Below are 144,179 nucleotides of genomic sequence, written 5' to 3' on the forward strand. Positions count from 1 at the left end.
TGTCCTTCATCAATATCATCATAATCACTATTGACTTCATCTTCATAACTGCATAATTCTGCACATCCTTCAAAATACATACACTTATTCAATATGTGTAGTCACTAAAAATAAAAAAAAATATTAAAATTATAGTTTAATTTATACCTTCTGTAATACTTATATTCGTCATTTCCATAAGGTTAGGCGGTGACATTGATAAGCTTAAGTTCAACATATTTGACCCATCTCTTGAACTCTCACCAAATGCAATCTCCATATATAATTCAATAACAGTTGTAATACTTTGTTGTTGATACGCACTAATCATACAATCAATGTCTTCATCATCACATATATCCAATTCAGTATATTGTTTAGCGCTTAAATCAATCATAAAACAAGGAATTATTCTAGATATGGAATTATTATTACTAAGATTCAACTTGTCATGAATCTTTTTTTTCAAATTCATAAAACTTATCCCTCTTCTTATCTTTATCATTTTTTTGTTACCTTCAAATGTCACACCTTCGTTTCCAACAACAATTTTTTCATTCCAATATACAATAATAATAATTTCACTCATCCTGCATTTATAAAAAAATAAAAATAAATATCAATAAACAATTTTAACTATACTTATTAATATAAATAATAAATTATTAAATCTTTATTAACATACACAAACATATTACAACATTTATATCATTTTATTTATAAATAATTTAATAGTTTATATACATATTTCACATATATAAAATAAATTCTTACAACAAATATAACACCATTTTTATTTATTACACAAGTTAATATTAACTATCTCCTAACTTTTATATTTTTTTAATAACATTTAAATAATTACATTTTCATTTTAACATTCATACTAATATATTTACTAAATATTCATAAATTTTAACTATCTCTATTTATTTTATTAATTAAAAAATTATAATTTTAATAAAATATTAATAACAAAAAAACCCATAAAATATTTAAAATTTACTAACCTGGAGAAGAACAAGTCTTGGAAAGTTTGGATACACTTCAGCACTTCAATTTCGTTGTCCATGTGCATACATAATATACTAAATGGCATGCTGGATTTTTGGGGGCAACAACAGGCGAGGGATCGGGGGTAATTAACAAGATTGTGGCACGTTGCATAATCTTATGGTTTCGTCGAAGATTGAGACGATTTGCACGTGATTTCGTCCAATTTCAAGACGAAATTAACAAGATTGGACCACGTGTCAACATCCAGTGGTTTCGTCCAAAATTCAGACGAATTTACCGACATAGGACACGTGTCAACATCCTACAATTACGTCCCAGTGGCAGACGAAATTGACAGGTACTGTTGTCTCACTCTTAGACGAAATGTTTAAATAAAAAAAATAAAAATTAATTTCATGTGACTTTTATATGAAACTAGTGCTGAGTTGGCAAAAATTTGCCCTAGACAGGAAAATTGTTTGAATTTTAATTTATTTTAGTAATTTATTTTTAAAAATATATTATTTTAATCTTTTAGCCATAATACTCACACCTTTTTTTTAAAAAAAAGGAGAAACTCATTATAAGCTTATTGCACTATTTATTTAATAAATTTCACACATATCATAGATTAAAATTGTGGTTTAATGTTCGGTAAATATCCAATTTAATATGAACTTGTCCTATAATTCATGAGAAAAATGACATACGAATTTTATGAAATAATTACCCTTTAAGCTTTTGTTTTTCAAATTGTGATACGAAATCAACTACTTTATCACAAAAAGTCCAAAGTTATAGGTGATAAACTAAATATCACCCTAAAACCTTTCTTTCGATTTATAAAAGAAATAAATTGGGAATGCTGACATTAACACCTTCAATCCAATATAATCACAACAACCCAATATTATAGAATTATCACTTATCACTTAACCTTCTATCGATATATCTATATCTATCTTTTACCTATTTATATCCATGTCTATCTTTTATATCTATATGTAAAATTGACTATATCTATATCTATCTTTTATATCTATATGTAAAATTAACTGCACCTACTTATTATATATGTATTAAATTTTAAAATGTATAATATCATTTTTATATATGTAACTCTATTTTTTTATTACTCTATACATTCAAATTTGAAACGTATAACTTATGAATTAAAATTATATTTTATTTATACTTATTTATCTTTAAATTATATTTAATTTTTTTTATTAGAATTGATGAATCGTATTTAAAAAATTAAGTCATAATTTATAAAGTCACTCATATTAACTACATCTAATTATTATTTTATGCATTAAAATTCAAAACGTAAAACTTACCGATCAAAATTATATTTTATTCATACTTATTATCTTTGAATTGTATTTAAAGAATCTTTATTAAATTTGATAAATTGTATTTAAAATTTTTTTATTAAAATTGATGATTATATTACGTTATAAATAGCAACGTAAATATTTATATTATAAATTATCTTAAATTATCATTTATTAAAATTAACTACAATATTTTTTAAAATTTATGAATTAAAATTATATATGATTTATACTTATTATGAAATACATTTAACAAGAATTTATTAAAATTTATGGTTCTATTATATATGTTGAATTAAAAAATTGCAATTATAATATTATTACTTTATATTATATATTATTAAATTAATTTTTTCATAAATTTTTTTACATATTTAAATTATTTTATTAATTAATTTAATTTAATTTATATTTTAATATTTATATTATATTAATTTTTTATTTTCTGAATTTATATATATATATTCATGAAGGACTTCTTCTTTACTTGTATAAGTTATATTTACACAATTTTTAAAAATTTGCTCATGATTCTTTCTATTGTTATCTTTTTTCTTTATATTTTGCAACCATGTCAGTAGTCAAGAATTATCTGTTCATGTAAGTACATGTGTTTTCAAATTTGACATTTTTTATTTTGTTTCACTAAATTATATTATATATTTCAATTTAGTTTTTTGAGTAAGCATAAAGTCGTATTATTTTTAAATGATATAATGTATTGAATCTTATTTTTAATTGATTAGTTTGTATCAAATCTCTTATTATTTTCTTATATTCATCATAAGTAATTATTTACTTTTATGTTTTTCATGATGTTGTAAGAGAACAACTAGTTTCAATGAAGATAAATAGACTTTTCTTAATGATCTAAATTCAACAACAGATGAATGAAAAATAAATGTGCCACGACTGTGATATTTAATTATAAAAAAATATGAGTATATATATATTATAGGTAATATTTATATTTCCACATCAAGATCAACAAAGAATTATGTTAATATTGTCATACCAAAAATTACTCATTTTATAGATTCATTTATGTATTAAAATTATTTAAAATCTTTCTATACCGTTAATTATTGGTATTTTTTTATTTTAACCATAGTTTCAATTATTCATTATCACTTTGTTTAAGGGATTTTAATGATATTCATATTGCTCACAATATTGATAATACAAGATCTACTATTCTTCCTAAGTTAGAAAATTTTAAAAACATATCTGAAATCTTGACAATAGCAAAATCAAATAGTGATATGGTAAATTTAATCTCTCTTATACTTTATTCTTCTTATTTAAATTTTAAATTAATTTTTTAATTAATTTTCAAAATGTCGTAATTGATTGTATTACAACTATGAACAATGTAATGTTTAAAAATAGTTGGTATTATATTTCTTACCCCTATTGCAAGAAGAAAGTTTCTTTCATAACTACAAATTTTAAATGTGAATCATGTTACAAAGTCGTTGAGTATCTAATGATAAGGTAATTAATTTATTATTATGTATTCTAATTTTTAAATTTTCATATTAAAATAAATTAAATTATATATTATTACCTTAATTTACATACATTATGTTAATTTATATACATTACAAAGTCTTCAGCTTGATGTTAAAAATTTCACAGATTTAACTATATTTGTCTTATTTGATTAAGTTGTTGAACAATTAGTACAAGTAAAGTTAAAAAATCTTATTGCAATATATGAATTTGTAAGCAAATATATTAATTTTTAACTTCCTAAAAAATCTAATCAAATAATTAATTATATAAATAAAATATATTAAAATATATAACTATTTTTATGTGATAATTTTTTTAAGGGTATTGGTTAAGTGTTAAAGTTGTCTCCACAAATTTTAAAGATTATTGACACTTCACATATTATTCAAATAAAAATAAGTACTTACTTTAAAAGTAGTGGAAGACAAAATTTCACTGCAAATAAATTTATGAAGCCGACTGTGAAGGTAATATAGAAGATTAAATTGGAGTTTTATTATTTTCATTTATAATGTTTATAATACAATGATAAAGAACTTTATTTTCATTGTTTGATATATACAGATTGAAAAGGAAGCAGGTTTAGATAATACAAATGTAAAAACAAAAGAAAATAACTTGACAATAAGTTGTTCACCTATATCTCCAACCATAAAAACACCAAATTTACCAAAATGAAGAAGGAAATTAATGTATAAATTATAAATTTATAATGTATTGTTCAAATTTCTTAGATCAGTAATTTATATTTGATATTTTATTTTAGGTTGTAACTTGAGAAAAATAAAGTAAAAAACGCTGAATAAAAGGCAACAATGGATGATTTAGAATATTAAACCATTTTTATTGCAATATTATATAAATACTTTTAATATTGTGTAGAATCTGAAAAGTAAAATGTCACCAAACATTTAAGTCTTTTATAAAATAATTTTGTTATTTTATTATATATATTTCTCTAACTTTATTATTATATATATTATGTATTGACTTTGTTCTAGACAAATCTTATATGTGATTCATAAATTTTATATTATATCAACATCTGTAAATTTAATTGATATAAAAATTAATTTTAAATTAAATACAATAATTCTTCTCTTTTAATTTCTATCTAAATTTTAATTGAAAATTTGTAACTACTCTTTTTTTCTCTTCTTCTATTATTTTTATTTTTAAAAAAAATAATTTAATAGGAATTGATATATCATAATTATGTATAACCTATTTACACAGACAATATTTTATTTATATTTTATATTATAATAATTATCATGACAAATTTAATTTTTTAAATTAAAAAATTAACAATATTTATACTTAATGATTTTGTTGTAATTTTTTTATAAAATGCTATAATGATGATGATAAATTAAAAATTCTCCAATTAAAATTAGTGAATTATAATAATTGAAATAAATTAAAAATTATTAAATATCATAATAATAAAAATGAATATAATTTAACTGTTCTATTTTCATATTTAATAATTTTATATCGTAATAAATAAATAAGTAAAAAAAATATAACGTTTTGACTCTGAATTAAGTTTAAATGTTATATTTAATTTCTATATATATTATTTGTTTTAAAATTTTATTTGTATGAAATCTAAATCTTTACAACTATTGAAAGACTTTAAATCTGAAAAAGATAGAAGTTAGTGTTTAAAATATTATAAAAATATTTTTTATATTAACATATCAAATTATATTTATTTATTAGAATTTCATATTCTAACTATATGATTATTCAAAATTTTTATATTAGAATATAAATTCTAATAATTTTAAAATTTTTTATAATAGCATTTAATTACAAACGCAAAGAAGAGTGCTTCCTAATAGAAAAATTTAGTCATTTTATGAACTTATAATTAGTTCCCAAGATATAAATTAAAATACAGATATTATATATAAAAATATAAAATTAATATATTTTTTTAATACAGTTATTTATTATGTTTTATTCTTAAAGTTATAAATTTTTTAATTTTTAAAAAATTAAATCAAGTTCATTGAATATTTACATCTGTTTGTAAAACTAAGTCATGTATGAGAGAGTCAAACAAAAATATATATCTAAAAACAAAAATCAAATCTCTAATTCACTATATTTATGTCAAAATAGTTAAAATATGTTTTTTTTTTAATAACGATATAATATTTTAATGTATTTATATTAAAGTTATATTCATATGTTTTTTTTTTTATAGGCAAAACAAATCTTATTAAAAAGAGTTCAAGGGGAACTCAAAACCCATATACACAAAAATTTACTTACTCAGAGAAATAAAAAGCAAAAATATACTTATGCAAAATTAAGACAGATGCAATTTCGTGGGTTCAAATACCAATCAGCTAACATAATAGCTTCTCCCTTACTAACAAGTGATAATCATTTCCAGGATCTAAGAATAATAGAATCTAGGACTTCCCTCTCATCCAAAACACCATTGAAAAATATAATTCTATTTCTATGCGGTACCACAAAGACCACACTGTACTTACCCAAATAATTAATAAGCATATTTCTTCTCTTTTACTATAGCCAACACCAACCTAAGAAAGCGAGTGAGTCGATAAATCTGAAGGCAAAACCAGTGAGAATCCAAGCCAACGCGCAGTAAAGTACCAGATTTGAGATGAAACTGAGCACGTTAAAAATAAATGAGTTGGAAGTTCCTCCAAACCATGATAGAAACAACAAGTTATATCATCAATTTGAACACCATGATCAATCAATAAACCTTTACAAGGAAGTGCATTCAACAATAATTGCCAAGAAAAAACCAGACACTTAAGAGGGACATTCCCTCTCCATAGCCTTTGCAAGGCATCTGCCGTACACTGATCTACACTATTAGGACCACCAAAAAGTTCAAATAGCCATGAATAATTAGAGACCTAATAATAATATATTTTTTTTTAACTCATTTTTGGTTCAATTTATATATTTTCTTTTATATAACATTTTAAATTATTTTTTTAAATTTTATTTAAATTAATATTTATTCTTTTAATAACATTTTTAAAATATTATTTCATCGTTAAATTATTTTATAGATACATTTATTTTATTAATTATCAATTAAAAAAATAAATAATCAATAAATCGTATTAATTATTTTCAAAAATTAAAAAATAGTTATATAAAAAAATTAATAAATTTATTATTTTAATTTTATGACCTAAATAACATAATTTTTATTATACTTAATTAGTTATTAAATAAAATTTATTTATTTATAATGTCAATTAATATTAATTCTATTAAGTTATCAAAAAATATAAAATAATTTAATCATTTAAAAAACTTAATTCTATATTTTTTTTTATCAAAAAGTAAACTTTTAAATTCAGTATATATATTATATTATAAAAAAAATTTATTCACAATAATTTTGTATGGTAATTTTATTTATATATAAAAATTTAATATTTTTTTATTTTTAAATATTAATATATAGTTTTATATGTATTGATATTCAAAGTAGATTTTTGAAATTTCATATATTAGTTGAATAAATACTTTATTTTTGTATATATTAGTTTGATAAGTTATTTTTAAAAAATATGATATCATGTTTTAATAATTATATAGTAAAATTTTATTAATAATTTTAAATTATAATTATAAATAGATAGTTTATCATATAAATTTAATTCAATAAATATAAATAAATATATAAATAAATAATTATAAAACTTTTTATTTAAATTTTATAATTTATATTAAAAAATTCATTATATTAAATAATTTATTGTTATAATTATTTATTTAAAATTTTATAATAATGAATGATTTATGATATTATAAAATAATATAAATTTTATTTCTACATTTTAAAATAAGATATTTGTATGCTATTTAGTTTATACTAAAAAATGTTAAATTATACATATTTTAAATAATTTTAAATAATAATTTATTTTAATAAATAATTTTTTTATTATATTTATATACTTTTTATATTTAAATTATAATTTTATATTTTAAAATAATTAATTTAATAAAAAGAAAATAAACCGTGCAACGGACATATTTTCTAATATTTTGTGTAATTCTTAGATCAACACAATCTTTCATTATTTGATATAGTATAATTAAAAATATTATAATAATTTTAAATTTTAAATTAAATTTAAATAAAAAGTATTAAAAGATTAAAATTTCACTTAGAGCACTTCTAAAAGCTACAAGTAAACCTTAAACTCTGTTAAGATAAGCTCAAAACGCTCACTGAATTCTAGACCCGTTTTAACTCCTTCAGTTTAATTTTTATACTTTAAAAAAAATAACAATTTAATAATTAGAATTAGTTTTATCTAATTTTAAATTAAACGAGATTAGACCTAAAAAAAATTAAAAATAAAAAAAGAAGTGGCGAAAACTGTAGCAATCGAAACAAACTTTGAGAGAGGGTCTCTATTCCTTTTCTCTCTCTTTGGCCAATTTCTATTGAGGCAGCCAGGTCTCAGTGTCTCACTAACTCTAGAGATCAAACAAAAAACCTCGATGCCGATCCCGACGCCCTTAAGCAGCGCCTCCGCCATGCTCCGCCACCGGCTCCTCCAGTCCCTCCGAACACGCGGCGGTTCGAGCTCTGCTTCGGGCCGATGGACGAGTCCTGGCCACGAGGAGCGGCCCAAGGGATACCTCTTCAACCGGACCCCACCTCCCCCGGGCCAGTCTCGTAAGTGGGAAGACTGGGAACTCCCCTGCTACATCACCAGCTTCCTCACTATCGTCATCCTCGGAGTTGGGCTCAACGCCAAGCCCGATTTGACCATCGAAACTTGGGCCCACGAAAAAGCCCTGGAGCGCCTCAAGATGGAAAACAACCTCTCCTCTAATAATGATTCTTCCGATTCGCCCTGAATTCGGATCCCACCCTCTTCCCTTGCTCGCTCCGTTAGGTTTTGAAGAGCAAAATAGGTTTCCGTTGCAATAAGGGTATAACTCTCGGAATTTGAACTACTTTTAGTTTTTCCTTCTTTTTTTTTTTTCAAGATATATGCGTATTGTGATGAGATTGTTGACTCGCTTGTTACTGTTATTATTATCATCATCTTTTTGTTGAATGTGGATAAGGCATTCCTGCTAATTTTTGTGAATAATGTCTGTTGTCTGAATTTTGCTGTGATCGGGGAGGAGGATATAATTGAATTCATCGCTGGATTTGTCTCTCATTTTTTTTTTTAATGTGGATTTGCGAAATTGAAACGGATTCCTTTGGCTATAGATTTGAGTATTGGAGATTTTACGGTATTTGATTTATTGGATTTGTGTGCATAGCCTGTGCATTAATTGAATTTCGTTGATTGTGTTGGGATTTATATTTCGAAGTTTATCGACCATAGGAGGGGTTTAAGCTGGTATGTGTGGGTTGAAAGTTTAGATTCATTCTACTCTTGCATAATACTGGCAGAATCTGCCAGTTTTCTTTAGTTCAAATGATTGAAATTTGTAAGTGCCTAATTTTTGACATAGGATTTAGACATCTTGCTGAATTTATTCAACATGAACTTTAATGGTTGCCAGTGGCAACCATAAATCGGTAGCTATGTATGTTGATTCGATATAGGTACAGTACTTGTACCCAAGATGGGTACAGTTACTAGATAGAACAATCTCCAAAAATTGAACGTACGGGTACATTAATACAAATTTTGAAACATGTAGATTTTAAAACATAATATAAATAGAATAAAATATCTGTTAATTGTTGCAGAAACATTTATAATAAAATAAATTAAACTCAAATCTGACATCTTGCAAGTACGGATGCATGGGTTTGATTGAGCAAGGAAACAATAATGCAAAAACTGAAATAAAGGGGTAAAATCCCTAAATTAACTGAATTTGTCGTTATTGTTGGAATAAAATGATTTAGTTAGTGCATTAGGCAAAATAACCATACCCCAAGCCATACTCTAATTAGAGTCATATCCAAGTTGTAACAACAACCAAACCTTATCTCATTAGGTGAAGTTAGCTATATGAATTGCCCAACGTTATTGAATTCGGTTAAAAATTAAATTTTTAGAAATTTAATTAATTAAAAGGTCTCATGTAATAACTTTGTTTAAGGTTTTTTTAGGTCTCTTTCAACCTCTCTTCACTGGACTGAGTCATGTAATTTATTCTTTTTTTATTAGCGCCTCCAAAGGTCTTCTTTGCACATGATCAAATCACCTTAACTGATTTTCAGTCATTTTTTTCACAATAGATACTACTACAATATTTTATTATATACTATCATTTTGTAGTCATATCCAAGTTGCACAAGTACTTTTTAAAAACCTAAAAACTAATTTTAATAAGTACCAAAGGATACCAAATGTGTACTTATACATCCTGGACTACTGGGTACAGATATGACTCAATGAATTACCCATTTAGTAGTGGTTTAAGGTTTTGGGGACAAGGCTTTCATATTCTTTATCAGGTTTGGGACTGACTCCACTGCCTAGCCTTATTTTACAGTAATTTCAAATTCTAACACTGGATGTTCATGATTGCATCTATTCGAATTTTATACATACCATCAAGCAGTTTGTAGATCACAGAAGTACACTGTCGTGTGAGAGTTTCTTGAATCAGATGGGCTATATGGATCACCTTCGGTTTATTTATATTGTTGTACTTTATAACGATGAGTCCCTGATTGCGTAATAAACTATAGTAAGAATGCTGCTTGCTTTATTTCACACCTGTGATGATTAATTCTTTAGATGGAGGGAGCAAATTAGTCTAGAAAGGCTGTATGGAACCACTCTATCTTTAAAACTTCCATAGGAGGTATGTTTGATTCTGGTGATTGTTGCATTTCTTTTGAAAGTGATCAATAAGTGGCGTATTGCGATAGAATAGTTCTGTACCAAAATTTTTGTTATGGTTCAGCTTTTATCTGAATTCATCACCTTGTTCTAGACTGATCTAAAATAGTTCCAGCCTTCATCAATATTGCCTTGTTAGTTTGGCTTGATCTTATCACTGATTGTATCTTTACAAAAAGAGAGGATACAGGCAGGTACAAGTTGCCAAAAAAACTTCTCAAATTTAGGATGTTATAGTTATTTCTCACATTTGGAGAAAGCTTGTCCATTCTGTAGATGAATCTATTGCAAATTTCACTATTTGAGATTAAATTTTCTGATTTGTTGTTCATTTGGAAAGCTTTTGGGTAGTTTTTTATGCAGGCCTGGTTGAGGTTTACTAGAAGTTCATATGTAAATGTAATGGCTAAAAGTGATTAAATTGCCAAGCTATTATATTCGATAAATTTAATTAATGGTTGTCTTTGTGGGTCTGCAAGGAATGAGAAAAGGGAATTCCAGTGAGTTTTATCTGCCGGTAATTCCAACCAATGAATCAATGATGCCCATGCATCTGCGCCCTTTATCTTCGTGCTGTTAAAGATGACCTTTGGAAGTATTTCTGATATTATACAAATTAAATACTTAATACTACATATATAAATGCTAAAAATTAAAAAAAAAAAAAAACTAAATTATAACATGTTCTTCATAATTAAAAATAAAAGGTCAAAAGTCTTGAGGAAAACATACAAGTAAATAAAAAGAAAAGTAAAAATCCCACCAAACAGTGCATTTTTAAGGGCCAAAAATAAGTTTTTTTTTTAAAGCTTCACTTTATAGCTATGGCGGCGCTGCGACCGCTGTGGCCGTTATTTGAAGATGCTCCACTTATAGCTTGTTATCGATAACTAATGTATAACTAGATAAATAATAATACTAATAATAACAAGACACTATTTTTGTTTAATATTTGTACACTTATCGACAGATGTATGAACCTATTTTACTCAACAGGTGATGTTGTGCATTTGCTGTTACGTTATATCCTTATAAAAAGTAAGGGTATGAAAACTTGGATTTAATATTTCGTACGCCTTTACTTTTAATTTTTTTAGTTATATCTGGAGTTTACATTTAATTTTTTTTAGGTATTTATTATTATTATTAACTTATTTTTATTAAATAGAGTTAGTAATGAAAGTTTAAATTAAAACCTATAAAAATAATAATATTATTATTAAATAAAAAAAATTATATTATATTTTTATATTTTTAATATAATAGTTATATTTTAAAATTATTATTTTAAATATTTAATCTTAATTATAAGAATTAAGCTTGATAAAAACAATATTAGTCATAGATGCAGTCATGAAGAAATTGTCAAACTGATATGATACAGAAGTCTAATAAGATAGAATAGTCAGAATATGATTTCTTTATGCACAATATGGATTTGGATGAATAAAAAAATATCAATTTTGGGAGGTGGATTTAAAACACTAATTCAGTTAAAAAAAATTGAACCAAAAAACTTGTTTAACATACATCTAATTTTTTTAAAACTAATTTAAAATTAGTTATGAATTGGAATTAAGTAATTGGATTTTTTACTCAATTCTAGTAAAAAAAAAATTTAAATAGGTGAAAGATATTTTTGTCTATGAAACACAAATATATTGATTGTTTGGAGTATCATGGATCAAACACATTTTCAAGATTAACACTTTTTAGACACGTTTTATATGTGCCTAAGTATTTTTTTTATTACATGATCAATTAAAAAATTATAATTTTAACTTAGAATGACTTGAACATTTGAGTCAACACTTCAACATAAATAGACATACAAATATTATTTAAAAATTTATTTTATAACTTTTAAAAACATAGCTTAAATTTTAATATAAAATAATAAAACAAATATTAGATCACAGTCATTACAAGAAGCGGGAAGAAGGTGCAAGAATTGCAAAATAGAGACACAAGCGCACTTGTGCTTGATGATATGCACGTTTATGCTCTTTTTACAAACATGCCCTTGTTTATTTATCAGCACGCCTTTGTTTCTCAAGAAGAATGACCTTGCTTAGGTAACTCTATCATACACAATGGTGTAACCTACTATGCAATGTTGTACTTCAAGTGCAAAGCTTGAAAAAGAAAAGAAAAAAGAGCTTCTAGTGCAGTCAAAGCCCTGTAAGCTTAGAACATTGTTTCCACAAAGGCTAACATGAGAACAAAGAGACCCAAAGTTCAAAAAATTCTTAGATTTATTGGACAAAATGCACATCAATCAATTTTTCTTAATCAATGCTATCTCTCAGATGCTAAAGTATGCTAAGTTTCTCAAAGAAATCTAGAGCAATAAGAGAAAATTAAAAGTGCATGAAATTGTATAGCTCAATGAAGAATGATAAGCTATAGTCCTTAAAAAACTTTCACCTAAGCTTAAAGACCCACAAAGTTTCACTATCTCTTGCATCATTGAAAAAACTTATATTACTATGTGATTTATGAGATTTATGAGTCAGTATTAACTTTATGCCTTTTTTTCTACTTTTAGAAAACTCAGGATGTATAAACTTAAAATGACCATTGTGTCATTTTAACTGTCAAATAGGTCAAGTACATATCCTAAGGATATAGTAGAAATTATACTTGTGAAGGTAAAGGGATTCATATTTCCTGTAGAGTTTGTAATATTTTTTAATTCTTTTAAGTACCCTTCTAGCCTTGATTCCTATAATTTTGCAAATACTGTGGAAGCTACTCCTCCTTGTTTGAATTTTGTACAACTGGAGAATTCTTCATGGCAGAAAGAAACTCTAGTACTAAAACATAGAGCTCCAAAGAGAGGATTAGAGAACGAGTGATAAGTGTGTAATTAGACCCTCTTTTATAGTTTATATATTTATGTTTAACCTTTTTTTTATTTGAATTTTACTTTGATTTATGTATTAATTGTGTAGTTTAGTATAAAGAGGTCATAAATAGATTTTGAGTGCGTTTTGGGCCCAAACTGATGAAAAATTAGGACTTCGCAGCAGTCAATACGTCCAAACTCTTTCAGCAAGCACGAGAGTGCTTTGAGCCCAATTAATGAAGAACTTTCAGGGTTTTCAAACCTTATTAAAGATATACCTCAGGCACCAAGTTTGACATCTTATCTTTTACTTTTCGATACACTTTTCATCTCGTCTTACTTACATGAGATTATTGACATATTCTTGGTGGGACTTAAAGTTTCGAGTGACTGTATTTGAAGATCGAGAAATCATCTATTTCTAGTTTATTTTTCTCTATGGCTTTATTTATGATTGTTTTAGTTCTTCTCTTTAGCATGAATAACTAAGTCCATAGCTATGGTTAGCATAAGTAATTAAGTCCATAGCTAGGGTTATAGGAACTATTGTTCATGAATTTATAAGATTTTGAAGTTTGAATCTATATTTAATTTCTGTTTGTAATTAACTTTTATCTTATTGTGCATAATTATACTTCTAATTAATTATATCGTTAGACAACCATACCTCGATTAGTTAATGGATCCATAGGAAAACTAGACAAAGAATTAGTTAGACCAAACCAATCTTTTTCTTACCATCGTTTTTAAATTAACAAGTTCATAGGTGTTTTATGCTCTTTTTAATTGATGTCTTACATGATCATTGAGGATATTAATTTAGAGAAAAAAAAATATTAGTATTGCATGATTATTGGATATTAATAATATTTGTATGAATGATTGGTGATCACAAGGAAATTAAATTTAGAGTTAAACAGAAAAATAATATAAAAGATTGAATGAGAAAACATATATGCTCTAGGTTCCTTTCTTATAAGTTTAACCAAGATGTGTGTTGTGTTATTTGCTTTTATTTATAATTATTTTTCTTACTTAATTTTACATTTTTTAGACTCAAATAATTGAATTAAGAAATTTTTAGTAATTAGAAATTAATATTTGTGAGAAGATATTTTGGGAACTTATTTTAGAACTCTTTATTACTTTTCAATAGATACACTTGCCCTCTGAACAACAAGCAACATAAAGATTTAGAGAAACAAAAGCTTAAACCATCAATTGATAGTCCCTCATATTTAAATCTTAAACCTTCTTTTCTTAATTTTAATTATGCATTTTTTCTCCTTTGTTTATTCTTGTGATTAGTTCTTGAGATTTAATAGGTACAAAGAGGGAGAAGTTACTAAAGGAGAACAAAAGAGCCCTTGGGTGAAACCCTGATGATATCAAGGGCCTTAGTCTCCTTATTGATGCAAATTGGATCCACTTGAAGAAAGAACCATTCTAAATTGATGGACAAGGAGAAAAATTATACATTAAGGGAGTAACTTCTAAGTTTCATGCCTTGATTCTACCGTAGTCTAATAGGATTGTAATGATAAACAAGCACTCGTAGGAGGCAACTTGCATCATTTACTTTGTTTATTGTTTTCTTAGAATAAGGAATAAGTATACTAAGAGCTACAAAGAGTCAAATTGATTAGCACTGCATGTACAATCTAGGCTCAAATTAGTAAGTACAACTGTGCTTGGTGGTATGCACGATTGTGTAGCAAGCCATAACTGAGAAATAAAGATTTTTAAGGTTTAAGTTAGAATTTGTCTTGATATGCATGAGCGTGCATAATGTAGTACAATCGTGCTATATTGCCAAAAGCTAAGGCATACAAGGAACCCCATCTTTTTTAGGATTCTTTCTTAAGAGCTATCACTTGTCTCTCAAACAGGTAGTTTCAATCATACTTATTAGGGAATTCTTTTCCTTTATACTTTATTCCATTAACCTTTTTGCTTGTATTTAAATTTATATTGAAGACAATGTTGTGCATTAAGTATGAAGGTCCCTAATAAATTTTTTTCTTATTACATGCTTTTACGTGAATTATTGTGCTTCCCTTCATCTTGATAATTTGAAACTTTTATTCCTAAGAAACTCAATTGTTTTAGATAAAAGAGCATATTGAGTAATTATTATTGAATTAATGATTCATTAGGAAACTAATAATTAGCTAAGTTGTCTACTTTTTTACTCTACGTTAAACTTTTGCCCAAATATGTGAGTTTTGAGCCTTTATGAAGATTTGTATCCTAATTTAATTAATAAAACCCATTTCCTTATTACTTTGTGTGATTATTCCCTTAGAATTTATGCTTTAAAACTTGACTTGTAATCGATTTTAAGCTATTTTTTTATTCATGTTTTAATATGATTGAGATATATTAGAATTATTTTTCTTAACTTTCAATATGTTAGAGATAAAATTATTTGTCTACTTTGAGCTTTATTGATTTTCTTTTAATCTCTTGCATTCAATTATATAAAATATTTTGATGACCTAGAATTTATGAATAAAGCAATTGGGTTGAATTGTTTAAGAAGTCGCTTTTATTGTATGAATTTTTCTTTACTTCTTATCTTATGTGCAAAAGAAAGAAAATATGTGTAAATACAAAAAAGAATATAAAAATAGCAAAAAGAAAAAAAATGTCACAAATGAATGAAAGGAATGAGGAGTAAGAAATTGATCATATGAGAAATATAAAAAATTACTCTAAGAGCTTTATTTAGATGATGTTTGTTAACTTTTATGATTTATTACCTCTTTATATATATATTTTTTTTCATTTATCTCACATTTGATTATCAAAATTGTTGGCCACATTATAACTTGAAAAAGACCTCATGAATCATGATTTTCACTTGCATTGAAACTACTTAATATAAAGTTTATTTATGGTCAAACCTATGATAGTATACTTTTCTTTGGAGGAATTGAATAATATCTCCTTTTTGTCCTTAGACACTTAGAGAAAGGAAAAGTGAGTATTCTAGTTTAATGTTTGAGTATAAAGTTAGAAATATAAGATTCTAATTGATAAACTTTTTTATTATATATGCTAAGTGATATTACTCTTTTTAGTTTTTTGATCTTGTATGTCTCAAGTTCCTTTATGTGATGATATGTTTTCAAGATATTTGCTTACTCTTAGCTAAGAGTTCCCTTGAGGGCAAGTAAATCTAAAGTATGAGAGCTTGATAAGTATGTTAGCTTATTTTTATGTCTTTGATCCTTAGTTGAATAAATTTTTATACTAATTATTATATTAATTATGCAGTTTAACATTAAAATGTCATAATTGAGTTTTAAGTATATTTGGGACCTAAATTGGATGAAAAATAGGCCAAGCACATCCATGCTTCAACAGCTAGCACACACATGCTTTGAAGCATATGCACAACCATGCATAGTGGTGTGTATTGACAATGTTCTTTATCGGGAGAAACAAACTTAGAAGAATTCTAAGGGTTTTAGAACCCCTATTTTTTAAGAACTTTGAGGGTTGCAACTTGATTATTTTTGTTTTGGTCAATCGTTGATAACTTTGGGAGCTCGTTTTGAAATCAATAACTCTTTTTATCTCTTCTCTATTAAAGAATTCCTTTAGTTTGTATTTTCTTCTCGATTGATTATGAATTGATTTATCATTGTGTTTGCTTTCTATTACATTATGTCTCGCTAAATCTATAATTTGGGTTATAGTAGATCCATTGCATGACATTGTGATTAATAATAATTTTAGTTTCCTTTTTAATTGATGTTTATCCTATTATACTGTAGTTTGTATTTTAAGAATTTACAACTCTTAAACATATCATAATTAATTATATTATAGACGATTGTACTACATATAATTAATGGATCTATAGAATAAAACAAAATAAAAAATTAAGTGGACGAAACTTAATTTTTCTCTTTCAATCATTGTTAAATTAATAAATTTATTAGATTTTTATACTTTTTTCCCTTTTGCCTTGCATGACTATTGAGAACAATTATTTAAGAAAAAAAATATTAATATTGTATGACTATTTTATATTAATAGATCTATTATGAGTGATTAATAATCATAAATAAATTAAAATTATGATTAAACTAAATTTAAACATAAAGAAGTATAAAGGTGAATCCATATGTTTTAAAGTTTAACTCAAATAGTTTATTATCATAAATTGTACTATTTTATTTCTTTTGAATTACTTTTAAATTTACATCTTTCTTTATTTTATTTCATTACACATTTTTTTAGTTCAAATAATTAAATTAAAATATTCTTAATATTTAGAAACAATTTTTGTGAAACGATATTATAAGAACTTTTTAAAACTTTTTATTACTTTTCGACATACACTCTCTCACAAATAAGTTTTTATCACTGTTGTTGGGATTATTTTATAATATTAAAAAATTCTTGTATTTAATTAGTTTAAATAGTTCTTATTTTTTTTTATTTTTTAAGCTTTAATTTTAATTTATTTTTGTTAAGTTTGAATAAATATCTTAAAAAATTTATATAGAACATTTTTCATAAATTAAAAAAATTTATTTTCTCAAATTAAATAAAATAAAATGAAAAACTTATCAAAATATAAAAAAGAATTATTTTTAACTTATAAAAAAATTAAATTTTTGTATTAATTTTTTCTCTTGTAAAAATTTTTCTAATAATTTGCTCATATTCAACATTAATATTTTGTCAGATTTGATGTCATTACTTTATTATTAATAATAATTTTGTCTTTGTATTGCCGAGTTGGGCTGCCGTTGTTTTGGGTCTTTCCTACTTATATGTAACCTTGAGCCTAAAAAATAAAACCTATTTTCATCGGAAAAAACTGATACAGGGATCGAAAAGAAGAGAAGAATTCAATTTATTATATAACAGATATAGATTGCGATTTATTTGTAGGCTAAGGGGGATTCGAACTCTCACCACCCACCTTCTCTCGTCTTCTTCTCTCTTAAAACACAGCACAAAATGGCGCGTTCTTGTCCCTGTCCGTTACAACCTGCTATGCTTTTGGGTTCACCTTCTTTCCCAAACGCTATTGCTTGGTCTGATGACAACCTCATTGCTGTTGCTTCCGCTCACCTCGTCACCATTCTCGTACCCTACCAAATCTGTACCACGCAATATTCACTTTTTTTTTTCTCTCTCTGGCGAATTAAGTTTTCTTTTTCTTCTCTTTTTCAGAGACCAGACTTGCCTATTGGACCACGTGGCGTAATTAAAGTCTCCCCAAGTGAACCCCTTCCCGTAGGGTTTGTAGAAAGAAAAGGTAATACTACTCAAAATCACTCGTTAATAACAGTTGTTAATTAATCGTTAGTGTTTTGCTTCAGTTGCATTAACACTAGAAAGCTTTAGATTGTTGAACTCTATGAACTGTTTTATGTATAGTAGGAGTTTGTTATTCGACATTATTATTATGAGCTTTGTGGTTTTAGTTAAAAAGTCATGTGATAAATTTGGATGAGACCGTGGAATTTTCACTTGCCAAGGTGTCAGCCGCAAAGTGTTAATATGAGCTTACATGTTCGAATTGAACTTATGCACAGATTTGCCCTCTGGATGCCTCTTGCCTATGGCATTGTATCGCGATGATAAACCTGTTGTGAGATCAATATCATGGTCTCCGCTTGGCATGGCTGCAAATTCAGGGTATGAATTTTGGTTTTCCTGAATAATTTCATTTGATGTTTTTTGGTTCGTCCCTATTTTTGTTTTAAGACTAAATGTAGAACTAGGAAGCAACTATAGAGGCATAGATTTTTTTGTTATGTGTTAAACAGCTCACGTAATACCGGATTGGGGTTGTGGCTGGGGAAAACTTTCTCTGAAATGGTGATTCTACGTTTTCTGCTTTTGATTTTGCAGAAAAGGACTGCCAGGGGTTGTCCTTTACTTCTATTGTGACCAACTACTGTTGGCTAGTAGCGTCATCGTATGTTCATTCCTGAAAAGCTTATGTTTTTATGGGTTTAAATGACATTTTATGATTTAATCTGCTACAGGTGCTTGATTGCTGTTTGCACCTATGAAGGTCATGTGAAGATTTATCGTCCACCTTTTTGTGATTACTGTGCTGAATGGATTGAGGTACGTGTGGTGGAAGTGCTTAATACCACAGAATTGGAATTGGTGCCATCAGCAAACATGATTTTGAATCTGTAAACTATTGGGCTCCAGAGGGGGCCATATTGTTTCAGTTTCAAAATGAATTTGTAATTCCTACCCTGTGTTGTTGTTTGTAGCATCTATGAAGTATAATTAAAAGGACTGTGGAAAAGCATGTTACGAAGAATGTTATTTCAAATTCTTTAGCATTGAAACCTAGATACTCCAAAATTGGTAAATTATAGGTGTCACACCCATATCTGATACCGATGAGTACAATACTTCCTAGATATGTATCCAATGAGTATCCTCCAATTTTTTTAATATTTATTGACAGATGTTTGGGATATGGTCCAATACTTTGAATAGGACTAAAACTATATATGGCGCTATCTTTTCCCCTGTTAAAGCTATAATAAAAAGTAGTAAACAACTATATAGAGCCAAGATTTCAATTGAATAGGACTAATGATCCTTATTGTGACCCTTTGACATGGGTGAGGGAATGTATTCTGGTTTGGGAAGAGAGAGTATTCTGATTTGGGAAGAGAGAGCATATGTATGTAACTATGATTTTCTTATGTGAATTGTTATTATCACCCATTAATATAATCATGTATTAATGAGAAATATTCAATATTTCTTTACAAATATTGTCCATTTATTTAAAGGATTTTTTTTTCTTTTTCAAATTCATGTTACCATATCTACGATACATCATATTGAATTTTTAATTTTTCATATCCTCATATTTGCGTTGTATTTGGTATTTGGGGTACAGAGCTTCATAGTATTTCCCATCTGTGGATTTGTGCAATATAAAGAAATGAATATCTTTAATATTATATTTGTTTCTTTGAGCATTCTTGTAAGTATAATATGCTAATCTTCTTTTCTATTCAGGTTGTGGATATAACTAAACAACTGTATGAATATCTTAAATGTACTGACTTTCAAGGTACAGGGATTGCTTCAGATGTTTCTGATGTAAGTTATCTAATTCATCCATGTTCTTGGCTGGTGTTCTTTTTCTAAATTTCTTTGGGGTTAATTATTCAGTGTGAGACGTGTCATACTTATGATCTAATTTTTCTTTATGCTGTACTTATCAATTTCTGACATCATTCAGCTGCCAGTAGAAAAGCTAAGATAAGCTGATAACATGTGAAAGACTTTTATGGGACAAATGTGAAGTGTGTATGACTATGAACTAGTGTTTTGTTACTTATGCTATTTATGTGCAAGTCAGGGTTATGTTCTACTGGAAACAATGTGTTTAAGTTCAAATCTAAAACATCTCTATTTTTTGTGTTGATTTGATTGTTAGGTGCTTAATAATAGATCGTGCCTGCTGAAAAATGCATCAGATCAAATGGATTCTCTGTCTAACACTAATGGGAAAGTTTTGAAAAAGATGCCTGAGAACCACTTGTTGCCACTGATAAGTGCTGATCAATATGCTTCTCGTAGTGCAATGCTATGTTCACTTGTTGTTTCGTGGTCTCCCTTGCTGCATGTAGAATCTGAGTCTTATCCAATTCCTAATATTTGTGCTTCTGTCAGTCTGCTTGCTGTTGGTGGGAAGTCTGGTAAAATTTCTTTATGGAGATTTCACCCTCCAGAATGCTATACTATTCAGGATGGAAAAGTCCCAACTACTGTGAAGTTTGTTGGCCTTCTTCAGGCACATAATTCATGGGTTACAACTATAAGTTGGTTGTTGTTTGCTTTTGATTCTTCAAATCCTCAAATTTTATTAGCTACTGGAAGCTCTGATGGGAGGTGAGTTAAGCATGCTTATGCAAATGTGTTATTTTTGTGCTGATTTCATGAATTTATCCTGTTAAACTACCTATACACATTACTGGCGTTATGTGCCAGATTTTTTATTTGTGCTTTATCTGCATCATCCTAGTGACAATGAAAATGCTCCCAATGATATCTCATTAAGTTTATCTAAAAGGTGGTTTCAAAATAGACCGGACGATAAGTCAACTGCAACTATTTGTGGCTTTTTTATACTAGTGTTTTTAGTAACCTTTTCTTAGGACACTTGAACGTTAACCTTTATATCCTACATCCTACATATATTGCATGGTCATGCTTTTTGTGTCATTAGCCTGAAACTGAAAACAAGTCTTTCATTCTGGCCATTCATCCATTATAACTGTTCAAGCTTTTGTGAAAATAAATATTCATTCTTTTGATTTTCATGCTTCTTAAATGAAGAAGCTGAACATGTCCCTTCCTAGGAAAAGGTAGGGAAAGACTCCATAATGTTTGATTAATCAAGTAAATCATGTCAGATGCTGTAGACTAATCCCTATAATAGTGCACTCAAGCTTTTGACCTTGATATCATTCAAGAAGCTCATATTGGTCTATTGTATTCTAGTGACATAAAAAGCAAAGAAAGCTGTGAATTCTCTTTTTTCATTTCTCAAATCTGCTCAACAGACAGAGTAAGGGTTTGAAAAGATATGGTTATCTCATGATTGTCAAAATATTTTTATGGGTTTCTTTAGCAATCTTATAAAATTTAATAAAGTTTTTGATATTATATTTAGCAGGACTTAGACAATTTTGATTCCCTAAGATGAAAAAGGATTATTATGTTTGGTTGGGAGTGGGGTTGTTTGGAAAGAGAGTTTTGGAGGGAAAGGAACAACAAATTTTCTATTTTAAATGAATATATTTAAATTAATATTTTTTAAAATAAAAGATATGAAATGATATATTAACATAAATTTAATGTATTAATTATGCATTTATCATCATAAATAATATATAATTATCTTAATTTAAAATTAAAAAATATGTCCTCCCCTCCCTTTCCTTTCAACATCCCTCTTCCAAACAACCCCAGTTTTATAAAATACCACTCAAGTTCAAACGAAAAAAAATGTACCACACAACTATAAGACCTACAATGTTGTATAGAATTTTGAATATTGGACAAAAAGCCAACAATGAGAATAAACTCTGGCAGAGATGAGTGTGTGTTGTATGAGTGGACATGCTAGACAAGATAGGATTAGGAATGAATGCATAAGATAAAATGTTAACATAGTAACTTATTTTGTAAAAGATGGTAGAAACTTGTGTTAGGTAGTTTGGGCATGCATGGAGAAGAGTTGTAGCAGTCTCAATAAGGAGAGTAGATTAGATGGAAGGTAGTTCAATTGCTACAGACTGAGCAAAGTCTAGAAAAACTATAGGTAACACAGTTTAAAAGGATTTTAGAGGTCAATTATGATTTATGATAATGCATCATGGCGATGTTTGATTCATGTGGTCCTACCTAGGGTGAAAGATTTAGTTTTTGGTGTCGGATTTGATGACATAGTCAAGGCAGAATAATTAGAATTTTTAAATAAATAAATTTTGAAGCTGTTTTGTGGAGGAAGCAGTCAATCCGATGTGGACATTTATAAATTGTATGAAAAGTGGATGAGGATTAGAACTAAAAAGTCCTTGAAAGAGAAGGGTATCAATCACCATAGAATTGCCATATCCTATAAAGAACAGGAAAGTTAATTATATAAGGATTTAGTTTTTATTTACTCATAATACTGAAATAAATGAAGACCACATTGACATTAATGTGTGTAAGATGAAAATTCCTTTTGGTTGTACACCTAATAACCAATTCTTGTTTATCTGTGCTTTTTATTAAAAGATAAATTGCTTTTTAATTAAAAGATGTGTTTGAAAATTTTATAGTAACTAATATATCTTTTTTAAAGCAAAAACTTTAAAAGAGCTGTATTAGTGTTTTTCTCAGAAGATAAACTGCTAAAAATGTAAAATAACATCTGAGGAACAGCTCTGAAAAAGGTTGTGCATAGAATCACATTTTTCCAAGTTGAAACAAATAGGCCTTAGAGCTTTCCAGAATAATTGATTCTTCACATGGCATCTAAGTGATCCTTATTTTCACACACTCCCTTCCTATTAGATTGAATTTTTGTATAATATTATGTTTTGCACCTAATATCTGAGCTTAGCTGAATGTATCATGTATGTGTTTTGTAGTGTTAAGATTTGGTTGGGTGACAATGAGAAATTGCTGAAATCATCAGCAGTGGATCAAACTTCATTCTCGTTATTGAAGGAGGTACCTCCTATGTATTTTTTGGATATCTTTTCATTTCAATCTTTTCTTTTTGAATAATTCCTTCATGCAACATTCAATTTTCTAAATAGGTTATAACTGTCAATGCTGTCCCAGTTTCTGTACTTTCAGTAACCTTACATTCTCAATACCCTTCCAAGATGCTTTTAGCCACGGGTAAAGTTTCTGGTTCAGTTGAAGTATGGCTATGTGACATGTCCTCTAGGGAATTTGATAAGCTTGGCTCATATGATGCACATGATTTTGTTGTAAGTTTTTTCCCTCTTTTTTGGAGTCAGTTGAAAGAAAATGGGCACATTCCTCTGATGATAAGCAATTTTTAATTCTTCAGGTTACTGGTTTGGCCTGGGCATTTGGTGGAAGATTTTTGTACAGCTGTAGCCAGGTTATATTCTTTACATTAGGAGATTTGGCCATTTTTCTGTCATAGTATCATTAAATTTATAACATTGTGGAAATAAAATAAAATTCATAGCTACGTGGACATAAATTGTATCTTATTTTCCATGTTCTATTAGTTACATTCTTGATTTTCGTTTATGTTGTTATAAGCTTGGCAAAAGTAGAGTAAGAAAATCTAGAGATTTGAATCAAGTTTGATGTATTAAAGACAAAGAAGGAAAAATTTTGGTTTCAAATTAAAACATCAAAGATTTTAATGATGGACAAGGAGCAAATGAAAGTACAATAAGATTAGAAGTGCAAGCGAAATATTTAAATTTGGCATATTATCATAGGATGAGTTGGAGAAGTAAAAAAAATTCTTAAGAGAATGGACAATAGTAAAACGATTTTTTGATTAATTAAATTTCTGAAAATTTAGTTTTTGACCGAACTCAATAGCGTTATGTGATCCATGTATGTGACTTCACCTAGTAGGATAAGGATTGGTTGTTGTTGTTGTTAAACTTGATTTGTTAACTGTCTTGATTATGGATTACAGCTGGGTAATTAGAAAGGGAAAAGAAAAAAAATGATAGAAAGAGAGAAAATTCAGCGAAAAAAGTTGGAAAGTTCCTCAATTTGTGATTTTAAATATCTGAACTGAATCAATCAGATGTGACTATGTGAATAATATTTATAGTTACAGAGACAGTTGTTAAATCTGTTAGACCTGTAAAAGTAACAGTGACAGTTTCTTCATTTGTGGTTTTGTATTTCTGAATTGAATCATTCATATCTGACTTCATGAGTGTCTATATAGTTGCAGCGACAGTTATCAGATTGGTTAGAGTGTTACTAGAATGCTTATAGTTCAGAGTTTTGTTTGCTTTGTCATCTTTAAAGTTATATTCAACTGGTCCTTATAAAGTGAATAAAAAAAACTGTGAAAACTGGAGAAGGAAAGGAAATCAAATATGTAACCAAGCTTCCAGAAAAGGCTGAATCTACTTGCCCTTCTAGAACTTGAAACTCTGAGCTCCATTCAGGGTGTCAACTGGTTGGTTTTCAAATGAAGCAAAAATTTGGTATCTAGAATGATTAGTTTTCTGTATTCTGAAATGGAGAGTTTTAAGATAGATCAACTAATTAGATTAAGCATCAAACACTTTACAGTTTAAAATACATTCAGCATAATGTTGCATATCTTTCTTCCATCTTTTATACAGTTGCTAAGATGTTCTTTAAAAAAATTGGTGCTTCTGCTGTGCATTTATGATTGATGAATGGTTGTTTAATGTTTATAGGATAATTTAGTGCGTAGCTGGATTTTGCATGAGAATCGTCTCGATGAAGTAACCATCTTTTCTGACATGCCCTGCAGTGACAGTTCAATCTGTGTATGTTATTACTTTCCTTTTTAGTTTCTATCTCCTTATTATGATCTTTAATTTTTCCTACTAAATCAATTATGCTTTTCTTCCTTGCAGACTTCAAGAGATGCATTTGATTCATGTTTTGGTGTAGCTGTGTCCCCTGGAAATCTTGTCATAGCTACTGTATGATATTGTGTTTCCATTTCAGTTTTCGCATTTTTTATCAGTCAGTCCTTGACATATTCATTTTACTTTGCTATGTTGGGATATCATGTACTTATTGAATACAAAGAACCATTTCATTTTGAAACTGCCATTGTTCGCATTCATTTGCATTACCCCCATCATAAACTAATTGAATAGTCTTGGCTCATGGCTCTTGAGAAACCCTGGAAAACATCATGTCACTGACTTTCATCTGGGAAATCTTAGTCATTCTATGTGCTCAAACCATGTCGAGTTTATTTTGGGATTTTGAATAAATGATTCATTACATCCTGGGGTTTGAGTCTCTGTTCTCTGAGACACATTAAATTCCTTACAGCAACTCTCTATGTCTCCTCAATTTTTGTGAATAATGTTCTCAGTGATAATGATGTTTATATTTTCGTAGATGTTTGATTGTATCTGACTGTTTGTTCCTTTATTCTAGTTAGAGAATATATAGAAGTAGGAGGTGACCTTGTAGTTCAGCATTGATTCCTTAACCTTAATTAATAGAGGTCTGACAATTTATGTTAATCTTATGTTCCAACCTGCTAAATTCCAATATGCTTAATTTCTTTCCTAATCTTTTTTTCAAAGAGCAGTATGTTGAGTGGATTGATTTGATAATTGATTATATGACAAGAAGTGTTGCTGGACAGACAAATATGGTGCCAGAAAACATGGCAATTTCATTTAAAGCTTTGATATATTCTGTTTATTATATTTGCACTAAAACATGTGCAGACTGTTAGCTATGTATCCTCACATGAAATTCTATTTTATGTTGTTATTTCTGAGTATTTTTGCTGCTTGTTTGTTGCAGGTCCATTGCTTTGATGTTGAGAAACTGAATCGAATGTATGAAGGAAGGTATTTTCTTACCTTTTTTTGCCTTCCTTTCTGGCTGTGTGTGGGGGGAGGGGGGGGCTTGGGGATAAGCGGATATTTTTCCTGGTCGAGTATAATTTTGTACCAATTGGAGGAAAATATACTCAAAATTGCAACTCAAGTCACTCCAGTCCAAAGTAGCAATGTGGAAATTTAACAATTTTCTTGAACTTTGGTTAGGTTTCTGAGGGCAGCTATTGAATACTTTTGGATTGGTGGGCTACAAGTGAATGTTAAGTTGAAATCTCCCTTTTCATGTTACATTGAAGAAAATTCCAGTGTTCCAGAGAAAGATTTAACTTATTGGGGAAACAATATCATATGGTCTTTAAACCAATATCAATGTCTTGATAAGCCTCTAGTTCTGCGGGACATAATTGCAGCATTGTTGGCATTCAAAGATAACAATTCAAAATATTTAGAACGTTTACTGATAAAGTGGATCTCATCAACATTTCTACCATCACATATAGACCTTCCTCCTGAAAAAGTTTTACCACTTGTCTCTTCTAGCTTGGCAGACATTTCTTCTCGACTGCTACACTTGCTCAATATAATATGTAGACGTGTAATGTTAGCAGAGCTGGATGCTGATCAAATTACTAGAACAAACAGAAAAGTTCAAAACCTGGAAGGGTCATGTCCTGCCATGGAAAAGGAAATTGCTAAGTGGAAAGAAATTCTTCTAAGCAGTGAAAGAGAACTTCGTGAAAGGCTTGTTGGTTTTAGTTTTTCTGCTTTCCAAACTAACATGTCCCATCCAGAAACAGATCCTTCCCAATGTGGTTGGTATCCTGTTGGACTGGCACAGATGGAACAGTGGATTGCTTTAGATCAGGAACATTTACGTGAGCCATTGAAATCCATTGCATCAAAAGTTACTCATGAGAAAAGGTACTGCTTGCAGTTATTATATATTTCAGATATCATTTCTTTTTTGTATTGTCTTACTGTAAAGTTTATTTTTTAATTCTTTATCATAGTTTTGTCTGTGCACATATGATAAACCTTTTGTCCCAGAATTGAGGATAACTAGACATCAATCTGAGTAACATATTCCCAAAAAAGGTGGAGAACTTTATCTGATTGTAGTGGAAACTGTACATAATTGCAATGCAATAGCCACCCCTCCGCCCTAAATAAAACTTGATGGAAAGTAATTCTCAAAATGGAATAATAGCTTGGTGGAATATTAACACAAATGGTATCATGAAACAAAATAGTGTCCTTTCTAATCATTTTACTCATCAATCGACTAGTCCATTGCAACTCATTCCCATTCATGATGGAATACTGTATTTTCTTTCTGTTTTGGTGACATTTTTTGCCTGAATAAAGAATTTTTTTCCTTTTAGTGCTCATAATAAACAAAATATGGATTTTGCTGTGATTAGTGATGTAAGAAACTGTTTGGAGAAGGGATTTTCCGATAATAAATTATGAAAAAATGCAAAAACAAAAAAATGGTAAAATAATTAAAATCATGAATAGTAACCAGCTAACTATTTATCAACATAATTATTACTTTGAGAGGTTAATTATTCATAAATTAAAATCATTTTGTAACTTTCCCTTAATTTTTACTGGTAAGTTCTTGTTGATAAATAATTTCCTTGGCACATAGAAAACGTCTTACATAAATTTGCTTGTTAACAACCATAAACTTGTTACTAAGCTTGTAAAAGTCACAATTTTGTGGATTTAGTTCAGAACTTCAAATATGCTTATTACAGTATTGTGTATTTGTCTTAAAATGCAGGTTTCTGACCAGTAAATGTTCAGCAGTAGAGTCATGCAGTTTTTGTGCAGCATCTGTTCCATTTGAATCCCCCGAGTTTGGTTTTTGTCAAGGTGAAGATTGCAGTAGTGGCAACGATAACCGTCACAGGTTATTGAGATGTTCTGTTTCTATGCAGGTTTGCCCCATTACTCCCATATGGTATTGTGTATGTTGCCAAAGATCGGGCTTTAGATTGGCACCAGAGCAGCTTTTTAGAATGTCTTCATTTCATCTAGATTCAGACTTTTCTACTAAATCTTCTTCTCAAGCAGTATCCTCAAAACCGTTGTGTCCCTTTTGTGGGATAGTGCTACAGAGACAACAACCAGACTTTCTACTTTCTCCTATACCTGTATAAGAATATTTAATATTTTTTATATAAATGTGTTGTTTTGATTTTAAGAGCTTGTCATGCTTTAATCTCACGTAGAATTCATTTTAGTTGGCTATTTGGTATCTGATTAATTATGGGAAATAATCTTCCTTTTTTTTTCAAACCGCTTAGGAAGCTGCAAAGTATTAAAAAAATGCAATTATTTTCTGAAAATAAAATAATCCAGACACGCACAGGTTAATTTATCAATGCCTTCATCCTCTGTGCATTATATAAGAGAGAGAGAGAGAGAGAGGGGGGGGGGGTTTGCTGAGGATTACTTGTATGAAACCATTGCTTCTCTTTGTAAATGTTTATGTGCAATCATTATTAGGGTATAGAGATAGATAGTAGAAAGCAAATGTAGCATATACTTAATGTTACAATATGAGAAGGAAAGTAGCTGTATGTCTGACGACTTGTTTGCAAGTCCACAAGCAATTGGCTCACCATGCAGTGAAAGGGGGTAAAAGAGTATCTATTCAATAGAACTCATGTAACAGCTTTTAATATTCTTTTGTTAATATCTGTTTTCCGTTTTTACTATTGTATAATATTCATTCCATTGAACCTGTATTGTTGGTAATATGCCTAATTTTAAGCATTTTGACGAACTAGCATGTTATGGAATGAGTACAAGCTGTTTAATAAAATGATGATTATTGTTTATTTGTTCTGGCTATGGTGGCTAGTTTGTGAAAGTTTCAATATTGTTAACCTATTATTTTATTTTTAATCTTGCTTATCAAGTGCCACGATCTATCTTCCATTCAGTCAGGGACTTCCCTTCTGTGAGGAACTTGAAGTTCTGATTCTTTTGTAATTGTTGCCATGAACTTGATTGTAACTTGTCTGATGGAAATGTAGTTTATTTTCTTGGGGTCTTTTTTGACGGGATAGTTATGCTTCAAATATGCCAACGATAAATATTTTTGTGGACGGCTTCTTCTGCATCAAATTCCCTTATCGTTGCAGTTGTATGGAGGCCTATTCTTGTCACTCACCCCTTCCATTTCTTTGGATTATGCGACCATAGTTTGAATAATATTTTTTTATTTGAGCATGTGGTGACAGCTGCCTTTTTAACCGAGCTCAATCCATCGAGCTAATTTCACCTAATGGGATAAAATTTGTAATTATTTGTTGGGTGTTAATAACCTCTAGCAAATGCGATGAGATGAATAAGTTAAAAGTATTGTTTCGCATGGATTTAAATATGTATTATTGATTCAATAAATCAAACTAATTAAATTCAATTAGAATTGAAGGAAGTTTTATTGAAAAGTTTTAAAGTAAACTAAGAGAAAATAAGTAATAACCACACATGCTTTAAGAAGATAATAGAAGTTAGAACTTGATAAGTTCATTTAATCTTTCTTTATATTTGTAATATGAAACGGTTTAAATTTACTGTCATAATATTTATGTTTGGTGTAAGAACGTGTTTTTGGATGCTTATTTTGTTTGAAAAAATAAAAAATAAAAATATTTCATTAGTTGTTAGTGAATAAGTTAATTTCAATTTCTTTTTTTCATTGTTAGTAGAAGTTCTAAAAATCATAGGATTTTCCCTTCAGTTATTTTTTCAAATGGATTTAAATTTAAGTACATATTCAACAAGGTCACACATGCACTGTGACTAATATTTTCTACTCTCTTTCCTTTGTTGTTCTTGTTTAATAATAACTAACAATTGATATTAAAGCTCTCTTCTTGAAAAATTTGTGAAATAGACGTTAAAATAAGTTTTTACATGTTCCTCAAATCTTTTATAAAAAGAATTATGACTTATGTTAGTGAGAATGAAGTCCTACTTAGAGACTTATGATCTATAGGAAGTTATGAAAGATAACTATGTAGTGCTTCCATTGCTAAAAAATCATAAAGAGAGAGAAACTAAGAAATTAAAGACAAAAGTATGTTTGTGCAGTGGTGTCTCATCAACCATTTTAACTAGAACTATGGCTCTCAAATTATTAAAAGCAATTTGGAACTATTTAAAGGAAGAATATGCAAGGAATGAGAGGGTTTAAGGTAAGCAGTGTTGAACATAATAAGAGAATTTGAGGTGAAAAAAATGAAAGAATTTGAGGCAATCTAAGTATACTTTGACAAATTGCTTACATAGCCAACATTGTAAATTGTTGGACATTGACTTCTTTGATTCTAGAATTGTAGAGAAAACTTTTGTAACTACGCTTGAAAGATATCAAGCTTCTATAAACACTTTGGAGAACACAAAAGATCTTAATAAGACCACTTTCACTAAAGTTTTACATGCATTGCAAACTCAAGAGTAAACTAGGAAAATCAAGCAAGATCCAATGGTTGAAGGTGCTTTTCTAGCCAAACACTAAGAAGTTGGAATGAGCGAAAGGGAAAACTACAAAAACCAACTAGGTAACACCACAAACACAACAAATAATCAAAGCAAAGGCAAAGGTAAAAAGAAAAATCACTCACTTGTCACATTGTGGCAAGATGGGTCACACACCATTCAAAATGTTGAAAAATTTTCATATACAAAATGTAGCAAGTGCAATCAAATGAGTCATGAAACTATAATATGCAAAGTTGGAACTCAACAAATTGTACTTTAGGCAAAAAAATGCACAAGAGGAGGAATACTTGCTCTTTGTTGCAACTTATTTTTCTAGTAGTTCAAGTGAATCTTGACTAATTGGTAGTGGTTACACAAACCATATGACCTTTGATAAAGAAATGTTCAAGCAATTGGACAACACTAAAGTCAAATGGGTCAAGATTGAGAATGGTGAATACATTCTAGTAAAGACAAAAACTCAATATAATATTTTAAGGTCAAATAATGGAAAAGAGTATGTTAGCTAATTAGTTTAACCAATTATATGGTGAAGGGATAACACATTAATTGATTGCTCCTTGCACTCCTTAATAAAATGGAGAAAGTGAAAAGAAAAATAGATCAATCATGGAGATGACTAGGTGTATGTTTCATAAAAAAGAATTACAAAAGAATGTGCAAAAATTTTATAGAATCAAACTTCTTTTCAGGCCTTGTTTGGTTTTAAACCTTCTCTTAATTTTTTTTTAAAATTTTGTTGCTTGTGTTACTAACATATACCTTAAGTTGAGTGTGACAAGCTTGATAAAAATGATAAACTTGGAATATTTATTAGCTACAACACAATCTCTAATATCTAAAGCTTAATTATAGAATTTTTTTAGCCTTAAAATGCAAAAAAAATGATAAGTAAAGATGTTCACTTCATACAAGATGAAAATTAATGCTTGAATAACTCAAAGAAGAACCAAAATATTATATTGGACCTTAAAGAAACAGTAGATGATCCACCTATTCAAGGCATAAGGTTACTTTATAATATATATCAAAGAAGTTGTGTAGTAGTATGCAATATAGTTGTATGTGAACTAACCAATTTTGAAGAAGATGCTATGAAGAAGAAATTATCCATGATTGAGAGATATCAAATTTAGAAGTTGTTTTCAATACCTCATGAGAAAAATTGTCATAAGGTGAAATGGATGTTTAGAACAAAACCTAAATTTAGTGGCTCTTTAAAAAAATACAAAGCATGACTTATGATGATCAAGGGCTATTCTCAAATATTTGGAGTTAATTGTTCACATATACTTTTGCTTCAATCGTAAGACTCAACACAATCAAGATGCTACTTTCCATTGTAGCACAAGAGAGATGGCAAGTCAGCTTTCCTTAATGATTTTTCATAGGAAGAGATTTATGTCAAGAAACTAGAAGGTTTCATGATCAAAGGCAAAGAAGACAAAGTTTACTTGCTAAAAGGACATTCTATGTGACTTAAAGCAAGAGTATAGTATAATTAATGACCATTAGTTGCACTTGGGCTTTCAAAAGAGTATTTGAAGTTATACTTTATGTTAAGCATGTTGGTCTAACATTTTAATCATTTCTATATATGTTGATGATTTTTTTTTTAATAGAAAGCAATTGACATTGACTGAAGAATTCAAGTAAGAAATGAAGGTTGTTTTTGAGATGACTGATCTTAATTTTATGACTTATTTTTTTGACAGAAAGATCACTAAAAAATTAATCATATTTTTATTTGTTGGGAAAATATACAAAAGAGATCTTCAAAAAATGTTAACTGATAAATGTAAAACTATGAATATTTCTATGAATTAAAAGGAGAGGTTCATTAAAAAGGATAGAGCTTATAAGTTAATGAAACATATTTTAGAAGCTTAATTGGATGTCTAATGTATCTTGCATCTACAAGGGTTGACATCTTATTCCTTGTTAGCTTGTTGTCAAGATTTATACACTGTACTGGTGAGGTGCACTAGAAGGAAGCAAGAGTTGTAAGATACATAAAATGAACCATCAATATGGAGCCAAGAATTGCAAGGTACAATACTTTAAATTATTTAATTTTATTTTTTTTTATAGATATTGAGCAAGTAGCTTGAATGATATAAAGCGTACTTTAGATTATTGGTTTAGTATGGGTCCAAGTGTTTTCTCTTGATACTCTAAGAAGCAAGAGGTTGTAGCTTAGTAAACAACAAAAATGAGTTTGACTATAATAATAACTCTAAGGCAAGTTATATGGTTAAGGAAAGTTCTAGCATATTTGAGCTTAAAGCAATATGGAAGCAAAAATTTTTGTTGTTGATAATCAAGCACTAATTTCAATTTCATATAATCTTGTATTTTATGGTAAAACCAATCACTTCAATGTCAAGTTATTTTATTGAAGAAAATTGCAAGAAAATGGTTATGCAAGTTCTGTTTCATTATAAAACTGAAAATCAAGTTGCTAATGTGTTTATCAAGTCTTTTCCACTTAGCAAGTTCAAATTTTAGAGAAAGAAAGAGTTTATAGCTCCAAGGCAACAGGAGTGTTAAGAACAACCTTTTGATGTTGTTTTAGTTTGAATAAGTCAAAGATTAGAATATTTCATCAATTGTTAGTGGATAAAAATCAATTAATTAGAATATTTCATCAATTGTTAGTGGATAAAAATCAATTAAAGAGTGATCAACTCAATAAGAGATTAAAATAAATGATAAGTTCTTTTTTATGAATTTTGGGAAAAAGAGAGTATAATATATGAAATAAATACTCATTACTCACTATTAGAATAGCAAAAAAGAAAAATAGGACCGTACAAGAAATTATGAATGTTATGCTAATTAGTACTTTTATTTTTGACAATCTTTAGGGTGAAACTTTATTATTTACCTCTCATAATAGAATAGGATTTTTTACAAAAATTCAGGTAAACCAACCATATAAATTATGGAAAAGTTATAAGCCTAACTTAAGTTATCTAAAAAGTGTGCATGTATTTAGTTAAAGTTGTGTCACCTAACCCTAGAAAGAGAAACTGGTTCTAAAATTTATAATTGCATGTTTAGTAGATATGTTGAAAATAGTGTTGCATATAGATTTCTTATCGTAGAAAGTGATATACTTAATTGTAATTTTATTATTTAGACAAAATCTACTAGTGTTTATTTACACTTAGAAGTGCTGTTGTTAGATAAAGATCAATCAATCAAATCATTATATACTGCAAAATGTATTATAGAGACAAAGTTTATTGCTCTAAAGTTGACTAGTAATGAGACTGAGTGGTTAAAAAAATTCTTAGCAAAAATTTCACTGAGTACAAAATCAATACCTTCAGTGTCTATGCATTATGAAAGCTAATAATAATAGCTATTGTGAAAAATCACTCTTATCATAGTAAGAATAGACATACGTTCAAGACACAGTATTATAAAGCAACTGCTAGAAGATAGAACTATATCCATTAATTATGTGAGGTTAGAAGTAAATTTTGCCAATCCTCTAACAAAATCACAAGAAAAAAAAATTGTTTATGAAACAATGAGATGTCTTCGATCAACAACAGATTAATAATGATAGTAAACTCAGCCTTTATGATTGGAGATCTCATAAAAAAGATTCATACAAGTAATAATAAGTCATTGTTAATTCTACTAACAATAATAATTTTTTCATTCTTGGTGTGAGAAGTGTTAGGTTGCATAGAAAGAGAAGTTAAGTTTTAAACATTTTAATAAATTTTATATCTATTATGGGTGATCTATAAATCACATGTAAGTGTCATGTCAAGTGGAAGTGCTTATATGAGATTAAGTCAAAATTTTTAAAACACTTATGGGTACTTGTATAACTTATTTGTGAAAAATAGCAAAAATGGCAAGAAATGATGTCTTACTTTACCAATACATTATGTATTATGTTTTATTTGTCTAGGCTTAATTCATAGTCCAAATGTAACTTAATAAATTTTTGCTTTTCTTTTCTTTATCTTCTTATTATTAATAGTTTTGATTTTAAATTATTATTTAAAAACCTTTTGAGTATATAAAAATTATTGTAAAAATTGTGTATATTTCAAAAGTATTTTTAAAAAGAGTTTACATTTAAATTATTTAAATTTTAAAACTTTACCTTTATTATTACTTTAATCATCAAAGTTATTTACTTTAATGATCAAATTTATTTTTATTTTTATTTTGATAATTATATGTAATTATTTTGAACTATTATTTGTTTTGATTTTATTATTGTTTTAATTGTCATATTTATTTTGATTAAATCATTACTTTAATTATTAGATTATTTGCTTTAATTTTGATAATTATAGTAATTATTTTTAATTATTATTTTCTATATTTTTTATCCTATATATATATATATATATATTTTCAAAAATCTTATTTTCAATAAATGAATTTTAGTCACTGATATATCTTGGTCTTCTTCTAATTTTGGGTTATAATTTCTGTGCTAATTCCAGATTTCATCCGGAAGGGATAGGGACAGTTGTATCATAGAAGATTATGCTCAGGCAAATAAATACTTAAAGGTGATAAACCCTCAGCCTACGACTTTACGACATATTCTTCAAGAATGTCTCTAATGATATCATCGGTAGCTCTGCCGTTTGAGAATATTTTGTCTTTAAAACTTTGATTATTGTTTGGACCACTCGTGTAGTTTTTATGATAAAAGTAAACTGAAGGTACCCCCACTATTTTTTGTTTCTTTTGTTGGGATCATAGTTATTAAACTCCAAGTTTATGATCTCACGGAAGAAAATCCTGCATATAAATTCATTTTTAAGTAAACTCAAATGAACTCGCAAGTTTACACCTCATTCCACAAAATTATAAAAACAAAAGGTAAATCACTTTTCATTTTTTCACAAAATGACACTACTTGGTATCGGGAAACCACTTTTTTTGTCTCTCTTAGCAAGTTGCAAAACACTACTGCAGGAAGAAAGGCTACAATTGAACCTGCTGCAATGGTGATTGTATACTCTCTAATATTCTTACTCATGCAGTTGATTTTTCTTGTTTAAAATTTTCAGTTTTTCACCTTGTAAACTTAATATTTTGCTATATCAACTTAAGAGTTGATGAACACTTAGTCATTTATAAATGATTTATATTCACTATTTAAATAATATTTAGCTTTATTATTGAGGTTTGCTTTCTTATTGTGATTTTTTAAACATTAATTTTATATAAACTCTTAAGTGTTTATAATTTGAGTTTACATTCCACAAATTTACGTAGACTCTCGTGTTTGACGATTGTGGCTGGGGTAGCTGATATGTGTTGGAGGCTATCAACTTCCCCATGTTTATGGTCTTCTTTCTTCATTATGCAGTAAATTAAGGATATTAGAAGATTGTAGCTAACAATAGAGAGAAGGCTAATAGGCTAATAAAGGAGAATTGCTCCAAGGCTTGTTGACCTTACATTTATTGGATACTGGCAACAACTTATCTTGCATAAATGTGCCCAAAACTTTTGGGATGGGTCAATGGGCAACTCTAATTAAAATAAATGTGGCTTTGTATGTCTTTTTTCCTTCTCCCATTAGCACCTACGCAACCTAATTCCCTCAAATTCAATACTACCTACATATCTGAATTTGAGTCCATCATCGCATTATACTGATCATCATCATGTTCCATGTTATCTTACTCGTATGCGTGGTTGATCATAGGAGGAGAATTAGAAACCCCTCAAAAAAGGATTTAAACTGAATATGTCCAGGTTGAAGGTTCGGAATATACGCATTAGCATACAACTCTACCCATTAATACCTTGCATGAGTTTTTAGGATACTCCTTTCTTCTTAACAGAAATCCCCATTCTTGAACAAATTATGTTGCCATTTTATAAGTTTTAAACCTATTCTCATGAACAGTAGAAAGAAAAAAATGTGAATCAAAGTCTCATAATAGATGCACTTGAGCACTTGGTCCTCTCCTACAGGTTGGATTTGTTCTATTCTTTCCCTAAAGATGTAGGTCATGACTTATATTTTTCACTTGGAGGCATTTTGCCAAAGAAAATAATTTAGAATATATCTCAATTCAGATTGAACAGTATTCATGATATCCATGACAAATATGATTATCAATTTCGAGGTAACATTGTAATGATACTAAAAGTACAATACCAGCACAGTTCACACTACATCGAGTAATGGCAGAAAAAAGTTGTTAATATGGTTCATCCATAATAGCACTTAATCATCACAATTCTCAATTGTGAACGAAATCAATATATTCATGACAATAACTCACTCCTCAATGAAACAATCATTCAAAGAACAATTGTGAAGAACACATTACATTAATTTCTTTCTTTCTTTTTTTTAACAATTCCGCAAAATGAATTTAAAGCAAATCATTAATGCCCTTTTCCTTTTGTTAACAAATCCGTTCATTAACAAGTGGTAGCAACTATTCAGAAATCATGTTGGATAAGCATAATAAATTACATTCCATATATTGGTCATTTTAAATTAAGCAACCTATGGTGATATTAATGCCAGAATAATTCAATTTCACTCATTATTAAGCAAAATTGGTTCAGATTTGCATTTAAAAGCAATAGATACATTTAATATACAAAATGATAACTTTAACCCTTCAAAAAAAAATACCACAAAGCATTCACAGAACTTAGTTGGCATAAAAAGGATATCCTTTTTCTTATTCATCTTTTCGCACTTCATCCATCAATATATATATATATATATTACTAGTTTTTTTATACAGAAAGGGATCGATAGCGTCGGGTTAAGGCACTTCTACGCCCAATTTTGAGGCTTATGTGTGTGGCGTTTTGAACACTAAATCCTCCGTTTCTGTGCGTATATAGTAGCAATGCAATAATTGCTTAGGGTGCATGTATTGTAGTGTCCTCGTTTGGCATTTATATGCTAGATTTTTTTAAAATATTGGTTTCTCAAAAATTTATATTTTTTTCATTTAGTTATTTTTTATTTTTTTTCGAATAAGTCTTTCAATTTTTTTCATTCAGTTTCTTTGTTAATGATTCGTATACGTACTTAGATAACATTTAATTTGATTTATGTAATATGATATAAAATTGATGTAAATAATGATTTCTCTTCATATTTTTAAATCGCAGTTTCAAATATTTTAATTTTATAAGTTAATTTTTTATTCAAAAATATAAAAAATATATATATAATGTTATTAATGACATATTTGATTTATGATGACTTAATCAAATTACACAAGTTAAAATGTTATAAAAATAAATAACAAAGAAGTTTAACAAATTACGAATAAGAAAACTAAATGAAAATATTTTTTTTTTTAAAAAGACTAGATTAAAATTAAAACAAAATAAAAATAAAAAGCATAAATAGACACACACTGACGCTAATTGAACATGAACTTATGCATACTAGTCAATCAAATTCTACTTTTTTTTTTTTTTTTTCAAATTCTACCCAAGTAATTCATCTTAACTTAATTATGAATCAATCATATCATGTTTTTGTGACGAAGGAATTCACAAATACAGATGAGCAATTAGAGCACCCTGTTTATGATTCAAACAAGTAGCACATATTTATTTTTAAGCATCTCAAACAGTAAAATTAACACCTAATATAAAAATCAACTACAGTAGTTAGTCCTAAACAACCAAAATGTGATGCATAATCTATAGATTATGCAAAAATCTCTACAATGCACAATGCTGTAAAAACAAATCATGTAAGTAGGAAGTTTTTAAACTACAATAAGTAAAACAAGAGTGAAGAAAACTTAGAGTGCCTCTATTGAGTGTTTGTTTAGTGTCCTTGAGTAAGAGATAAAGAGAGCTTGTTTCTCTTCACTCTCCTTCTTTGGTAGTGCTTTATTCACAACAAAAGTGGTCCACCATCGTGATTTCCATTTTCCAAGACACAAGGACATTATTGAGTTGAACAAAAAAACTAGTTGGCCTGGCTTAATTATAATTATTTTATTTTGTAATATGCATTTATTTGAGTATATTTCCATTTTTTCTCATTGAGTATATCACTTAAGTAAGTACTAAAAATCAAAATAGCATTTGATATTGATCTCTTACTTGATTTTGAACTAGTTAACTTCATCAAAATATTATTTGTTCGATCTTTGTTGATATAATTAACTATAATAGAATCTTAAAATCTAAGAGGTTTGTTCCTCGATTATCTTAGGCCCTTTCAAATATTTTAAATAGAAAACGTTTTATTGCTTATTGAATTACTTTACCTCCAAATCGGTCCATCTTCACAATGTTTCCATGTATTCTAACTCTAAAAAATATATTCCTAATCCATGTAATTTTTGAACCTGAGACACCCTTGTTAAAAGAAAACCTTACCTGTAAAAACCTAATGTAGACACTATATTTTGTTCACACTCACACACACAACTGTCTCTCTCTCTATATATAGACACAAATACATATACTTTGGTCAAGTGAATTATATGAATTGGGTTAATTAGTTTTTTGAAAAATTGTTGAACATGTTTTGTAAGACAAATGAGGATAAATAATATTTACATTACCAATTTCAAAATCACAAACAAAATAATTTACAAATAAATGGTATAGCACGGGTGTGCGATCTGTCACATTTTTCGTATTAGAGCTCAATTATTTTCCTTAAGATTAGTGTTATGGCCTACTCTTACTGTAATTGTAAGTATCTTTAAGTTGTTGTATAAAAGTTTAGATTTGTCTTATCCATAATTGATGACTGCTATACAATTTATATAATATCGAGCTTGATTAATAAAGGTTACAACTAAATCTGAGATGATTCTAAACAATAATCTACCAGAGGTTGATAGGTGGCTTGTGCAAAGTAGGGTTTGTGACCGTGATTATTGGTGAACTCAATCGATGAACTACTTCACGGCAGATCTAGATGGAGTGACGATAAGAAGATAGTTTAATTAGGGTAGAGTATTTGACTTCGATTCAATTTTTATTACTCTTTTCCTCTTTCTTACCATAAAAGAATGGAGTCATGCGACATACACTTCCTAAACTACATTAATTTTGTTGTTGGTATTTTCAACTTTTCTTTTAAAATAATTTAATGTAATAAATTCTATCAATACATTGAATCTTTATGTAAAGAGTAATTTGGTAAAGGATGTTAACATTTATTTTATGTATTTCAAATCAGCTTTCAGTCTCACATTAATTACTTGTCTTTGAGAGACAATAAGTAAAAAAGAGAAATTTTCTTATGTCAACTAACCATTTAAAAGCTTTAGGAATCTAAAACAAATAAGTTATTAAAAATGGAAAGTCTTTTAGGAATTAAAATTATAAAATATCTCCATATGTACGCAGTACTAGTGTACTGGACTCTCCAAATCTAATTTATATGAAATTTAAACGCGGAACAAAATTTTCTAAATAAAGTTAAAATTTAAGGAAAATGCTAATTAGTTTTTTAAGAGCCTTAGGAAAGAAATTAAAAAAATAAAAAGTATATATAACAATATATTCATGTTTTTTATTATATATTACTTTTAATACAAATCAACGTTATTCTTAATATAAATTTATTATTTATTGATTTTTAACTAATATTAAAAGCCTAATGAAATTACTTAATAAGCACAAGCCTAAAAATACACAGTTACACGGGTAAATAAAAAAGAAAAAACAATTTGTTGAGAATTGTTTGCTTTTATGACAATTTCCTAATTACATTTTTAGTGCACTAGATAAGCATGTGTTCTAGCATAGCCTTATCTATATGAGGTGGATGTAGATCTTCTTCTCTTCTGGTAGAAATTGAACCATTCAATTTCAATTGGCTTAAGCAAATCTTAAAAAGAAAAAGCACAATCACAAAGTTCAGTTTCAATTAGCTTGAGCAAATGCTAAAAACTTTAACTAGAACCACAAAGCGAATGATCCAAATTATGGCAAGCTTGTCATATTTGCTGGTGATGCAAATTTTGCTGATGGAGCTCATAATCATTTAAATAAAAAAATGTAAAACTAATCATGCTGGATTTAGGTACACTTTTTTTTTTTTCTCGCATGGATGCATTTAGTTTTTTTATTTTTCTTTTTTGCTTGCCTGATAATTGATACACCTTCGAATGTTATAAAATAGTATTTAGCTTTGGATTTAATTACTTGATTGATTATTTTTATATGATATAATTGTAAAATGTTGTCATGCCCCGTAACGTATCTATACTATTAAGGCAACACGTCACCATATCCAAGCAACTTTAATTTCGACTAATTCAATTTTAGTTCGGGGATCGTTTCATAAGAAAATAAATAATTTTTTTTAAGAATGTTGTATTAAAAATATTTAATTTTTATATTAGTGTGAATATTTTAAATATTATTTTTAGAAAAATAACATTTATAGGAATATTTTGTTAATTAATTTTTTAAGAAAATATTTTTATGAGAAAATAGCAATTTATGAATCTCAAAAAGATTAATGTTTTTTATAATATAAAATTAAAAATATATCTCTTAATATTCTCAAAACTAAAATAAATTTATATTATCCCTTGTCTTTTCATCGTTTATTCAAAAAATTTTATTAATAACATGAAATTGTTTTTTTAATTATATATAAATTTAGTTATATATATATATATATATATATATATATATAATGTACTAATTATCATAAAAGTAAAGAAATAGTTTTTAAACTATACATAATATCAAACGAATTTTAGAAATATTGTATAACATTTAGAAAAAATTTAAAACAAACCAAACATATTTATAATATTTTCAAAATATATGATTATCAAAAACACATAATTTCTATAAACTAAAAAAATTATGTATATAAAACGTTCCCTAAAAAAACGTTTTTTCTCAGTACGATATATATATAATATAATATAATATAATATACTATTATATATGATATCTATGTTTGAATGAACTAAAAGTAATATTCATAAATAAAGTATTTTTACTCATCCAAGAGAAAATAAATATTAGCAATCACTTCACATGTTTAACCCAACTAAGTGAGGTTATGTAAGTTCACCCCATCACATCAATTTTTAAATTAAACAAGTCAAAACTCAATATTAAAGTTTAAAGTCATAAAGAACCATTCAGAATACGATAAATTCACTCCTAGAAAGAAAAATAAATTAAAAACTTAAACTTGAGATGTTTCACAAGTCTCACGATATGAAAATATAAAATTTCATTAAGACCACATTCTTTACCTTGCATTCTGCTTGCCCCAACCTTTAAAGTTAATCTCCATCTTCTCTCAACAAGTCGCTAGAGATCAACATGTCAACTTCCATCTTTTTCCAAAGCTCATCGACATGATCAGTCCAATCATGAGTTGTTTCCTCTTCCTCCTTTGTAGGGCTGTTCAAATTGAGATATTGGCTTATGTCCATATCATCTTCACTTTCAACTTCATTCTCACCTTGAAAACTCAAGTTTGTTTCAAAACCATAATGGAAAGGTTCATAATTTTGGTCCATCTCAGCCTGCAATTTTGGTGTTTCAAATTCCATGTTATTCAGCATTGTTGAATGGAACCTTGTAGAGTCCAAGCCAAATGAACTAATACCACCACTTTCTGCTCCTATTGGATTATTGTTCCCCATTTGACATATTAAAGACTCCCAATTGAGAGCATTTTCTATAGTTTTTGTATTATCCCCAACTGGAGTTTCTCCAAAATCAAATGGAGGTAAATTGAGAGCATTTTGAAAACTTGGGTCATTTTGATATGCAAGACCTTGGTATTGATCATATAAAATCTGGTTAGCAAAAAGGTTCTCATTAACACTCTCTTGTTGATTCTGCAAGGCTTGAGGGAGTTGAGATTCTCCACCAATCTCTAGTAACATTGATTGGTTTGGGGTAAAGTCTTGGTTTAGAAAAGTGTCACCAATTGTAATGCCTTTTTCCATTCCAACTATAGCTTCAATAGGAGCATTGAATCCATCACAATTTTGTTGTTCAACAAAAGGGGGGGTCGAGATGGTAAAGCGTTCAAAGAGTTGACCATGATGGTTGTCCAGTTGTAATTTGTTTACATTGGTATCATATGCTTCATTGTTTCTTATATTAGAATGACCATCATCGACTTTTTGTTTCCTTGGTGAACTTGAAGAAGCTCCCTCTTTGTTTCTGTTTCCAAGAATTAGCACATCATGACAGGGAGGGAAGCATAAAATAAATTGGAGAAAATCTCAATTTGGATCAATGAATAATATACATTTATGACCATGTTAGTAATTTAAAATTTTAAATCAACATATTATTCCTTAAAAAATTCAAAATTTTCTCATTAAATAACTAATGAGTATTGAAGAGGGAGTTGCAATTTGCAAACCTGGAGCCATTGTCATCAGACCCAGTAGTTAAACTCTTTTGGCCAGCCCTGAAATAATTAAAACTTAATCTAATCATGAATTTGTTCACATAGAAGATAATTAATAATGACATTTGTGGCTTAAAAACTAATATTGAGATTTGTGACTTAAAAAATAATAATGACATTTGAAGAAGTTTTATTTAAATTTTTTCTTTGCTAAACAAATACAAAAATCAAGCGTGAAGTATAATGGCATTTAGTTGGGTAAAGCTTACATTTTAATACACAACTTATTTGAGTGAATATTCAACAATTTTTTAAAAACTAATGATTTATATCGTTACCAAACATGTATTAAGCACTAGCATTCAGTCATACCAAAGAATCACTATCTAAATATTGACAACATACCTTCTGAGAATAAGAATACATTGTCTTATGGTCAAGCCATGCATTCTTGAGATTTCTTTCAAATAGCAATTCACCTGCGATTCATAACATATTATGAGATGAAAAATTGAATCAATATTGTTATATATAACAAATTAAGAATTTCATAAATTTATCCCACAATGACATACAGGAAAATTTGTTCGTGCAAACCTCCCCCAGATCTTAATGGCAACTAAATCATGAGCTTTTGCTGCTTCAATTTCAGTGTCAAATCCACCTGCCAAATCCCCCATTTCCAAAATTAAAAAATAATAATCAGGAGAAATGCATACAAAGAAAGTACATGTTAGAGAACTTCTTAAGTTTTACACATTCAAAAATTACTCTAGTTATGGTAAGAAAAACTAAGATGTCTTTTCAAACAATAAAATTATTCTATTAAAAAAAAGATTTAATTCACTTCTAATTGATTTGTGACAATTTAATAGGTGCAACGAGTATTTCAATCATATTATGAATTAATGTAAAACATCTCAACACATTCTTCTCACACTAAAAATTTTATACATATATGATGCAACATATAATCCAGATGTGCTATACTAAAACATTAGAACTAATTTACTTTTAAAATATAGGTTATTGGAAATCCACAATTGCAAGTCATATCAAGTATATATCATATTTTTGTAAAATTTTAATCGAAGTTTGACATCTTAACAGCATGAATATATCATATCAAGTATTTACAAGTTATCTATATCACTCTCCTATATTTGCATTTTTGTTTGAAATAGAGTTGAAGACTAGTTGGCTTAACGGGAGATAAAGGAACCAAGTCTTCAATTTGTGTGACTACGTGTGTGCTCGAGTTTTTACGATGTCCCTTTAACTAAACAGTGCTAAGTGAGAAAACAAAAACAATTAATAATTAGTGGAAGGGTAACTTTTTTAATATGAAATTTGGAAGATAATAAAAATAGGAGATTTCAAAATCTTTAACTCGTCATTAAAACTTAAATTTTAATACCTAAGCCAGTATTAGTTGATATAACATCATTTTGGGAAATAACTCATTCATGTATATCCATTAAATTAAAATAAAAAATGTTAGTAACAAGCTCGTTATTATATTTTCTTACACATTTTTTTGTGAACGGTTATTTTTCCAAAAACAGTCAAAGTAATTATCTCATGCATTAATTACTTTTTATTATTTATGTTTTTTATTAATAAATAATAAATATATTAACATAGGTGTTTAATTAAAAGCGTGTGTTATTAATCTTTTACATTTAAAGTATATTTATTGAGGTTGAGTTTTTTTCGATGCATTCTTCTATAATAAACGACATTCTTGGTTTTAGTGTCAAAAGAAAGAGCATTTACTTAGTTTTGAATTTCCTTTACCTCTCAAAATTTAAATTTCAAACTCTCTTTCAAACTTTTTTTTTTCTCAAAATTTTATATGATTATAAAAAAAAATACATGAATGCATTAAACACTCGATGGTTAAGATTACTTAGTAACTCTGTTTTGAAAAATAGTCATTTGAAATTGCAGCACAAGAATTAAAAAATGTATTTTATTTTTTTAAGGGTATTATGAATAGATATATATATATATATATATATGTATGTATAATTTTTAAATTTTTAAATGCAATAAATGAATAGAATGAAAGATAGAAAATGAGTTTTGAGATAATAATTGTCTTATAAAACTGAAAGAAAATAATTAATTCTACCTTAAAGTTGAAAAATAACTATTATTTTAAAAAATAAAATTAACTAAAAAAAATTATTTTTTTATAAAAAAAGGAATGATTACTTGCAATGCATACCTTGACTTTTCAAGATCATGTGTATCCTGTTTCTTATCATTTTCTTATTCATTTCCCTTTTAACATTCTCTCTTCTATTTTCATGACTCTCCTTTCAAACAGCACATCAAATTTATACTATATTAGCACATTCAAAACTAAATAAATGAAAAGAGATTATATACTTACCGATATAAACTGGTGTAGTTGAAAAAGATCCAGACATACAAGAGGACGCAACACTATTAGCAAACTGTTAGCAGCAAAAAATATATAAGAAAAAATAGAGTGAAAAGTTAGTAATTTCAAACCCGTCTTTCCAGTTCTTCCAGCTATTCTCGGGTAATTATTCCACACAAAGGATTCATAACGTCTGTCTCTACACCTATTTCAAAATGAATTACACTTCTCATCAATCTGAGAAATTTTACTTTGAAACCTGAAAATTTAAATCAAAGAATCTGACTTGGAAACTCCTCGATACACAGAGCTCTTAACTTTCTCGCTTGATTTTCGGTCACTTTTATTCTTTGATTCCTTTACGCTACTCAAAATTAAAATGACAATTTTATGTTAGTGAGTTATGTAATAAAAGTTGATAAAGATGACTGAAATAAAATTAAAATAGTATCCATCTATAATGTTATTAAATTTTGTATTGAATAAAAAGAAAAATCAAATAAACTGTATTAAGACAACAACATACTTTGTTGGATTAAGATTGTTCGTGTGTCCTTCTGCATGTTGTGAGATTGACAGAGATTCATTTTGTGTTGAATTTTGGATTTCATTGTCCATCAAATCTTGAGAAGTTGTTCCATGTTGTGGAGTCACTAGGTCATGATGTGTCACTAAAGTTTTGCTCCTGTAATTCGTCATGCCATGGGTGCTCAAGTTGAACGGTTTCATTTTCTTTGAAGTTGACAAATAATTTCTACAATGGAATTAAGCAAAATGAATAGAGCTAAAAGACCGTGCATTTTTTATTATTTCAATGACACTGTTTGCTTCATGCTTATCTGGATTATTGTCCTTATTATGAACTTCAATAACTTTTACCTTAAATTTTGCTTGTGCCACCACTAGCTCTCCCCCATTCTAAATACACACACAAAATTATTTTTTTATTTTTAATCATTTAAAAAATAAAATTTTCTCTTTCTTCTTTAAATATATACAATAATTTTTCTTAATAAAAAATAAATTAATTAAATATACAAAAATTTTATGTAAAATAATTAAAACTAAATTTACAGCTAATAAAATTCATACCTGATTCAAACAAGATTGCTTCTTGCACGACGTCTCTAATTGAAAAAAATTATTAGTTTTTATGTGAATGTGTAAAATTTCTCATGGTTATTTGTAAGCAAATATTTATTTGTAAAAAAGTTATATTGGTGTATATAGATTTTTTATTTTTTTTTGTAAAACTCAGTATTTTTCAGATCTAACAAGTTTAATGGCCCATAGAAACATTTAGTCTTCAGAAATGAATGCACCAAGAAAAAGCATGCAATAGATTCTTTTCCTTTTCTCCAATTTCCTGTAAAGTGATGGGTTTATTGAGGATTTTAACATGAATGGGGAGTAGAAAATTTAATGAATAAGATGAACCAATGTTGCTTCAAAAGAATCCTCAAAATAAAAAAAAATGTTGCATAAAATGACAAAATTTATACCTTCATACCACAAATAGATGAAAAAAAAATTACCAATTCGAAAACAAGAGAGTTGCCTAACCTGAATATCTTGAAAGATATATCTTGGTGGTATAAAGATCTACAATTTTGAAGTTGCAGAATAAACACTTTGCTTTGCTTTACTAGACCAAACTAGTCGCTAGACAATAGAGATTGGGCAAGAAGAGTGAATGAAGAAGAATAAATCTGGCAATGTTAGAAGAAAAAAACTTAAATAGCAAAAAATTAGATGAATTAATAAAATTAACAAAATAATTTCACTTTTTCCTAGACAATGCTCTAGTGAGAAGTTTGTATATAAATATTCTTTTCTCTTAATAAATGCATTTTTGGCTCATTTAGTTTGGACCACTACCATTACTATAGAAAAATTAATTTTAAAGAGAAAAAAAAATTGTCCGATTGAAATTCCCTCTCTAGAATTATTAGAGATAAAAATTATGACAAATAAAATTTTATCTCAAATATGGTTCATTAATTTTTTTAAAGAGGGGAAAGTTTTATTTTGAATTGCAATAAAAATTTTTGTCTAGATATTGAAAATTCTTTTCTAAATGATAATAAAACATTAAAAAAATTAAAGTTAAAATATTTATCACTAGTAGAGATAGAAAATAAATGGAAAGACATGAAATCACATCAATTGAAAATACATTCAGTCTTACATTGTTTAATAACTTTATGTTGAATAATTTAATAATAAAATTAACTAGTATTAGATTAAAAATTTTAATCACATAAATTATATATGAAAAATTTAGTATTTAGTCAAAAGTATTTGATGTTTTATTCATATATATCAAAATTTACATAATATATACTATTTAAATTTATAAAAATAAAAACTCTTTATTAATAATCTTACAAATGTTTAATTTTGACCAAATTTGAAAAAATAACAGATAATATATAATTATAATTTAATGATTAGATCAATAAAAATTATATTTTATAATAAATTATCAATGATATAAGAGTGAATGTTACTTAATTTGATCCCTCTCTAAAATAAATTTTCTCTCTAACTGATCTGAGACAAAGTTTATCCTCCTTAATTAGAGAGGAAATTTTTCTCTCTCTGACTAGATAAAAAATATTTAGTTTTTCATTAATATGAGAGATAAAAAATTTTCTCAAAAAAAAATTATCTTTAATTTGAAGAAACATACATCTTTCTAATTTATATCATCAACATCATACAAGAGTATAATTTCCTTGTTAAGTTTTATTTGTATTATTTTTAACTTTTCTTTATCAAATTTTTAGGTTAATTAAGTCTTTTCTTTTCAAAACTGTTGAAATTTAAATATCTTCTCTTCATAGAATTTTAAATTCTATTTTTTATTTAAAATATTTATAAATTTAATTAAATAAATTGTTTTCTATTGAAAATTAACAAACCAAAATATCAAATCTTATCTAAAATAGAAATAAATATTAAAATTTTCTCTCTTGGAACCCTCGCTTGTACAACTCTTTCAAAATTTATCAAGTTTTTAGTATTTTTTTTATTTTTAAGTTTTTAAAAATATTTTATGTTCTCTTTTGTTTAACATTAGATTTATAAAATATTTTATTATTTTTTATAAATAAAAGATAGAAGAAAATAATTTGGAAACTAAATTTTGATAGTTTAAAAAATTAATTATGTAAAAAATTAAGAAAATCCAAAATTAAAAAGGATCAAAAGTAAAATAAATCTTAACTTTTTATACGACTAGCACTCCCTTTTTTTTACCTGATTTAGAATACAAAATAGGTTGTTTTAAAGATGATAAAATAAAAGTTATTATTTATTTATTTATTTTAAAGAATATTATCACTTTAACATACTAAAATTTAGAGATAAATATAACCTTATTTAATTTGAATTTTTAAAGAAAAATTATCTAAAAATTATTTTTTATACCAAAAATTACTCCCTTACAAATAATTTGTCTTTTTATTACATTCGTTCTTACTTTTTGCATATTTAAAAAAACAACTATTTCCTGTTTATTTATTTTTAGAAGTCTAAGTTAACATTAAATACTAATTTTATCAATTATAGTTATATTTTTCAATTTGTAAATATTCTACACGCTTACTATAAACAAAAAATTGATTAAAAAAAGTTATATTACCGATTAAAATATAAAGTTATTTTTAAAAATAAAGTGTTCAATTAGTTTTTAATATAAAATATTTTACACGCATGACACGTGGCGCAATTTTATGAGTTTCGTCCATATAACAGACGAAATTTATCAGATGATAACACATCGTGTAATTTTATCTATGTTAAATATAAAATTTAATTAAAAAATAAAATAAATAATTTTATCTGTATGATAGACGAAACATGTATTAAAGTAACAAACAAAATTCAAATAAAAATATATTTTAAAAGAATATGATTTTAAGAAAATATTTTTTGAAAAACATAAAAAGATAAAAATGCCCTCCGTCACGTATTGTTAGGTTTTTATTTAATATTAACATATGCGGAAAAAAAAAAGTCAATTATTAACATACAAAAATTAGTAAACGTTAGACTATTCTTTATTTTTATAATCTTTATCTAAAATAGATTGTTATTATAAGCTTTAAACATTCATACTTACCATTTTCTAATTTATACTATAATATATTATATTTTCAGTATAGATCTTTCCTAGCTAACAATTTTGTTTTGTTTGACATGTTATATGAATAAAGATTATTCTAACATTTCATAAAGTTTATTTGTTATCCAATGACATTTTTTTTTGTGGGGTATATATTAGTATGAACTTCACTTCGTCACGTTAATTAGCAAATGCATATATACGAAGCTTAGGAAAGGATATCAATAACTTGTATAAATGAAACTCAAAGCCGTGTAGGGACAAATCAAATATATAAATAAAATTTGCCTAAATTTGTATTTTAATCAAATTTTATCAAAAAATAAATAAATTATAGACTCGTGTTACGACTTAATATTGTTTTTCTCAATATATATTTGTATTTTTTTTTATAATCAAATACATTGAAAAGATTTTATCATTATTGTTTGAAATATTTCTCAGTAAACTGAAAACTAAGTGTGTTTTATTTTAAACTAATGTAACTAGGGACTATCAATTGAGGGGTGGCAAAAGAGACATAAATTGAATCACAAGGGTCAAATATACTTATACGGCAAAAATGTAGTAAAAATAGACTTAAATATTAATGTCACGTTTTACATTTTAAATTTAGATACTGTAAATAGATGCAAGAGTGACTATTGGATAACTTAAATTAATGAGAATCATGAATCCATTATTGTTGTAACTTGTGTGTTTAGAGTATTTCTTGTAATAAAGACACTTCAATGCACCTGAACCAATTTTAAGAAGCAAAAATTTTTATGTTGTAATATTCAAACTTCAGTATTGTTGATAATATTATAAGAAAAATGATAATAAGAAAGGTATAACTGTTAGCATTTTACCTATGAACTAATTTTGGCTTTGCAATGAAGTATATTTAGCTTGATCATGTTGCTCATAAATATCAATCATTAATGATTAGAAAATAAACAATTAATTATAATATATAGATGCAAAATAAATCATAAAATTGGCAGGATTTACTCTATGAATTTTTCATTAATAATAAAAATATGATCCATGAGGCATGGGTGAATTTTTAGAATAGATTATCAATTTTTAAAGTGACTTTTCTTAAAAAAAAAATAAGAGCATATTTGATTTACTTTTCTAAAAAGGTTTTAGTTTTTAAAAATATTGTGGTACAAATCTGTATTACAGTTTATTTTTAAAATTAAAAATTATTTTTAAGAAGTAAATTAAAAAAACTCTAAAAATTTTTTTGTTTAATATTTAAAGCAAGCTATTATCACTTTCACCCGTATCTCATAGATTTTTCAATGATATTAAGACAAAAGCTAATATCATTTCATTATAAAATAAAATAAATAATGTTTCGTAAAGTTAAAAAAAAAACTAAAATAATAATTTTATAAAGTAATAAATTAAAGTAAAAAATATTTCTAATTTTAGAAATCAAATTAAAATTTACTCTTTCTATAAATTCAAAATCTTATCATTGTCAAACAAGATCATTCTACTCCTTAAAATTACAAGTATAAATCACTTTAAACCAATATTGACTATTTTTTTTTTTGTTAACACTGTAAAAATTAATCAATATAGTCATTTTTTATTTTAATAAATTAAGGATCAATGTAAAATTTTATAATAATAATAATAATTAAAATAATTGATGGTTAGAATTTGTAGGACTAAAATAAAAGCATCGTTCTATAAAAACTTTTTACCTATCTTATATAGGGGAGGTTTTCTGTACAATATTTTTAAAAGTTTTTAATTTTAATTCATAAATTTGTATATTTGTCAAAAGAAGAGAAACAACGATGTTATTCAATAAACCTAACGAGGGAACTGTTAGAAAATTTGAAATTTCAAGATCGGTTATATAATTAGGTCCATTTATTTAATTAATATGATAGGATATAAAATATAAGAGGTAAGAGTTGAATAATAATATGATCAGATAGTAGTAGAACATGCTATTATTTTATTTTATGCTTAATGAATAGAAATATAATAAATTATATATAATACTTTATTTTATTTATTTTTAATCTAGACTCTTTCACAGGATAAAAAATTATATTAAAAATAATATATTAAACTCAAAGGAGTCGATAATCATATCATATTAGTCAAATAAATATTAAAAATAAAATAGAATAACAAAAGTTGCATGTCATATTATATTACTTTATTACATCCATTAAACAGACAACCCTTAAAGTTTATAAACCAACCTTAACATTTTTTACGAATATTGTATTAGCATTTTCTAATATGAATTTTTAGATAAAAATTAACTAAAATAAATAATATATTATTTATTTATTATTAATGAATATTTTATAATATTAAAAAAAAGGAAAATTAGTTTTAAAATTAAGCAATAAAATATAAAAGTAAATTATTTAAAACAATACATATTAATTTTATTGACACAATGTTGATATTTAAAAATTAAATTTAAATTTGAAAAAATTAAAATAACAATAGCATTAAAATTTAATATAAAAATATACATTTAATTTTAGAATAAATCTTTATTTTAGTTCTTGAAATATATATAATTGGTCAAATAAATTTTTTAAAATTAAATTTTGAAATATTAGTCCTTAAAATTAATAATTGTTAATCAATTTAATTTTTAATGTTAAAAATAACAGATTACTAATTTGTCACGTTAAGTAATACATAAACATATAAATGGACTTTAAACATGTAAACATCTTTTTTCTTTTTTTTTCATCTGATTTTTCATTTGAATTCAACTACAACATCAAAATTCAAGAGAGCAACTGCACAATTGATCCAACATTATCAACCCAAACAACATCCCTCCCTCAAATTTTCTTTGTCTTTTTTTGAGTCAAATTCCACTCTATTGATAGCATCTTATTTTTCTCCTTCCACTCACAATCATATTTATCTTTTTTCTTTCACAAAATAGTTATGAATCTCAAAACCTCACTATCTCATACCTCCCAACACTTTCTCCCTTTTGCTGACAACATTGTTTGGCCCCCGTAATTTCAAAAACTCTGTCATTCAATACATAATACACTCATAGTAATGTCGTTTCTCTTGTAGTTTATGTTGAAATAATAAAATCTTATAGTTTAATACCTCACTCATAAACACAATTTCGGTAACATTCATGTTTACATGAGTGGATCTAGAGAAGATAAAGATAAGAGTATTGTCCCAATAGAATGTTTTAAATAGAAGAGAATCATCATAAATAAAGACATGACGTGTGATGTTGAACTCCACTACTACAAAAGCCGCTTTAATGCTAAAGAATCATAACACAAAACAAATAAAAAGATCAAAATAAAAAAAAAGAAACAAAATAAAAGAAAAGTCTCTTTCTTTAAAAAACTTGTTTGTAGAAATTGAGAACATGAATATGCATGTAGATAAAGGTTAAAAGCAAATAAAATTATGTAAGGATAATGAAGTTTGGTAGAAGAAAAATCTTCTTCTTTAATGTTAATACATAATCAACCACTACCATTTTCCTCAAAAAATGGCGTTATTCTAACTTGTTTCTCTTCTTCCGAAGGTTCAATTTGAAGTTTTGAGAAGAAGAATAAATTGATATCCTTTGAAGTTCACATAAATGTTTATATATCACTTAATATGACAAATCACGATTAGTTACATATTTCTAATATTTTCTAATGTCAAAGATTAAAGTAGTCAACTTTTGTTATTTTTAATAACTAAATTTTTAAATTTATAATTTTGAGGACTAACTTCAGTTACATTGCATATTTTAAGGATTAAAATGAGAATTTATCCTTTAATTTTATGAGTGCATTTAAATAAAAACTTATTTTATTGGCTAAAATATTTATTTTATTAAAATAGTTATAATTGATAAAGTATTTAAAATTAGCAATTATTAACATTTTTTGGAGTACCGTTTCTACTTTTCAATGCCTAAATGAAATTAATTTTTTATTTTAATTTTTTATAATTTCACATTTACCCTAAAACGCAAATATTTGATATTCATTGATAAAATTTTAAAATTATAAAAAATAATTACTTTTTTCATAAAAAAATTATTTATACAAACTTTAAATTTTAAATATTTAGTTTTAAATAATTAAAAATTTATTCAATTCAAGTCATTTATTTTCTAAAACAAATAAATAAGTGCGTTCCCACCCCTTTTGAAATGATGTGCGAACAACGCAAATGCTAATTACTATCATAAAAACGTCATTTAAGAAAGTAAAAAAATAAAAATATTTAAAAAATATTATTAAATATATTTGGAATATAATTTTTAATTAATGCATTCTTAACTTGATTTTCAAAAAAAAAATATTGTTAATTTCTTAGTTAATATCCATAGAAAACTCGTTAGCAAAATTAATTTAATTATACCATAAAAATTATTTAAACAAATGGTTTAATAAAATTAAATTTTTAAAAAATAGCATTTAATTGTAAGTCACCCTTATGTGATAAATAGCATTTAAATAAATCGAATAAGTAGGTTCTTATAAATTTTTTAATTGTAACCTAAGTATTTAATGTTTTCTTTTTTAACATCAATTTTGAAAAAAAAAAAAAAAAAACTCATCTCCATTTATGAGACAGATTAGAGTGATATGGGCAGGATACGTACTACATGAAGTCTGTTAAAATACAATATATATTCTTAAAAGTTTAGTTAGCTTAATCGTAGTTAAATGATGGTTAAACTTTTAGTTATATATATTAAAAAATTATACAACTTAATTTTATTTTTATCTTATAATTATGTTCGATTTTGATCTGTTTAGTTTTAATAATTTATATTTAATCTTTTTTAATTTTTTAAATGTTTAAATTAAATGTTTCACTCCAAATTTTATTTAATAATTAATAAAAAGCATGATGGATATATTATAAAATTTCATTAATTTATACAAATAAGTAAAATAAACAATAAAATATTAAAATAAAAATATATAAAATATAAAAAAATTAATTTTAGAATAGACTTAAATTTAAATATTTAAAAATAAAAAAAACTAAACGTAAGTAATTAAATTTAATGAATCAAAATTACATGTAAGTATAGAAATCAAGATTAGACAAATTTTATACTTAACTCTCCTGAGACGCGCGGGGAATGCAAGGAAAGTAAGATAATCACTTTACACCCCAAATTTTAGTACAAGCTTTATTTGTTATATAAATTATCTTTTATAAATGATTATTTAAAGAATAAATGTTGATTAATTAATTTAAGTAATTATATTTTTCGAACGAAGTCTTTAAAACTCAACAGTAATATTGCACATTATCATTAATTGATATATATATATATATATATCTTTTCCAATTTTTCGTAGTGTCTTTTTTTTATTACATAAATGGTGACGGTATTAAACTATTTTAAAAGATTATATGTTCTGTTCAATTACATTGCCTGTAACATAATGGGTAAGAGTGCAGTGGCAACATAAGCTTAAATCATTGCTGAGATTTGATTAAGAACAAAAAGTTCTTTTTCAATGGTGGCAATAATAGTCCTTCTGACAGTAGTAGAGGTAGCGGGTTTGGTGGCTGTAGTGACTATGAATGTGGTGGTGAGGAAGGAGAAGATGGAGTGTCGGAGATGAAAGCAATAATTGTGATGAAAATCAATTATATTAATTTTTAAAGTTCCATAAAACGATATTATTTTGACATCTCACTGTTGTTTAACAACAAAAGTTAATACTATTATAACAAAAATTGTTAATTAGACTAAAGTTTCTAATATTTTAAAAAGTTAATAATTAACGGATTTATTTTAAAATCTTAAAAATCAATTTACTTAATGTTTACCATCTCTAAAACTAATTTGGAGTTTGCTCTTCATGTATTATTGTTACCAAAGGGATAGTAAACTTTCATGAACACTAGAATATGTGTGAAGCATTCCTTCTCTCATAGGAAACACATGCGAAGTATATAAAGTTGAATTTATCTATACACACACTTGACATATGTAGATCATATTGTTCCTCACGGGGATCATGTAAATTTTCAATGCAAATTGTTTTCTCTACATGCCTCGTCACTATAACTATAACATAACAACACCAAAACTATACACATCAAATTAATGCTCACTTGCTTTCTTATTGTAGCCATATTCTGCGGCACTACCATAAAAATTATTAATATGTTTGATTTAATGGTGGTCAAAAACGAATAAAGCAATTGCAAAGTTGTTGCCTAACAGGAACTAGAAGTGTTTTCTAGTTTCTACTGGTAATATTGTAGAAAAACTGACATGATAAATAGGGAAAATAATTTAGTAATGAAACTTGTGTTTTATACCTCATTATAGTCACATCTAGCAATTGACATATTTACTCCAATAAAAGAACAGGAGATTCGTAATTCGTGTGTACACTAACAGAAATAATGATATAGGGAGAAGTTACAGTGTCTTTCTATTGCATGGTGCAACTCAAATATGAAAATGTAACATCAACTGGAAAGTTTTATTGGGTCATTTATCTACATTAAGGGGCACAAATTCAATAATGCTCCCAGAAATATAGAAGCCTAATCAAAGACTATTTTTCAGAGAATAAAAACAACTGTTTTAGCAGTAAATTTTAAAAAGAAAAGAATGAAAATCCTTAGCTGACATTATTAGTGTCACTCACTCGGCCTCTAGATTTGCCAATATAGAGTTAGAAAAGTAATAAATCCAACCAATCACATGGCAGGTCCATATACAGTTTATAATAATAATAATATAAACGTTAACAATTTTAGATATCTATTAAACAAGGGTTTCTTCGATGATAAGTTTATGATTTGATATACTTTATTATTTATATATTTAAACTCTATTTTATATATATTTATACTGATTGTATTATTAATTGTTGTAATTTAGCTGAAAGTTGTTATTAGTTTATTATTGAAATATTCTAGATAAAAATTAGATAATTTTAGCCATGTTATATAAATATGAGTTTGAATTTTAAATTTAAACTTAGATAAAGCTTTAGAGTAATTTTTAGATGAGATTCTAAAAGTTGGTAAATCAAATATCCTCTCTTAAAGATTGATATTAACTCTTGGAGATCAAGTTACGATCTTATATCTCATTCCACACTCTATATAAAGAAGCTTTATGCTTTTGAGAGAGAACATTTCTCTGCTCACCTTTTTCTTCTTCTTAGGTCTGACCTATTTAACCGTTGAGAATATTGGATTGGCAAAGACGACGAGCCTCCCTTTGGAGTCCAAGAGAGTACCCTTTGTAGAACGAGATCTCTTTTCATCTTTTTTCTTTTTGGGTTTCTCCTGTTTGAATTCTCTTTTATGTTTATAGATTTGTTCTTCATGCTTTTCGTTGTTCATTTTGTTATGAGTAGTTAAATTCATAGTTAAAACTATGGCAGATCTTATTGCATACTCTATGTGAGTTTTATGTTTAATAATAATGTTGGTTTCTCTGTGTATTTAGTTTTTATCCTATTGAATTGAATTGTTCATGTTAAGAACTGATCACCATTAGTATACCATAATCAATTACATCGTAGGTGATTGTACAACATATAATCAATAGAACTATAAGATAAAATAGGACAAAGGGTTAGGCAGATCATACTTAATCCTTTTCTTTCAACTGTTATTAAATTAATAAATTCATAGGTTCTTTATGCCCTTGCATGATTATTGGGGGTAATCGCTTAGGGAAAAGAATATTAAGTATAGGTGGTTGGTAAATACTTGATATTCTTTTCCTTAGGTCATTATCCCAATGATCATGTAAGGCAAAAGGTAAAGAAAGCATGAAAAATCTATAGATTTGTTAATTTAATAACGGTTGAAAGAGAAGGATTAAGTTTGATAACCTTTTGTCTCATTTTATCCTATAGTTTCATTAATTACATGTGGTACGATCGCCTACAATGTAAGTAACTATGAGATGCTAAGGGCGATCAGTTCTTAATCTGAACAACTCAATTCAATAGGATAAAAACCAAATACACAAAGAAACCAACATTATTATTAAACATAAAAATCACACAGAGTATGCAATAGGATCTGTCATAGTCCTAGCTATGTATTTAGCTACCTATAACAAAACCAACAACAAAAAGCATGAAAAACAAATCCATAAACAGAAAAGAGAATTCAAACAAGAGAAACTCAAAAGGGAAAAAGATGAAAAGAGTTCTCGTTCTCCAAATGGTACTTAATCACTTGCTCGGACTCCTAACGGAGGCTCGTCATCTTTGTCAACGATCTCCAATAACTCTCAACTGTCAAATAGGTGAAAACTAAAAGGGAGGTGTGTAGAGAAGTGTCATCTCTTATAAGCATAAGGATTCTTTATATAAAGTGTGTAGAATGAGATATAAGATCGTGACTTGGCCTCTAAGAGTTAATCTCAATTTTTAACAGAGAATATTTGATTTGTCAATCTTCAGAATCTCAACTGAAAACTGCTACAAATCTTCCTATCTAAATCTTTATCTAAATTTAAATTTTAAATTTTAAATTCAAATTCACGTAACATAGCGAAAGGCTAAAATTATCTCATTTTTATCCAAAATATCTTTATAATACATTAATAACAACTTCTAACTAAATTGCAACAATTAATAACATAATCAAGTAAATATATATAAGATAGAATTTAAGTATATAAATATAAGTCATAAAATATATCAAATCATGGACTTATTATTCAATTTTCATAAGTTTTCACCTAGAATAATATAATGGTTGACTAAAAATTCAGCAGCTTCTCCCGCAACTCGATCAACTAAGAACCAAACGAGGAACATAATTTTTGTCAAGATATGCCTGTCCTTAAAGCAATTGCAATGGCAATCTTCAATCGAATTTCCCTCTGCAAACTAAATTTCTTACATGAAATCAAATCCCCTAAGCTTCCCTCATAAATGAGAAAAATGGACTCGTTAGAATGGCCGAACCCCGAAATTATAATAATGTTCTTATGCCCTAATCTTGGCTAATGTCTTGCAATTGACCTCAGGTTTCAAAATTTTAGAAGACCTGTTTACTAGATTGACTACCTAACTTCTTCACAGCAACTAGTTCACCACTGTAGGCAAAGTTACAATATAAGCTCCACCCCTTCCTATTGGGCGCCAAAACCTTATTTTTGTTAGATCCAGCCAAATAAATGCAAAGGTTGAAAAATTTATCAACCGTGAAAACGTTGATGGAGGGGCAATTGTTAGCTAGGTTATAGTTAGCTTACTGAGTAAATAATAACACTTGTACTTTTATTCTTACTTTTTCTTTTACATCTACTCTTCATCCTCGTTTCATCTATTCTGCTGTTTTGTTCTATCGCATTATTTATCATATCTTTTAATATCTTTCTTTTTTCTTTTTTCTTTCTTATTTCCCCACCTATTTAACACCCAAATTTTGGGTGGTAACATATCATTTTTGTGCAAATAAGTATATCAAATTGAAAACGTAGTGTGTCACACTATCTTTTATGAAGTTACATTACTTTTTATCTCTATAGATAAAGACATTAATGGATGAAGGAGAAAGAATAAACACAAAGCTTCCAGTGTAAAGTGAAAGTTTGAAAGCTGAAAAAAAATGTGAATAAATATTAATAGTGAAAAAGAAATATTTGAGTTTTGAGTATTATTTTTGTTACTCTTTAGTACTATAAGTTATTATATTTAAATTGAAGCAAGTCTCATTGAAAAAATGTTGTCTTTTATGTAGAGCGGAAAAGACAATAATATTATAACTATTCCTTTATATTTTATGTTCCTTTTTGTTATAGTAATTAAAACATATGCATTATAAGATCTAATTTTATTATATTAAATTTATTATTATTTATTTATTTTAATTTATCCTTGCACTATTCTTGTTTACCCTAAGAAATTGATTAGGGTAGCAAGACCTTCTATACAAGAAAAATCCACCCGAAACAATGGCAATTACAACAACAAACGATGCAAAGATCAATTAAGACACCTGTCAGAATGGTATCTTGTGGGGTTATCAGAAGCGGAAGAGGATAATCATAGAGCAGAAAGAGCAAGGTTTCCTTCCAAAACTAGTGAGGTTGTTATCTAAAAGATCAAGGTAGGTTAGCACTGGTAGCTCCACAAGGGATAGTAAGATTTCTCCAGTTCGACTGTTGTGAGACAAAGACGATGAAACAAATTTTCTTTTCTTCAGCTTTGGGATTTGAAAAGATAGATAGTTGTGAAAGGGATTCACAATGCTCATCATTGGGGTGATCAAAAAAGTTTTGAGGAAGTTCACTGTAGAAACCATTGTGAGATGCTAAGAATTTTTAGATGAACACACTTGATAAAGGAAACGACGATGGAGTTGCGTTAAACTCAAGGGGGCCAAGGCCCCCCAATTTTCTCTACTCCATTTATTGTACGTATAAACTTTTATATATGTAAGGTAAAAAATTTATCAAAAATTATCTAATTTTACTATCTCATTTGATACATCTCTTACTATTTATATAGGTTATGCTTTTTAAAAAATTTTACAATACAATATTATTAATAATAAATTTATATCAGGAAAAAACTTAATTAGATCTACTGTACATAACTTTTGAGTTCAAATAATGATTTTATGGTTGCATTAATATTGGTCTGATTAAAATTATTATGCAGAAAGAAAAAACGTCATTATGTTAAAACTTATGATTTATAGGCGTCTATAAAATTTCAAAGTTTAATTTACCCTTTTTCTTTACTAACACCCTATATATTAAATTACCTATATGCTGCCCTATTCATGTTGTCTTGCGTATAAAATGATTCTTCAAGTTCTAAATATATAAGGTGATTATTGTCTAACATATAAAACTTTAAAATAATAAAAGACAAAAATAAGTTTATTTTTTAATGGTATTTTATGTATTTGGTCTCTCCAATCAAAATGATCTAACTGTGCCACTACATGCTTTACGATAATAAAAGAAAAAAACAAATCTGTTTCTTTAATGGTATCTTATGTATTTAGGCTCCCCAATTAAAATATTATAGGTCTGCCATTGAGCTTAATCTTTGGCAATGACCCTAATGCAATACGAAATCTCCCGAAAATCCATTGTATAGAAACTTGAAATCTCACAAGATTCTACATTCAGTGTTGGAACTAATGAAAGGGTTTTAACAGAGACTCATATTTATTAGCCCTTGTCGTTTCCAAATGCCATTAGGAAGAGGCTCCAAAAGCATATGTGACACACATCAAAACATTTAAATGGGCCAAACCATGAAGGCCCACCAAAGAACCATGTTTTACCCCATGAAAACCACCGCTCGAATCTTACCAAGTTTGGATTATGAGTCAAATCAATAACAGAAACTTCAATGAAATTCCAATCTTCTTTTTTTTCCATTTACACACAAACTTTAGTTGTTATCATATTCACCATTATTATATTATTATTGTTGTGGCGATAAAAAATTGACTTTGAATAAAAAATTATCTTCTTAAGTTTAAATATTTAAAAATAATAATATTTAAAAGACACGCATATTTATTATAACTAGTTTAATACTACAAACAAGTATTTTATTATATAATAAATAATTGTATATAAAAAATATTATTTTAAACAATAATTTTTTAAAAAATTATTTTAACTTCAACTCTATAACTATAAAGAGTAATGTCAGCAACAACATACTCTCTAACACATCTTTATTATTGGATAAAATTTATTAAAAACTACAAAAATCACATAAATCTTACTTTTTTTACTCTTAAATTAATTTTTTCTCTTATACCTTTTTTATTTTTAATAAATTTTTCTCAACTATGTATCAAAATGATAAATATTTAATAAAATTAAATAATTTTAAAATATAATTCTTTAAAATAATACTTTTTATTGTAGTGTAAAAATTTTTAAATTAAATATAAATAATTAATATATATTTATAATCATAAATGTAAGAAATGAAACTCGTAAAAGTAAATTTTAAATTAAAAAATAAAGAAAAAAGTAAGATAATTTTTATAATTGTAAAAGTAAGTATTTACAAAAAAAAAATTTATATAAAGTAATAAGTAAAAATTAAGTAACTTTAATAATCAATCTTTGGAACAAAATTAATAAAAATAGTAGTGCCAAAATAAGGTAAGGAATCATATCTCTCCCTCACTATTATTGTTTCAGAAACAGGAACACTGAACGTGATGGAAACCCAAAAATCATGACACAAAAAACGGATGAATGCTAAAAGCATCTTCTGTACTACTGCAAGGATAAGGGCAACCTTGATTACAAGACAATTCCCAAAGAAAACTTCAGAATTACAAATATAAACAGGCTAATTAGATTCCATTTCCCAACATTACAGTCCAGAAATAGCACCAGAGTAGTTTCTGACAGTATATTACAAACAAAATTAGACATCAGAAACTTATAACACAAAAAGAAAAGCCACCTTGAAAAAGTTTGGTATGCTTGAGTACTGAAATTTGATACTAAAGGGCAAAGCCTCCACAGACAGTCAATTAGCTACTAGCCACAAGAACAAAATACACCATCCAATAATAAAAAGTTATTCCTATCGGTCAAAACCCAGAATAACATTGATAAAGGCTAAAAGAAAATTTCATTACAAGAACAACACTGAACCCCTGGCCTACAACACCTTATGTCCCAAGTGGTCTTGGTTTGCACCAAATTGACCAATCAGAAATAATGTTTGAGAAATTATCCAAAAATACGTTAGACATCGGCAAGTAAATTATGCACCTTGCGAGTTTGAAGACATTGGAGGGACCCCCATAATGAATACAACTATAGAGAAACTCACTAAACAACCAAGAATGATCACAAACACCAATGAACATCCCTACTTCAGCTTGTCTAATACTCTTTGTTCACATACCGCCATCAATAACATACACAATGGTTTCACCAATTTTCTGTACCAAACCATCATTTTAAGCCATAATTGTAAATGCAACCATACTCACTAACTAGACGGAGCTTTCTATCATGAACCTTATCACAGAGTGAAAAAGATTAATCCACCAAGGGCAATAATGAATTAAGGATCACCCACCACGGACAAAAAGAATTTACACATGAAAAATTTAAATGAACATAATCATGTAGAGGCACTGAAGCACACTATGTAATGAATATTCAAATTACATAATGAAGTCATAGAAGATAATTGTTGTCTAACACAACTATTGCTTCTTCACCATGACACGGCTAATTCCATGATTGAAACATATGATAGGTTTGAAGGATTGGCTAGCTGCGTGCCCCTCTTTAACTTAGGTAACAGGGACTACTATTCCCAGAGGAGCTAGTGCTGCTGCACAGTTTTGTTTTCTTGTTTTACTTTCTGTTCTTTGGCCTTCATGGCCTCCCCATAGCCCAAAAAGGGAAAAGGAAAAACTAAAATCACTTGCTGAATGTAACATAACTAAATTTTAGGTTGAGATGCTAATAATATGATAAAAACACTGAATTGGGGAGTACATAGGAACATAGTCCAACAAATAGCTTCAAACTTACAGATTGAGATTGCACATATTTATGTATAAAAAGCTAAATAAATGTTTGATGGCCATTGACACATGTATAAAAGAAAAAGAAAGAGTAGGATGGGAGCGTGTTGGGCCAAGGAAAATTACATGTAAATATGAGAAGAGAGATGAAATGGTGCTAGGTGCAAGGAGGAAAGAGTGATGGGAAAGAATAACAAAAAGTTCATGTGATAGCAAGAAAGTAGAAAACATATGTGCAATAATGGGAGGGAAGGAAATGCAAATAAAGAGGGGGTGGAGAACAGTGGAGAGGAAAACAGAATTTTAGAGTGATTCGGTTGATTAGGTCGAGGGCATAGAGTCTGTGTAATTGTATCACAGCTCTGATTGTTATTTCCTATTCCTGCATTTCTTCTGTTTCAGTATCTGAGGGTAAACCTTGGCACAAGGATAAGGCTGCTACTTGCTACCTTGTGACCTATCATTAGTTTAAATCTTGGAAATAGCCTCTCCACTTCCGCGGGTAAGGATGCATACATCCACCCTCCCCAGACCCCAGTTAGTGGGAGCCTCATGCACAAGTTTCCTTTCTTTTGTTCCAGTTTGTTGAGCAGTATTTCTCCTGTTAATTTGATTTCCTGCTTGAGTTCTATCTATATTCAGTATTACCAGTTCTTAGCAACATCATTATAAATAATATAAAAAGCAAAAGCACATACAAACTAGGGAGGAAATATCATTAATTCAATGAGAAAAAAAAATGCGTACCAACCAGCAAATCAAATTACAAATAAGCCAAAGATGTCCATCAAACAAGCATAAACATTCTACTGTAGCTAACAAGTGAATCCTCACCAATCAACAAGGAATGCAAGTATTCCCTAAACATGTGCTTGCTATCATGACATGGATCAATTTAATACACTTCAAAAGCCAGACAGCCAATATATATGAATTTGCTGACAAAAGGTGAGACATTTAGCTTCATATGTCTACTACATCCCTAGATTTTGTCGAGCTTATCAGCCTTAATTACAGGGTTGGCTTTAGCTATAGCATCTCGACCAACAGTCTGATAATCAAAGGGGCAATCATGTTTGTCAGAATAGCGGTGCATTGCACAAAATAGGTTTCCACATTTGCAGCCAAAACCAGTTAATCCAACACGCTTTTGGCAAGTAGCACATCTGTTGGGACCTGTCTTAGCTTTCATCTCCAAATTCTCACTAGAAGATGATGAATCCCCAGAAATCTCAGCACAGCCTATTTTTGCCTCCACATTTCCAACTTGTACATCCACAGAACCAGCAGTCACAGCCTGTTTCCCATTGCAGCTAGAATTGCCATTCACGATGTTTTCCACCGACGCTGCTGCAAGTTTGTCTTGTTCCTGCTTCAACAGCATGTCCTTGTAACATTTGGAACACATATTCATAGTTGCAGCTCTTCCAAAGAAGCCACAGTTATTAATACAAAGTATGGGACGTTCAGGAGCCTGGCATCCCGTTTCGTCATGAGACTCCATTATTTTATGACCACCTGCAAGCATAGCACCTCAGCCACACTAGAAAATACATACCCAAAGGAAAACCTGTTTCTTTACAAAAAAAAAAAAAGAAAGATAAATAGCTACAAAAATTTGCATCTGAATTAGCAAAACTAGTATAGAGAAATTGCAATTGCAAGTACTTAGACACTAGCATCGAGATACCAAATAAACACAAGGGTTACAACAGTCAAGAACAATATTCAATTCCAAGCCCTTCACAATGTAGACATCATGTCAGTAATTCTCGTCAATCTCAAATATGACAGAAGAGGAACTAGCAGTATTTATTCTCGTTTGGTCACTATCCTTCTCTTTTTTACAAAGAAGACATTATTATCTTCAATTAGAAACAAGCAAGAAACACCAAGAACCCTATAAATCTACAAGAACATTGAAGACTGAGTTCCAAATTCCGATCAACACATTAACTAACACTCATTACAATAACAATTAAATATTGCAAACAAAACCCAACAACCCCCCATGAGTAAATATTCACCAATAATTATACCATTTAAACAAACCCAGTAAACCCATAAGCCACCCCCCAAAAAACTCAAACTTTCAACACCCCATCATCTGCAATCAACAACAACCCCACCAAAAAGACAAGAAATGAAAATTAAAAAAAAAAAAAGAATCAAAAACAAGAACGCACTGAACAATTTTCTGACCTATGTTCTTGGTTTCACGGGTTCTGGCAGTGTGATCGAGCAATTGCTGAAAGAAGGTAAATTTGGAAAATGTCAGAAAAGAAATTAGTAAAGAAAAAAAGAAGAAGAGAAAAAAAAAACGGAAATAATGGTGACCTTTATAACGGAGGAAAGAACAGTGATAATAATATAATAATGGTAATGGAAGAAGTGAAGGAAACACGAAAGTACAACATTAGACGCCCAGAGAGAGAGAGAGAGAGAGAGAGAGAGAGAGAGATGAGAGAGAAGAGAATGCGTTGGGTTGGGTACAGTGTCGCGTCATGCACAAAATGTGGCATTGTATCTCTAACTAATGATTTTATTTTTTTCACCGAATCGGTGGCTCTTCGCAAACTGCCCCTCCACTACCCCATAATTGCAATTTTGCCATCAGCATGCTTTCTCCACGTCCTCATAAATTTATTCATAAATCCATTTTATTTTAATTGAAATTTTTTAAAAGATTAAATTTTTATGGGATTATATTTTAGATTTTATTTTAAAAATTAATTTAAGTTTATGTATGATTTCATTTATGAATAAAAGATAAATTTATGTGCGTATATGTATGATTTCATTTATGATTTTTTTTATTAATATTTATATAGCTATATATTTATAAACCTATAGTAATTAAATATTTTAATAATTTAAATTTCAAAATTATGTCTTATTAATTTTTAGCGAATGCATCTTGTTATTTTAATATTGCATAAGTTCATTAGTTTTTAAAATTAATTTAAAGTTATTTTTATTTTATTATATAATTTTCACATAAAAATTTAACTAAAAAATACAGAAAAATAATAAAATAATGTATTTATTAAATTTTAATTGAATATATATATATAATCAATATTATTTTTGTATATGATTACTTTACTAATAATATATCACCGAAAAAATTCAGTAATGTTTCATTATAAACTAATATAATTAATATTATTCAAATTTTATACAATATAATTAATATTATTCAAATTTTATACAATAAAATTAATTATAAATTTTTTAAAATATTTTATCAATATCAATTTAACATTACTACAATATATTTTCTATCTATTTGTTCATACTTTTTACTTATGCGAATAATATACAAAATAAAATTAATCTTGCTCTTAATCTTACTTCTTTTAATTCTATCTCTGAATTCTAATAATATCTTTAGATTTATTCTTTAACTTGCGATATGTATAACTCTTTTTCTAAATCCTAATTTTAAGACATCTTCACTTTCTTCGATCCTAATTTCAAATTTTATTACTACACCTTCTAATATATTTTAATATATGTTAATCCTTTGTCATGATATCTTAATAGCTAATTCTTCTAATAGATAGATAATTTTTTTAAGTTTTTTTTTTTTTTTACTAGGAGAACTAATCACGTCTTGATGTATAAATTTCAATTTAAGTAAAATTATCTTTTTATAAAAAAAACTTGTAATTTTGAAAAAAATATTTAAGTATTTCTTAACATAATATATATTATAATTTTTAGATATAGTTTATTTCTTTTATATAAATTATTCCTTAACTTAAAATTAATAGGATTTGTTATTTATAAAATTAGTTACATTTGATAGTTTTTTAAAAACATAACAAGTGAAATACGAGTACATAATTGTTTCATTTCTAAAAAGTTGTTACAAAATTTTTAGAATCACTACAAAATTACAAATATATTTAATGGTAGAGTAATAAATATAAAAAAGAAATTTAATCTAGAAAATAACAAGGGTAAATTTTTTGCTATGGTTAACATTGTCATGACCTTTGCTAGATTAGATGAACTCTTCTCCCTCGCAATTAAAGTTAAATGTTGATGGTTCTACTTCATACTATTACAATAGAGTTGGATGTGGAGGTCTCATTTAGGATCATAAAGCCAATTGGTTGTTAACTTCTTTAGCAATCTGGAAGTTTGTTCTCCTATTGTGGCCGAGCTATGGGTCATTTATCGTAGGGTATAGTTAATTATTGAGAAAGACATGCATCTCATTTGGATTAAAAGTGACTTAAAAGAAGTTATGTCTTTAGTTTTAGCAATTCAAAATTGCACCCATCATTTTTATTTTTTTTTCCAGAATACTAGACTTTTACTTAAAAGTGTTAAATTTGTTAAATTTAGTAATGTTCGTACAAAGGCTAATCAAAGTGTCAATATATTTGCTAAATTAAGCTTTGAGACGTGTCTTCCTTTTATTTGTTTTGACATGACTCCTTTTGATATTTGGACCTTTGTTGAATATGGACCTTATAAGTTTTTGGACCCCTAAAAAGGGTCTCACCCCTCTTAATAGCCAAAAAAAAATAATTTAATCTTTATTTACTTTTCTTATTATTGCTTTGGAGTTATATGACCTCTAATTTGTTAGCAATTTTAGGTCATATATATATATTATAATTAAATGTGTTAGGGTCATTATTTTATTAGTCAAAAATTAAAGTGAATGACTAAGGGCATATATGTCATGAAAGGCTAATTGTGTAGACACCATTAGTGATATTATAATTTGATGAAGTGTCAAATTATAATTATCAAATTTGGGGTAACTGATGACAGTTACCAACATAAATGGGTTATAGTCCCCATTTGTAGAACAAGTTACAACACGTATAATTTCAATTTTTTTTCTCTTTATCTCCATCAAAAGAGAAACTTAAAAGAAAACCTAAGGTGCTTTACATTTGGAAGATCACATACCCGCTATCAATCTCATAACCTTCATCATTCCTAATGACGAATTTATGTATGCTTCTGCATTCTATTTTCATCATGAATTGGAGTATGAGTTCATAAGGATTAATCTATGATTGTACTGTAATTTTGATTCTACATAAATAGTAACATGTGGTTAGGCACATTTATTGTTTGATAGAAATCAACATAATTATAATGAGAAATTTCTTATTAACATTGGTATTGTCATTAAGATGTCACTACAATGGAAAGTATTCACTCAAAGAACAATATTATTGTAAACAAACTTCATGAAAATATCTTCAATCTATTTATCATGTACGAGAAACTTTTAAAAAATAGGAAGAGTTGGTTTTTTTTTTTTTCATTAAATGAAAAGTTGTATTGATTTATTTCAATATGTTGATCAAAGTATATTACTTTACATGAATACATGGATAAACTTATTTCATTTTCTTGAGGCATTCACAAATTCATTAATCTTATTTTTAGTGTACAAGATATAACAAGTAAAATTATCATTACGTAAAAATCAATGTTGTCACAACCTGAGTTATGAAAATGCAAAATACATTAAAATCAAACTCATTTTCTATCCAAGTTATTAGTGAGAATAAATCAAGCCTAAAAAAAAGTGTACATTCATGCTTAAAGAGAGTGTGCACACTTTTCTTCTAACCTATAATTCTTTTATCCTTCAAAGATCCATTTTCACCAACATACAAAAATAGATTATACATGACTAGTCAAGTTTTTTACTCAAATATTAGTACCATCACCATCATTCTTTACTATCCCATAATTCTCAACTTTACCACGCTATTTTTTTAAGTTAGACAATTTTGATATTCATTAAGTTAGATTTATAAGAGCACTCAAATTTTTTTACCTTCATAATATGACTGATGAAAGAACAATCATTGCCTCTTTTATATGGATGGTGTGTTAGATGTAATTTTTCTTTTAGTTCACAATTTAAAAAATTATTAAACTTTCAAAGATCTTTAATTTCATAATTTTGACACAATAAAAGTATATAGAAAGGACTTACTTGAATTCATGTTGTGAGTCTCTTGACAACTTTAAGTTTTTGTTTTTATCCTTATTTCTACTTTATTATTTTGTTTATAATAAATAAAATATATATATATATATATATATATATATTATTTTGGTTACCCTTTTATCTTTTAATGGTAAGTAACTTACATTTTCTATAATAGGGATATACTTTTAAATTTCAAATAAATCCTCAATGATTCTATTATTCTTTAAAAGTAAAAATTATCACATTAAACTATACTTTTCATCCAATAAATTATATGAATTATCAAGCAATTACGTGTAACTTCGAAATCCAACAATAAACCATAAATATGCAATGTAAATCAAAATTATCAAACAATCATTCTTATTAAATTGAAATTACTGGATCATAATAATTAAGTCATTAAAATAATTCTTTTTATGTATCACATCATTAACTCAACTCAAAAAATTTAATTAAAGTTGATTATAATCTTTAACTTTAATGTCACATGTGTCATCATACTAAAACAATACATGTACATAATAACTAATGTAAACAAAACAAACATAAATACAACTTTTATTCCATTCACAAATATTTATAATATCAGTAAAATAATACACACACACACACACACACACACATATATATATATATATATATATATATATATATATATCAAACAATCATGTTAACAAGTACTAGTTCATAAAGTCTATTGTCTAGAATGGCCAAAATTTATTTTGAACCATAATGATTTATTTAACAAATTCACTATCATCAAATCAATATACGAATGGATAATTTCTATTTTTGTAATTATTATTTGATCAATAAGTACTTGAAATCATTGTGTTTTGCACCTTTTGAAAAAGAAAAATGTAGAATTATCATTAAAAAAATTAACAATTAATTTTATTGTTGACAATATTGAATCATAAGATAAAATTTTATAGTCACAATCCATGAATACTAACCTTAAAATGTGTCATAAATTTAGCTTCCATAAAAAAGTAACAATATAGATTCCTTTATATTCTTTTACAAAATTATTCTTCCAACTAAGACGAAAATGTATCCATAAATAAATTTTTTTGAGTGTATACGTTAATCATTATTTAAATTCAAGTAACTAATCACTTAACATAATCAATCATTTATATATATGAGCAAGGAACCTTTGATGCTTTGTAAATACGTAAAAACCTTTTTTAAAACTTTTTAGGAATTTATTTTAAAATTACTTTAATATAGCCTAATATTTCTATATTAAAACTTATATTTAGATAAGAGCACTTAAAGCTTACATCAAATTTCTAATAATTATATATAGAAAATAAACTTTATTAATTTTTATTTTAAATTTAGACATTTTATTTTAATAAACTTGTTTTTTTTTAAAAAGATGGTACTATTGCCAATAAATAATTTTTTATTCTAAATTTCTTAAAGACTATATTGGTATAATATTTTTGAGACAATCTTAACATTCCTTATCATCTATCATAAAATATTCTAACTCTTATCACATAAGACACTTTATTCATATCTATCATTCTAAAGTTCTTTAAAAAGAAAATTTATGTCATATAAGACAGCTTAACATTACAATGCCTTTTTTTTTTTTTACTTTTTAAATTTTGAATTGTTCTTATTACGAGAAATATATTATTTAATTATTTATTATAATTTACCCAATAATCGATCTAAGAAAATCAAATTATATATATATATATATAACAACACCTATATGCGTTACAATATTTTGATATAATATATCGTCAACAAGTTTTAAATTTTAGAAGTTAGCAGTGAAAGAAATTGGGCTTTGAAGTATTACTATAGCCATGCATGTTGTTATAAACATAGATGTCATCTTTTATCCCTTTTAATACGAGGTCTTTATTCTACTCTTCTTCATAATTGTTAGGCAATATAGTGTCAAGAATTTTAAAATCATATTTCATAAAATCAAAGTATCATGGTATCATAATTTTGAACTATCTTAATTTCAAAATGAAAAATAATAGGTAAGAGGTTCACTTCCGTTTCAATGATGAGATTAAAGTTTGGTATATGAAAACAACACGTTAAAGAGTTAGATAAAAATATCAATGAATTTTAAAAAATTACTTAATCTCAACTTATCATCTCTTTTAATAAGTGTTCTTTATTCAAAGAAAACATGAAAATTAAACATTTGTATTTAAAACTGCTGACATTTAATACTAATACATTTTCTTGAGGTTTATACCTCGTCTTAAAATTTTAAAGTCTCAATTTTAGTTTTTGATTAACTGTGCACTTAATCAGAGTTCAAAGTTGTGAGTTATCCCCCTTAGTTGGACACAATGATTATTATATATTTAACAAGGATATGCTTCAAAAATAAAGTTTAATTAAATTTTTTAATTAATTTAATTCTCATGTCATTATCTCTCTTTTATTAAGTTTATTAAAACATAGGTTGTTTCATCTTTTTCATGAATAAAACGAAAACTAACTGAAAGAGAGATCAAATATCTTTAGTAAAAGTTCATAAATTATAACATAAAAAATAAGCACAATAATAAAAATGTTCAAATTGTTGAAACAATATTTAAATTCTCAAGTAATGGAGAACACTTCCACCATTTCTCATACATGCAATGATGAAACAATATAAAAATTAACATATATTCATATACACAAGGTTAACGTGAGAGATCATACAAATAAAAATTTAAAAACAAAAATTAGACATTATGCTTATAATATTTGGGGCTAGCGTAGTAGTTATATTCAAATATTAGATTCTTGCCAATTTTTGCAGAAAAAACCATCAAAACATACTGATATGTGTATGTGTAATAAGAAGAAATTAAAAATTATCATAAACTGAATAAATAATATTAAGAAACGAATATGCAACGATAGAAATTAAAAAGTGAGAAGGAAAATAGGAGTTGATTTATAAAAAATAAAAAATAAAAAATAAAAAAGAGTTAAAAAAAATATCAATGTTTATTTTTTATTTTTTTTACAAAACTATCATGCATGAACACTAATATTAAAAGGAGAGTCCGTGTATACGAGAAAGGATAGATTGAGTTGTTAGTGTTCTAAGTTTAGAGTGTTGAAAATAGAAGTGATAGGTTACTCTCATCAATCTTGTTTATATTTCTTCCTTTTAGTTATGGGGCATTTTTTTAATGCAATAGTTGTAGCAGCCCATCTATACTTAAGTAAAGAAATCAAAAGAATTTTTATTTTAAGTTAAAATTTAAATGTATTTTGTAGTAATTTGATGTAAATAATAACACATTCAATCAATTTATATAAAAATTTTAATGAAAAAATAAACAATTATGAAAACTCATACGGCCAATTTATAACGATATCTGTTAGAATTATTTATAAAAATAATTTGTTATTAATTTTCAATTATTAATGATGACTTTAAGTTATTACGGGTGTTGATTATATGTAGTAGTACATAATACATAGCATTATATTAGAATTAAAAACCTAATTTATAAGAAAATTTTGAATACCACGTTAAGGACTTAATATATGAAAATTGAATCACAAATCTACATATAGATTACTGGCCCAATTTAGTATGATTCTCATGATTTTTTTTTAGTTCAAATTCAATATAACTTATAAAAATAAGATATTTCCAGCTTATTTTAAGTAATTTTATAATTAAATATATAATATAAGATCTTATGTAAAAAGATTTTATAAATAAGTATTTAATTAAGTTTTTTTTTTCATAACACCCATGTTACCATGTTTAATCAACTTATTATATTATTTCACAACCCATCACATCCAAATGTTTAGTAATTTTTGTTAGATATTTTAATTATAAGTAATATTCTAATTAAAAATATCTTAAATTTGTTTAGCCTATAAAACTCTAAGAATAATTCTAGTAAAATCTTAATTTATTATTACTTTTAGTAATAAGAATTGAAAATTTAATTATTATATTATATATTGTATATTATTTTACTTTTTATGTTAAATTGTAAAAATTTCACAAACATTGTTAACTCTAAGAAAGAGTTGTCAATAAATAATAATAAAATAATAAATTTCTTTTCAGTGACTTTCATGCAAATATGCATATTAACATTTTTTATAAAATTATATGACATAATAATATAATTTAACTTAAGATACTATTATTACAAAGTTTGATTTATTCCATATATCTATATTTTAACTTGCACGTTAACATTAGGGTAAGTTAACATGAACTTTTTCTTTTTAAGTCATCATGAAAATTTTTTAAATATTTTTTGAAATAATAATTTTTTTAATATAAACTATAATTTTTTTTCATAATCAATATAACTTTTTTGGTGTAATTTGTGGAAATAAATTTAAATTTAATTATTTCAATATTGTCATTTTAATCAAATTTAATTTTAAAGACTCATTTACAATCAACTCATTTTGAACTTTTAGATAACTTCATTAGATCATGTATTATGTTGTCATTCTTTAATTTCAACTCTTTTTTTTATAGTATTAAATTATATTTTAAAATTGTTACATTTTATGATTTGCTTGAATAAGATTAGATCTTTATCAACGCTTAAGTCACATTTTTTTTTAAGTGAGTAAACTGAATAATTATTTGAATAACTAGTATTTTTTGTCTTATAGACCAATCTTCTTAAGTCAATGCTTCCTCATATGTGACTTAAATATTATTAGTTGATTCACCTTTTATTTGTTTATTTTGTGGGTATAGTATATTATTTATTTTCTTGACATGTTATGTAATTGTGATATAATAAAAGGAATGATAACTTGAGGAAAAACACTAAATATAAGAATTTCTATATAAACCTCTTGAATATCTACCTTTCTTGATTTCTTTCTCTCACACACGCATTGAAGTGTTCATTCTTAATGAAATGAACACTACAAAACTTAATTATTCTCATACTATATTTAACACGATAAAAACATATATTTCTTTGACCTTTTAAAATTAATGAAATAATTATTAATGATTCTTGCATCAAGTTTATTTTTATGTGAATTACATACTTTTACTTTTATAGACAATTTTAAACATAACGATGTTTCAAATTAATTTTTCTCTTATTTATAGTTCATAGAGTCTTATGAATTACTATGCCAGTTACCTTAGTAAGAAGATATGTATCAATCTTTAATGCATTCATCCATAAAGATAAATGTACAATGCTATAGCATTTTGATGTGGTGTACCAAAAATGACTCACTCACATTTATACTTAGTGAATTTAACTTTGTTTTTTTTAATATTTATCATAAATTCTCTTAAATTTTTTGTTTTAGGCATGGATGAATTAATATTAATACTTTGAGAAACTTAATAAATTTAAACAAACAATAACTTTAATTATGAATTTAAGTTCACCTTTGAGTAATACTTAAATTCACAATTTTAATCAATAATAATAATAAAATAAATATATTTTAATAAACTATCAACCATATTCAAGTTAACATGCATGTTATTGTTGGATAGACAAATAAATTTATCAATTATGAATATACATCTCTTTAATGTTATTTATCATAAAGCAATGTTTCACTTTTAGGTGACATCCTAACATTATAGCTAAGAATTTTAATTGTGCAATTAAAGCTTTTATATTATTTAATAACATCATATAAACATGAACAACTAAAAATATTAAAATAATTACTTTAATTTCTTCTAAGCTAGATATTTTGGTGACTAATAAACTTTTTATCGTAAACATTTAGTTAAGTATTCACGAAGTACTGACAAAAAAATATATAATTCAATTCACATATAATATAAAATTATAAAGCCACCAAATCCATACTTAATTTAAAGTATAAAATACTATATATTAATCTTATGGTTTATTAATATCAATATATAAAAAATGATTATTATCCATTAGGTTATTGTCAAAGTAGCATTTTCATAGCTATTATTCAAATATCTAAGCAATAACTTTTCCTATTTATACCAATTTACTTGCATTATCGATCAAGTTGAATAAAAATAATAAACATTCAAAATTTCAACAATAGCATACTCTGACATGATATTAATCAATTGAATTTGATATACTAATTAAATTTTTTCATTCACTGTAATGTAGCTTTTATCTAATTAATACAATCAAAATCATTAATTCCTCTCCATATTCATATTCCAAAAATATTTTATATAAATGTTTCTATAAAAAAATATATGTTGAACATAAGATAAAAATGTAAGATTAGATATGATTATAATCTATACAAGATTACATCTATATATAAATATTTTTCCTTATTTAGTTCGCTTTCATATTATTGCTTTCACTTGACTACTTGAAAAATTATAAAAAATGATCGATTATCATTGTACAGTTATTTGTTCCATTTCCTACTCTTCCAAAAATTACCAAATTTCCCTAAAAAAAAAAACACCATATCCCTCACTTTATGGAAAAAAAAAAAACTATAAATATCTTAAAATACATATGTTCAAAAGTGCCTTGTTCATCGAACTTCTCAAAGAGCTATTATCATGCATACTTCATTCTTCTTATCAAAGCTATAAGGTCTAAAGTCTTCTTTCTTTTTCTCCAAAGATCACACACACTTTTTTAAGTTTACAAACTAAAAAATCACATTATTATAAAACATTGTTCTAAACATTTTGTAAAATTATTTTCACAATAATGGATAATCTGCTAGAAAGTGTGACCAGAATATTCTCTTTCATGAATTTATAATGGCTCTTATAAAAAAAATATATTTAAATTTTTTATAATTAACTTGATCGAATCAATTGATTTAAAAAAGATAACTTAAAAAAACAAATGAAAATTGAGAAAATAAAAGAAAAAAAGACAAATAAGATTTTTTCTTTTTTTTTTATAAATATTATATGAATTAATTAGACACACTTTAATTAAATATTAAATACTAAATTATCTGAGGGTAAAGTAATTGACAAAAATAAAGAAAAATAGGTAAAGATTAAAAAATAAATATATAAAATATATTTAGAGACTTATTTATAAATATTAATTTTAAATAATAAAATATTATAACATTAAACAATTTGTATAAGTGTTGAACTGAGTTTTTATCAAACAATTTAGTATTTAAATAAAAAAAATGATGACAGAAATTAAATATTAATTTTTAAAATTTTTTTAATAAAATATCACATTTATATTAAAAAATTTAATTAAACTTATTTTTTATTATCATTTTAAAAATATAAAATTATTTCTAAAATATAATTTTTAAAAGCATATTGAAATAATTTAAAAAACGAAATTTGTAAAAATAAAAAAAGGGAGGTAGAACGAACAACAGGAGAAACTATTTTGCTTATTACACACCACCCCCTTCCATGGGAAGAGCAAATAGAAAACCTTTCACGAATTGCTCCATCGTTCCAAATTCAAACTTGAACTTTCTTGCAGGGACAGCACAGAGCAGAGAAATGAGAAATGAAGTCATGGTTTTGGAACGAACACCTCATTAACCTCAACCACAAGCTCGCACAACTCACTCGCTCCAACCAACACACACAATCCCTCAAACTCTTCACCCAAATCCACTCCTCCCTCACTCTCAGACCCGACCACTACACCCTCTCCACCGCCATAACCGCCACTGCCAACTCTCGCCACGTCAGCTTCGGGACCCAGCTTCACGCCCACGCCATCCGAACTGGGCTCAAGGCCCATTCTCACGTCGCCAACTCCCTCCTCTCTCTCTACGCCAAGGCTCATCATCTCGCTTCCGTCCAACGCGCTTTCGCTGAAATCCCGAACCCTGACTCATACTCGTGGACCACGCTCCTCTCCGCTGCAGCCAAACTAGCACACGTTAACCACGCCCTTCAACTTTTCCATCAAACGCCCAAATGCCACGTCGCAGTTTGGAACGCCGTTATTAGCGGCTGCACCATTAACGGCCATGACCAACTTGCTTTCAACTTGTTCAGGTCACCAAATTTTTAGTACCTCTTAACTTAATCATGCACTTCATTATGTTTTCCGTCCTTTTTCTCTTTTGTAATTTGTTTTTTTTTTTTTTTTTGGGAGAAAAGCACTGGATTTAAAAAATTGCACAAAAATTTAGGAACTCAAATCATATTTAAGCTTAAATATTTTTTCTCAATTTTATTTGAAAAATTTAAAATTAAAAAAAGTGAAAATACTAGTTGTGTGTCATGATTTTAATTAACTGAAAATGAGTAAATGTACAGTATGATCCTTCAAACTGGTGTATTTTTGGTTCTTACAAGTTTCGCTCCGTACATATAGTTCTCAAATGTGTTTATGTCATCGTGTTTAGTTTTTCTCTCACAAAAATGTAAACAAAATAGGAGGAAAATGCAAGTACAATTAACATATTTGAGGACCTAATTATATACATCAATACCGTTGAGGGCCAATTAGTTTGGGGGGGTAATGTGCTAAAATTTTTTCTGTTTCAGGGACATGCAGAGAATGGGTGTTAAGGCTGATAAGTACACTTTTGCCACCATGTTGAGTTTGTGCTCTTTGGAGCTTTTGGATTATGGAAGGCATGTGCATTCAACGGTTATCAGAAGTGGTTTTTTGGGTTGGACTTCTGTGGTTAATTCGTTGATCACTATGTATTTTAACTGTGGGTGTGTTTTGGATGCTTGTGAAGTGTTTAGGGAAGCAGAAGAAGGTGCCATGCATGATCATGTTACGTTTAATGCAATGATTGATGGATTTGCAAGTGTGGAAAGGGGTGAAGATGCGTTTTTGATGTTCAGAGACATGCAAAAGGGTTGTTTTGGGCCAACGGAAGTTACCTTTGTGTGTGTCATGAGTTCTTGCTCATGTTTAGGGGCTGGTTGTCAAGCACAGGCGCAAGCTATCAAGATGGGTTTTGTTGGTTGTGTTGCTGTGAATAATGCAATGATGACTATGTATTCTGGATTTGGGGAGGTTGATGAAGTTCTAGATATTTTTGAGGGAATGGAAGAGAGGGATGTTGTGTCGTGGAACATTATGGTTTCGATGTTGATGCAGGAGAATCTTGTGGAAGAAGCAATGTTGAGTTATTTGAAAATGAGGAGGGAAGGAATTGAACCAGATGAGTTTACTTATGGAAGTTTGCTAGTTGCTTCAGATTCTTTGCAAGTTGTGGAGAAGATCCACTCCCTTCTATGCAAAAGTGGGCTTGTGAAAATTGAAGCTTTGAATGCGTTAATTTCTGCATACTGCAGACATGGGAAGATTACATGTGCATTTCAAATCTTCTCTGATATTCCTTGTAAAAATTTGATATCTTGGAACAGTATCATATCTGGTTTTTTGATGAATGGATACCCTCTGAAAGGGTTAGAGCAATTCTCTAGGTTATTTAGTGCACATATTAAGCCAAATGCCTATTCCCTCAGTCTTGTTTTGAGCATTTGTTCCAGCACTTCAGCCATGAGTCATGGGAAACAGGTTCATGGCTACATACTACGGCGTGGGTTTTCTTCAAAAGTTTCTTTGGGTAATGCCCTGGTCACAATGTATGCCAAATGTGGATCTTTAGACAGGGCTTTGAGAGTATTTAAAGCAATGGATGAAAGAGATACAATCTCTTGGAATGCTATAATATCTGCTTATGCACAACATGGACAAGGCAAAGAAGCCGTGCACTGTTTGGAGGCAATGCAAATCTCACCTGGAATCAAACCAGACCGGGCTACCTTCACTGCAGTTCTTTCAGCTTGCAGTCATGCAGGTTTGGTTGATGATGGGGCCCATATTTTTGATACAATGGTGAAAGTTTATGGAATTGTGCCGAGTGTGGATCATTTTTGTTGCATAGTTGATCTGCTGGGTCGCAGTGGATACCTTGATGAGGCAGAGAGATTAATTAAAGGTGGATGCTTTGGAACACATTCTGATATCTGCTGGTCATTGTTCAGTGCTTGTGCAGCTCATGGTAATTTAAGGCTAGGAAGAACTGTTGCTAGACTTCTCCTGGAAAGAGACCATAACAACCCATCAGTTTATGTTCTTTTATCAAATATCTGTGCAGCAGCAGGTCAATGGGAAGAAGCTGCTAATCTGAGAGATATGATGAGAGAATTTGGGACAACAAAGCAGCCAGGATGCAGTTGGATCAGAACCTAAGAGTCTATGACTCGCAAACTATAGGTGCTTGTAAATTTATAAACGTGAGCTTAACATGATGGAGATCCTATACAGAGTTCAATTTTGAATAGACTCGACTATAGAGTATGATGTGATATGTAAGATGTTCAAAGTGGCATCCTATGCTTGCAGAAAATTGGTTTGTAGTGTCTGGTTTTCAGTGGAGCCTAAAGTGGCCAAAGTTTTGATCTTTTCTACTGAGGGAAGTCATTGGAGGGGCTGAAAGCAAGATGCATTTGTATTGGTGGTGTTCAAAAATTGGGGTGGCAGTGTGGGCAAGCAGTGGACCTCCTAAGGGATTGTGGGCTTCACCAAAGGTGAATGACAATGAATTTAAATCCCTTCTCCTGTGTTATTTGGACTTTTTTTTGGTACATCTGGGTTAGGAAATACAAATTGAACACAAACATTGGAATTTCTTGATGATTACAATTTAAAATGCAATACTATGCTAAAAATATGCATACTTCTTTTTGTCTTAACTGTTTTTCTAACATGTGCAAAAGGATACATACTCAAAAATCAATAAATAGTTTTTATTAAAAATTGTAGCATTTAATAGTTTCAATGCATTGAATTATGTAATTTCCAATAAAAAATTCTTATATAAGTTCTTATCATGGGCTCTTTTTTTTGCACATGTTTGAAAAACAGTTTTGTTAATTACAAGTTATTTTCAACAATTATTCATTTTTTTGTGAAATTTATTAGACTTTATGTTCCTCCAACAATGTTGGGAGTTAGCATTGGTGTTTCTCACATGCTTTCCAGTTTAAACTTTAAAATATATTTGTTGGAGATTTATGTAACGCATTTTGTGAATGATGTTTCCACAATTGTATCATATTAATATGGGAAGGAAATTTGTGTGTTTTGTTGATGATCAATCTGGTAGATTTGTTTCATTAAGTGCAACAAAGTACATTTACAGTAAATGCAGGATTTTGAGACTTCTAAAACAAATGAAACTATTTGAATGAGGAACAAGTATATAATAGTTTAGGGTTGGCTTTGACATATTCATGCTGAAACAAGGAATTGAACTGATAGAGTTCTTGTTTACTTTTTCGTTGCAGAATATGTAAAAGATGCTCTATTTGTTGTGCTTCCTTTACAAGATTGGAGTTAAGAGGAGGTTTCTGCATGAAGGGTGTGATTGTCAAGCTTACTCATGCTTAAACTGCACCATTACTTCAGGTCAGTTCCTGCTCATTGACATGCTTAATAACTACTACTGTCAATTCAACTATTATACTTGTTCTTTGGACCAAACTGTATTTGAACATTACTGTGTTGTGAGGTGCTTTCTTAGGCTTCTAGTCTCTCAAGTTCTTGCTCATTGATTTAAATTTGTAAATTTGTAATTGATTTCTTATGTTGATTTCCCTCACAAATTTAAATAATTATGGTCTTTGGTAATAGACTCAGACTCACTGAAATATGAGTTCACAACCGAGTCAACAAGTTTTTACCATCAAATTGTGTCCACAAATTGTCCAAAAGGAGTGTGTTTTGGTTGTCCCCTTCAATGCACAGTTTTGCATCAACTGAAAACACAAAATGCCAACTCTTAACTTACCGTTTCTACTCATTGTCCGTGACCCAGGCTTGTTGCATGATTAAAGCTGCACATCTTAACCGAGTAGCTCATGACCTAGCAAAGCTACACATTTGTAACTTAGACCCAGTTTATGTAACTTCTAGATAAATCTTTAAAGGAAAAGAAAAATAATATGAAAAATGAATAAAGTTTATCTTATAAGTTAAAAGTAATTTATACTTCTTAAGTTTTAGAGAAGTTAAATGAGACAACTTCTAAATAATAGAGAATCATATGTTTAATTTATTTTACTACTTAATTTTTGACTCCTATAAGTATTTATTGATAAGTTTATCTAAATTAGGCCTAGTAATTTGGCACAATCACTTTCGACACAGTAATATGTAGCAATCTAAATTGTGACTCTTGACCCCAACTATAAATTCAAATTATTTTCTGCATATCTATTCTGTTATTAGTGTTATCTACAAATTGTGAAACTGTTATTTCACTTGTGACTTTTATCTTCAGTTGTTTGTTCTGTTTTGCAAATCTTTTTATGCCCCTTTGGCCTTTGGTTAAACCATTTAAATGTTGATACAGTCATTCTGATTTGTTGATTTGTTCTTCATATCTATCTGTTTCTGAAATGTATCATTGTTGTTTGAGTATTGCATACAGTCAATTTTAAAATTTTATGTTCTTTGTAAATAGATATCTTGAATTTAAGTTTTATCCCAATAGACTCTTAAACTTTATCCATTTTGCAATTATACAATTTGAACTAATTTCGTTTCTATCAACTGTGGTCTCTACATGAATAAGTTCCTCCTCTTCACTCCACTCAATGACCAAATAAATTTTGATCAAAACGAAAGGCAACTTCGATTACTTGTAGCAGTTTTCTTAATGAAGAATTTGCAGGAATTTGTATAACAGGCTAATTTGGTATCGAGTTTGATTTAGCTTTGAATTTGTCATTGCTAATAAGAAAATACTGTTACTGAGAAGTTGATGTGCCTTGATTTTTAATCTACCTTGAGTTTGTTGCATCTTTTGCTAGACACGTGAGATGCTCAAGAATTTTATATTAAATTTCAAATTCTGATCCCACTTTTAATGCAGTTGAGTCTTGTTGCTAGAAAAAGAGCCTTGATCCTGAGAATGCTACCGTTCAACCTGCAAGACATGATACTGCGTCACCTTGCTATTCTGATTCAGAAGATGCTCATAAATTAGGGAATTCAGAAGTGGAAAAAAGTGGCAAACATGTGGTGGTAGAAGTTGAGCTCGAGAGCATAATAGTATTCAGTTTTTAAACACTCTTTGTTAAATAATTATAAAATATTTTAATTATTAATAATAAATATTATGTTAACAAAACTAAATTAAAGAAATATTTTAAAAAAATCTATATTAATATGTATAAATAAATTATAGAAAATTCAAAACTTAAAATTGAATTTCAATTTTTTTTTTCATCTCAACTTGCAGAAAAACTCAGTAGCGTTTGGCTAAGTCAAGGAGAAGAAATTGATAGGTCTACTTCTTTTTCTGTTTACTTTTTCTTCTAAAAATATTATATTTTATACTATATATTTTATTGGAGTAAATTTTAAAATTTAATTCTTAAAAGAATTTACTCAACCAAAATTTTCTTTTAAAAAACGTCACTATGAAGTGCCGTAGGACATTTTAATCTTTCTATCCATTACATATAATAATTAAAGTATATCGTACTTATAATTATTAGGGTTTAAAATGACTACTTATTTTCCAAGGACCGAAAATATACTCATTATTTCTTTTTCAATGAGTAATTTAAGTATTCACCCATTGTATTATTACGTTATTGTTAATATTATTACTATTATAATATATTTATATGTAATTATTATTATATAGAACACATCATGTTATTTATAAACATATATATTATTTAAGTTTAGATCTTAATAACTTTTTTATGAAATTAATTTGACTACTGAATACGGTTGATACGAGTTGTTTACATTAATCTGAATAACATATTTGTATTTAACATTTTTTTATTAAAAAGTGTAAGAATTATTTTTAAATTTTAAAAATATAGACTTGATACAATATAATCATAAATATTGATGTCTACGAAATAAAATGCTTCAAAATAATAACAATTTTTTTATTATTTATATAAATCATTATAAATATTTAGTGTTTTCTACAAATATTATATTTGAGACATTATTCTATAATCTTTTTTCCTGTTTACTTTCATATTTTCAGCTATCTTAGTGCCAATTTAAGTTGTTTCTCCGATCCTGTTTACATCATTTTCTGCCTATTTTTATGGTTTTCTCACTACTTTTAACCATTATTATTTTGTCAGTTTACCTCATTTACTTACCCATTTCACAGAGCGCTTTTCTATTTATGTGAATGTCTTTTCTATTTAATTTTTCTTTTCATTTGCATGATTGCTTTTAATATTTAAATGATTTTTTTTGCTGATTCTTTATTTGTTTGAATGGTGTTTTCTTTCATTGTTTTACGTTTTAGTATTTTTTTTCTCATTTAAATATTTTTCTCATTTATTGGTATATTTTTTGTTGCCAACTTAAATACAATTTTCTCTTTATTTTAATAATTTTTTCTTACCGATTGCACGATTGTTTTTTCATTAATTTTATGAATATAAAATGTAAGTCATTAATTTGAAAAAAAATATATTTAATTAATATTTTTAATTTTGATAATTAATTATTTATATTTTATAGTAATTCTTAAAAACAAAATAATTGTTAAACCAAATTTAACATTTTTTTAAAACTATTTCATCAATGAAAAGGTAGAAATATGACGGCGGGAAAAAGACTGACCACATAAGGGAATGGCGGGAACAAAATGACGAGCGCCAAATCTTTTTTTTTTTTTAAATTATTTTTCGTTTACATTTATGTGTTGTAAACTTGTAATATATAAATATAAACATGAAATTAATTTAAATAAAACATTGAGTAGCACCAAGCAAACTAAGAGAAAATGGGGAAGAAGAGAAGTAGGGTTTGCGAAGATGAGGAAATTGGATCTGATCTCAACCCTCCCAATCACGATGAAAACTCTCTCTATCAGGTCCCTTACGCTATTCAATCTTTCAATTGCGTTTCCCTTTAATTTCAATTTGTACCTGCTTCGGAATTTATCTCCGTCATCCTGCTACAAAATCGCGTTTTATTTGGGATAGTTTTTTATGTGTAAGTGAAATTCAGTTTATGTAGGCAGTAGTGAGTTTCGTTGTATGTTTCGATTCTTACCCTTGCGTTACTCTGCCTTTTGGTGGAGTATTATGTAGGTTTGAGGAGAGTTTTTCTTTGTGTTACTCATATTTCGTGTGAATGGATGTAGTTTTGCAAGGGTTGATAAATTTTTTATTTTTAAATTATTAGAATTAATATTATTTATTATAGTAATTAAATAATTAGTACATTATATTCATGCTGATCAATTATTTTATATATTTAATTTGAAATTTTATCAAATTAAAATATATTTATTTAAAATACAAGTTTTGTCCTCTCCTTTCCTCTCCTCTAAACCTTCCTTCTCGAACAATTCTAAAACTTTGTTTGGGAATATAGAGGGAAAAAAAGGAAAAAGGTTTGAGGAGCTAGAGATAAGAGGAGAAGAGGGTTATTAAAAGATTTTCTAATTTGGGTAACTTAAATACACGACTTTATAGAGATTTTTGAGGGTTTATAAAAACTTCCAAACCCACCCTCTCGTCACATTTAAAATCTTTCAAACAAGTGGTATCGTCAAACAATCCTTTCTCTTCCCTTCTTTCTCTCCTTAAAATTAACTCTCAAACAAAGCCTAAAAGAATTACTAGAGATACCTCTTTAGTTATTACTTTTCAAAATGAGAAATCAATATTTCCAATGCATCTTGTACTTTTGGCTAGCTGAAGCTTATAGGTGGTTGTCTAATTAAAGTTCTACTCTTGGTTCTACATGGCGATGTATTAACAAGGAAGTTTTGGACTATGACTCATTGCTTGATTGCTCTTAGGTTCTTGGCGTGGAGAAAACAGCATCTCAGCAGGAAATAAAGAAGGCATACTACAAGTTGGCATTGAGGCTGCATCCTGATAAGAACCCCGGTGATGAGGTGTTTTGTTTAGTAATTCCTGTTGTACTGTAATTGATTTTTCAAAATGTTAGGTCTTTGTGATTGTAATTGATCATCCCTTACAGGAAGCTAAAGCGAGGTTTCAGCAATTGCAAAATGTCATCTCAATTCTTGGGGACGAAGAAAAACGGGCTGTTTATGATCAGACTGGTTGTGTTGATGATGCTGTAAGTGTGTTGAAGTATTTGAAAGAAGTAAATAAACTAATGAAGTCATAATATAATGGGTCTGTAATTCACAATATCCAGATACACAGTTAATCTAAATGGTCTATTAACTGATATTGGAGGAAATAGTTCTGCTGATATACGGAATGAAAGATTAGCATTGTCCTGGACATCCACAACTTATTTATCTATATTTTTTTTCTGAAAACCAGGTCCTTGCAGGAGATGTTGTTCAGAATCTTAAAGAATTTTTCAGAACAATGTACAAGAAGGTATAATATGTGATCCCTTTTTTTCTTATGCTGTAATATACTTATTTCCGTTTATTTAGTATAGTAATTGTAATATATGCTAAAGGTCACAGAAGCTGACATTGAGGAGTTTGAAGCAAACTATAGGGGATCTGACTCTGAGAAAAATGATTTGATTGATCTGTACAATAAGTGCAAGGGTAATATGAACAGGTAAAAACATTGTAATGAGCCAGAGCCATTTTTTCAGTAAAGGATTTCAGCTTGATATCTGGAATAACTTCCCTTTGCAGGCTATTCTGTTCAATGCTTTGCTCAGATCCTAAACTCGACTCACACCGATTCAAGGATATTCTTGATGAGGCTATAGCTGCTGGTAAGAATATTGCGAGTTATTGTTGGGCCAAATTTCAATCACACATTTGATGTAGATGTAAGTTTCACTATTAGAAAAGTGATATATAGAAATTTGAATGTGTCTCTAAGTCCATATGATAATAGGAGATCATGCAGTTATTTTTACTTTTAGCAGAGATTCAGCATGTTAATATAGGCAAATATTTTAATTGGGTTTGGTAATTTCCTTAATGCTGCTTTCCTCTCTGCTCCATATCTGTAGGAGAACTAAAGGAAACAAAAGCCTACAAGAAATGGGGAAAGAAAATATCAGAAACCAAGCCACCAACTAGTCCCTTAAGAAGGAGGGCAAAGTAAGTTTATCAGTAGGGTTTGGTTTATGTTATTTATTTGCACTGTAATTTGGAAATACTCATGTTTAAATCTTCTATAGATCATCGAGTAAGCAATCAGAAACAGATTTGTATGCTATCATGTCACAACGTCGAGATGAAAGGAAAGGCCGGTTTGATTCTATGTTCTCATCTCTAGTTTCAAAGTATGGTGGAGGTCAAATGCCAGAACCCTCTGAAGAGGAATTTGAAGCAGCACAGAGAAAGCTGGAAAGCCGTAGGTCCTCGAAAAAGTCAAAGCGAAAATAACTAACTTATGATTGTGCATAATTTGTTTCTGAGTGAACTCAGCTATTGTTAGTGGGAAATCTTTTTTGCTGAAATACGGGTTTCACGTGTCTTAATGTGACTGTTTACTGTCAAGGCTGAAATAGCAGGAACTTCCCTAGAAATTTTGGGGTTATGTTTTTGAACCTTCAGTACATATCTTGATGACAATTTGATTTAATTGAAATATCAATCACCTTAAGGCTTCTACGTTGTCGATAATTTTATGCTTTCAAAAAGCCGTGGGCAAATGCTAGTTTATGGCCTGCTGATACTCATAAATTTGGTAATGCATATATGAAATGATTGTTATATGCTTCCATTGGGAAGTTAGGCCGTATTCACCCATATCTTGCTATCACAGGTTTACATGAATTTGCCATTTGAGTGATGCAATTTAACATTAGCTTAAACGCACCAAAATTTCATAAATTATATCAGAATCATTTTTACTGGTTCTATTTTAAGCACTTGCCCAAACTGAGTTGAATAGCTGGATTGACAGCCTTTTGTTTAAAATAAACCATCCAAGTAATCATTTGATAACTGCATGTAATATTCTGTATCGTCTGTCTATTTAATTATTTAAATACCCTTTTAGTTTCAATTTAAAAAATGTGACTGGTGGCCTTTCATGCGATGCAATCATGTCATGTGACATTGTTACGCCTCTTTTTTTTTTTTTTTTTCCAATTTTCTCCCACATAAATGTAGAATTGCTCCTTTGAATTGACTAAACAAAGTCATTATATATCCTACAAAGATAAAAATAATAATAATAATAACAATAACAACAGGTTTAGTAATAACGAATCGGATGACTTTGTATGCAAGAATTCATTCATTTAGTTTTGAAAAGAAAATCGTTTCTAAAAAATATTGGCTTAAACCAGTTTTCTACCACCCATTTTTATTGTTTTTTTTATATCTAATTTTACTTTCGTTTATTACTTATTGTTTCTTCAATTTTTATGTTGTCCTAGATAATTTGATTGATTCATTGGTTTTCCAATTAAACCGACTCCTTAAAGTTAATTATTTTTACTAAACTGTCAATTTAGTCTATGAAATAATAAGTCTAAAACATTTTATTCTCTTAAATTTTAAAAATTTCTTCAGTTTTTTTTTTATCTTTTGTCTTTGTTTATGTTTTACTCTTTCACATTACTAACATATAGTGACTTAGAACATGTGTGATTACTGTTTTAATTTATATTAAAATTTATTTTTAAAAAACAAAAAACTGTTTTCAAAATAGTAATCAAACATGCTTTTTATTCTTTTTTATTTTTAAATTTATTTTTCCTTTTGTACTTTTGTATATTTTAATAAATTTTAGTATAGTTAAGAGTGTATTACAAATAGTATGTTAAAAGAGTAATTGTTAACATTTTTGTTTTCTTACTTTTGCATGAGAGTGAGAAGTCTTTCGCTGGATGTCTTCAGTTGTTGATGTGGAGGAGAGGCTGGGAGGAGGAAAGGGTGTTTTTGTAAGAAACATTATAATGCTTAAGTTAATAAATGATTTCAAGGAGAGCTTCTCTTAAGGTTCAAGGTGTTATACTTAGGCTTTGGAGCCTCTTGATTCATAGTTGTCTTGTGTTTTAGTTTTTAGCCATCATGAAATAGATCTTGAAGGAGTCTGTCCAGAGTTCAAAACGAGCTAATTTTTGGCAGGCTAAAACGGGCTAAACGGGTGCAAAGCAGAAAGCCCAGCCTGCCATTGGGTACATTGTCATCCTTATGTTATATATATATATATATATATATATAGTTTTTTGGTAGGAAAAGAGCATATACGACATGTATTGTTTGAGAATGCCATTAGCATTACGAATGCATAAAGATAGATAAATATACGTGGAAACAATTGTCTAGTGAACTGAATGGTAGGTGTGCTATTTAATTTGATGGTTGATGGGGTCTAATGAGAGACAAGGGCTAATAAGATGTCCCGATCATGGATTACTTAAAACGTGAGAATTCATGCCAACTTGATTGCCCTTCAGAAAGAGACTTTATGGCCAATAAGCTAATCATTGCATAACCAATATCTTAAGAAGATTGTATGGAGATTGTAGTTGATCTTCAACGCAAGTGACACTCAAATTTGGAAATTAAAAAAGCACTGATCATTAAATTTTTGAAAATTTAAGATATAGCTAAAACTTCTAAATGTGCAAACACCTTGACGCCAAATTCATAGTTATTGTGGGCCTACCTAGGCAGGAAAGGAATTTAACTAATGATTTAGGTCGGGTCAATGCTCCCCAAAAATCTTAATTTCAGATATGTATTATTTGGTCTATACAAAAAATGTATTTTAATTTGTCCTAAATATGGTTATGGTCCTAAGAAACTTACTCATGCTCTGGCTCTGCCCTCGCAAACACTATACATGGCTGTGCTTATCATATCCAAACTCTTCCTCAGCTTGGCTAAACAAGACTTGTAATGAAGGTTTGTTCATGTTATGGGGAATCACCAACCACTTCGTTTCCTCTCCAAGCTGATACCCGGTAACTAGGAAAACACGTTGATGTGTGTCTGTGTGTGTGCAAGTTTTAGAATTTCAAATGCTTTAGCATGAATGGTTTGTGACTTTGTGTTAGTCACAAATGATTGTAGCCATGAATATATATATAAATGAAAGGATAAGTTAGAAACCATTGGCTAATTGAACGGTTGATGGAGGAGGGCTATGAGATGAGAGTCAAAGTACCTATTGAGACACGAGAGCACATATAAGAGGTCACAGGGTATTCTCTTAGATGACTTTCTCAAGAATCAACATGTTCACATACACATTGAATACACAAGCATGTGAGATGTCTAAAGAATGTCTATTATTGGAGAAATACAGTACATTGAATACACAAGCATTTCTTTGATTTCAAGGGAGCAAATCTGTAGGCCCTTATCTTAAAAGTTGGGGTATGCACTTCCATTAACTATCAAATCCTTAAAGACAATACCACGTGATCTTTTGTCTCTCAGTAGACCTTATCTAAAAAATCATTCACTATGGAAATGGAATGCAGAGGACCTTAGCAATTATATATACACTACACTAATTCTCAGGTTCTCAAGCAACACAAGTCATTTGCATGCTGTAGTACAACAAGTCCAATATTTCTTTCTTGTACGAGTCCTTTGAGATCAATATATTATATCTTGAGTGGAGCAACAAAAGACAATGGGTTTACACATACTGGGTATTAGAAGGGCATCATTTTCTTCAACCTCCAAGGGACTTGAAATCCCAAAAGGTTACCTTTTTGTGTATGTTGGAGATAATATGAGGCGGTTCCAAATTCCTCTATCATACTTGAATCAACCTTCATTTCAAGAATTATTAAGTCTAGCAGAAGAAGAATTTGGATATTATCATCCAATGGGTGGTCTCACAATTCCATGCAAGGAGGATAAGTTTCTAAGCCTCATTTCTTGCTTGAATTGGTTGTAACATTCTAATCAACACTGAGATCTAGATTAGCTGAGGCAAATTTGTACAGGAGGCATTTATTTCATTTTAAAGATTTTCCATTTTAGTTGGAAAAATGTCATCTGAATGAGAAAGTTATGACAAGACAACGTTAAAGCACTTTTAGCCTTTGCCAAATCTCAATTAAATTTTAGCTTACATTTATATTAAGCTATCAACTTTTAATAGGGATTCAGTGCAGTAACTTTTTTGGGGATATTGTTCAAGGTTTATAATGGTTGTGTGGAAAAATCTTTAGCCAATTGTTTGTAGATTCTTCCGTATGTGTGACCAATTCAGTTCTTGCTTTAAGCATCACATAGTGATTATCATCAGTTAATTTAGTGCTCCCTCCCATTCTATCATCGACTCAAAATCATTCTCATTTATTCTTCCACTTTTACAAACAATCAGCACCATCACATCGATTATTACTTGTTTCTTGGGCAGCAAAATATGGATTATAACTTTGGTGTTGTCCATAATTTCACAACAGCAATAGAAAATATTGCCGGTTATGGTAAATAGAAACACAGACCCCGATCCACTCAGCTCTATAAATATTCTGGGATAAGAACTTATAACAAATATTAGTTAGACATAATTGCTACAGACCTACTAGAACTATTGTTATAGTTTAAGGACACATTTTTTAATTTGGCTTGAAATTTATAAACCTATGCTTCTTGCATTGTAAGGTCATAGCTTCATTCTATCTAAAAGACAAGAAAGTTATGGAGAGGCATTGGTTCTTTGACTTCTACATGTGTAAGGTTATAGATAATAAACCATACCATATGTCAATGGTCAAAGAGAGAGCTTTTGGTATAGAAGTTGGCCAGTGTAATCCAGGGGAAAAAAATAAACCTTAATATTAAGTCTATCGTTATTTTGCACCTGCTTTGGCAGGGAAGCTGCCTTGCGTGTGATTGTTTATTTGCACTTCATAATTTAAATTTCATATATATATATATATATATATATATATATATATATATATATATAATCAAATATATTTTAGCTTTTTCCTAAATAAACTTATCTTTAGCTCTTCGAGCTTGGGAATTTTTTTTTCCTTGACCCTTGCTAGGAATCACGAGTTCTATTATTGCTTTAAAATTTATCACAAAAAATAAACTCTAGGTTTTCTTACAGCAAGCAACCTGGCTCATACAGGGAGAAGGGAAATAAACAGAAAACACAGAGTGGCATTAAGTTGTTGAATTCATTGTCATTAAAGACAAAAGAAAATGATGTACTATGACATCAATGATCTTCCTTTTTCCTATTTCTCCAGAAAGGGAGATCTTTACAAGTTCAGAAGATGCCTATTGTATACAAAATGTGTCAACTAATCTATGTCAGTCTGTTATAGTGTAAGATTCAGTGTCCATTGAAGCAAGAAGTTATATGTAAGAAGACATCTTCGCTGCAAGGAATTGTGAGGCCACCCATGGGATGATCATATCCAAATTCTTCCTCAGCTTGACTCAACAAGTCTTGGAACCAAGGTTGGCTCAAGTATGATATAGGGATCACAAACCGCTTCATTTTTGCTCCAACGTAGACAGCAAGATAACCTTTTGGTGCATCCATTGCTTTTGAAGACACCCTTCTCCTACCAGGTAAACGGAAACCCATTGTTGTTGTAATTGTATTTGGGACTTGAGAAGAGAATGGCCTAAGAAGACTTGAAATTTAGCTTTGGAGTTTCAAATGCTTCAAGATGTGAATGATTTGTGCTGGTCCTAGATGCTTGCAGCCTTGAATATATATAGATAAAATAAATGGATATGTAAGAAACCATTGGCTACTTGAATTATTGAGGAAGGAAGGATATGAGTTAAGATCTATGGGACCAAATGAGAGACAAAGCATATGGTGTTGTCTCAGAGGACTCTCTCAAGATTCAACCTAACATATTATAGTAGATAACACAAGTCCCACCTTATGGAACAGATTTGACATACAAAAAGTAATGTGGTCCATAATGCCTCTTGATCATGTATTCAATGTCGGTTCTCTTCTGATCTCCAGTCACTATTCATTAATCAAGTTTGCTCAAGCCCCAAGGGTTACATCATACATGGTTCTTATCAACAATGGTTGTCACTCTAATATTAGTTGGTATATGGTTGCTATATATTTATAGCATTGTCATCCTCTTTAAAGAAACTTGTGACATGTCTAAAGCATGTTTCTAATTGAAGTAGCTACAACTCAACGAATGAACAAGCATAAGGTTTCGCATTAACTGATGTATTTGATTTCAAATGGATAAATCTGTGGTCATTGCCACAGAGGTGGGGTATGGTATGCACTCTCATTTATCCTATCCTTGAAAGAGATCACTGAGACAATACCATGTGATCCTTGTCTTCCAGTAGATCCTATCTTAGCCCGATCAAAAATCATTCAATGTGGAATTAGATTGCAGTTGTAGAGGACCCTTAGCAGCTATATATACACTGCTTCTTCGGTTGTCCAGCAACACAAGTCATTTGCATCCTCAAGCCTTAGAATTCAAATATTACTTTCTCATACAAATTCCTTGACATAAATCATTAATACTTGTTTGTGTAGCAACAAAAACAAATGGGTTTTCGCATACCAAGTATTATTAGAAGAGCATCATTTTCTTCAGCCCCTGCAGCTTCAAGGGGAACTGAAGTCCCAAAAGGCTATCTTGCAGTCTATGTTGGAGATGAAATGAAACGGTTTGTGATACAAGTATCGCTTTTGAACCAACTTTTATTTCAAGAATTACTGAGTGAAGTAGAAGAAGAATTTGGATATGATCATCCAACAGGTGGTCTCACAATTCCATGCAAGGAGGATGAGTTCCTATGCCTCATTTCTCGCTTGAATAAGCTGTAAATCATGCTAATGAAGACCAATAGATTAGTGGAGGCAAATTTGTACAGAAGGAACTTTCTTTTGATGTGAAGATTTTGCAATTTTTGTCCCTGTATAATCTTGTAGAAGTTCAAATTTTTTAACGTGAATGAGAATATTAAGACAAGATATTGCAGAAAACTGTTTGCTTTTGCCGAAACACTTCCTGTGATCGGAATTCTTGTTTTCTATGTATGAAAACTGTCAATATCTTCTGTTATTGTTGTGAAATTATTGGCAAAGATATGAAATTAAAAAATATTACAATTTAATAATTGGTTGATGATTTAGGATTAAAATAGTTCTGAATCCTAAATTCAATTTTCTATCACGTAACTAAGTTAGATAGCAATAAGATTGATCCAATTTTAATAACAGTTGAAGCAGCAAAACATACTCCATTGAAACATAAATATAAATTTTTTAGAAGAAAAAAGAATAAAAACCCAACGTTCGCAATTATAAGAGACATCATCATATTGGTTATTACACGTAAAAAAGAAACAAAAGTAAAATGAAAGGTAAAAAAACTTGATGAAAATAATGAGGTTAAAGTGGCTAAAGGATTTTCGAGACGTTGACGTGTAGACTCTAAGAGAAGATCCACAACACAACTTCAGAATAGTATATTGACTCTCATGTCTTTACAGCAAAAGAAAGGAAAGAAAATGGATCCAAAGGTGAGAAATGGTTTGGATGATAACTGTTAGTGGTGCGTTGTTATCTTGTCGATTTATAATTATACTTTTCTCCTTTTCTACTTCCTTATCACTAACAAATTCAAAATTTAGATAAGACATCTATTTTCTTTTTAATTATCTTCACCAATCCTTTATCAGCTCTTTGTGTGGTTCATATCTTTATCAACTCTTTCTACTCCAAATAATCAATTTCCCAATCCAAATTAAAAAAAAAGAATTAAATTAACAAGCTCTTTTCAAAATCATATAAAAGTACCACAAATTTATATTGGGCTCAAAATGACCAACTCCAAAATATATGTATGGTCAAAATGATGCAGTAATAATTATAAGGATAAAGATGATAATAATTGTGATAGTAATGTGAGAAAGAGTTAATAGAAGTGGTGCGAATGAAGATGGTGGTTGTTGGTGATTGTGAAAATGATGATAGAAGTGACAATGGAGGTGATTGATAATTAAGGTGATTGATGGTAAAATAATGGAGGTAATTATAGTAGTAGTGGTAATCCTTTGACCATAAATGATAATTGTGATTTTAGTGGCCACGGTATTGTGAGGGTGGTAATAAAGGTGATAATAGTATAATTGTAGTCATGATGGGGTGATTGAAGTAGTAGCAACAATTGATGGTAGTAATAAAGATAGTGATAAGTGGTTAAAGTAGTCAAGAGTTATTAATGTGATGATTAATGGTAGTGACTACGTTGACAATAACAAATGAAGATAATGATAATTAAAAATGGTGCTAGTTTTAGTTGTGGCAGGTGTAGTAGTAAGTTATTGTTAGGGTTATGCAAAATTCAATCAAACTGCCTTGACCTGTACGAAACTGAAGAACCCACTCAAGCAAAACAAATTTGAACAGGTTTCGGGTAAGTAAAATGAATTTTTTGGGTTGAAATGATTAAAGATGGTTGGTGACAAATTTAAAATTGTGAAACTATCAGAACTCGCTACCGATTGAATGCATGTGTGTGTTAAATTTAGGCTCAATTCTAGTCATTATATTTTAGTTGAGAAATGCATAATAAATATAAACCTTTCCTTTCTTTTTTTTTAAGTTAGTGCACCGCATCCTTTATTATAAATATTTTTTTTCAACAAAATAAGTTTTTGTTTCCAAGTTTTTAACAAGGCCTAATATAGGGCTTAAGTGAAAGATACAATTTTTTGGCAATGATAATTTTTATTGAATTTTTTTGTAAAGCCTAACATAGAGCCCAATCGAGCTAACTAACTGATTTATTGGGCTATCTAATAGGTTCGAATATGAACTATCTAAAAAAAAATTAAACAAAATTAGACCTCTTTTTAAGTGATCTAATTAGTAGTAGTTGGTCAGTTTTGAGCTCAAACTCACCCATAACCGACCACTAATCACTCTTAATTATTGTGGTGTTGGTTGAGTAGCAGCATCAGTAGTAATGAGCTACCATAATGGAAGCAAGAGTAATGTGTATTTTAAAAATATAAAAGTATTGAATGAGTTGTTTATATAATTAAAAACTAAAAAGCCATTTTTTTCAAGAATAAAGTTAAAATTGTTTTAAAATTAGTTATAAATCAATTCAACTCTATCATATTTAAATGTGTTTTGTATTAAAAAATTGCATTTAAAAATAAAAAAATAACTTGGAACCACCCCAAATCTTTTTGGTTTTTAATTTATATTGCTAAGTTTAAGAAATAATTTTAATTTTAATTTTACATTTTCACTAATAAACATATTTTAAAGAATAGGATAAGGGTGCGTTTAGATATACTGTTTATTTAAGTACTAATTTAATATTTTTTTTTTAAATTTGAAGAATTGGTAAAAAATAGCTTATAACTTTTATAAACTATTTTTAGCTTATTTCAATAAATTTTTTAATATAACTTATTAAAATAAGATATTTTCAACTTATTCTAGTATTTTTATTGTTAAATTTATAATATATAAATTATCATTGTAAAAATAAATAATAAAATAAGTAGTTATAAAAAACACATTCTGTTCAACAATAAAATTCATTAAAATAAAATAAAAATAATTTATTTTAATAAGTTATATTAAGAAGTTTAAAATTAATTTAAAATATTTTATAAAAAAATAGAGTCTATTCTTCATATGTTGTTGATAAGCTTGCAAGCTTATTGACTAACAACTAGCTAATCCCTAATCTAGACAATCTGAGAAATTGATGGAACAAACAATTAATAAAGAACCATCCAAAGCTGATGAAATTGGATATGAACCGGTGTCACTGAACTGGTTTGAACTATTTTTATTTTTATACTTTTTTAAGTCTAAGACACTTTCAAACAAAATGAAGGTTAATGTATGAGATATACATGACTTGGTATTATCTAACTATTTATTATGATTTTTTTATTTAGAAAAACATGTAATACGGTCTTTTATATTAATTAAAATTTTTACTTAATTTATTTTTCTTATAATTTTATATTAACATGCTATTTGATATATTATATACAATTAAAAATATATATTTAGTTATAATCAGTTCCATCCTAATTTAACCATACTCAAGCTATTGAATTGTAAACCAATACTTATACTATAGTTCAATCAAAATTATGTTACATTATTTTATTTTTTTTAAAATTAGATAGCAATCTGTACAGTAAATGAGAAAACTTTTTTTTTTTCTGTTTTAAATTAAACCCTTTGAAACAAAAATTAAATAAAAGACTTAACTGTACTTTTCTAAAGATTATTTTTTGAATTAATTAAGTCCCAATATTTTAAAAATTCATCAAATTTAGTCTTCGATCAGTTGTTTTCTTTTACCCAAAACTCTCTATTCTTTATTTTACAATCAAATTTTTTTGGAGAATTTTTAATGGAATTGAAACAAAATAATTTTATAAGTTAAAAAGTAAAAAATAAAAAATTTATAAAATTTAAACAATTTTATAAGATGTGAGATTAGAATTTGAAGAGAAAAAAGATTTTGTTTTAATTCTGGGTAAAATTTAATATTTTGATTGATTAATTTTGACCAGATAACAATTTAAGTTGTAAATATTTTGAGTAAAAAGATTAGAATTTAGCAGTTTTAAGTAGAAGAAAACGAAGGAGAGACTAAAAGCCAAAAGTTTAAAAATAAAAAGACTTGATTAGTTAAAAAGAATTGAACACCAAAATCTTACGAAATTTAAATTAGAGAGATAAAAGTTACAATAAATTAAACAAATTAATGTTTGTCATATCCAACTCTTGAAAATATACAAAATGGTAGGGTATGAGTGTGTAACGATAGATATTATCTTCTTTAATTTGATGTTTGATGGGTTCCAGTTGAGAGCCAAGGGATTGTGCCATGCCAGATCACGTTCATCATCAATTGCTTAAGATATGATGTGAGAATTTATTTATTATAATTCTTTTATTATTATTATTATTATTATTATTGATTTGGTCACTCAAAAATAAATCCTAATTAATTAATTGATAAACAATCATACTATTAATAGATTACATAATTAAGAAGTAAGCTGGAAATAAGAGTTAAAAGGATCAATCAATTATCCTATACTTTTAATTAGTTAATTAAGTTTAACAAATCAAATGAAATTTAATGTTCTTTTTTTCAACTATTATTATATATGATTATTAAGATAAAACTTAGATAAAAAGACTATCGTTATTGTATAATTATTAGATAATAGCAACAATCAATTAGATGATTGGTAATCAGAATAGTACAACAATTTAGAATTGGAATACATTTAAATAGTCATAAAGAGAAACCAAAACCCAATGCTTAATTCCATATAACTCTACTTTGTGATTTCTCTATTTTGTTATTATTTTATCAATTCACTTAAATTTTTATTACTTTCAAGCCAAGTACTCTCTTTAATCGCATTGTTTAACATTCAAAAACATTATAATAAGTACTTGTGAGTATAATTTCTATAAAAATAATAGTGAGAGAGTTTAAAACATTTCCTTTTATTACAATTAATGGATGTACTTAAAGAACTAATGATTCATGCCAGCTTAGTCACCCCTTCAGATATAGAATTTAATTACATTACACAAGCTAATAATTACATAACTAAAAAAATACATTAATATGACTTACGCATCATAATAAACTATTGTAACTATTTAGATATATCTGTTAACACTAATGTCAAACTTAAGTATTGGAATTTAATTCATGAGTTAATGCTAAAAAAATGTATTTTAACTTTGTATTATGGAATTGAGTTTGACGATTCAAATTTCTGTTGTGACTATCCAAATATATTTTAATTCAATTTAAAATTATTGTGCTATTTTAATTACTAATTATTTAATTGATTATTACTATTATTTAATAATCATACAATAATGATAGTTTTTTTTTTCATTTAAGTGTCATCTTAACGATCATAGATAATAACAATCAAATAAGAGTATTAAGGTTCACTACTCTATGGCAGAGAACATTGTCTCTTTTTAATATATAGTAGAAATGATGCTTACAATGTAGGAGAAGGATAGTGTGAATGTGCGAGAGAAAGGAGTGTTACGATGGAAGATTGGAGTTTAAGTATAGAGAAGAGACAAAGAGAGATGAGTCTTTAAAGAAGATCTCCAATTCAAAAGATTAAAAATATAAAATACAAATTCAAAATTTAAAATTTAAAATTTACTTTTAAAATTCAAATTCAAATTCAAAATTTAATTTTAAAAATTAAAATCTGAATTATAATTTAGATTCAAAAACCAAATTCAAAATTTAGACCCAAATTCAAAGTTTAAAATTCAAATTTAAAATTCAAATCCAAATTTACAATTTAAAAATTAAATTTAAAATTTAGATCTAATTTCAAATTTAAAATTCATCAATTTTTTTTATTTATTTCAACAATTTTTCTTCATATTTTGACTCATTTTAATCAAGTGGTATTATCACTACTTTCTACAATAAAATTAAGAAAAATTTAGTTTATTCAAGAAATAAAATAATAATTATAATAATTAAAAAGGATAAAATCTTCTAAATAAACTCGCATCATTTATCTGAAAACCAATTTCGCATGAAATTTCACATGAAGATAGTGTCTATCTTTATACACTTATAACAGTGGCATTCTCAAACAATACAAGTCACAAGCAAAATAACAATTCAAATATCTCTTTCGTAGATAAGTCCTAGCATTTTGCATTGTGCTGGGTACATTGCCACTCAGAATAGAAGACAATTGTATTAAAATATACTTGATCTCATGTACAACTGAACAATTGAACATTAACTAATGGACCAAAATCACAAAGTAGACACTTGAATAATTGAATTATTTCAATGTTATAATGAAAAATAAAAGAACATATTTGGAATTTCTCATTCTGTTAGTCTGTTCTAATCCATGGTACAACATTGATGTCTCTACTTATGTACTTCAAGCAATAAGTTATACGTTGGAAGGCATCTTCGCTGCAAGGAAATGTGAGGCCACTCGTCGGATGATCATACTCAAACTCATTCACAGCTTGGCTAAACAAGTCTTGAAATGAAGGTTTGCAGCAAATAATGCCATTCTGATACATTGGTAAACGAAAACCCATTGTGGTCTGTGTTGAAAAGAGACTGATCTGAAAAGACTTGTATTTTTTTATGCAAGTTTGAGTTTCAAATGCTTTAGGATATGAATGGTATGTGTTGGTCATAAATGCTTGCAGCCATGAATATATATTTAGATGAGACTTGTATTTTTTTTATTGTTTTTTCAATTTGGCTTGAAAACTGTAAACCTTTGCTTCTTGCATTGTAAGGTCTTAACTTCATTGAATCAAAAGAGAGAAGTTATGGAAAAGCATCGTTTCTTTGGATCCTGGTTCTTTGACTTCTACAAATAAACCTTTATGTTATAGTAAAGTCCATTGTTATTTTGCACCTGCCTTGGCAGGGAAGGTGCCTTACATGTGATTATTTATTTGCACTTCATAATTTAAATTTCATATGTATATTTATTTATCCTCAAATATATTTTAGCTTTTTCCTAAATAAACTTATCTTTAGCTCTTGAAGCTTGGGAATTTTTTTTTCCTTGACACTTGCTAGGAATCATGAGTTCTATTATTGCTTTAAAATTTATCACAATAAATAACCTCTAGGTTTTCTTACACCAAGCAACCTGGCTCATACAGGGAGAAGGGAAATAGACAGAAAACACAGAGTGGCCACTAAGTAGTTGAATTCATTGTCATTAAAGACAAAAGAAAATAATGTACTATGACTTCAATGATCTTTCTTTTTCCTATTTCTCCAGAAAGGGAGATCTTTACAAGGTCAGAAGATGCCTATTGTATACAAAATGTGTCAACTAATCTATGTCAGTCTGTTATAGTGTAAGATTCAGTGTCCATTGAAGCAAGAAGTTATATGTAAGAAGACATCTTCGCTGCAAGGAATTGTGAGGCCACCCATGGGATGATCATATCCAAATTCTTCCTCAGCTTGACTCAACAAGTCTTGGAACCAAGGTTGGCTCAAGTATGATATAGGGATCACAAACCGCTTCATTTTCGCTCCAACGTAGACAGCAAGATAACCTTTTGGTGCATCCATTGCGTTTGAAGACACCCTTCTCATACCAGGTAAACGGAAACCCATTGTTGTAGTAATTGTGATTGGGACTTGAGAAGATAATGGCCTAAGAAGACTTGAAATTTAGCTTTGGAGTTTCAAATGCTTCAAGATGTGAATGATTTGTGCTGGTCCTAGATGCTTGCAGCCTTGAATATATAGATAAAATAAAAGGATATGTAAGAAAGCATTAATTGGCTACTTGAATTATTAAGGAAGGAAGGATATGAGATAAGATCTATGGGACCAAATGACAGACAAAGCATATGGTGTTGTCTCAGAGGAAACTCTCAAGATTCAACCTAACATATCATAGTAGATAACACAAGTCCCACCTTATGGAACAGATTTGACATACAAAAAGTAATGTGGTCCATAATGCCTCGTGATCATGTATTCAATGTCGGTTCTCTTCTGATCTCCAGTCACTATTCATTAATCAAGTTTTCTCAAGCCTCAAGGGTTACATCATACATGGTTCTTATCAACAATGGTTGTCACTCTAATATTAGTTGGTATATGGTTGCTATATATTTATAGCATTGTCATCCTCTTTAAAGAAACTTGTGACATGTCTAAAGCATGTTTCTAATTGAAGTAGCTACAACTCAACGAATGAACAAGCATAAGGTTTCGCATTAACTGATGTATTTGATTTCAAATGGATAAATCTGTGGTCATTGCCACAGAGGTGGGGTATGGTATGCACTCTCATTTATCCTATCCTTGAAAGAGATCACTGAGACAATACCATGTGATCCTTGTCTTCCAGTAGATCCTATCTTAGCCCGATCAAAAATCATTCAATGTGGAATTAGATTGCAGTTGTAGAGGACCCTTAGCAGCTATATATACACTGCTTCTTCGGTTGTCCAGCAACACAAGTCATTTGCATCCTCAAGCCTTAGAATTCAAATATTACTTTCTCATACAAATTCCTTGACATAAATCATTAATTCCTTTTTGTGTAGCAACAAAAACAAATGGGTTTTCGCATACCAAGTATTATTAGAAGAGCATCATTTTCTTCAGCCCCTGCAGCTTCAAGGGGAACTGGAGTCCCAAAAGGCTATCTTGCAGTCTATGTTGGAGATGAAATGAAACGGTTTGTGATTCAAGTATCGCTTTTGAACCAACCTTTATTTCAAGAATTACTGAGTGATGTAGAAGAGGAATTTGGATATGATCATCCAACAGGTGGTCTCACAATTCCATGCAAGGAGGATGAGTTCCTACGCCTCATTTCTCGCTTGAATCAGCTGTAAATCATGCTAATGAAGACCAATAGATTAGTGGAGGCAAATTTGTACGGAAGGAACTTTCTTTTGATGTGAAGATTTTGCAATTTTTGTTCCTGTATAATCTTGTAGAAGTTCAAATTTTTTTACGTGAATGAGAATATTAAGACAAGATATTGCAGAAAACTGTTTGCTTTTGCCGAAACACTTCCTGTGATCGGAATTCTTGTTTTTTATGTATGAAAACTGTCAATATCTTCTGTTATTGTTGTGAAATTATTGGCAAAGATATGAAATTAAAAAATATTACAATTTAATAATAGGTTGATGATTTAGGATTAAAATAATTCTAAATCTTAAATTCGATTTTGTAATACGTAGCTAAGTTAGATAGCAATAAGATTGATCCAGTCTTAATAACAATGAAAGCAGCAAAACATACTCCATTGAAACATAAATATAAATTTATTAGAAGAAAAAAGAATAAAAACCCAACGTTCGCAATTATAAGAGACATCATCATATTGGTTATTACGCGTAAAAAAGAAACAAAAGTAAAATGAAAGGAAAAAAAACTTGATGAAAATAATGAGGTTAAAGTGGCTAAAGGATTTTCGAGACGTTGACGTGTAGACTCTAAGAGAAGATCCACAACACAGCTTCAGAATAGTATATTGACTCTCATGTCTTTACAGCAAAAGAAAGGAAAGAAAATGGATCCAAAGGTGAGAAATGGTTTGGATGATAACTGTGAGTGGTGCGTTGTTATCTTGTCGATTTATAATTATACTTTTCTCCTTTTCTACTTCCTTATCACTAACAAATTCAAAATTTAGATAAGACATCTATTCTTTTTTAATTATCTTCGCCAATCCTTTATCAACTCTTTGTGTGGTTCATATCTTTATCAACTCTTTCTACTCCAAATAATCAATTTCCTAATCCAAAATAAAATATTAAAATAAATTAACAAACTCATTTCAGAATAATATAAAGGTCCCAAAATTTTTTATTATTTTACTTAAGGGTCTCCAAAGAATTTATGTTAGGCTCAAAATAGAGAACTACAAAATATATATTGAAAAAAAATAACAGTAATAATTATGACAACCACATTGATAAATATGACATTGATTGCGATGATAAAGTGACAATGTAAGTAGTTGATGGTGGTGAAGAACTACAATTATGGTTGTTGTTAGAGGTGTGATGCCAACAAAGATAGTGGTTGGTGGTGATTGTAACAATGATAATAGAAGTGGCAACGGAGGTGATTGATAGTTAAGGTGACCAATGATAAAATAATAAAGGTGGTAACTACTCCTTCTAGATTTGAACTTAAACAAAAAATAATTAACTCACACTAATTAAAAATAATGATTAACTTCATTTAACTTTTTTAACCTCATTTAAAAATGTACTTCATTTGCGAAATTGTCTTTCATTATATTTATTCTATAGGAAAAAAATAAAACTAGATTGTCTTCTTTTCTCACATAGGTCTTGCGTTAATTTTTGCCTTCCTTCATTGTTATTTTAAACTTAAACTTCATAAAAAATAAAATCACAGAAAATTGCCTCCAAAATTTTGCTTAAACTTATTAGGACGACAAGTGTGAAGGCACTGTAATTCCCTTTAAATTGAAGTTTGACGTTTGCTCAAAACTTGCAAGATATAGTAAGAGTTGGTTGTTTGAGTATTTTTTTTATTTTTATTTTATCATTTAGTGTGTATGTACTTTTTGAACATGGCCCTAGATATTGAATTGAGCACCCCTTGCAAAGATTAATTCTTTACTACAACTTCATCATTGTGGTGAGAGATCACTTCACTTGCAAACAAGCCATCTTGAACATGAGTAGCCTCCCCATCCTTATCTAGTGAGTCTTTAATAATGAGAAGTGACACATCTTCAAACTCAATTGAATCATTGTACTCTAACTCTGAGTCATTCTCTAGTCATGAATCCTCAACTACCATAGCATCATCACAGTCATTATGAATGTTAAACTCAAACGAGAGAATGTCTATTTTTTGGTATAGATGAGTGGAGAAGAAGACGAAGTTTGGAAGAGAAAAAACAAACCTTTTATATAAATGATGGTCATATTTTAGTGATGAAACCATTCAACATCTCGATGGAAGACTTTAATTCTATGGAAACTTGTTTCAAATGGGATTACTATTTCTTCTTTTTAAAAGTCTCACAAGAATAAAATAAGTTATTCGGAATAAAATTTGAATTAAATAGAGAGTATTTTAGGGTTTAGGGTATCAAATCAATTAAGATTTACTTATATTTTGGACCACCACACATAAGTTTAAATTTGCTTATATTTGAGTTTAGAGAGAGTATAATAATAGTAATAATAATAATTATTTTGACAATAAATGATGATTGTGATTTTAGTAGCCACAATTGTGAGGGTGGTAATAAAGGTGACAACGGTATAATCTTTATCTTTATATATATATATATATATATATAAAAGTAGATGAATTTTGGAGGTTTGCCTTCATAATTATATTAATTTAGTATAATTAATATATTTACCTTCTTTTGTAATTTTAATATTAATACATTACTGCATTTATTCTGAATTTTTAGAGAAGTTTGCCTTTACAACTGCGTTAATTTAGTGCAATTAACATATTTATCCATTTTTCTAACTCTAATATTGACATATTAATGCATTTATTCTTGCAAATTAATGAGTTTATATATTTGAAAGGCCATAAAATAATGGAATGGGTAAAAATTAATATGGGTTTATATTTTTGAAAGGTCATGCATGTTATATTTTAATATGTTATATATAGTCAAATGATTTTAATATGGATAGATGTAAAATATTTAATAAAGAGAAATAAATTGTATTTTATTTAGTATATATAAGGGTGAGTACAAGTTATTTGTTTAAAATAATATTTTTACAAAATGTCACCTACAATTTCAATGCTTTCTGAAATATGATTTAAAATAATATTTTTACAAATTTTAATACTTGATATTTGATTAATGAGGAATAATGAAATGAATAATAAGAATTAATGAGTTTATATATTCGAAAGGTCATGCAATAATGAAATGAATAAAAATTAATATTAATTTAGTGCAATTAACATATTTACCCATTTTTTTAAACTTTAATATTGACATATTAATGAATTTATTCTTGACAAGTTTACAATACTTTTGAATTTTAATATTAATGATTTACTTTAAATTTTTTTATTAGAAACTAAAATTGGTATTTGAATAATGAGGAATAGTTTTTTTTTTTTTGATAATCACAAAGTTAGAATTAATAGGAGCACAAATTATGTTTAAAGTTACAAGCCGAACAGTAAAATTAACACCAATAATTAAGCAAACCCTATTCAAAGCCACAACTAATAGCTTTGAGGAGGTTCTACTCCCAACAAAACAATCTACCTCTCCATGTTCTAATTAATCCCCAAAATTATATTTAGTAATACGGTTCTAACATGACAATTACTAACCATCTAAACATTCCCCTCCCACAGCAAAGACAATATATACATGATTGCAAATCCCTAACAATAACTACAGCCAACCAACCTATGACAATAACTATATTAAAGGAATAGCACCTGGGAGCTATCCATAGGATTAGTGCACCACGCCAAATAGGTAAAGCACATTAAACTTGAATATCCTACCATAGCTTTCCATGATTTCAATTTGATACTTTCAACCACTTTACTAGCGCACACTTCCAAATTAGAGAAAATCACCTCATTTTTATGTTTCCAAATGCACCAACATACCAAACTTCATATAGTTAAGTTCATTTTCCATCTCTTTTTTCCTGCAATAATGTTGGAAAAGTACGCAGCATTGGCCTCGGTGGTTCCTGCTATCTGAATTTGACAACCAATCCATGAAGCTATCTGGTGCCAAACTATCCTCGCAAATGCATATTCAAACAACAAATGGAATGCCGACTCTGACTCACAGCCACACAAAACACATAGATCATTTTCTAATATATGACCCATGCCCCTTGAGACCAAGTTGAGTTTAGAGGGGAAACCATTATGCAAGACTTGTCATATAAATACTTTGACTTTGTGGGGGTGTCCAATAGAGCTAAATCTTTTTAAGAATTACACCAGGAACTTGTTCCAGAGCTATCCCTCTATTGCAGAGATTTTGAATAGCTTGATACCCAGATTTTACATTGTATCCTTTGACTCTATCTCTCATCCACACTCATCTATCCAAGGAATTTTGAATAGGTTGGTGTACCTGCAAAATAGAAAACAAGTTAGAGAAAGTGGTTACCTCCACATGTCTCAATTGCCTCCTCCAACCTATTCTTCATTCCCATCTCCCATCTATCCACACTCCATTTTCCCTCACAAGGCTGTTTTTATCTAATACCAAGTTGTACAGCCTCAGAAATAAATTTTCAAAGCTATCCACACTAAGCCAAACCTCCTTCCAAAACTTAACGGTTCCCCCATCTCCCATCACCTTCTTTGTACCATTAACCCACCACCCATTAGCTAGGTTCACAACTTTCCTCACATCTCTCCACCACCAAGACACCTTTGAGTTAGAAAACTCTACATTTGAAATAGCAAAATCATAACCATATCTTGCTCTAAGGATGTCCCCCTATAAGTTGCTTTGATTGTTTAAGGCTCTCCATGCCCACTTTCCCAACAAGGCCCAATTGAAATGCTCAATATGTTTTACTCCCAAACCACCTATCTCCTTGTTCTTACACACTACCTCCCATTTAACCCATGGAATTTTCTTTGTATCCTTGACCTCTCCCCATAGGAACCTCCTTTGTATCTGAATCACTTCCTTAACCACCCCTTTTGGCATCTTATAAAACGAAAGATAGTGAATCAGAATACTATTAATAAGAATGAATGAATAAGAATTAATGAGTTTATAAATTTGAAAAGTTATAGAACAATAGAATGAATAAGAATTAATATTAATTTAATGCAATTAGTATATTTATCCATTTTTTTTGTAACTTTAAAATTAACATATTAATGCATTTATTTTTGCAAAGTTTAAAATATTTTCAAATTTTAATATTAATAGTTTACTCTAAATTTTAATTTAGTGCGATTAACATATTTACACATTTTTTAAACTTTAATATTAACATATTAATACATTTATTCTTACAACATTTAAGGCAAAACAATAATCAGTTATAAATAATCAATTTTTATTAATAATAATTAATATGTATGGATTTATTTCAAACTTTAAAATAATTTAAATATTATCATAAAAAGTTTATAAAATTATTTTTTTATAATTAATAATTATAATATTATATTATGACGTAATAACATATATGTGCATTACACATGTCATCTTACTAGTTGTGATAATGCTAGATAGTTGAAGTAGTGGCAATTAATGGTGCTGATAGTGGGACACTAATAGAAATGGTGATAGGTAGTTAAAGTGGGCAAATAATATTAAATATGATGGTCAATGGTAGTGACTATGTTGATAACACCAAATAAAGATAATAATAATTAATAATGGTGCTAGTTTTAGTTGTGGTAATGACAATAGTGATGATAATGATAGTAAGAGTAAAATACATGTATTTAAAAAAGAAAAAGTAATTAGATGAGTTGTTTCTATAATTGAAAACCAAATAATCAAATTAATTTTTTTTGTTTTAAGAATAGAGTTAAAATTGTTTTGAACTTAGTTATAAATCAATTTAACTTGAGTGTACTTAAATATGTTACGTATTATTAGCAAAAATTAAAAAAATTACATTTAAAAATAAAAATAACTTGCAACCATTCTAAATCTTTTTTTATTTACACCTCTTAGTTTAAGAAATGTTTTTAATTTTTAATTTACATTTTACTAATAAAAAATATTTTAAAGTCTAATTTAAGGATGCATTGGATACATTATTTATTTAAACACTTATTTAATACTTTTTTTAAATAATAATTTATCCTATTTGAAAAAAAAAATTACAAAGAATTTATAGAAAACATTTTTAGTTTATCTTAATAATTTTTTTAGTATAACTTATCAAAATAAGATATTTTTAGTTTATTTTAATATTTTTTTATTAAACTTATGACTGAAGTCATCATTACAGAAATAACTTATTGAATAAATAATAAAATAAGCAATTATAAAACACACTCATTTAAAGATAAAATTTATTAAGATAATATAAAAGCAACTTATTTTGATAAGCTATATTAAAAATTTATTACAATTAAATTAAAATACTTTATGAGAATTGCAGTTTAATTTTCATAAGTTCTTCGTAAGTTTATGCTAGCTAGTCACTAATCTAGACAATCTAAAAAGTTGAAGGAGTAAACAATTAGCAAAGAACATGAAATTGGATATGATTACAAGTCTAAAACACTTTCAAACGAAATGAATGTTAATATATAAGATACAAATGACTCGGTAATATCTAACTATTTATTATGATTTTTTTAATTTAGGAAAACATGTAATATGGTCTTTTTATTTAGATTAAAATTTTTACTTAATTTAATTTTCTTATAATTTTATATTAACTTGCTATTTAATATATTATATATTATTAAAAATGTATATTTAGTTATAATCAGTTCCATCCTAATTTAACCACAGTCAAGCTATTGAATTGTAAATTTATACTTATACTAGTTCAATCATTGGTTAGTTTAAAATATTATTAATAATATTAACAGAAGTTGGTCTGAGTGGCAAGCGGCTCATTATCACTTAACAAAGGTTTTAGATTTGAGCTTTTGTATATGTAAAAAATCTTCAGTAACTTGTGCAAAAAAGAAATTTGAATTATTATTTTATTAGTAAATTTTATTTTTTCTACGTTACTCTTATGAATATATAAAGCTAGATATTATCTTTTTAGAAACATTTTTAAGTTCATCATGAATTACATAAAATATGATGTGAGAATTTATGTGAGTTTTACTATTCAATAAATTCATATTCTGTTATTTTATTTATGAAATTTTAGTTTTTTTATTAGAATTGTATTTTATCTTTTAAATTAGTTAAATTTTTATTTTATTTTATTATAAGAATTAATGACTAATATAATCTAATTAAAATATGTGAACTTCTTAATAAAAGTTTATTGAAACGAATAAATAATGAGTGAATTTTAAATCTGATTTTGAATTTAAAATTTAAATTTTAAATATGAATTTTGAATTTTGAAACTGAATTTTGAATTTTTATCCTTTTTATCTTTAGTTACTTAAAATCAGTCCAAAAGTCGATACTAATATTTTCCATGACTAAAATAGTAAAAAATATGTCTAATGTGGATCTCTTGCACCCACCGGTCACCAGAGCTGTGCAAGAGGAGCATCCACTATATAGTCCGTGCAATACAATACTTAAAATGTTGTGTTGACAGTTAATTGTATGCACATAGCTGCGTTTTATTTCAGATACAGAAGTTATAGAAAAGCATTGGTTCTTTGAGATATATAGCTTCGTTTTATTTAACCAAAGTCTAGTTTTTCTTACACCAATTTACTTTGCTTGTAAAGGAAGAAACGAAGTAAAGAGAAAACACAGAGTGGCCTCTAAGTTGTTGAATTCACTGTCATTAAAGACAAAAGAAAATGATGTACTATGACTTCAATGATCTTTCTTTTCCCTATTTCTCCAGAAAGGGAGATCTTTACAAGTTCAGAAGATGCCTATTGTATACAAAATGTCTCAACTAATCTATGTCAGTCTGTTATAGTGTAAGATTCAGTGTCCATTGAAGCAAGAAGTTATATGTAAGAAGACATCTTCGCTGCAAGGAATTGTGAGGCCACCCATGGGATGATCATATCCAAATTCTTCCTCTGCTTGACTCAACAAGTCTTGGAACCAAGGTTGGCTCAAGTATGATATAGGGATCACAAACCGCTTCATTTTCGCTCCAACGTAGACAGCAAGATAACCTTTTGGTGCATCCATTGCTTTTGAAGACACCCTTCTCATACCAGGTAAACGAAAACCCATTATTGTAGTAACTGTGTTTGGGACTTGAGAAGAGAATGGCCTAAGAAGACTTGAAATTAAGCTTTGGAGTTTCAAATGCTTCGAGATGTGAATGATTTGTGTTGGTCCCAAATGCTTGCAGCCTTGAATATATATAGATAAAATAAAAGGATATGTAAGAGACCATTAATTGGCTACTTGAATTATTGAGGAAGGCGGGATATGAGATAAGATCTATGGGACCAAATGAGAGACAAAGCATATGGTGTTGTCTCAGAGGACTCTCAAGATGCAATAAAACATATTATAGTAGATAACACAAGTCCCACCTTATGGAACAGATTACCCCACTTGAAATAAGACAGGCGTATCTAAGAAGAAAGAAAGTCTAATTGGATCATCTTCACATTTATCTGTGACTGCAAACTTCAATTATGCAAATTTCAAGCTGTATATATTGCTGACCATTTGACATACAAAAAGTAATGTGGTCCATAATGCCTCGTGACCATGTATTCCATGTTGGTTCTCTTCTGATCTTCAGTCACTATTCATTAATCAAGTTTGCTCAAGCCTCAAGGGTTACATCATAAATTGTTCTTATCAATAATGGTTGTCACTCTAATATAAGTTGGTACATGGTTGCTATATATTTATAGCATTGTCATCCTCTTTAAAGAAACTTGTGACATGTCTAAAGCATGTTTCTAATTGAAGTAGCTACTACTCAACGAATGAACAAGCATAAGGTTTCGCAGTAACTGATGTATTTGATTTCAAATTGATAAATCTGTGGTCATTGCCACAGAAGGTGGAGTATGGTATGCAATCTCATTTATCCTATCCTTGAAAGAGATCACTGAGACAATACCATGTGATCCTTGTCTTCCAGTAGATCCTATCTTAGCCCCATAAAAAATCATTCAATGTGGAATTAGATTGCAGTTGTAGAGGACCCTTAGCAGCTATATATACACTGCTTCTTGGGCTGTCCAGCAACACAAGTCATTTGCATCCTCAAGCCTTAGAATACAAATATTTGTTTCTCATACAAATTCCTTGACATAAATCATTAATACTTGTTTGTGTAGCAACAAAAACAAATGGGTTTTCGCATACCAAGTATTATTAGAAGAGCATCATTTTCTTCAGCCCCTGCAGCTTCAAGGGGAACTGAAGTCCCAAAAGGCTATCTTGCAGTCTATGTTGGAGATGAAATGAAACGGTTTGTGGTTCAAGTATCGCTTTTGAACCAACCTTTATTTCAAGAATTACTGAGTGAAGTAGAAGAAGAATTTGGATATGATCATCCAACAGGTGGTCTCACAATTCCATGCAAGGAGGATGAGTTCCTACGCCTCATTTCTCGTTTGAATAAGCTGTAAATCATGCTAATGAAGACCAATAGATTAGTGGAGGCAAATTTGTACAGAAGGAACTTTCTTTTGATGTGAAGATTTTGCAATTTTTGTCCCTGTATAATCTTGTAGAAGTTCAATTTTTTTTTTACCTGAATGAGAATATTAAGACAAGATATTCGCTTTTGCCGAAACACTTCCTGTGGATCGTAATTCTTGTTTTCTATGTATGAAAACTGTCAATATCTTCTGTTATTGTTGTGAAATTATTGGCGAAGATATGAAATTAAAAAATATTACAATTTAATAATAGGTTGATGATTTAGGATTAAAATAATTCTAAATCTTAAATTTGATTTTCTATCACGTAAGTAAGATAGCAACAAGATTGATCAAATCTTAATAACAATTAAAGCAGCAAAACATTCTCCATTGAAACATAAATATAAATTTATTAGAAGAAAGAAGAATAAACCCAACGTTCGCAATTATGTGATACATCATTATATGATATCCCTAGTTATTACACGTAAAAAAAGAAACAAAAGTAAGATAAAAGGATCCAAAGGTGAGAAATGGTTTGGATGATAACTGTAAGTGGTGCGTTGTTGTCTTGCCGATTTACAATATATACTATTCTCCTTTTCTACTTCCTTATCACTAATAAATTAAAAATTTAGATAAGACATCTTTTTTTAGTTGTCCTCACCAAACCTTCATCAACCCTTTTTGGTTCATATCTTCATCAACTCTTTCTAATTTAAAAATGATATAAAGGTACAGAAAATTTATATTATTTTACATAAGAGTCTCAAAAGAATTTATCGTAGGCTCTAAATGGAGAACTGCAAAACATATATATGATAAAAATACTAATAGTAACAATTACGACAACGATATTGATAAAGATGACATTGATTGTGATGGTAAAGTGACAATATATGGATGGTTGTGAAGAAATACAATGATGGTTGTTAATAGAGGTGTGGTGCTAATGAAGATGGTGGTTGGTGGTGATTATGATGATGATAATAAAAGTGATACTAGAGGTGATTGATAGTTAAGATGACTAATGGTAAAATAATAAAGGTGGTAACTACTCCTTCTAGACTTGAATATAAACAAAAAATAACTAACTTATGCTAGTTAATAATAGTAGTTAACTTCATTTAATTTTTTTAATCTCATTTAAAAATGAACTTCCTTCTTTAAATTGTCTTTCATGATATTTATTCTCGAGAAAAAAAAAATGATACTAAATTTTCCTAATTTTATAAAATAACTCTTTGACTTTTACATTAACATTAAATGTTATTAGTGATAGAAGTGAAGATCAATTTCTTTCTACCTTCCTCACGCTAAATTTTAATTTTAACCATAGGTCTTGCATTAATCTTTTCCTTCCTTCATTGTTATTTCAAACTTGAACTTCATAAAAAATTAAATCACAGCAGATTGCCTCCAAAATTTTGCTTAAACTTATTAGCACGACGAGCATAAAGGCACAATAATTCTTTAAATTGAAGTTTGAAGTCTGACTTTTGCTTAAAACTTGCAAGATATAGTGAGAGTTGGATGTTTGAGTATTTCTTTCTTTTTTCTTTCCTTCTTTTTTTCTATTTACTGTGTATGAACTTCTTGAACATGCTTTTAGATATTGATTTGAACGTCCCTTGCAAAAATTTTTATGTCATTGACAGTGCATTATCATTGATTCTTTACTATAACCTCATCATTGTGGTGAGAGATTACTTCACCTGCAAACAAGCCATCTTGAACGTGGTTAGCCTCCTCATTCTTATCTAGTGAGTCTTCAATAATGAGAAGCGACACATCCTCAAACTCAATTGAATCTTTATGCTCTATCTCTGCATCATTCTCTAGTGAATCCTCAACTACCATAGTATCATCATAGTCATTATCGATGTCAAACTCAAACAAGAGAATGTCCATATTTTGGGTATAGATGAAGCGAGAAGATGAAGTGTGGAAGAGAAAAAACAAACCTTTTATTTTATATAAATGATGGTCATGGTTTATGGATGAAACCATTCAGCATCTCAATGGAAGAATTCAATTCTATGAGAACTTGTTTCAAATGGGATTACTATTTCTCCTTTTTAAAAGTCTCACAAGAATAAAATGAATAATTGAAAATAAAATTTGAATTAAGCAGACAATATTTTATGGATGCTTTCATTAAATAAGATCAAATCAGTTATGATTTGCTTATATTTTGGACCATCACACATAAATTCAAATTTGCTTATACTCGAGTTTGGAAGGAATATAATAATAGTAATAATAATTACTTTGACAATAAATGGTGATTGTGATTTTAGTAGGCACAACTATGAAGGTAAAGTGACAGTAGTATAATTGTAGTAATGCTAGATGGTTAAAGTAGCAGCAATTTCAGTAATGGTGAGACACTAATAGAGATGGTAGTAGGTAGTTAAAGTAGCCAAAGGATAATATTAAATATGATGATCAATGGTAGCGACTAAGTTGATAACAACAAATAAAGATAATGATAATTAATAATGGTGCTAATTTTGGTTGTAGTAACGATAGTAATGAAAGTGATATCGAGTTAGAGTGGTTGGTGATGAGTGATAATAATGATAAGAGTAAAATACATATATTTAAAAAAGATAAAGTAATTGAATGAGTTGTTTTTATAATTAAAAACCAAAAAATCAAAATAATATATTTTTTTGTTTTAAGACTAGAATTGAAATTATTTTAAAATTAATTATAAATCAATTTAACTTCACCGTATGTTCTGTATTAAAAATAGCATTTAAAAATAAAAAAATAACTTACAACCACCCTAAATATTTTTCTATTTACATCTTTAAGTTTAAGAAATGTTTTTAATTTTTATTTTACATTTTCACTAATAAACATATTTTAAATTGTAAACTAAAAATAAGTTTGGATACATTATTTATTTAAGTACTTATTTAATATTTTTTAAATGATAATTTATTCTATTTCAAAAAAAAATGAAGAATCTGTAGAAAATATTTTTAGTTTATGTTAATAATTTTTTTAGAATAACTTATCAAAATAAGATATTTTTAATTTATTTTAATATTTTTTTATTAAACTTATAACGAAAGTCATCATTATAGAAATAACTTATTGAATAAATAATAAAATAAGCAGTTATAAAAATACACTCATTTAAATATAAAATTTATTAAAATAAAATAAAAATAACTTATTTTGATAAACTATATTAAAAATTTATTACAATTAAATTAAAATACTTTATGAGAATTACAGTTTAATTTTCATAAGATCTTCGTAAGCTTATGCTAGCTAGTCACTAATGTAGACAATCTAAGAAGTTGAAGGAGCAAACAATTAGCAAAAGAACCAGTTGATGAAATTGGATATGAACTGGTGTCAGTGAACTGGTTTGAACTGTTTTTATTTTTTATTTTTATATTTTCTAAAGTCTAAAACACTTTCAAACTAAATAAAGGTACTATATGAGATATACATGACTTGATATTATCAAACTATTTATTATGATTTTTTAATTTACAAAAACATGTAATATATTCTTTTTTACATTGATTAAAATTTTTACTTAATTTAATTTTTCTTATAATTTTATATTACCTTGCTATTTAATATATTTATATTATTAAAAATGTATATTTAGTTATAATAGTTCCATCCTAATTTGACCACAATCAAGCTAAATTGTAAACCTAGTTCAATCGTTGATTAGTTTAAAAATATTGCTAATAATACCAATGGAGATAAGCAACTTAATATTGTTTAGGTAAAGTCTCAAGTAAATTATCAATGAAGATTGGTCTGAGTAACAAACGACTTAATATCGTTTAAGTAAAGTCTCCAATTGTTATTTTGTTAGTGAATGTATTTTTTAAGTCACTCTTATGAATATATAAAGATAAATATTATCTTCTTAGAAACATTTATGAGTTCCAGTGGAGAGACAAGGGATATTGCTTGATAATGTTCATAATGAATTACATAAAATGTGCTGTGAGAATTTATGTAAGTTTCACATTTTAATAAATTCTTATTATGCTATTTTATTTATGAAATTTTAGTTTTTTTTATTAGAATTGTATTTTATCTATTGAATTAGTTAAATTTTTATTTTATTTTATTATAAGAAGTAATGACTAATATAACCTAATTAAAATATGTGAACTTCTGAATAAAAGTTTATTGAAACGAATAAATAATGAGTGAATTTTGAATATGATTTTAAATTTTAAATTTAAATTTTAAATATGAATTTTGAATTTAGATTTGAAATTTTGAAACTGAATTTTGAATTTTTATCCTTTTTATCTTTAGTTACTTAAAATCAGTCCAAAAGTCGATACTAATATTTTCCATGACTAAAATAGTAAAAAATATGTCTAATGTGGATCTCTTGCACCCACCGGTCACCAGAGCTGTGCAAGAGGAGCATCCACTATGTAGTCCGTGCAATACAATACTTAAAATGTTGTGTTGACAGTTAATTGTATGCACATAGCTTCGTTTTATTTAAGATACAGAAGTTATAGAAAACCATTGGTTCTTTGAGATACATAGCTTCGTTTTATTTAACCAAAGTCTAGTTTTTCTTACACCAATTTACTTTGCTTGTAAAGGAAGAAACGAAGTAAAGAGAAAACACAGAGTGGCCTCTAAGTTGTTGAATTCACTGTCATTAAAGACAAAAGAAAATGATGTACTATGACTTCAATGATCTTTCTTTTCCCTATTTCTCCAGAAAGGGAGATCTTTACAAGTTCAGAAGATGCCTATTGTATACAAAATGTGTCAACTAATCTATGTCAGTCTGTTATAGTGTAAGATTCAGTGTCCATTGAAGCAAGAAGTTATATGTAAGAAGACATCTTCGCTGCAAGGAATTGTGAGGCCACCCATGGGATGATCATATCCAAATTCTTCCTCTGCTTGACTCAACAAGTCTTGGAACCAAGGTTGGCTCAAGTATGATATAGGGATCACAAACCGCTTCATTTTCTCTCCAACGTATACAGCAAGATAACCTCTTGGTGCATCCATTGCTTTTGAAGACACCCTTCTCCTACCAGGTAAACGGAAACCCATTGTTGTAGTAACTGTGTTTGAGACTTGAGGGAAGAGAATGGCCTAAGAAGACTTGAAATTAAGCTTTGGAGTTTCAAATGCTTCAAGATGTGAATGATTTGTGTTGGTCCTAGATGCTTGCAGCCTTGAATATATATAGATAAAATAAATGGATATGTCAGAAACCATTGGCTACTTGAATTATTGAGGAAGGAAGGATATGAGATAAGATCTATGGGACCAAATGAGAGACAAAGCATATGGTGTTGTCTCAGAGGACTCTCTCAAGATTCAACCTAACATATTATAGTAGATAACACAAGTCCCACCTTATGGAACAGATTACCCCACACGAAAAAAGACAGGCGTATCTAAGAAGAAAGAAAGTCTAATTGGATCATCTTCACATTTATCTGTGACTGCAAACTTCATTTATGCAAATTTTTTCAAGCTGTATATATTGCTGAGCATTTGAAATACAAGAAGTAATGTGGTCCATAATGCCTCGTGATCATGTATTCAATGTCGGTTCTCTTCTGATCTCCAGTCACTATTCATTAAACAAGTTTGCTCAAGCCTCAAGGGTTACATCATACATGGTTCTTATCAACAATGGTTGTCACTCTAGTATTAGTTGGTACATGGTTGCTATATATTTATAGCATTGTCATGCTCTTTAAAGAAACTTGTGACATGTCTAAAGCATGTTTCTAATTGAAGTAGCTACAACTCAAAGAATGAACAAGCATAAGGTTTCGCATTAACTGTTGTATTTGATTTGAAATGGATAAATCTGTGGTCATTGCCACAGAAGGTGGAGTATGGTATGCAATCTCATTTATCCTATCCTTGAAAGAGATCACTGAGACAATACCATGTGATCCTTATCTTCCAGTAGATCCTATCTTAGCCCCATAAAAAATCATTCAATGTGGAATTAGATTGCAGTTGCAGAGGACCCTTAGCAGCTATATATACACTGCTTCTTGGGTTGTCCAGCAACACAAGTCATTTGCGTCCTCAAGCCTTAGAATTCAAATATTACTTTCTCATACAAATTCCTTGACATAAATCATTAATACTTGTTTGTGTAGCAACAAAAACAAATGGGTTTTCGCATACCAAGTATTATTAGAAGAGCATCATTTTCTTCAGCCCCTGCAGCTTCAAGGGGAACTGAAGTCCCAAAAGGCTATCTTGCAGTCTATGTTGGAGATGAAATGAAACGGTTTGTGATTCAAGTATCGCTTTTGAACCAACCTTTATTTCAAGAATTACTGAGTGAAGTAGAAGAAGAATTTGGATATGATCATCCAACAGGTGGTCTCACAATTCCATGCAAGGAGGATGAGTTCCTACGCCTCATTTCTCGCTTGAATCAGCTGTAAATCATGCTAATGAAGACCAATAGATTAGTGGAGGCAAATTTGTACAGAAGGAGCTTTCTTTTGATGTGAAGATTTTCCAATTTTTTCCCTGTATAATTCTTTTGAAGTTCAAATATTACCTGAATGAGAATGTTAAGACAAGATATTGCCAAAAATATTTTTCCCTTTTGTCAAATCTCAGTGAATTCTAGTATATATAAATACAACAATATTATTATTAAATTTCAGTTGATATATGTCAACCTATTTTTTTTTTATAGGGATTAAGAGTACTAATCCCTTTGGTCTATTGTCGGTGGGGGTTATTGGTGTCCTATGGCATTCAATGCTTGTGTTTGACCTGAACATGGAACAAACAACACATTGGTCTTGAAAGTGATTTAGCCACTTGTTATATTATTTTTCATAATATGTGGTTCATTCAGTTTCAGAATAATTATCTTGAGATAATGTGGTGCATCTTCCTATTCTATCATCGCTTGAAAAACGGAAAATTATTTCCAATTGCTAGAGTCATCGATTCTTTGTGTTTCCTTATCAAGCAGCACCATCACATGGACTATTAGTTTTTTCTTGATAAGTGAATTATCACAATTAATGCAATGCCTTGAATTTCCCAACAGTAATAGAAGCTATTGCTTATTTGGTGTGAAAAGAAATTAACTAACAGTTGTTCCGTTTTGTGAAAAATATGAGTAAGAATATTAAAGGAAGTATTGAAATTCTATATTATCTTCTCACAGAGACCCCGCAATGTTCACTAAGATTATTAACCTTTTATTATTTAGGTGAATTAAAATTGATGGACTGTTAACAATAAGTGCAAAGAAAATAAAAGAATCATAAATTAGACAAAGAGGAAAAAGAAAGACAACAAACAAAAAATTTAAAGCAATTAAGTAACAACAATGATGTTTGGTTATGAAGCAAAATAGGACGTTTGAATTCACCTATGTTGTTTACCAAATTTTTTATCCCATTCCTTTTATGATTTATGTTTTTATCTATGGCTAAGCACTTATTCTAAATAGATCAATCAATATCCAATTATTATGCAATACCGACAAACTGTTTTGTAACTTCTAACACCAATGAATGATGCAACATATAAATTTTGAGAAGCATTACAATTTAAGAAGTTTTCTAATTCAATAATTGATTGATAATTTAGGATTAAAATTAATTTTATATAATCGTAAATTCAATTCACGGTTTAGTTCTGGAAATTGGTAATGGTTCAATTGCCTGTTACGGAACTAACTTAGACAATAACAAGATTGATTGAATCTTGATAACAATTGAAACAGCAAAACGAATCTCATAATAGAAATATAAATTCATTAAAAGAAAAAAGAATTAGACTAAGGTTCACAACATAACATTCTCCATATTTTTACTTGTGGATTTAATTACACAGATATTCAAAACCAAAATAAGAACAAACCCATTCATAGTTCAAAATCAAAACAAAACAAATTAAAATAGACAAACGACTCTTTTCTGTTATCTTCGCCAACTCTTTCTATTTCAAATAATTGAATTTCTCAATCCAAAACAAATTAAAATAGATAAACAATTAATAAATTCTTTTCAAGATTATATAAATCTGCTCACAATATTTATTTTAAATGAGGTTATAAATCTTCAATTCTTCTTTCACTTTTTATTTAAATATTTTTAGAGAGTATACAAACTTTCTACAAAATAATTTTTCAACACATTTTCAGTTCCAAATGACTTTATTCATAATTTAAAGGAAATAAGATTTTCAGATTGTTTAACATAAGTGTACCAAAGAAATTGATCTTATGCTCAAAATGGACAAATGAGAAATATATGTATAATTAATTTGATGATAGTAACATATAATAGTAGTGGTAATTACGGGGATATCAATAGTGTTTTCAATAATAATGAATGTTACGATAATGCAATATATGATATGGGTGGTGAATAGTTGTTTGAAGTAGTGACCAAGTGATGATATCAAAGAAGATGTATGACAACAATGAATGATTCGATGAAGATACTAGATAATCAGAGTGAGTGATAAAAAAAAAAAAAACTGAAGATAATATCTATAGTAATAGCAATTATGATAACGATGACAATAAATGATAGTAGTAACTGTGGTTACAATTGTGAAGGTAGTAGTAGATGCAACTAAAAATAATAGATAATTAGAGTGATTAAAGATTAAAAAAAAAAACACTAAAAATAGTAGCTATGATGATGATAATAATAATAATAGTGATAATCAATATAGAAATAGTAATTGTGATGTTAAAGTTGTAGTAGTAAATGCGATAATAGTGCAATAGTGGTCATAGTAAGCGGTTACAATAGCAGTGATCTATGGTAGTAGTGATGACACTAATAGAGATAGTGATAAGTAATTTAGGTGATTAAAAAATAACATTAAATGTACTAATAATAATAATAATAATAATAGCAAAAATTAATAGTATAGTTGATTGTAACATGACAATAGTAAAAATGGTCATGATGGTAATTGTGGTAAAGGTAACAACTATAGAGGGTGATACTAAGATAGCAAGAGTACCATGTAGGTATTTTGAGAAAGACAAAGAGATTAAACAAGTTATTTTGATAATAAAAATTATATAAATAAAATTTAAAAAATAGTTTTGTATTTAAATTAAAAATGAATTTAACTCTATTTTAGTTAAATGCCTTTTGATTTGAAACTTTATGTGAAAATAAAAAATGAAAATTGGCCCCCACCCCTATCATAAAAACTAATTCTTGTTAGATTTTTAATTAGAATAATAAAAAAATATAATAATACCTATCCATCCATGTGAAATACAATATTTATTCACCATTATTTACATTATTTACATGATTAATAGTACGTTTGCTAAAAGATTAACAGTGAGCTATCAATAGCAACAATCAATAATAATAATTTGGCACTAATAGAGATAGTGATAAGGGATTTAGGTGACGAAGGAATAATTTTAAATGTGATGATAAATATTATAGTGATAATAAAATGATAATTAATAATATTATTGTTTATAGCAATGATATTAGTAAAAATAATCTTGCAATGGTAACGATAGTAATGGTAACAACTATCACCAGGAGTGATAATAAAAACAATAATAGTGAAGGGTAATATTAAAATAGGAAGAGTATTAGGTATTTTGAGAAAAACAAAGAGATTAAACAAGTTATTTCTACTTAAAAATAAAAAATATATAAAAAATTCAAAAAAAAAATTGAGTTAAAATAGTTTTGAATTTGATTTAAAAATCAATTTAACTCTATTTTATTTGAAAATAGAAAATGAAAACTTGCCACCACCCCTAAATGTTTTCATTTATATCATTCAGTTTAAGAAAAATATTTAAAATTTTTAATTAATAGTTTCACTAATAATCCTATTTTGAAGACTGGACTAAACTAGTTAGTTTGACTAGGAGCAAGCTAGTCACCAGCCGAGACAATCCAGGAAATTAATGGAGCAAAAAACTAATTAAGAACCGGCTAAAGCAGATGAAATCGGATATGAATCAATGTCCGTGAACTGGTTTGAACCATTTTTTTTTCAAATTATTAATTCTAATACACTTTTCAAAAGAAATGAAAGTTCATACATGACATATACATATGAATTGGTATTATCCAACTATTTATTATAAATTGGAAAATTCATACAGCGGTCTGTATAGCAAATATAAAGACAATTTCTTGTTTTTTATGTTTTAAATGAAAATCATTTGAAACAAAAGTTAAATAAAATAATGTTCGACCATATCCAGCTCTTCAATTTTAAATTTCAAGTTTCCAACCCTACTTGATCTCATTGAAGAGAATATGCATGTATAACATACTGTGGCTGTCTATATAAAGTTTGGGTAGAAAAAGTGCATAAACATATTCATAGAAATTTGACCAAAAAAACAACCTAATATCTAGGTTAATAACTCTCAGTTAAATAGAATTTTGCACTCACAAAAGAAGGATAAAATTGTCTTCTACTTAGAGTGGCAAATGCCCCGAGATCAATACCAAATGCAAGGGCAATATAAGTAATTAAGAGTATTTGAATTCTTATTTCGTTAGTGACTTTATTGTTTGAGAATGCCATAAACATTATGAGTATATAAAAATAGGTATTATCTTGGTGGAAACAGTTCTCTAATGAACTGAATGATAGATGGGGTGTTTAATATGATGATGGGTGCTAGTGAGAGACAAGAGCTAGAGAGATGTCGCATAATGATGTTGATTGATTAAGGATTTCTTAAGATGTGAGAATTTACTGCCAATAAGCTAATAATTCCATAACCAATAAAGTGGCCTTCTTAAGAACTTCTGTTCCAGATAGGCTCAAAATATATTGATAAACTACCAGTTCTTGAAATCTGGTATGTACAGTTGTACACCATGATATCTAGCTGATAGCTATTTAAATAAACAAAAAACGAAATTCTTGGCAAGGGAAGACCACATTTTGTTTAGACATTATTAAATATCAAACCTTAGGAACCATCTTAATTATTTCAACAATATTTTATTAAAAAATATTTACTATTTTTTATATGTTTGATATGATAAATATATTTTTTAAATAAAAAATTTATAATTTTTAGTTACTTAAAATCAGTTAAAAGGTCGATGTTAATGTTTTACATGATGAAAATTGTAAAAAAATGTCTACTGTGGAATGGTTGTGTGGATTTGTTGCACCCACCGGTCACAAAAGCAGTGCAAGAGCAGCATCCATTAAATAGTCCATGCAAGCCAAGATTTAAAATGTTGTTTATACATTTAATTGTAACTAAAAGATATCAAATTTAAATTGGAAGCTTTATTAAAATGCTCAGTTACTCTGACCAGGTGCTCCAGCGATAGAACCAAGCCAAAGTTTATGATCTTTGCCAATAATTTCACAACAATAACAGAAGATATTGACAGTTTTCATAGATAGAAAACAAGAATTCCGATCCACAGGAAGTGTTTCGGCAAAAGCAAAGTGTTTCGGCAATATCTTGTCTTAATATTCTCATTCAGGTAAAAAAAAAATTGAACTTCTACAAGATTATACAGGGACAAAAATTGCAAAATCTTCACATCAAAAGAAAGTTCCTTCTGTACAAATTTGCCTCCACTAATCTATTGGTCTTCATTAGCATGATTTACAGCTTATTCAAACGAGAAATGAGGCTTAGGAACTCATCCTCCTTGCATGGAATTGTGAGACCACCTGTTGGATGATCATATCCAAATTCTTCTTCTACTTCACTCAGTAATTCTTGAAATAAAGGTTGGTTCAAAAGCGATACTTGAACCACAAACCGTTTCATTTCATCTCCAACATAGACTGCAAGATAGCCTTTTGGGACTTCAGTTCCCCTTGAAGCTGCAGGGGCTGAAGAAAATGATGCTCTTCTAATAATACTTGGTATGCGAAAACCCATTTGTTTTTGTTGCTACACAAACAAGTATTAATGATTTATGTCAAGGAATTTGTATGAGAAACAAATATTTGTATTCTAAGGCTTGAGGATGCAAATGACTTGTGTTGCTGGACAACCCAAGAAGCAGTGTATATATAGCTGCTAAGGGTCCTCTACAACTGCAATCTAATTCCACATTGAATGATTTTTTATGGGGCTAAGATAGGATCTACTGGAAGACAAGGATCACATGGTATTGTCTCAGTGATCTCTTTCAAGGATAGGATAAATGAGAGTGCATACCATACCCCACCTTCTGTGGCAATGACCACGGATTTATCCATTTGAAATCAAATACATCAGTTAATGCGAAACCTTATGCTTGTTCATTCGTTGAGTTGTAGCTACTTCAATTAGGAACATGCTTTAGACATGTCACAAGTTTCTTTAAAGAGGATGACAATGCTATAAATATATAGCAACCATGTACCAACTAATATTAGAGTGACAACCATTGTTGATAAGAACCATGTATGATGTAACCCTTGAGGCTTGAGCAAACTTGATTAATGAATAGTGACTGGAGATCAGAAGAGAACCGACATTGAATACATGATCACGAGGCATTATGGACCACATTACTTTTTGTATGTCAAATGCTCAGCAATGTATACAGCTTGAAATTTGAATAATTGAAGTTTGCAGTCACAGATAAATTTCAAGATGATCCAATTAGACTTTCTTTCTTCTTAGATACGCCTGTCTTATTTCAAGTGGGGTAATCTGTTCCGTAAGGTTTGACTTGTATTATCTACTATAATATGTTAGGCTCAATCTTGATAGTCCTCTGAGACAACACCATATGCTTTGTCTCTCATTTGGTCCCATAGATCTTATCTCATATCCTTCCTTCCTCAATAATTCAACTAGCCAATGGTTTCTTACATATCCTTTTATTTTATCTATATATATTCAAGGCTGCAAGCATCTAGGACCAGCACAAATCATTCACATCTTGAAGCATTTGAAACTCCAAAGCTAAATTTCAACTCTTCTTAGGCCATTCTCTTCTCTCAAGTCCCAAACACAATTACTACAACAATGGGTTTCCGTTTACCTGGTATGAGAAGGGTGTCTTCAAAAGCAATGGATGCACCAAAAGGTTATCTTGCTGTATACGTTGGAGAGAAAATGAAGCGGTTTGTGATCCCTATATCATACTTGAGCCAACCTTGGTTCCAAGACTTGTTGAGTCAAGCTGAGGAAGAATTTGGATATGATCATCCCATGGGTGGCCTCACAATTCCTTGCAGCGAAGATGTCTTCCTGCATATAACCTCTTGCTTCAATGGACACTGAATCTTACAGTATAACAGACTGACATAGATTAGTTGAGACATTTTGTATACAATTGGCATCATCTCAACGTGTAAAGATCTCCCTTTTTAGAGAAATAGGAAAAAGAATTTTTTTTTCTTTAATGACAATGAATTCAACAACTTAGTGGTCACTCTGTGTTTTCTGTTTATTTCGTTTCTCCATTTACAAGCAAAGTAAATTGGTGTAAGAAAAACTAAACTTTGGTTGTTTTGAGAAATTTCAAAGCAATAATCGAATACATGATTCCTGGCAAGGGTAGAATTAAGTATTTTATCCCATTTTATCCGAGGAACAAAGGGAAAGATAAATTTATTTAGTACAAAACAAAATGATATTGATTAAAAAATATATATACAAAATTAAAATTATAAGGCGAAAAGATCACAATCATACACAAGGCACATCTGATAAGTTCATATTTTGATATATTTTGTGGCTTATATTTATACACTTAAACTCTATTTAATATATATTTACACTAATTATGTTATTAATTATTACAGTTTAGTTGTAGTTGTTATTAGTGCATTATGGAGATATTCTAAATAAAAATTATATATTTTTAGTCCTTTACAGTGCTATGTAAAGTTGAGTTTAAATTTTGAATTTGAAATTTAAACTTATATTTGAAGATTTGGAGCATTTCTAATTGTGGATAAAACTGATTTGAAAAGATAGAGCTCAACCGACTGAAAACTTAGGTCACAGCCTATATAAAGAGGTTTTATGCTTCACATTTGACACTCCCACTTCTCGATACACCTTCTTCCCCTTCTTAGTTCTACCTAAACTCATCTTTGAGAGTCATTGGAGACCATTGGCAAGGATGACAAGCTTCCTCTTGGAGTCCAAGCAAGTGATTGAGCATCCCTTCGGAGAACGAGAACTTTCTTTATCTTCTACCTTTTTGGGTTTCTTTTGTTTGAGTTTTTCTTTGTCGTTATGGGTTTATTTATCATGTTCTTCGTAGTTTATTTTGTTATGAGTAACTAAACTCATAGCTAGAGTTATGACGGATCCTACTACAATGTGATTTTTACTTTAATGTTTCGTTTTATTATATTGGATTATATTGTGTATATTAAGATTTGATCACCCTTAGCATCTCATAGTTAGTTGCATTATAGACGATCGTACCACGTATAATTAACGAAACTGTAGGATAAAATGAGATAAGGGGTTAGGTTAATCACACTTAATTCCTTTCTTTCAGCCATTATTGAATTAACAAACTCATAGAACTTGTTACCCTTTTTTCTAAGAATGGCCTTTGGGATTGGAATAGGATTAAATCTATGCTTCCTGATTCTGTATGTACCTTAATTGTCCAAATTTCTCCCCCTATTCTAGCAAGGGGCAAGATCTATTTTTTTGGAGGAATACTAATAATGGTGTCTTCTCTGTTAAATCTGCTTACAACCTGTTTTCCTATAATGATCAGATCAGTTTTTGGATACTACTTTCTTTAATTTAGTTTGGAGCTAGAATGGCCCCCTACAATTAATATTTTTTGTGTGTGTAGAAAATAGCCCATGGTAGGCTTTTTACCAATGCTAAAAGATTTAATCGTAATTTGTCTCCATCTTCTGTTTGTTTCAAGTGTAATGAGGATGATGAAACTGTTATTCATATTCTCAGATATTGCTAGTTTGCTAGGCAGATCTGGGACCAATTGGTTTCCCCTGATTTTTGGGCCCTTTTTTATTAGAGGGTTGTCTAGTTGGTTATATTTTAATTTAGCCAATTCTAGTTTTTCTCTTATTCTTGATTGGAGGCTTTTATTTGGTTTAGTTGTGTGGAATTTGTGGTTGAATAGGAATAAGGAGATTTTCCAAAACTCTCCTCTGAACTGAGTCTTTTTTTTCATAAAAATCAAAAGTGATTTTGATTATCTCATTTTCTGTGGCAGGTCCAATTTTGCTGAAGGAGCTGTCGAGTTGGAGATTGTTAGCTTCAAAAAATGGCAACCCCCTCTGCAATTTCAATTTAAACTCAATGTGGATGGGGTTGCTTCCCTTGCTACTGATTCTTCTAGCTGTGGAGGGCTAATTAGGGACAGTATAGACAGGTTCATTGTTGGATTTCATAATTCTTTGGATCCATGTTCTCCTTTGATTGCTGAGCTTTGGGAGTTTATTGGAGTGTAAAACTTGCACTTGCCAAAAATATTCAATTAGTTTGGATTGAATGTGATTTTAGGCATGCAATCTCTTTACTTGTTAATATTTAGTGCTGTAATCATCCTTTTTTTCCTATTATTATGGAGATTAGAGATCTATTGAAAGAGATTAAGTTCCAGCATTTTAGCATGTCTTAAGTGAAGCTAATCAAAGTGCTAATTGGTTGGTCAAATTAGGTGCTGAATGTGGATTATTTTATCTTTGTTTTGATGAGGCTTCTCCTTCTCTAATTCCTTTCTTAAATTTGAATTCTCTAGGTTCTTAGATTCCTAGATTTGTGAACTAGTCTTTGTTTTGTCTTTAGGCTTTTAAGCCCCTTTAATAGCAAAAGAAAATAAAATAAAAAATTAGAGTTCTAGTTATTATAATAAAGATAATATTTTTTTTAAACTTTATTATATTATTATTAATATTTTTAATTATCTTTAATGTTCTAATTTTATATAATCTTTGTTACCTCATCACTCAAATAATTAACAATAGGTCGTTCCTGTGTTCTCAACAAAATCAATATAAAGAACAAAGCATGCACATCATCAACATAGGACTCTGATGGATGATCACCAGTTACTATGATTCTGCTAGTGTACATAAAGCATCGACCCAACACCTTGAAATAAAGAACCATGGGAAAGTTTATAAAAGAAATATAACAAAATTAGTGAGAAACTTGCAACTGTGTTTATAAGTTTCTATCTTGGGACATCTTTCCAATTCTTTATGAAGGACAAGAAATAAAGTTAAAATTTACAAATGTTCTACTCTCTCTTCTATACAAAATTGAATTGGTCATTGACCATCTACTTTTCAATCTTCTCCTTTATGACCTTTTCAAGTGAGAAGTGATGCTTAGGAAGTAATCTTCTCTACAAGGGATTGTGAGGCCACCCATTGGATGATCAAAACCAAATTCTTGTTCAACCTCGCTCAGCAAGTTTTGGATTGAAGGTTGTTTCAAATATGATATAGGAATCACAAACCGCTTCTTTTGGTGTACTCCTACATAAACTGCAAGATAGCCTTTTGGGACATCATTGCGCCTTTGAAAACCGGGCAAACGAAAACCCATTGAAGATTAAGAGAATGATTTGAGAAAGACTTGTATAAGAAGTGCTTAGTGCTTCAAGAATGCAAAGGATTTGAATTGTTTGTAGATGCAACCATATGACCATATATATCTATATATAGACCAAGATAAGGATTTTAGAAAACTATTAGGTATGAAAATGATTGATGAAGATTGAAGACTAATCCAAATGGAGTCTAATGGAACATGGGCAAGAAGGATCACATGGTACTGTCTAGAATGTATTTTATCAAAGATGTTAAATGAAGTTGAATGTCCCAAATTTTTTAAGGACATTCTAGACAGTACCCACTTGATGATTCAGAAAAAGAGAGACATGTAAAATCAAAGCCTAATGTTTGATAATAATAAAAGCTGACTATAGTGTTCAAGACATAGACGCCATGTTGATGTTTGGCACATAGTGATCAAGTAAATAATACCATGTACCAGAAACATTTAGATAAGGTATTAAGTGTTGGCATGCATGTACTTGCAATTTTCCTTTTACAAAATTAAAAAATATTGAGAATTGAAACAATAATACAGGGAAAATTTGTTCCTCTACCTTACATGTAGAAATGTCAACTGTTAAGTGGTTGAGAAAAATCATGGTCACTGTAAAATGCCAAGTATAGCATGGACATTAAGGCCTATCATGCATGTCTGCTACGGTGATTACTACCAAATGAGAAGCATATAATAAATTGAGAAAGATTCCAATTAACAAGAGGATTTTATTAAACAGGTTAGCTTTATTTAATTTGTAGCAGAAAGTTCACGTCTCTGTGTTAGACGAATTTGATTGATAGAAATGAGTCAGAGGGACTAAGATCTTCTCATATATACAATTAAGTTTAGAAATTAATCTTTTTTCTTAATTTCAAGAAATAAATTGATAAGTGCCTATAATTTTAAGGGTTAAAATAATTAATTTTTTTGAGGGATTGAAAATTCTATTTCATAATTTTAAGGACTAATTTAAATGGTGTGTATAATTTTAGGGACTAAATTGAATTAAGTCCATAATTTTAATAACTAAAATGAATTTTTCTTTTTATATAATTTAAAGAACTAAAAATTCTTTTTTTCATAATTTTAAGAATTAAATTAACATATATATATATATATATATATGTAATTTTAGGAAATAAAATCATTAATTTTATAATTTTAAGAACTAAATTAAAAGATATCCCTATAATTTTAGAGACTAAAATGATGTATTACTCAAAAATAAAGCTTATATATATATATATATATATATATATATATAAACATTTACAGGTGCTGCAATTAATAAAAATGAAGTGGTGTAAATTGAAAGCAAAATTTTGTTTCATTTATCTTTACACGATTTTTTAGGATAATGAGTGAAATAACAAAAATAAAAAAATGTAAATAAAATAGAAATAGAGTAAATAAAGATTAATATAAATAAAAAAGAAAATAGTAAAAAAATTGAAAAGAAAATAAAGTAAAAAATAAAAGAATAATTAAAATCTTTTTAAACTAATTTAAAAAATAAGATTAATCATAGTATTTTATTAATATAAAAAAATAATTTTATTTTTAAACAGTTAAAGCCAAAATAAAAATTAATATCCCTTTTCAAGCTTCCACCATCCATTAACAGTTGTTGGGGGATATTTTAGTGCTTGTAAGCCATACTATTTTTTTTTTCTTCTGTATTTAGACTCATTTAAATAATGTGATTTTCAAATTTTAGTTTCTGAATATGTATTTGATATCTTTTGTAGATTTATGGATCACTTTTGAAAAATAAATTTTGAAAGTGATTTTATACATTCTAAAAACTAAATTCTGGAAGTTATTTGCAAATTACTTTCTGAAAATCATTTGCAAATAACTTCTAAAATTTAGTTTTAGGGAGGTATTAAATGCACTAATAGAATCTAAATTTCAGACGTCACAATAAAAAAAAATAGTATAAATAAAGACAACAAAAAATATTGCAAAAAGCAATTCTCAGCTTTAATATTTCAGACGTTGAATTTTATGAATGGACTGAATCCAAATCTTAAACCGTAGGGAGAGTAGTTGTTCTTGATATGATGTTGGGCTTGAGGTATAACTTAGCCCAAAAGAGATTACTTTTTTTACTGTAATTTAATTTTTGAAAGTGTTTATTTTATACTTTCCAAAAATTAAATTTTAAAATAACTTTCATACTTAAGTAAATTCTAAAAGTCATTTGCACAATGATATTTAAATTCAGTATCATATTATTGTTCATAGTTTTGATTTTTTGCACAACCATGTTCTTATAGTATATATTTTTTATTTCAGATTTTCATTTTACATTCTTGTTGGATGCTTTTATCTTTAGAAATAGAGTAATATGTTTCTTGCATTCTTGGGCTAATAGGTTGATGGCATGTTTATAAGTATTGTTTGAAAATAGGTATGTTAACAAATTTTTCAATAGGTCAAGCTTTTATACAAGCTTAATTAGGGTTTATAAGAAGCTTATAAAAATTGAGTTAAAGTCAAGCTTTCTAATTTTGAATCAAGTTAAGTTTGGACCTAACTTATTTCTATGCCTAATTAAAGAATTAATGATACAAAAAAATCTGCAATCTAAAGCCTAATGTCCAAAGATAAAAATAACAAAAAGAAAATTTTAAAAAAAATTGATAAGGAAAGGAAAAAGAAAAGATAAAAAATCTTTTAAAATCGTACATAATATATCATTTTGATACTTTTCATAGAATCATGGGGAAAAAATTCTTTTGAAAGAAACAGAAAATCCAAATATCCTAGTGATTCAAGGTAAAATACTTAGTTAAAATACTTATTTAATTAACTTAATAAATTAATATTTATTTTTATTTTATGTTTTTTAAAATAATTAAATATAGCAAATAAAAATATAAATAAAATTTCTACTACCTTATAAATTTTGAAATGAAACTTTTAACTTTTAAAAATTAACTTACAAAATATTACTTGCATTCAACTAAGTCATAACATTTTAAATAAACTTAATACTTTTTTTAATCATTTAACAGAGTTTAACTTGTTTTACTACTACTTTTTATCAAATTACAACAGTTAGTCTATCAATAAGTTATAACTTATAAATTTTTTGGGTTAGTTTATTAATTAGTTTTACCAAATAGAGTATAAGAAAGAATATTTACAGCTTTATAAAGTTAACCTATAACTTTTGAAAGAAAATTATTAAAAAATAGTTTTTAATATATATTTTTATTTTTACCCTTAAAGTATTAAATAATTTACACTCACACTAATTAACTAATTATATAATTAATTTTATGAAAAAATTTCAATTAGTTATCGATGATAATTTTTAATTATTAAATTTTTATTAACTTATCAATTATAAGTTATATATTATAAACTTATCAATTAATTTTATAAAAAAAGTCAAAGTAGTTGGCATGGACTCCACGCCGAGATCAACATGTTACAGCTCATTCTTTGGCATGTTAAGTTTTCCAATACGACGGCATTGTGATGATCAAGTTTAAGAAATTAGTGAACAGAAATTATGGTTACATTGCTTAACAGTTAATACTAGCTAACCATTAATAGTTAATTTGATCATTAGATTAGAAGAAACATGTTTTTTTCTGTCTATTAATAATTAATCAACTTAATAAAAAGTAAGATATTATTTTAAAAAATATAAAAAAGTTTTAAGATTAATTATCAAAACAACCGATCTAAATTATTTTTTTTGAATGTATTATCTATGTCAGTTTAAATTTAAACTTTAAATTGATATAAAAATATTATATCAGTTTAAATTTAAACTGATGTAAAATCTAATATTTTTTAAAAGGATTATTTTTTAATAATAAAAAAATATATCAATGAAATTTTAATTAATATTAAAGCAGCACTTGTAATACACTTATTTTTTTACAAAAAATTATAAAACATAAAAATCTACAAAACACTAAGAAATAGACAAAAGAGAGGAGACAAAATATTAAAATTTTAGAAAAAAATTTGGTCCAAATCCCCTTAGTTAAATAGATTTCAGAAAACATATATAAAATACATATATAATTTGCATAGATAAAACTTTTATGTATAAAGTTATACTCCTCTAAATGCATAATTTATTAAAGTTATACTCCTCTAAATGTAGAAAATATTTTTTATGTTGACTTTTTCATAATTAATATAAAAAAATATAATTTTCTAATTCGTTTATTTTTTAAATTGGTTTAGAATATCACTTTTTAAATCAATTTATTTATAACTAATATAAAAATAATTTAAAATATAAGATTTTCACATCAGTAAAATAACAAATATTAAAGATGATAAACACAAATTTACTTACATTCTTTAATTTTATTTTATATTTTTTTTTCATTTATACATAAACACATTTAAATATGTTAATGATGAATTTTGTTTTATTTTATATTTTTTTATTAACTCATTTATTTTGATATACAATATTAATAAAAATTGTGATTTATTTATTTACAGATTAAATAAAAATATTGATTAACGTTGCAATTTTTTTCATTTGAAATCTGGTGCGGCAATTTTTCCTCTTTAATTTCTCAATTAAATACTTAGTTTTGATCTCTAAAACTGTCAAAGGAAAATGCGCAGTATGTTCATCTTTAGCACATGAAGAAAAACACTTTTAACTTTAATATTAAATATGATTAGAATTAAATTTATTTTATGTGTGTTTTAAGTATATTTTAATTAACCAAGTACCTGAGCATGACTAGGCGCTGCACCATCTCATCCAACGTCTCCGTCAAGCACATTCCGATCGTCAACCTACGGTACAGTTCGAACGTCGCCATTATAGCTTGCGGAACGCGATGAATCAAGTGGCGACGTTAGGGAGTTCAGAGGGTCTCTCTCTTTCTTTGTTTCTTCTTCTTCTGCTGGTGTTTTTCAGTTAATGTTTGGGTTTGACTCGATAGCGTTTGGGAGCAGAGTAATTCGAGACATTTTATAATTTTACTATTACGCAAATGAGGAGTTGTTAATTCGTACTCAAAATTTTATTTCACCAAAGAAATTCGTCATTTTCAACTTCATTTATCTATTGAGGTAGAAGGATTATAAGTACTAATATATGTGAGTTTTTAACGCTTCACAAGGCAAACTCAGTGTGCCGCTCTTTAAATCCATCTCCTTTGTCGAATCATCATCTATTGACTTTCTCGATCTCATTAGTTTCTCACGCACAATGGTAGTGACAAAAGCATGAGGTGGAGCATCATTGATATGGTGTCTTGTAATTGATCAGCGTACAGGATTGAAATTCAACGATATGCAACATAGATCTGATTAAAGACAACAACATTGATTTAGGGAGAAAAACTGAAGAATTTAATGGTGGAACAGAAGTCTAGAGGAGGGGGTAAATTTGGTAGGCATCTTGGGAAAGTTCTCAATAATTCTACGTCTTACTTTTTTACAAATTTTCCACTTGTTACTGGTGTTTCGACCTTGTGGCGAGTGTTTTAACGGTGGGAGAAGATGGTTGATGTTTTCATACCACAAAAGAGTGACAAACTAGGACATCGCTTTGGTTTTGTGCGCTTTGTGGATGTGGCGGATGCCAAGAGTTTGGAGACTAAGCTTAGATCCATTGTTATTGGAAGGATGCACTTGTCTATCAACTTAACGAGGCATGTAAGGGAGAAAACTGTGGGTCCGATGGTGTCTGCGGAGGGTGATGAAACAAGACACTCCTTTGTCACTAAGGCTACAAAGACATAAGGTAATATGTATGCGGACAAGCTTAAAGCACCTCGTCTAGATGGGACATACACAGGACAGAAGTGGGTAGAAAAGAAGAAACCTTGGGCTCACCTTGAGTTTGAGGTAGATGAGGGGCGGATTGAGGAGTGTAGAGGTGCTCTGATTGGATGCCTTCATAGAAAACAGAATTTGAAAAGTATATGATGGGCTCTCCTGCGGGAAGGTATGTTAGATATTAATCTCACGACCATGGGTGATGACATAGTGTTGGTCGAATCTAATGCGGGAGTAGATTTAGAGGATACAGTATTGCTTAACAAATTACGGTGGGAGAAATGGTTCTATGACCTATGAGAGTGGCACCCAAGTATGGTGGCTGTGCGAAGGGTGACTTGGATACGTTGTTATGGGGTCTCTTTGCATGCTTGGGGTGAATTATTATTTCGTAAGTTAGTTTTTTCGCTTGGTGATTTGTTCAGATAGACCAAGTCACGGCAGAAAGACGACGATTGGATTATGGGAGGATACAATCAGGTATTACCATTACTGAGCTTATTAAGCAAAACATTATAGTGAAAGTCAATGATCGTTTTTACTCAATAGTCATGCTTGAAGAGCATGCCAGTGATGTTGTAGCCGCAATAGAGAAAGGCGTGGCTAACTCTTCTGAGGACAGCAATGACTTATCTGAGGTTGGTTCAATGGAGTTGGAAGCCTTGGATAACTATTCGAGTAAGGAAAGTGTGTTGCATGGTAATATTGAAGGTAAGGATTGTTTGGTTGACTCTGTGATTAGAAGTGAAGTGTCAGTCTCAGTAAAAGGGTGTTTGGTGGATGAGGGTTTGGGGGCTGGTGGTACAGATGATACTGGTCTGGCATTGATTATTTGTGATGCTGTGAATGAGCCTTCAGAAAATGTGGAGAGGGGAGGCCCAATAGCAAGGCCTTGTCCGTTGCAAGAGGTGGGTAGAGATGGGTTGAATCTATCAGACCCGTTTGGATTAGACGCATTGATTTGGAAAAATCCAGAATCAAGGAGTAAGGAGACAATTGTGACAGCACAAATAGACCACTTTCAATCCAAAGCTTGTATTGAAAAAGAGAGGGTGAATGTGCGTGAATCCTTTCGAAGGACACACTCTGTGAAAGGTAGTCGAGGTGATGAAGGAGAAAACAGACATAAGAGTGCGGTTTCCATAGACCGCCGGGTAGCTAATGAAATTTTAGCTAATGCTTTCGAAGGTTCCTACAAATAGCATCCTTCTGATTCCATAATGGAGGTGGGGGAGCAATTGGCTGCTACAGATTATGATGATGAGGTAGTGATGTCGAGGTTAATAGACATTGGCAAGAAGGTTGGTATGGTCGTACATGGGAACGATGAGCAGGATCGAGAAAAATTAATTAAGATAAACGTACGCGACAGAATGATTGCGAATACACATGGGGTTCGCTTTGGTTTCAAATGAAGATTGACTCGTTTAATTGTCGAGAGTTGGGGAGCAAGGTGAAGCGATAGAATGTGGGTGAAATTGTTTGCTCTGAAGGTCTAGAGTTTTTGGTAATTCAAGAAACAAAACTTGAGACATGTAATCGCAATTTATGTGCACGTCTGTGGGGTTCTATGGATTTTGATTGGATTGCCTTACCCTTCGTTGGTAAAAGCGGGGGTATGCTTTCACTTTGGGATACATCCAAAGGTAAAATACTTTGCTCCTTTTCTGGTACTGGATTCCTGGGTGTTTGTTTGCAAGTATTGACTACTGGAAACTTATGTGTTATGGTGAATGTCTTATGGGATGATTTGCTCATGACAAGAAGGGGTTTTATCAAATTTATGTGGTGTATATTAGGTGACTTCAATGTTGTGCGACAGGTGAATGAGAGGAAGGGTTGTTAGGTAGACCATGGTATCTCTCAAATAGATGGCTTCAATTCTTTCATTCAGGAAATGGAGCTTGTGGATCTTCTACTTGTGGGTAAGAAATTTACATGGATAAGGGGGGATGCTTCTATGATGAGCAAGCTGAATAGAGTCCTTGTTTCTGGTTCCTGGATTGATTATTGGAGAGATGGTTTTATTCAGGTTCTGAGCAGAGATGTGTCTGATCATTGTCCCATTATTCTAAAGCACAAAGTGGTTAACTAGGGTCTGAAGTCATTTCGATTTAACAATTGTTGGCTAACTCATAAGGGAGTTGTGGAGGGTGATTTAAATACAATTGTGGGTGATTTAACATTTATGTGTTAACGAGGGGAGGCGACGAAATAAAATACACGCGCTTCAAATAGGGGAGAGATGTGTTGAAGAGGTTAACGAGATTAAAACAGGTGTGATGTCTTATTTTGCATATCATTTTAGTAGTAGAGGTTGGCTTCGACCTACTATTGATGTTAATGATTTACCGAGAGTCTCTATTCTACAGAATGAAGGACTTGTTAATGCTTTTTTGGAGGAAGGAGTGAGGAGGATGATTTTGGAATGTGAGGGAGATAAAAGCCCGGGGCCTGATGGTTTTAATTTTGTGTTCTTTAAGAGGTCTTAGAGAGTAATCAAGGGAGAAGTGATGAGTATGCTTGCTAAATTTTTTACAAATGGAAAACTACCGAAGTCTTTGTAATCCTACTTTATAGTATTTATGCCAAAAGTATCTTGTCCACAACAAACTACTGATTTTTTGCCTATCTCATTGCTCGATTGCCTTTATAAGACTGTTTCCAAGCTTCTAGAAAATAGGTTGAAAGGAGTTCTTGATTCAATAATTTCAGAACAACAATCAACCTTTATTCCAGGAAGGAACATGTTAGATAGTGTGCTTAGGTGGCTAATAAAACAGTAGATTATGTGCGGAGGCATAACAAGAGGTGTTTTTGTGTTAAAGCTTGATTATGAGAAGGCTTATGATTCGGTAGAGTGAGGATATCTTCTATTTATGTTACGTAACTTTGGATTTTCAAAAAAATGGGTCAGTTGGATAGAAGCTTGTATGTATGGGAGTAGCCTATCAGCTTTGATTAATGGTTGTCCTACATTGGAGGTTAATATTGGGCGGGACCTAAAATAGGGGGATCCTCTTGCCCCTTTTCTTTTTCTTGTGGCAGCGGAGGGGTTAGGAGTCCTTATGGGGAAGACAGTAGCATGTGAGTTGTTCTCTGATGTGAAGATTTGAGTTGGGGGACCAGATATTTTTTTGCTACAATTTGTGGATGACACATTGATTATGGGAGAGGCTTCAGTTCAGAATTTGTGGACTTTTAAAGCAGTATTGCGTAACTTTGAGTTAATTTCAGGTATGAAAATTAACTTTCATAAAAGTTGTATATTGGGGATTAATACTGCCGATGACTTTGAAAACTTGGCTGCAGAGTTCCTACATCGTAAGATTGGTAGCTTCCTATTAAAGTATCTTGGGTTACAGTTATGTGTTAACCCAAGGAAGCCTAGTGCATGGAAGGGTGTATTAGATGCTCTTAAAAAGATGTTGACGTCATGGAAGCATAGGTATTTATCGATTGGAGGCAGGGTGACTCTGATTAATGCCATTCTTAGTACTATGTTATTGTACTCGTTATCCTTTTTTAAGGCACTGAAGTCGATGATAAAGGAGATTGTCACTATCCAGCGAAGTTTTTTATGGAAAGTTGTTAAAGGATGGATCAAAAATCCCCTGGGTGAAATGGGAAACAGTTTGTAGACTGCGGAAAAATGGTGGCTTGGACATTAAGAATGTGCAGTGATTTAATTGGACACTTCTTGGTAAATAGTTGTGGCGAAGTGTTAATTGTTCTAGTTTATTGTGGGTGCGGGTGTTGAAAGCTAGATATGGCAGATTAGCTTCTATTATTCAGCGTCCACTAGTCCATAACAAATGTTTTTTGTGGTGACGTGATTTGCTAAATGTTATTCATCAAGAAAATTCATAGTTGAATGAGAAGTTGGATAGGAATGTGGGGACAAGTTTGCACACTCTTTTTTAGAGAGATAAGTGGGTAGGTGAAGTGCGATTGTATGAGGCATTTTCGTGATTGTTTGCGATGGCAAAGAATGTTGAATCTTGTGTATTGGAGAATGGTTTTCATGATGGCATTAGGTGAGTTTGGGATGTCAGTTGGCGAAGAGAACTCTTTCAACATGAGATTTCAAGCTTTAATATTTTGTTAGAGCTTGTTGCTGGAGTTACTATTAAAGTGCAACAAGAAGATAAATAGGTATAGAAGGCGGATTCTCCAGGTTGTTATTCAGTGCAATCTGTGTATTCATGACTATTTGAACTTTTTGGTGGTCCTAATAGTATAAATCAATGTACGGCAGACGCCTTGCAAAGGTTATGGAAAGGAAATGTCCATCTTAAATGTCTAGTATTTTCTTGGCAATTGTTATTGAATGCACTTCCTTGTAAAAGTTTGCTGATTGATCGTGGTATTCAAATTGATGATATAACTTGTTGCTTCTGTCATGATTTGCGGGAACTTCCAACTCATTTGTTTTTAACGTATTCACTTTCATCTCAAATCTGGTATTTTATGGCGTGTTGGCTTGGATTCTCACTAGTTTTGCCTTCAGATTTATCGACTCACTTACTTTCTTGGGTTGATGTTAGTTGCAATAAAAGAGAATGGATGCGTTTATTAATTATTTAGGTAAGTACAGTGTGGTCTTTGTAGTTACATAAAAATAGAATAGTGTTTTCTAACGGTGTTTTGAATGAGAAGAAAGTTATAGATTTTATTATTCTGAGGTCTTGAAAATGGCTATCACTTGTTAATAAGGAAGAAACTATTTTGTTAGCAGATTGGTATCTGAACCCACAAAATTGTTTCGGTCTTAACTTTACATAAGTATGTTTCTAGTTTTATTTTTTTGAATAAGTATTAGTTTTTTTCTCTATGTATAAGAGTTTTGAGTTTCCCTTGAACTCTCTCTAAAATATATATTTTGCTTAACAAAAAAAAATATTTTTTAATTAAAAAATTTAAAGTGGAATTTAATTAAAATGCATTGATGGAGAAAAAGATATTATGTCATCATTCAATCGTAAATTATTATAAAAGTTAATAAAGTCATACATTCTAATTAATTAATAATTTCAAAAAATTTATATTAATTTTTTTTACATTATTAAGTGACACATGTATATATAGTGTTTTGAATAATTTATCAAAACATTGAAGCAATGATCGTTGAAAAAATAATTCAAAATTAAAATATTTTTAAGAAAAAAACACATAATAAGTATGATACACTGATGTAATTGTCTATGTTGACAAAATAATATTTTATATGATATAATAAAAGAATAGTTTTTATACACTAGTAATATAAACTATTTTATAGTGATATCTAATTATATTTTATCACATTTTTTTACGTTATAGTAATTTTTAAATTTACTTAATTAAATTAAATCTTAAGAAAAATAATTGGTAGAAATTCTAAGTATTTTCTTACCACATGAAGCCATGCTCACGTTCTTTGCCTTGTCAAGCGTTTGTGCAAATTGTCAGCTTTCTCTATCAACCATTGCTGTTTCACTTGATTGCAACCAATAATTAGAATATAAAGGGTTTAGCGTTTACATGGGTCATATCACTAAATCAATAACTAATGATACAATAATTTTAAATAAAAGTTCAATACTAACGGAAGTTAACGACAAACGACTTGATATTTTTTTAGATTTAAATCTTTATGTATATAAATTTTTTTTAATAATAGACTTACCTATTATATCTAAATACATGATTTAGGTTAAATTTTAAATTCTACTATAATTAAGTATACGACTTAAGTCAAATTTGAATTTAAATTAGATAAAAAAAATAAAAATAAAAATATTATATCAGGTGATCAGAAAATGGTAAAATATTAGGCAATGTTATATGTAAAGGAAAAGAAGATAAATGGATTGGTTTTAGATTTATAAGAGTCAGAATCCCCAACTTTTATTACCCAAATAGTTGACAATTTCTTCGACTGCATAAGAAGAAGGCTAAATTCCTACAATCACCAACTTTTACACATGGTTTTGTTAAAACAGATTTAAGATTTGACTCAATTTTTAAAATTAAAAAAAATCATCTTAAATGAAGCTCTTTAGATTGAATAGAAAAAAAAAATTAGAGAACGATTTAAAAAAAATAAAGTTCCATTATTTATGTATGTCTAAAGTAATTTTTAATACAATATTAATTCTTTTTATATTAGTAAAATGTTTGTGATAAAATTAATTTTGTATTAGTTTTTTTAATATTTTAAGATATCAAAATTATTTATTAAATTATTATAATAAATTTTATTTAACATTTTTAATGCTAAACAATAGTTTGTGAACTTTTTAACAAATGAAAGAAAAAAAAGACAAAATATAAATTTAAAATGGATAAAAAAGACAAAGAAAACGATAAATAATATTTTTATGAAAAGAGATAAAGTTATAATAGATAGAATGAATGAATTTTTGTTAAAAACAATGTTTAATTAATTCTTAATAATATTAACTAATTATGATTTTTAATATTAAAAAAATATTATTATTAAATAAAAATATTTTTTGTCAACTTAAGGCACAAAGACTTGCCAACACAACTTCGTAGCTGTTTGCTTTATAGTCAAAATGTTGATGATTTTCATTTTAATTTTATATTTTAAGGTACAAAGACTTGCCATCACAAGTCACAACTTCGTGCTAGAAACGTTCCTATTGTCAGCAACCTCTTCTGTACTAAAACCAAGTAATTTTTTTTTTTATCATTTAATTTTCACCCTTTTCTTAATATTTTCTTTCTTTCTTTTAAAGAATGAGTCTTTGAGTTTGATTATTTAAAAATAAAATTAGTTATTTTCATTTTTAGTTCTCGTATATTAGTTTATGTGTATTTTTTATATTTTTAATTATTTATTTATATTTAATCTCTCTAATTTTTAATCATGCCAATTAAGTTTTTATTTTAAAATTTTATTCCAATAATTAATAAACCTCGGTTATACAGTATGTTTCTGATTAACTAGTAATACAATGATTCAAAATATATACATAATTAACCATTGAAAGATTAAACTTATGTATAGATTATTAAATTAATATTTTGTCCAAAACTATTCGAACTTGAATAACTTTTTGAATATTTTTTAATCATTTTCATCATAAAAGTTTATTTGATATTAATTTGGCTATTGAAAAAACTGTGATATTACACAACTTTTTAAATAATATTAAAATTATCAAGTTTTTAAATTATTATAAATTAAAGTATAGATTATTTTTTATATTTCAATCTTGGACAATCTTAACATCATAAGAATTTATTAAAAGCCTAAATTAATATTAACTGAATATTTAAGATTCTGAAGAACATCATAGGATTAACGTTTATTTTATATACAAAGATATATTATTTTTCATATTAAAATATTCAGTTTATAAATATACAAAATGAATGACTCACAAAATAAATTATTTATCCACCCTCTAAAAGGATTGATTTATACTATATATGGACTATAAGTACACATTAATACATAGTAAATTTTTTTATCAAATTCCATAAAATTTTATACTTTTTAAGTTTAAATGCATTTTAAATTTTTATAATATTTATTTTTTGTTTCTTAATTTTATTTTATTCCTCGTAAAGTTTTAAAATAGTCCTATAACTACTTAAAAAGTATGTATCTAATCACGCTATGTCAATTACTATTTTGAAATTACATAGAATGTGAGATATATATATATATATATATATATATATATATATATATATATATTTATATTTACATTTATATTTATATAAATGTCGCATTATTAATAAATAATTTTTAAAAATTATATTTATGACAATGGAACTAATGTGTTTTTGAACGATTAAAATTAAAATTATTAAAAGGATTAACAATGTATTTTTATAACTTCATTCTCACATTAAAACAAATTTTAAACAATTAAGATAAATATTTTTATTTCATTTTATTCTACTAATTAATTTTATAGTATTCCTAACAAATTTTAAATTTTAAGTTGATTAAATATTTAATTTTAATAAAGTTTCTTCTATTCACTAATATTATTATGATTTAAATAATATTTTGGTCTTATGATTTTTTTTTCAGTCTCTACACAAAAAAAAATTGTAAACAAGTACTTAAATCAAAAAATATTTTCAAAATAACTTACAATTAAAATTTGTTATATGTCATTATTTTGCTGTTAAATATTTTTATTTGATTCTTATATATGACAATTTTTTTCAGAATAGTCCTTATAACAAAAATATTTAAACTATAAAGATTAAAATAAAAATAAAATATTATAAATTGGGATAATAATGAAAAAAATGTGTTATGTATATAAACTAAAATAAAAAAGGGTTATATTGAGAAATCAAAATATAACTCGTTGCCAAAACAAGTTGCAATTCATTACAAGTTATAAAAAATAATTTACTAACTTTAAATAATATAAATATAAGTTAATATAATTCTGAAAAATACTATGAGAAGTTGAGTGTTTAGTTAAAATTATTTTTATGTTATACTTTTATTATTTTTATATAAATATATTGAAATTAAGATACGGTGGTGGTTCAAAATATAAGCAAACTATAAACTAATAATAGTTTTTGATAAAATAAAAAATATTAAATAAAATCAACTAATTTTCTGAACTAGTGTAATATAGTTATTTTTATTATAATTTTGATACTTTTTTAAAATTAAAATTATATATTTATTTTTAAAATTAATATCAAAATTTAATATAATTTTTTCTATTAATCAATATAAAATTTTAATTTTAATAGAAGCTAACGCTTAAATAATTGTATTTAAGTCTCTTATAAAATAACTCGTCCACCATATATTAAACAAATATAATTATATATTTTAACTTATAAGATGAAGGAATAAAACTAAAAAAGAAATTATTATTATTTTCTCAATTAAAAAATAATAATTTTGTTATTTAAAAATTAATTCATAATATTTTCTTGTAATATTTAATAATAAATGAAAGTAAAATATTTTTTATTTAAATAAATTTTTTTATCTTCTTATAATAATGTTATTAAATTATCTTTCATAATTTATCATTAATTATCATAATAATTTTTAACTTATATTTGATGATAATTTGTTTTTACTTCTATACATTTTTGTTTCATTATAATCGCTTTTTGAACTATTAATTTTGATTCTTATAATTTTTTTATATGAACGGAATTGAAAATTTTATTTCAAAAATCATCAATAAAAAATATATTATGAATAAAAATTAAATAAAAATATAAATATGAGATAACGGGTTCATAATACAATCGTTAAAGACTATTTTAATTTTTTTTTAATTTAGAAAGTTATATATAAATTTTTTCTATTTGAAAATAAAAAATAAGCTTTATATAAAAATTAAAATAATATTTAAAATTATTATTATTAAAATAAAAATAATTTTTCTAAAGTCAGAATATCTAATAATAATTTTTTTTAGATCATAAGCCAAACAAAGATTTTCCTCATAAAATTTCATCTTTTAAAAGGTAATATGTAATAATATTTTAAAGGTCAAAATAATTTATTGAACTCAATTGTATAATAATTTATACATTTATTACTTACATCATTTTTAATAAAATTAAATAATTCATTAATTTATCATAATCAATTTAATTCAAACAAGCCACTGATAACAAAATAAATTTAATCAAATTAATATAATTTTATTTTTATAATGCATTTAATGAATTTATATATTTTAAAATATTATATAGCTGTTATTTTAATACTTTGACTATGAGATAGTCATGAATTACGTTGTAATATAATTCTTCTTAACTTTTATATATCTTTTTAAAAATAATTTATTATCTTTTAAAATTAATGTGAAATAAATATATTAATTTTTCAAAAATAAGTGATAAGTTTTTTTAAAATAAATTAAACTAAAATTGCTTTTAATAAAAATATATTTGTCAACACATTAACAGTTTAAATTTAATTTGTATAAATGAAAAATTAAAAAACCAAAATACTGTAATATAACATCGTTCATAATCATGCATTAAATTACGGCAAGCCTCAACTACAATAGCCTTACAGTGTCACTGTTACACGCTTATCAATTAAAGTAACATTAAAGTGACAGCAACATGTCTGCTCTATATTTCTTTACTTGACTTTCTTGCCCTTTCTTCCCTTCTCTCTCGCACTACTTTCTCTGTGTCAAGTCATCAAACTCTCACTTTTCTTGGTATATTCTACTCTCTTTCACTCACTTCAATTTCTTGAGATGCTAGATTAGTGTCATTATAATTGTGGAATGTATTTTTACTCGTTTGTCATGTGAAAGTTGAAACCCCTCCATTCAATAGGCACCTAAGTTAGTCTCATATTTAATGCTATTGAAGCTATTGGCTTGTGTTCAGTTACAGCATTTGGAAGGAGCAAAAGGGTTGGTACCAGAAATTCACACACTCACAACATCAAAGCTTTTGTCATAAAACAAAAAAACCAAACTTTTCCTGAATTGGGTTCGTAGAAAATCAGGATCTGCTGCTTCAGTGCTTCACTGTTTTGTCTTCTAGCTTCTTCTGGAGTCTTCTTCCATGGAGAGTAGTAACAAGATGGAACACTATGAAGTGATAGAGCAAATTGGAAGAGGAAAACTTGGTTCAACCTTTCTTGTTCTGCACAAGACTGAGAAAAAGAGGTGAGACACTTTCCCTTTTATTTTTCTATGTCTGTTCTCTGTAATTGCTCAAACCATGCAACATGAACTCTTTAAGATCTTTTTTTGGACAAAATTGGACGCCCCAGAAAGAAATTTTCAATCTTTTTGGGATTTTAGTGGTCAATTGTTGGAAGAGGATTTAGCTTTTCACAATGGTCATTGAAGAATCGATTTT

At 28.1% G+C, this 144,179-nt stretch overlaps 13 protein-coding genes across 16 annotated transcripts in view; 9 read left to right on the top strand and 4 right to left on the bottom strand.

Annotated features, from left to right (window-relative positions):
- The first annotated feature begins 8,238 nt into the window (after window positions 1-8,238).
- LOC113873074 lies at window positions 8,239-10,403 on the top strand. Its single transcript, XM_027511044.1, has 2 exons — window positions 8,239-8,783; window positions 10,386-10,403. The coding sequence occupies exon 1, from the start codon at window positions 8,346-8,348 to the stop codon at window positions 8,706-8,708; it is 363 nt and encodes a 120-aa protein (XP_027366845.1). The 5' UTR covers window positions 8,239-8,345; the 3' UTR covers window positions 8,709-8,783; window positions 10,386-10,403.
- A 7,927-nt stretch (window positions 10,404-18,330) lies between these two features.
- On the top strand, window positions 18,331-28,801 carry LOC113872844. The gene is made up of 14 exons (XM_027510696.1): window positions 18,331-18,626; window positions 18,714-18,798; window positions 19,079-19,181; window positions 19,535-19,619; window positions 20,541-20,624; window positions 20,965-21,419; window positions 23,672-23,753; window positions 23,843-24,019; window positions 24,103-24,156; window positions 25,460-25,552; window positions 25,643-25,711; window positions 26,559-26,605; window positions 26,804-27,517; window positions 28,383-28,801. Exons 1-14 carry the CDS (start codon window positions 18,498-18,500, stop codon window positions 28,759-28,761), a joined length of 2,556 nt encoding a protein of 851 aa, XP_027366497.1. The 5' UTR covers window positions 18,331-18,497; the 3' UTR covers window positions 28,762-28,801.
- A 35,383-nt stretch (window positions 28,802-64,184) lies between these two features.
- LOC113872800 (zinc finger A20 and AN1 domain-containing stress-associated protein 8-like) lies at window positions 64,185-66,002 on the bottom strand. Of its 3 annotated transcripts, none has more exons than XM_027510624.1 (3): window positions 65,825-65,996; window positions 65,690-65,735; window positions 64,185-65,005 (listed from the first exon to the last, which is right to left on the bottom strand). In XM_027510624.1, exon 3 carries the CDS (start codon window positions 64,989-64,991, stop codon window positions 64,470-64,472), a length of 522 nt encoding a protein of 173 aa, XP_027366425.1. In that variant the 5' UTR covers window positions 64,992-65,005; window positions 65,690-65,735; window positions 65,825-65,996; the 3' UTR covers window positions 64,185-64,469. The 3 variants fall into 3 exon arrangements, with proteins under 3 accessions (XP_027366425.1, XP_027366426.1, XP_027366427.1); XM_027510625.1 differs by having other exon boundaries at window positions 64,213-65,057; window positions 65,825-66,002; XM_027510626.1 differs by having other exon boundaries at window positions 64,276-65,005; window positions 65,674-65,735.
- Window positions 66,003-72,060: 6,058 nt separating this feature from the next.
- On the top strand, window positions 72,061-82,522 carry LOC113871412 (pentatricopeptide repeat-containing protein At3g49740). The gene is made up of 5 exons (XM_027508507.1): window positions 72,061-72,078; window positions 76,949-77,421; window positions 77,917-79,923; window positions 80,683-80,803; window positions 82,272-82,522. The coding sequence occupies exons 1-3, from the start codon at window positions 72,061-72,063 to the stop codon at window positions 79,583-79,585; spliced, it is 2,160 nt and encodes a 719-aa protein (XP_027364308.1). The 3' UTR covers window positions 79,586-79,923; window positions 80,683-80,803; window positions 82,272-82,522.
- Window positions 82,523-83,999: 1,477 nt separating this feature from the next.
- Window positions 84,000-86,952, top strand: LOC113872430 (chaperone protein dnaJ 6-like). The gene is made up of 8 exons (XM_027509971.1): window positions 84,000-84,257; window positions 85,194-85,292; window positions 85,379-85,480; window positions 85,693-85,752; window positions 85,838-85,944; window positions 86,025-86,107; window positions 86,351-86,441; window positions 86,522-86,952. The coding sequence occupies exons 1-8, from the start codon at window positions 84,168-84,170 to the stop codon at window positions 86,727-86,729; spliced, it is 840 nt and encodes a 279-aa protein (XP_027365772.1). The 5' UTR covers window positions 84,000-84,167; the 3' UTR covers window positions 86,730-86,952.
- A 5,791-nt stretch (window positions 86,953-92,743) lies between these two features.
- On the top strand, window positions 92,744-93,108 carry LOC113873057 (auxin-induced protein 10A5-like). The gene has a single exon (XM_027511021.1). It carries the CDS (start codon window positions 92,827-92,829, stop codon window positions 93,106-93,108), a length of 282 nt encoding a protein of 93 aa, XP_027366822.1. The 5' UTR covers window positions 92,744-92,826.
- A 6,972-nt stretch (window positions 93,109-100,080) lies between these two features.
- LOC113873058 (auxin-induced protein 15A-like) lies at window positions 100,081-104,683 on the bottom strand. The gene is made up of 2 exons (XM_027511022.1): window positions 104,667-104,683; window positions 100,081-100,445 (listed from the first exon to the last, which is right to left on the bottom strand). The coding sequence occupies exon 2, from the start codon at window positions 100,442-100,444 to the stop codon at window positions 100,187-100,189; it is 258 nt and encodes an 85-aa protein (XP_027366823.1). The 5' UTR covers window position 100,445; window positions 104,667-104,683; the 3' UTR covers window positions 100,081-100,186.
- On the top strand, window positions 101,401-101,682 carry LOC113873056 (auxin-induced protein 10A5-like). The gene has a single exon (XM_027511020.1). The coding sequence runs from the start codon at window positions 101,401-101,403 to the stop codon at window positions 101,680-101,682; it is 282 nt and encodes a 93-aa protein (XP_027366821.1).
- A 6,075-nt stretch (window positions 104,684-110,758) lies between the features above and the next one.
- LOC113873054 (auxin-induced protein 10A5-like) lies at window positions 110,759-111,040 on the top strand. Its single transcript, XM_027511019.1, has one exon. The coding sequence runs from the start codon at window positions 110,759-110,761 to the stop codon at window positions 111,038-111,040; it is 282 nt and encodes a 93-aa protein (XP_027366820.1).
- Window positions 111,041-117,145: 6,105 nt separating this feature from the next.
- On the top strand, window positions 117,146-117,522 carry LOC113873827 (auxin-induced protein 10A5-like). Its single transcript, XM_027512160.1, has one exon. The coding sequence runs from the start codon at window positions 117,214-117,216 to the stop codon at window positions 117,493-117,495; it is 282 nt and encodes a 93-aa protein (XP_027367961.1). The 5' UTR covers window positions 117,146-117,213; the 3' UTR covers window positions 117,496-117,522.
- Window positions 117,523-122,663: 5,141 nt separating this feature from the next.
- On the bottom strand, window positions 122,664-122,945 carry LOC113873828 (auxin-induced protein 10A5-like). The gene has a single exon (XM_027512161.1). The coding sequence runs from the start codon at window positions 122,943-122,945 to the stop codon at window positions 122,664-122,666; it is 282 nt and encodes a 93-aa protein (XP_027367962.1).
- A 4,359-nt stretch (window positions 122,946-127,304) lies between these two features.
- Window positions 127,305-132,373, bottom strand: LOC113871414 (auxin-responsive protein SAUR21-like). The gene is made up of 2 exons (XM_027508509.1): window positions 132,282-132,373; window positions 127,305-127,524 (listed from the first exon to the last, which is right to left on the bottom strand). The coding sequence occupies exons 1-2, from the start codon at window positions 132,371-132,373 to the stop codon at window positions 127,305-127,307; spliced, it is 312 nt and encodes a 103-aa protein (XP_027364310.1).
- Window positions 132,374-143,434: 11,061 nt separating this feature from the next.
- LOC113871961 (STE20-like serine/threonine-protein kinase) overlaps window positions 143,435-144,179 on the top strand; it is a 7,987-nt gene continuing 7,242 nt past the window's right edge. Inside the window, exons 1-2 of one of the 2 annotated variants that reach the window (XM_027509062.1) lie at window positions 143,435-143,524; window positions 143,700-143,983. In XM_027509062.1, coding sequence (XP_027364863.1) covers window positions 143,880-143,983 — 104 coding nt within the window. In that variant the 5' untranslated portion in view covers window positions 143,435-143,524; window positions 143,700-143,879. Of the gene's footprint in view, window positions 143,984-144,179 lie in introns of both variants that reach the window. The other variant, XM_027509061.1, reaches the window with a different exon arrangement.

Source organism: Abrus precatorius, unplaced genomic scaffold, assembly GCF_003935025.1.
Source record: "Abrus precatorius isolate BTA unplaced genomic scaffold, Abrus_2018 Scaffold7, whole genome shotgun sequence".
NCBI classification, from domain to species: Eukaryota; Viridiplantae; Streptophyta; class Magnoliopsida; order Fabales; family Fabaceae; genus Abrus; species Abrus precatorius.

Excerpts from the sequence above, each read along its gene's own strand:
- LOC113873074 (XM_027511044.1), top strand. The coding sequence starts at position 8,346 with ATGCCGATCCCGACGCCCTTAAGCAGCGCCTCCGCCATGCTCCGCCAC.
- LOC113872844 (XM_027510696.1), top strand. The coding sequence starts at position 18,498 with ATGGCGCGTTCTTGTCCCTGTCCGTTACAACCTGCTATGCTTTTGGGT. Across the intron at positions 19,182-19,534 it reads GGCATGGCTGCAAATTCAGG|GTGCTTGATTGCTGTTTGCA; the intron begins GTATGAATTTTG and ends AATCTGCTACAG. Across the intron at positions 26,606-26,803 it reads AATCGAATGTATGAAGGAAG|GTTTCTGAGGGCAGCTATTG; the intron begins GTATTTTCTTAC and ends AACTTTGGTTAG.
- LOC113872800 (XM_027510625.1), bottom strand. The coding sequence starts at position 65,015 with ATGCTTGCAGGTGGTCATAAAATAATGGAGTCTCATGACGAAACGGGA.
- LOC113871412 (XM_027508507.1), top strand. Across the intron at positions 77,422-77,916 it reads CTTGCTTTCAACTTGTTCAG|GGACATGCAGAGAATGGGTG; the intron begins GTCACCAAATTT and ends TTTCTGTTTCAG.
- LOC113872430 (XM_027509971.1), top strand. The coding sequence starts at position 84,168 with ATGGGGAAGAAGAGAAGTAGGGTTTGCGAAGATGAGGAAATTGGATCT. Across the intron at positions 86,108-86,350 it reads TGATGAGGCTATAGCTGCTG|GAGAACTAAAGGAAACAAAA; the intron begins GTAAGAATATTG and ends CCATATCTGTAG. Across the intron at positions 86,442-86,521 it reads CCCTTAAGAAGGAGGGCAAA|ATCATCGAGTAAGCAATCAG; the intron begins GTAAGTTTATCA and ends AATCTTCTATAG.
- LOC113873057 (XM_027511021.1), top strand. The coding sequence starts at position 92,827 with ATGGGTTTTCGCATACCAAGTATTATTAGAAGAGCATCATTTTCTTCA.
- LOC113873058 (XM_027511022.1), bottom strand. The coding sequence starts at position 100,444 with ATGGGTTTCCGTTTACCTGGTATGAGAAGGGTGTCTTCAAACGCAATG.
- LOC113873056 (XM_027511020.1), top strand. The coding sequence starts at position 101,401 with ATGGGTTTTCGCATACCAAGTATTATTAGAAGAGCATCATTTTCTTCA.
- LOC113873054 (XM_027511019.1), top strand. The coding sequence starts at position 110,759 with ATGGGTTTTCGCATACCAAGTATTATTAGAAGAGCATCATTTTCTTCA.
- LOC113873827 (XM_027512160.1), top strand. The coding sequence starts at position 117,214 with ATGGGTTTTCGCATACCAAGTATTATTAGAAGAGCATCATTTTCTTCA.
- LOC113873828 (XM_027512161.1), bottom strand. The coding sequence starts at position 122,945 with ATGGGTTTTCGCATACCAAGTATTATTAGAAGAGCATCATTTTCTTCA.
- LOC113871414 (XM_027508509.1), bottom strand. The coding sequence starts at position 132,373 with ATGGCGACGTTCGAACTGTACCGTAGGTTGACGATCGGAATGTGCTTG. Across the intron at positions 127,525-132,281 it reads CAGCGCCTAGTCATGCTCAG|GCGCAATGATGTCCCAAAAG; the intron begins GTACTTGGTTAA and ends CGGTTTTCAAAG.